General features: G+C 34.2%; 2 protein-coding genes across 2 annotated transcripts; both read left to right on the forward strand.

The window, feature by feature from the left end:
• Positions 1–14216: 14216 nt before the first annotated feature.
• On the forward strand, positions 14217–115652 carry LOC129234202 (bifunctional 3'-5' exonuclease/ATP-dependent helicase WRN-like). Its single transcript, XM_054868121.1, has 26 exons — positions 14217–14355; positions 33616–33804; positions 35619–35696; positions 51031–51181; positions 56307–56376; positions 56651–56718; positions 58766–58874; positions 59110–59184; positions 63517–63599; positions 65269–65375; positions 65459–65565; positions 67521–67681; positions 70804–70895; positions 71938–72010; positions 72351–72459; positions 73933–74115; positions 77238–77343; positions 77577–77630; positions 78245–78300; positions 79236–79267; positions 84377–84623; positions 86834–86939; positions 87071–87340; positions 89911–90163; positions 95714–95859; positions 113550–115652. The coding sequence occupies exons 2-26, from the start codon at positions 33616–33618 to the stop codon at positions 113712–113714; spliced, it is 3090 nt and encodes a 1029-aa protein (XP_054724096.1). The 5' UTR covers positions 14217–14355; the 3' UTR covers positions 113715–115652.
• Positions 115653–129835: 14183 nt separating this feature from the next.
• On the forward strand, positions 129836–130426 carry LOC129219166 (uncharacterized). Its single transcript, XM_054853490.1, has one exon. The coding sequence runs from the start codon at positions 129836–129838 to the stop codon at positions 130424–130426; it is 591 nt and encodes a 196-aa protein (XP_054709465.1).
• The last annotated feature ends 6682 nt before the right edge of the window (positions 130427–137108 follow it).

Here is a 137108-nt window from a genome sequence, read left to right on the forward strand (position 1 = left end):
AATCTGCCAGTGTTGTAATGCTGTGTTTAGGCTTTGTGTAGCCTTCACAATGCTGCCAGGTTATATTTGTCCAGCTATATATAGTTGTATCTTACAGGTAATCACTTCCAATGTAAAAATGACAATAAAATAAGAAGACTCAAATGAGTTTTTGTCCAACAATGATTTACTCTTCTGTACACTTCTCCCTATTTTTTTTAAACATTAAATACTAAATTTATTATGTTATGATAGCCATGTGTAATGAGCAATGTACAACTGATAATGTGGCTGAATAATTACCAGGAACTAATAACCAGGTTTGTTTTGCAATAGGGTGATTTTTTCTTTCAAAGTCCATAGTTGCTTTTTGATACCTAGATACATATTTAAGTCGAGCCCGCTTTATCGAATAGCCATTATGCAATTAAAAATTATTCTAATAGGCGGGATAGTGATCAAGCCAGGATCAAAATGGCAAATCAGAAGTATTCAAGAGTGGATAGCTTGAATAATAGGATCAATATCAGATTTAATTACTACTAACATTCTAGAAATGGAATGAATGTGATTTTGTTGATTATTTTGACAGTTCCTTTTTTCTTAGTTCTTTTAAAATTCTTACTGCTTGGCAAAGATAAATTATTAGAGCAAAATATTTTTTTTTGTTTAATTATACATATCATACACATAAAATATGTTGGTAAATACTAGTCATTTTATAACAATTTAAGTCATTAAATATTTTTCATTATATATTTGTACAAAATTCCTACAGCATAATTTTGGACGGATTTAAAGGAGGACATGAACGGGACGGGAGCATTAAGAGGTACAAATTAAATTAAAAAGTGAGCATAAAGCAAAATTAAGAATATTTTGTGCTTGCCTATTAATGGTTGAGTTGGGATGAACTTAGATGATCTTGCAGCATAATTTATAGGCTAGTACATTATTTTATTCTACTAATAATACTAGGATTTTTTTCTCACGATAATATTTTTTTCTTGCAAACGAATGTGTAAAAAGCATCTTTTTCTTTTCTTTCAAATAACCTATTTTCCAAAATGGCTCACTAAATTCTACAAGTAACGGAAAAAGGCATTCAAAACAGCTCATCATACATTTTAGCTGTTTTTTCAAAACTAAACATAATTATATGAGCAGATCTTCTTTGAAAGTGCTTCAAGCAAAAACAAACTTTAATGCTTATAACAATAGACAAAGAGAGAAAAATACTGGAAAATTTCACCTAACATTTTTTTCTTCTCATAGATTATGCAGCAGATATGTCATCATACACCTAGTACAACACTGCCACATCTGCAAAAACTACTTTTCAAGAAAAATCAATTTAAATTTAATGTACCTTAGTTTAAATTCTTATAGAAGTACACTGACGCATCTCAAAAATAAGGTTTTTTTTTTTGGTGGCTGTCTTGTATTTTAATAATAAAAATGCACCAGGACATGTATACACTAAAATCAACAATTTTTGACTTGTGGTGGTGTTGTATTAGGTGTGCGATGCGTTTTGATCAATTCAAGTACTAGTCAGTTGCCAAATTTTTTGAGAAAAAAAAACAATTCAAAAAAATTAAATGGCTAACAAAGGAGCAACAAATAAAAATCAAGAAAAACACAGTTAACAGCCAAAGTGAGACATCCCTATGATATCAAAACATTAAAAAAAATCTTTTTGAATTTTGTTATGTTTTTATATCATTACAGATTGTAACGTACAATCGACATACGATTGTAACGTACAATCGTATGTCAACTTAAATTTTTTTGAAGAAAGATTCAAGAAAGAACAAAATTTTTTTAAACTGCATAATGCTTGACTATAAGCCTAATTTTGACTTATCTACTTCATTAGGACCAAAAAATGGACAAGGCATATTTTCAATAAATAAATCATTAAACTCTAAAGAATATTGCATATAAAAATAGTCATCATAAACACACATTTGATATAATTTTAAGGCTTTTTGTGTTGAGCAATTTGAATTCTAACTAATGCTGTAGGAAAGAGAGACATAAAACATTGCCAGCGTTTATAATTCCTTCTTAAAATTAAACTAAATGCAATACATAAAGTGCATTATATTACTGAAAATAAATATTAACACTTTCATTTTCATTGCACAATGAATTGTAATATCACATTAGTATCGTCACTTTCCAGTAAAAAATTATCACATTACAAGTTTGTCAGAAAAACCTTACAGCTATATATGAATATACACACATTTCAATAGTAAAATATTTGACATGCAAAAGTTCTTGCATGCATAAAGTATAAATCAAATCCAAACATTTTGATACTTTTTTTAAAGAAAATAAATAGTCAATTTGTTCTTGGTTAAGGAAACACAAAAACTTCATACAAGTTCATAGAATCATAAGAAATCAGTTGTACTTTAAATATTGCAAGTACAACACAATAATTTTGTTAACAGTTGAAAATTGCAACAATTATACCATCGAAGTAAAAAGCAAAATTTTATGAAAATATCACAAAACATTTGTAGGATAAAAACCGCTTGCTTTCATATTTCAGTACAAATAAAGCATGTCACGAAAATAAAGCAATTGCAATGGTGAAACATCCTCTATGTAAGAACGAAATCAAGATTTTTTGTGCACTTATACGGCTCTTGGTAGATTCTTAGTGGTAGTTTTCTTTACTTTCTTCGGCTTTTTATTGGATGCTGTCTCACGTTTAGTATTGGAGGAAGAATTTGCATTATTGTTAGTTGGAAATCGCGACAAAAGTTCATTCATTTTGACTTTCATACAGCCCCCAAGTCGAAACGATCCAGCTGCTCCCTTTCCTTTGGTTTGTATTAAAGTGCCAGAGGCAACAGCCATGTGCAAATATTTTTTGACATGAAGCGAAATTTTTTTCTCTTCTAGTTTAAAATGGGTGGAGATATATTTTTTTACAGCTCTGGCAGATGAACCGTTTCTCTCGTTTAAAATTGCAATGGCAAGTAAAACCATTTCAGATACTTTAGGATGCTTAGCTGCAGTTGATGAAGCAGGGGAATTTTCAACCGCTTTCATTTTCACATTCATTAGAAGTTACAAATGCCTGATTTCAAATGCGTAGTTTAATCGTCAATTCCGTCGACTTGATAGTAAACAAACATCAACAAAAAAATCAATAAAAATATTTTTTTTTTACGTTCGGTTAGGGACCGAAAGATTCTGAAAGCGTCAGGGTGAAATAGTGCAATATCTTCGCTTTTCTACTTGATTTTCTAATCGTTCATGCTGCCATCTAGCGAACAGATGTATGACTATTAATCAATATTAATTATAAAATAAGGTTGCAAAGCCTTCTTAATGAAGGTTGTCTTCTTCTTTTTTTCCCGTATTCATTTATTCTTTATAATTAGTCAAAATATAAATATTTGAAGAATTAAAAAGGTTACATTTAGCGTTTATGGTGGAAAAAAATGAAAAATAAACTTTTTCATTTACATACATAATTATTTACTTTAGTGCAATCTTATAAAGAAAAGAGAATAAGAATATTATTTTTGGTTACACTTGGTGTAAATGGGTGAATAAATAAATTTTCAAATTTAGTAATATATAAACATGATAAAATTCAAATTGCCTATAATTGTTAGTAATAATAAAATTATTCAAAGAGACAGGAATAAAGTAGCATTATTAAACGTTTTTTCATTTGGGTTATTCTGAATAAATACATTGCGCATTTGCATGAAATAGACGTAGGATATGTAAGAGCTACGATTCATAAAATGAATAATTTAAAATTGGACGACGACAAACATTGGACGTTCTTGGGAATTGGCATTATTGCATTTGGAGGATGTAAAATTAATCCTCCGAACAAAAAAAATAATGCAACCTCAACTGATGAAAGTACTCAATAAACTTCGGTAAAAAATATTTTAGAAATGAATAAAAAAATTTTTTGATGGAATTATTTTCTTCCTATTCATTTACTTTTTACAATTAGTATTCATTATTAATTAATGCCAGGTGAAAAATAACTATGTACAATAGAATAAAAGTTATTAAACTAGTTTGTTGATAATCATATCTTTAAAAAGTGAAAAAGGTGCTGAAAAAATGTCAGTTAATTATAAGTGAGCAACGAAAATTTTTAATTGAAAAAAAAATCAAATTCGTTTACAACAAATTTCATATGATGAACATATCAGTTAAAAATATGAGTTTCAGTTTTACATCAAATACAAAAAAAAAAGCAATCAAACATTTTAGTCTGCAAGACGCTCATATGTGAAACACATTTTAAACGTTAAAATTCTATATGAAAATAGTTTTATTGTAATAATGATAAAGGTTATTAGAAATGACTACGTGACATCATTTAACATTTTTTAATTTTCTTTTTGAATCAAAAAACTCGGATTTTTTCATTCAGATTTTTTTAAACCTTGAAACATTCGTATATTAGGGTTGGTTGGGGGTAGTGGGTCACCCCCCTAAAACTGAAATAGGGATAAACAACTCTCTTCAAACTCTTTTCAACTCTTTCAAACTCTTTTGCACAGATCATGTTAAATTTCATCACAGTAATTGGTTTAACACATATTTGGGATTCGTGAATTTTTTCTAAGCACTTAGTCAAAAAAAATTCTGATTTTTTTTTTTTTTTTTTTTTTTTTGCGAGTTCAAGCAACATTTTTCAAAGTGTTTCCAGGTTAGTTTTTATTATTTTTTATATGATAATTAATTTTTCACCTATAGTATAACTTAAAGTTCATACAGCAACAAGAATTTTTGAATAAAATATTATTAATAAGTGTTTAAGAGGAGGGGTCCCACTTACCCCGTACATTTTTGCTATACGTGGTAAGTGGGCATTATACCCATCTACTAAGTAAGTGGGTATTATACCTACCCCCTCACAATGGGGTAATTGGGCCCCCCTATAATAATGGGATTTTCAAAATAAAGAGCAACTCTGATTAAGTATTTGTATTGGCGAAATACAAGACAACTATGACGAGTTAGTATAGGAATTGATAGTTGAGCTAAAATCTGCTAAAGCTAGTGATTATGTATTTGTGAAACGGACATGACAGAAAATCATTTCGATTTAAGAAGATCTAATGTTGGAAGTTGATGATACAAATTTAAAAAAAAGTGTGAATAGAAATAGTGACACTTTTTATTGGCATTGTGCAGATAATGTTGGGATAATTACTGAGGATGAAACGATGATGGTTCTTTTTTTTTTTCTTAGCCAACTTTACAAAGACGCAGTCACTTAGTGTTTCCAATTTTTTTTTTTTTTTAACTTATAGTTTTGGAAAATTTACTCAAATTGATCTTAATCAACTGTATTCCGTTCATAAACACACCTTTATTTGTAAAAGTAAAATGTATGTTCCCTATAGGCTTTCAATAGAATTCACAAATGAAATTGCTTTGTTTCTCGTTTTAAAATTTTCCGTGATACAGATTTAAAAGACAGTAAATATCTTATATAAATGGATGCATTCAAAAAAAAAAAAAGATTCACACTAAAAATTTACATACTTTATCATGTAAGACCGCATTATCGCATTTTCAGATATGCTTTATTTAAATTTAAATTAAAGGGGGTGACCCACTTACCCCTTACTCACGCCCGGCTCCTGGGGTAGGCGGCCGCCTATAGTATATTCCAATCTAAGTTGGCACTGAAGGGAAAGGTACGAGATGTGTTACTCCGCGATGAGAAGTAGTTCTAGTAAATTTGGAGGTTTAAACGGGTGTAAATTCCCAAATGATGTAAAAAAAAATAGAGAATGTATGTGGTTGAGACATATAGTTGAAGTTGTTGTGTGTTAAATATACTTAATTTATAAGAATTTGATTACGAAAGGAAAATCAAAGCGCCGTAACTCGACTTTGTCTTGGCGAAGACTTGAGTTTTCAAGGTTAACCTTGGCGGGCTTCCTGTGGAACGGCAAACCCCCCAGAACTCGTTTCTCCCCACTTCGCATCGCCCAAGGAAAGACATCTGATTGTCATTATGACTCTTGAAAGAACTCTCCTTATTGTGGTCAAAGCATTTCTGCCTGGTCTTTTTTCTCATTTATGCTTTCCATCGTTATTTCCAAGCAATTGAATACATTTTTAAAAACAGTTTTCGTGAGTAAGAAATAAAAAATGAAATGAAAATATTAATTTTCAATTATTTACTTGCTGCAATTACAAATACAATGGGATTTTTTTTCTTTGAATTCGAGATTTATTTTACTTGGTAGTTTTAAATAGCTTTCGTTTCTTACATAATGAGCCCAAACTTCAAGAAAATTATTGTGAAAAAATGAAAGAAACCCGAATTTTGTTTGAATGTAACGAATACTTGTTGTGTACAAATCCTTGCTACGGCAAAAGTCGTTTTTTTCTTCTTTTCTTTTTTGGATCGTTTGAAAAGTTTGTGGAGGAAAAAAATATAATGCTCTTACACACGTATGTACAGATTCACTATTACAAATTTACACCGATGAACTGCTGGATGAAGAAGTTTTGCTTTTTCACTTTAAATTTGAAACATACACATCTCCCTTGAAATACGAAATTAATTCGCCCCACCCTCCCCAGGTTTAGAACCCCTGCCTTAAACTAATTTTTTATATTAAGTAAATTTACTCACTCCCAAAATATACCTATAAAGTAGGCTACATTAACTACGCTAAGAATTAGTAAAATAATTTTTAATAAACTGAGTTTCGGGGTTAATCATATACTTTCACAGTCACGCAAAATTGAGAGCCATAACTTTTCTATTTGCACAAACCTCGATGCATTTTCGTTTATTATTTTTAACTTTTTTCATAAATAAGTTGAGCTTAAAATCGACTTTTTTTTTTTTTTTTTGAAAAATTCAAAATTAATATCTTCTCTGAGCTCCGAAATGCAGTAATAGCTAATTGTTCCCATGAAGTTTCTAAATTTTTTTATTTGAATAAATTTTTTTAGAAAGGGCAATCTTTTTTTTTTTTCGAAAACTGGTTATTTAATCTTGGATCTTCACCGTTATTACTAGAGTATAAAAGGAAAACGCGTGTACAGGGTTGAAGTATGTTATTTTAGATAATAAAACAACGCTGAGTTACACAAATTTGCCGAGAATTGCAGACAGGTGTTTCGGGGTTTCAAGGAACACCCAGTTTTAATGCAGAAAAGTGAGCACGATCTTTTTTTTTTCTCCATGAAAAATGGGATCCTTGAAACCTCAAAACAGGTGTCTGTAACGAATTATCATTGTTACATTTTCTTTTACTTTTCTGCACAAAGGTACTTCTTTGATTTATATACATATGTATAAAAAGACACAATGGCACCTTTTCCGAATTCCGAAGAAATGGTTGGCATTGGCACAGTTGGATTTTTAAATCAGAGGGATTATGGAAAATAATCTATAAACATTAAGAGTTCCTTTTTTGTTGCAAAGATTTAAACGAACTTAGGATGCATTTCTCAACTCCAGAGAGCAAGTCGAGTGCATGTGAAAAATTAAAGAGAAGTTATTCAAAACAGAGGTAAAGAATATGGGGGGTAACAAAGGTTGCAGATTATTTCAAATATGCAATCAATTTTGTCCCGAAAGCTAAGTTCTATTTTTAAATGGCAATTTCAGTTTAATTTAGTCATTTTTTCTGAAAGCACAAGTTGTAAAGAAGCTATAGATTTATATATACATAAGATATGGATAAGAGGAGGCTCATATGGAATACCATTTCCATGTCAGAGGCAGGGTAAAAGATCCACTTCTTAACAAACTAATAAAATTGCAGGCAAGGACTGAAAATTAACATTTTTTTTTCCGCTAAAGGCTTGTTGATGAACAGCCTTTAGCGAATTCTGAGGATCTGCAATAGAAAAACGAAGATGCGCTTTGGAGAACATGCATGATAGTTTTTCATTTGTTATACTTCTGAAAAGAACGCGGTTTTTTTCTATGCCTTTGGTACCCATTATTACTATGGATAAATGTTCACAGCTGTGTGCTAACGTTCTCCTTACATATATCAACTTCGGTCGTCTTATTTTTCCTTTTGAAATAGATGATATATACATACTGGATGGTCCGTATTTTGACGAGAGGGCACATGCTTTTTATCAGCGAACGAAGAAATCACCAGAGACAGAGTATGCGTCTTTCAGAGCATATTCTCTTCTTTTAATTATTACTTTTTATTTGTTTTCCTGCTAATTTTTTAATCATTCAGAATTATTTGTTAATTACTTTGTGACAGATAGCTCTCCGCCGCTGTAAAATGAAATCCCATTCACAGCCTTGCATTTGTGATAAAAATATGATGAAATATGTTTGAGACAAATGTAATTTCTTTGAAAACTTCAAGGATAGTTGTTTCGTTCTTGGTATTTTATATTTTATTTTTCCCTCGCCAAATTCGGCAAGCCGCGCCGCTGACTGGCACGCGCCCTACGCAGAGTAACCTCGTTTCCTTGACAACGGCTGCAATTCGGCTCGCCTAGCTTTCCCTTCAGTGCCAACTTACTGTGAAACGAAGTATAGTGTGGCAGATTTTAGGGGCGGCAAATTTCGAAATATGAAAATCTGTTTCAGCGCCATAAGATTCACTGCTTTAAAGCTAAAAGTACAAATAATTTAGAGTGTGTATCAGTGCTTGGACATGCAAAGCATAGTTCGGAATATAACTAAAAATTCAATTTAGTTTTAGGGGCGGCAAATTGCGTGGTTTAAAAGTCTTTTGAAAATATTAACATCCGTTTCAATGATATAAGACGCACTACTTTATTAATGAAAAAGACAACTTAAAGTGTGTACCACAGCTTGGATATGCAAAACCCATGTTATTATTTTATATTATGATTATTATTATTCAATATGGGGGTGATTGGGGTGCGGCACTAGTCAATATCTCCTAGGGTGACAAAATTACTAGAACCGGCCCTGCCCTTGCTATGGGGTAAGTGGGTGCCCCATCCGATTTTTTAAAAAATATAATCGTTAAGAATATTTAAAGCATTATTTTAGAAAATAATGAAGAATTTTTGTTTATTTATAATATGTAAGATAAAATAAGACAATAAGTTTAAAATTTTTTGCTTCAAAACTTTATGCATAAGGTTTCAAAAACGAACCATTCTCAAAAGGGATCCCACTTACCCCAACCAACCATACTTTACATTTAAAAACATAATATATTTCCCACACAATAGGTGAAACAGCAACTTTTTAGCTATTTTCATTTCATGGCAGTAGCTATGTTTGAATAATAGGTATAAGTAGACTAGTTTTAACACAAATAATGTATGATTCAAAATAAATTTAGCGTTTAAAATTTAAAAAAAAGGTTCATAGAATTTTAATTTTGATCTTTTGGTGCAAGTCCAGAGGCATAGTCCACAATAAATTTTTATCATAAAATGTTTGTACATGTACATTGTGCATAGTAATCTACAATTTTCCCCCAGTCTCTTCTCCCCTTTGTTCAAGCAGTTTTCAAGAAAATTTTTCTCTTTTTTTAAACTGAAAACTGTCACACATGATGATAGAAGTTTTACAATGACAATTAGAAATCCTTTAGAACAAATTTCGATTATCAACCACTCTAGCTGCTCTGCCCCTCCCCCTTCCCCCAGCTACTACCACCTATCCTGCAATTATACTTCTAGGGAACAGTGGTACCACTCCTTTCCTATTATTATATGTTTCATACCTTTTAGAAGAACAAAATCTTAAAATTTGGCAGTTTTCTATGTTTATCAGCTTAGAGTCGACAAAAGTTCTGAAATAGATTTAATTGGGGTGAATAAGGCTATAGTTAAAACTTGGTTATAAAGCAGTCTGAACTGATGAACCTTTCAGCTTACTCTTAAAATTAGCATTAGTTCTCTAAATATTCAATAAATTCTGAAGATTCATAAAAACGTTATAACGTTTAGACAAGATGCGATTTTGTTTTACGCTTTGCTTAATCAGGGGTGCCCCTCATCCTAAAGGGAAAGAGCACACACCCCCTAAATGTCACGAGAAGTCCCCCCCCCTGATCAAGAGCTCCCCAAAATTGAGAAAAATACTCCTAAAAACAACCCCCCTAAAAATTTCACTGGATCAGTCTGCGGCATGACCCCTTCCCCTCCCTTGGTGGGCACCCCTGGCTAAATGATAAGGTTTCCATCATTTTGTACATTTTTAGTGTAAAATAATGTGTTAAACAATTACTTTACTTAATAAGTTTACTTAATTACTTTACTTAAAGTCATGGTGTTATAAGAAAAAATGCAATTTTTTATATATACTTTTTGCCGAATTGTAATTTTGGGATAAAAGCAATATTGCAAGAGTAATCTATGTAGTTTAGCAAGTTGAAGTTAATATTGTATAATACAGTGCAGTTACATTGAGAGCAATACATTCTAAAAATTCAAATTTAATTAATAAAAATAAAATCAACTGATTTTAATCAATGATTTTGTTAAAAAAAATTTCTTGATTCAAATCAACGTTTTTTTTCTAAATTACTTAATTTAAATCATGATTTTAATCATAACTTAAATCAAGCTGATTTAAATCAACGAACACTGCTTAACATTAAGTAAGATTGCCAAGCAGTTAACAATCAGTATTAACAAAATCGAAAGCGTGTATGGCTCCAAATTATGAACACATTGAGTATTAAAAAATGATAACAATTAGGATTTAAAAAAATGTTGCTAATATTTTAATATTTTGTTGTCAGTCAAGAACATTTTTTTAAACGTTTTCTTAAATTAGTCAAGTGCGTGCTGGGCAAAATGACATAGTTCAATTCGCTTACTTATTCAATCATTTTAAGTATTAATTTATTAATTTATTAACAATTGCCTTATTCACCCCCAATTGATTTTATTTTAGAACTTCAGTCGACTCTGAGCTGATAAACATAGAAAATTGTCAAATTTTAAGAATTTATCTTGAAAAAAGTATAAAAGTTATAATTCTAGGAAATATAGTAGTACCAATGTTTCCTAGAAGTATAGTTGAATGATTGGTGGTAGTAGTTGGGGAAAGAGGAGGGGGGGGGGGGGTGGACCAGCTAGAGTTGAAACCTAGTGGTGACGAAATTTGCAAGGATTTCTAATTGTTCATTGTAAAACTTCTATCATCATGTGTGACAGTTTTCTTTAAATAAAAAGAAAAAATTCTGTTTGAAAACTGCGTGAAAAAGGGGAGAGAAGGGACTGGGGGAAAAATTCTAGATTGCTATGCACAATGTACAAACATTTTATGATAAAAGTTTGCTATGAGCTATGCCTCTGAACTTGTACTGAAAGATCAATAATGATAATTGGTATCTACAAATGTTTCAAGACTAAAAAAAAATTGAATAAAAAAAATTCGAATTTTTTGGCTAAAAAAATTAAAAAATCACATTCCCTGATGTTAAGTAGTCATTTCTAACCTTTATCATTATTACAATAAAACTATTTTCATATAGAATCTTAACATAGGAAATGTGTTTAACATATGAGAGTCTTGCAGAGTAAAATATTTGAGGGCTTTTTCTGCAGTTGATGTAAAACTGATACTCATATTTTTAACTGATATGATCATCATTAAATTTGTTGTAAACGAATTTGAATTGTTTTTTTTTTATTTATTTTTTTATTTTTTGCGCAATCACGATTGCTTATTGCTTTCATTTGACTGTTTTTTGGCGTTCCTATGACTTCATTTTCCCACCAGCACCCTCTGCAGCACCACCGTCGACCGACCGCCTCACGATGCTGCTCCTCTAGCGAAAACCGTCTCCAGGTTGCGTCAATATCCTACACTTACACGCATGCATACACGCACGTACACACACACAAACATATACACACAACACACACATACATACACCTACACACACTCAAACACATACAGACACGTACACATACATTACAGATACCTACACATACATACATGCTTACACACACATTGACATACCCCCCCCCCACATACACATAAACACACACGCCTACATACACACACACACTCGCGATTGCGAAAAACATAATTTGAATTCAAAAGGTCAAAATTCAAATTAATTTCATTTTTATTTATTTTTTTTCATTCAAAAATTTTCGTTGTTCACTTTTAATTAACAGATATTTTTCAGTACCATTTTCATTTTTTAAAAATATGATTATCAACAAACTATTTTAATAACTTTTATTCTATTGTAAATAGTTATTTTCCACCTGGCATTAATTCATATGAATGCTAATTGTAAAAAGTAAATGAATAGAAAGAAAATAATTCTATTTTAATGCTTTTTTTTCCCATTTCTAAAATTCTTTTTTGCGAAGTTGACTGAATACTTTCATCAGTTGAGGTTACATGAACTTTTTTGTTCAGAGGATTAATTTAACATCCTCCAAATGTAACAAGTACCATAATTTCCAAGAACGTTCAATGTTTGTAATTTTTCCGTCCAACTTTAAATTACTGTTTTCATGAATCGTAGCTGTTAAATATATTAAGTCTATTTCATGTGAATGCGCAATGTATTTATTCAGAATAACACAAGTGAAAAAAACCTTTAATAATGCTACCTTATTCTTGTCTATTTGAATATTTTTACTATTAACAATTGCAGGCAATTTGAATTTTATCATATTAAAATATTACTGAATTTGAAAATTTATTTATTCACCCATTTATACCAAGAGTAACCAAAAATAATTCATACTTCTTCTCTTTCCTTTATAAGATTGCACTATCTAATTTAAATAATCATGCACGTAAATGAAAAAGTATTTTTTCATTTTTTTTCCACCGTAAACAAAATTATTAGCCATTTTAATTATTCGAATATTTATACTTTTGCTAATTATAAAGGACAAATGAATACTAAAAAAAGGAAAGAAGGAGAACCTCCATTAATAGGACTTTGCAACCTTATTTTCATAATAATTTTTTATCGATACTCTTACATTTATCCACTAGATGGCAGCATAAGCGATAAGAAAATCATACAGAAAAGCGAAGATATTGCACTATTTCACCCTGACGCTCTCAGAATCTTTCGGTCTCTAACCGAACGTTTTTTTTTTCTTTTGAAGGAAATGAAGAGTTGAGATGAACTACTTCTGCAAAATCGAATGTCCTATCGTTAACACTGTCTTCCTTGGCTGCGTTCGGAAACGATCCACCGGTTACACCGCGTGGTTAGTCCGGTGTGGTTATGACCTGTGTTTCCGAACGCTCGTGGTTAAACCGCGGTAGTTCTAGTTCAGCAGCAAACGACACTCCAATCAACGCGTAACTTTCATAATAGGCAAGTCACGTGCGTTACGATCAAAACATGAAACGCGACCGGATTGGCCAACACAGACTTTGTGACGTTTGTGATCTCGCTAACCGCTTCCAGACAGCGGTGCCACAGGTTGCTACCAAGTCGACCGCCAGAAAACAACCGCAGTGTTTCCGAACGCGGTTAAGTGACGTCACCGGTTCCACCGCAAGCGTTTCCGAACGCTTGCGGTCGCACCGAGGCGACCGATCCGCGTTTCCGAATGCACCCCAAGGCTGCGTTCGGAAACGATCCACCGGTTACACCGCGTGGTTAGTCCGGTGTGGTTATGACGTATTTGGAATTTCTCTAGGAATTCCGGTAGAACAGCTGTGTTTCCGAACGCTCGTGGTTAAACCGCGGTAGTTCTAGTTCAGCAGCAAACGACACTCCAATCAAAGCGTAACTTTCATAATAGGCAAGTCACGTGCGTTACGATCAAAACATGAAACACCACCGGATTGGCCAATACAGACTTTGTGACGTTTGTGATCTTGCTAACCGCTTCCAGACAGCGGTGCCACAGGTTGCTACCAAGTCGACCGCCAGAAAACAACCGCAGCGTTTCCGAACGCGGTTAAGTGACGTCACCGGTTCCACCGCAAGCGTTTCCGAACGCTTGCGGTTGCACCGAGGCGACCGATCCGCGTTTCCGAATGCACCCCTAGTGTCTACTACTCCTGCAATTTACTAATAATCTTTGCAACGGCTTTTATCCCACAAAAAGAGTAACTAGACGTTCATTTAATATTTAATTACGTTAGGCGATCAGAATTGAGAAGGATGGCTTGTCATCAATGAAAAATACTTCCAAATTTTATTTTTCTAAAATTGGCAACTATTGTTTAGCGCTGCGCTCTAAAAAAAAAAAACTTTTGTTTTGATTTTAGAATTTCTTCGGCAATAAATTCATGATTTTGTATACAGGTGGGCTAGATTTCTTCTTCAAACGCTTTTTTTAGAGTTAGTGAAAGGAATTATTTGATAAACCTTGATTCATGCGTTTGGTGGAAAAATTTTTATTTTTACATTGCTGCTCTGAATCTTCAAAATCAGTTCATTAATAGTAAGTAGATTTCAGGTTTCAATTCCATTTTTACTATAAAATGCTGGGTAGTAAGGGAAACAACAGTTGTTTTCTCTATTATTTTGAATGCTGAAATTTCTTGTGAAGCGTAATTTTTCTCTTCCCCTTCATGATCAGAAAACATATGAAGATAAACTAAAAGCAACAAAAAATAGATTTCAACTATTTTCAGTGAGGTTAAGGCTTCCTTGCAAAAATTAAGCTGAGCTCTTTACTGTATGCTGGATTTCTATGCCACTAAGGGCCCCTTAGTTCCCATGCCCCCAACGGGGTTGCGGGTATGTGGATCTGGGCCTGGGTAGGGCCCCCAGCGTAACCAAAAGTAGCTTACGATTACTTTTTTTTAGACCAGCGGTTCCCAACCTTTTTCTCTTTGCGAACCCCTTGGAACAGGCAAAAAAAGTTCGCGAACCCCCTGATGTTGAAATTAGTAACATGTAAGAAACAATAATAAAACAGCATGTTTGCTTTCCATTTTTTGCAGCATTTGATTGCAATAAACAAAAATATAATTGTAAAATATCATTAAGTGCAAACATCAATAAAAAGTTAAAACTACATCTACAAGAAAAATTATAAACAAGAAGTTTTATAAACCAACTATTTTTTTTAAGCATACTTTAAATTGGGGAAAAAATCCTTAATGCGATATTTGTGGCTGTTTGACGGAACAAAGAAACTGAAAGTTTGGTTCAATGTCTGACAGTTTGAGTCTTAAATCAGGCTCTGCATTCAATCTGCTTCGGTATTTATCTTTGAGATAAGTATAGGAGGAAAATCCTTTCTCGCACAGATATGTTGTACAAAATGGTAATAAAATTCGAATTGCTTTTTTGGACAAAACGGTATAGTCATTTCTTACACTGAGCCAGAAGTCAATTAATGAGAGCTCTTTAAAGGTATTTTTCAATGAATTATCACAGGATAACTCGATGAGCATTTCCTTTTCAGGTAATGTCAGGGTGTTCTCTAAGCATGGATTTCCTTCAAAAGGATTGCGTATCCAGTTGTTTGAGAGAGGGACGTTATGCCTATTAGGGAAATACTCGTCAAAAGTTAGTTCAAGATGTTGCAGATGTTCACATACATTTCTTTTAACGCTTTCATCAAGTTTCATTGAGTTTTCTGATAAAAAACTACTAAGAGAAGTGAAACAAGAAAACTCACCCATTTCCAGGCATTGTATCCAGAAATTCAATTTTTTTACCATAGCTTCAATTTTATCATATACAACGAAAATATTAACAACTGCACCTTGCAAGGATAGATTTAATTCATTTAATTTTGAAAAGATGTCAGCTAAATATGCAAGCCTTTGCATCCAAAGAGAATCGAATATGCAAGTGGACAAGTGAAATGGATGATCAACAAAAAATGCTTGGACTTCTGACTTCAATTCAAATAAGCGTGTCAAAATTTTGCCACGGGAAAGCCATCTAACTTCTGTGTGAAGAAGTAAAGTAACATGAAAGCTTCCCAATTCCTCACAAAGCGCGTGAAATAGACGGCAGTTTGTGGCATGTGATTTTATGAAATTTACAATTTTTACCGCATCATTCAAAGTAGCGGATAATTCTGCGGGAATACGCTTACATGCTAATGCTTGTCTATGAATGCAGCAATGAGTCCATTCAATTTTCTCGTTGATCTTCTTTACTCGCACCACAAAGCCAACAAATTTTCCTGTCATTGATTTTGCACCATCCGTGCACACACCCACACACAAAGACCAATCTATTCCATTTTCTTCAAAGTAACTGTTGACCAGTTCGAAAATTTCTTCTCCAGTTGTGTTGGTTTTCAAAGGTTTTGCAAATACAGTAAAACCTGTAAAGTTGACCACCCTTGTAAGTTGACCACCTGTCTATGTTGACCACTTTTGTCAGGAACGGAATTTGTCCTATCTCATATAATGAAGGAAAACCTCTGTAACTTGACCACCTCTCTATCTTGACCACCTGTCTATCTTGACCACTAATGTACGCCGAATTTGGTTTGAAGTATTGTAAAAAACCCTTTGTAAGTTGACCACTTGGTTTATTTTTTAAAACTTTCTTCAGCAAATTATTTTATTATTTATTAATTATTTTATTATTATTATTATTATTATTTGATAGCTTTCTAAGAATGTTTTTAATGCTTTGATGACGGACTAGCATTTTACTAACTAAACAGCAGCATAAAGCTTATGCTGCTCTTTATTCTCTAAACTTGTTTTTCATTTGTTGTTCTATTTGAGATAGCATTTTGTTCTCTGTTCAATGAAAATAGGTGTCAGTAGAAAAGTTCAAAATCTTTTCTTTCAGTTGCAATATGTTATGGCAACACAGGAATTGTACAAAAAGAGCTGGCCCGGATCTAGCTATTTTGGGCCTCCCTGCAACAAAATGTTTTGGGCGCCTAGTGGCCAGCAGTGTCTATTTGTAAAGTGCATAAGTCTTAGTGCTAGTTTTTTTCTATTTTATCTTCAATTTCTAGGGTCAGTAGCCACTTTAAGGACGCGGGCCCCTCGCACTGCGGGTACACAGATCTGGGCTGCTAATGAGTAAAGTTACATGTTTCTGGTGCAAGGGATTAAGAGATAGGACATTTTAATTTTGCCTTTATGAACTGGGAGAGTCGAGCTTGTTACTCTTTGTGCTATACATAAAAAGGCTTCAAAAAGAAAGTTAGTTGAACTTGAGATTAATAAAAAGTATCAAATATTAAAATTAATTGAAAATGGAGAAATCCAGAGGAAATTAGCTGGCATATATGGAATTTCTAAACCTACAGTGTCTAATATAGTTAAAAACAAGGAAAAAATAACGAAATTATTTTTTGTTTATTATAAATACTAATAGGTATTTTTAATTATTGTTTCACTTTCAATAATGTTAAACACTGAAAGTGAGTTTAACAAAAAGAGTAAGGGTGAACTCCTCAAAAAAATGAATGCATGATGCAAGAAATGGACAAAAAAAAAAAAAAAAATTACTGCCCTTTATAAGTTGACCACCTGTCTAAGTTGACCGCCAAAGTGCTGAACTGCAAGTGGTCAACTTACACAGGTTTCACGTAGTACATCTTCTTTAATTGTATTGTTAAAAATATACCTAACATAGACAAGTAATATTGCAGCGTTTGCTACATCAGTCGACTCATCAAGCTGGATCGCAAAATTATTCTCTTTTATTCTATTCACAAGTTCTTTCTCCACATTACTTGCCAAATCAGTAATTCTGCGTGATACTGTGTTGTTGAATAGCGGAACCAGGTCAATTTTTTTTGCTGACTTTTCTCCGAGCATACACTTAACAATATCTTTAACACACGGTCCAATTAAATTTTCTGCAATTGTATGTGGCTGTCCAGATCTTGCAATTCTATAACTGACTCGATATGAAACTTCAAGGGCCATTTTACTATCTTCGTTGGATTCTAACAGGAACGTAGAGACGCTCCACTTTTTATTATATTCCAATTTTCTTTTAAAATATTCGATAGGTTTGTTCTTGTGTGTCGGATGCTTTGTTTCGAGGTGTCTTTTCAGAAGTGACGGTTTCAAACTGCTGTTCGCTAGAACTTCGTTGCAGAAAAGACAAAGCGGTCTAGGTTCAGACTCTTCTCCAGTAAAATAAAAGCCCATTTGTAAATAGTCACTGTCATATTTTTGCTTTTTTTCTCCCCTAGTTCACTTTTCTGTTTAGTCGGAGGAGGCGGCAGTTCATTACAGCTATCTATTTCAATATCCTGTGTTGATTCGAAAGTTACTGCTGATGTTGAGGGTTGATCGATTGACTGCTTGTCCATTTGTCGCTCAACCAAACTACCAGTTTTCAACCATCGACCCATAACAGCAGAAAGTTATTAAATCATAAAAATTACCAACACGATTATAACTTCACAAACAGAGTAGCAAGTTCACGTAGCAAAACCAATTGCAAACAAAATCACTTGTTTTCAAGCATCTCTAAAGTATCTCTAAATACGTCTGTTAACAACTATTTCCCCAGAACTATGAGCATGCTGATGTTAATTTTTGAAAACGAACTGATGGGTAAAATCCAGTAATAAATTTGAAGTTTGGAGCCTTTTGCTGTCATGTCTGCTATTCGATGACTGAATTCGACGGAAATTCCCGAGTTATATTTCAACCAGATTAGAAATAATACCCCTATAATGCATTGTTTGAGAATTCTTTATTTTTTTCGACATATGTATATTATGTATATTGTTTGATTGACTCCACGCGATGGCGCCTTTTTAAGGTCATCGTAATCCCCGCCACAGCTTAATACAACATTTCTGCATGGCGCCTCGCAATCAAGAAGGAAGGATATCTCTTTTTATTGTCTATCGAAAAAAAATGAGAAAATTTCTTTTTAACCAAGATTATAAAACCGCTGAAAGATTTTTTTTTTTTTGAGCTTAATACAAGAGTCTGGCGCGTTTTCAAATTTAAAAAAAAAATTTAATTTTTTACCAAACTAGGGAAAATCCGCCATTGCACCGAAATTTTCGCGAACCGCCTTCCTGCACCGGTGGTTCGCGAAACCCTGGGGGTACGCGAACCACCGGTTGGGAACCTCTGTTTTAGACTAAACTGTAAAAAACTCTAAAACGAGAGCCCCTTGACAGGGTTGGTTAAAAAAAACCGTTTTTTTTTGGTTTAAATACTATTTGCGAGAAAAACGATTAATTTTCGGAAGGTAATTAAGGTTTCATGTAATTAACAGTTATTTAATAGTCACATTATACCTACTTTCTTGATTAATTGAAGAGATAAGAACAAAATCTTGTAACTAAATTAAATAGTTAAAATAGCTTTCTACGGGGGAAATATTGATTGAAATGTTTGACTTGATTAACATATTAGTATGCATGTATATACAGTGGCTCCCAAAAGTATTCGTACACCTACGATTTTCAATGAAATAGGCCTCTATCCATTGGTTAGAATTAATATTTCGGAATAGGTATTTTATTATACGATCTATGATCTATTTTTAACAAAACTACATGAAAATTTTTAATAAAACATTAAAACTTAGTTTTTTAAAAATAAACCAAAAAGTGCCGGAAATTTTATCGCATAAGTCTTCGTACACTTTGAAAAAATGTCAAAAAATTAGTAAATAATTTAACTTTTTACTAAGTTATTATTTAGTAGAATACCATGCAGTAGCAACAACTGCTTTTAAGCATCTGGGAATAGATTTCATTGTTTTTTCTTTCTTTTTTTGTGCAATTTCTGAGTGAGTGTTCAGTCGCACTACTAGTCTTACTGTTTCTAATTCGCTTTTCGTTTCAATGGTGTATTTTCAAAATCTAGCCACCAGATGTCTCCAAATATGTTCTATTAAGTTTAAATCTGGCGATTGAGGACATATTTCTAAGCTTAAGGACAAATTTTGAGGCAACAAACGCGAACGTGTGCTTCTTATCGTTATCTTGATAAAAAACAAAGTTGTTTCCGATTACCAAATTTTGGGCTAATAATTTAAAATTGTTTTTTAAAATATTTAAATGAACAGCATAATTCATTATTTCACCAAAAAATTCCAAATTTCCAAGTCCTGATGCTGAGATGTACCCTCACACAAGAACACCTTCACCGTCCTGATTAACTGATCCAACTAAGTTCTTAAGATTCAATTACTCATTTTTTTTCTTCCATTTACAATTATACAACAATTTAACCCAAAATGTTGAATTTATTTTCATCTATAAGTAAGACGTTGTTCCAAAACGTTTTGAGCTTATTTATCATTGATTTTACGACGGAAAGCGCAAGCTTACTGTTTTTCGCACGAACAAGAAAATTTCTGCGGGAAGAGGTCCCATATAATCCAGCTAATCAGAAACCTTGGCGAATAATTTTAGGCAAAAATTAAACGTAAAATGTTTCATTCAATTCTGCAGAAACTTTTTCAGTTCTGAAATGTGTATTTTTCATGTTTTTTTTAGCTGTAAACCTCCGATCACGCTTTGTTAAACTTTGCCAGTTGACCTTGTCTTACCTTGTTTTCGATCCGATTCTTGTCTTTAAAGCATTTTATCAAACATTTCACTATAGAACGGTATACAATTAACCAATTTAGAGACATTTCAAACCAATTTACGGCTACTGTGAGGGAAAAAAATCAAATTTTGAATCATGTTTGTTGTTTTCTACGCATACCTGCCATTTAAAAATAATAAGCAGAATATTAGGGAGTAAATACACAAAAAATGAAAGGCAAATGACTTTATAGTATCATTACAATGCAAAAATAATAAAAAAACCACATATGGGTCATTCCGTTGTCAAGTGATCCAAAGTTTTTTCCCTCACCTTTTTGTATTTCTTTGAAATTTTTCTCATCGATTGTACCCTTTGAGGTAATCAAAATTCCAAATTTTTAGATTTTTATCTCTATTATTTTTTTATTTATGACGCTTTGATTTTTCGAAAAACCCGCTTTTTTTCATGGATGCTTGAACATAAAATGGACGATAACTCAGCACCAAATATAGATAGAAAGATTTGGTAAAAAGCATTTTAAAGTACATTAGTTGCTGTTTAATAGGATATGGAACATGACTAATTTTAAAAAATTTTAATTTTTAAAAAATGAAATTTAAATTTTAAATTTAAATTTCTCAGAAAAGGTATAATGATTTTTTTTTTAAAAATTCTCAAAAATTTGTGTGTATTTTATCTTTATTTGTGCAAAGTTTCAAGTTGAGATCTCAATGGGATCATATTTTTTTGAATTTTTAAATAAAATTTGACTGATGAAATAATGCCATTTTTCAGATTCTAACTAGTTAAATATGGGGGTTCTTTTACTGGGGATGGTCTAGTAAGTAGTAATTGATCATGACTATGCTTGACATGAACTGACATGACTTTGTACATTAGTAAACCCCCCTCCTCCGCCACACAACCACTTTTTATCTTTTTTTTTTCAAAACTGTATTTAAAAAAAACGCCGGCACGTAAGAGTTATAACCATAATAAACTGGGACGCACGCTGCTAAACATCAGTAGTGACTAAAGCTTATAAATGGGGGGGGGGGGGGGGGTCATAAAAAATAAAAGTCAGAAAAACTGAAGAGAACCACTCATTTGCAGTTTTTTTTCTTTCGGAAAGTGAAACGGTAGGGGGAGGGGGGGGGGGCAATCTGGAATGAAACGTAACAACATGGAAGGTTATGCTCAAATTAGCAAAATTTGTTTGATCTATAACTGCTTTTAATATATGTATAAATAGATCTCGCTGCATTGCTCTCGTTTACAAGTGAAATTAAAAGAAAACTAGCATTAAAGAAAAGAAAAAACAGCTGCACTCCAAATGTTGTAGAAAGACAGTTTTATGCGGACAGACATATGACCTGATACTTAGATTTATTTTTAGTTTAGTGTAAAAAGAATGAAACAACACAGGGGGAAACACTCCTATTTTGCTGTGATCTTGGGGCAAACTATTTCTTTCCTCCATCCAAAATTGAAAGTTGGTGCAGGGGTAAGGGACGAAATGAATCATAACTTTCCTTTTCAGATAGTGAAATAATCAAGTACACTTTGTGAAGTTCGGATTGAAAAAGAAACACTTGGTCTGAAAAAAAAAGCATCAAGTGAAGCGTGATATTAGTATAGTGTTAATCGTATATGTGAGTGTGTGTGTGTGTGGGGGGGGGGGGGGTAATGTACTTTGTCTTGCTTTAAAGAAGAACATTTACCAGCTTTTAATATGCTTTCTATTCATTTTGTTTTATTTCATTCATTTATTTATTTTTTACATTTTGAAAATAGTTTTGGAAAAAAATAATAAAAGTGGTGGCCCGGGGGAAGGGGTCTTTTTCTTACTTTAAAGAAGAACATTTACCAATTTTTAATAAGTTTACTATTCATTTTGGTGTTTTATTCATTTATTTATTTTTTACATTTGAAAATAGTTTTGAAAAAAAAAAAAATAAATAAAAGTGGTTGTGCGGGGGGGGGGGGGGGGGTGCTTGCCAATTTACAAATTCATGTCATCTCATTTCAAGCATAGTTATGATCAATTACTTTTTACTAGACCATCCCCAGTGAGAGAACCTCATATTTAACTAGTTAGAATCTGAAAAATGTCGTTATTTCATGAGTCATATTTTATTTAAAAATTCATAAAAGCATGATCCCATTGAGATCCCAACTTGAAACTTTGCACAAATGAAGATAAAATACACAAAATTTTTTGAGAATTTAAAAAAAAAAATTCATTAATACCTTTTTTTGAAAAATTTAAATTTAAAATTTAAATTTTATTTTTTAAAAATTAAATTTTTTTTGAAATTGGTCATGTTGCATATCTTATTAAACAGCAACTAATGTACTTTAAAATGCTTTTTACCAAATCTTTCTATCTATATTTGGTGCTGAGTTATCGTCCATTTTATGTTCAAGCATCCATGGAAAAAAGCGGGTTTTTCGAAAAATAAAAGTGTCATAAATAAAAAAATAATAGAGATAAAAATCTAAAAATTTGGACTTTTGATTACCTCAAAGGGTACAATCGATGAGCCAAATTTCAAAGAAATACAAAAGGGTGAGGAAAAAAATTTCCCAAATTTTGGATCACTTGACATGGAATGACCCATATGATAATGTTAATTATGAATTTATTCGAAAATATTTCAGTGTACGATGACTTTTGTGGTGTATCTTTTCTCTGTCTCTTCGTTTTTTGTCAAATTTCAAAAATAAAATGTGGCAATATTTTGAAAAAAACTACTGGGTTTCATTCAGAATAACATCGGAATGATGTGAAAAAAAAATTGGACTTCATATTCGAATTCAGTTTTGCGTTATTTTGGTTTTACTTCAAAATTTCAAGGTGTACGAACACTTTTGGGAGCCACTGTATAGACCCTTTATGATACGAAATACTTCAAGAAGTGGTTGCGATGCGGGTTAAGATTAAATATAATGAAGATGCAAGAAAAAAACTTTATAAAACCAACATAATATGAATAATTATCTAATAAAGGTAAAAGTTATATTTTTTAAGCATAATCTTTTCAAAAGAACAATTTTCATATTTTTTCTTTCTGATCTTACATAATGCTGATTTTTATATACACAATGTCGCAAATATTGAAGTAAAGCAAAATGTACAACAGTACATGATTGAACAGTCAAAAAATCGATTGCTGTTGTACTGACAAAGTTTTAAAAAAAAGTGCTGCTCTATATTCAACTCCGTTCTTATTTTGGAAAGACTTGGAAAAGATATCGACTATCGCTAAAACAAAGAACCAAATCAAAAATAGGTGTAACATGGCTTAAATTACAGCTTATTTAGTGGCATACATGCAAGCGTGGATCCAATGGGGGGGTCATGGGGGTCATGACCCCCCCCCCCCCCTTAGCCAGACCAAACATTACACAACAGGGCCTTTTTAATCTTCCTGTTACTGAATTTTTCGAAGGAGAAATTGAGGACCACCCAGTTTGTGAACAAATTTAAGTTATATCCAAGCACAAAATTATGGGGGGGAGGGGTCAAGGGGGAAGTCATGGGGTCATGACCTCCCCCCCCTAGCTAGACCAAACATAACCCAACAGAGCCTTTTTAATCTTCCAGTTACAGATTTTTTCGAAAGAGAAATTGAGGATCATCCACTTTATGAACAAATTTAAATTATATCCAAGTGCAAATTTAAGCGGGGGGGGGGGGGGGCAAGTGTGGATTTAAGGGGGGGGTCTTGGGGATCATGAGCCTACTCCCATTAACCAGACCAAACATTACCCATCAGATCCTTTTTATTCTTCCAGTTACAGATTTTTTCGAAGGAGAAATTGAGGATCACCCAGTTTGTATAAAAAATTTAATTATATCCAAGCGCAAAATTTACGGAGGGGAAAAGCGTGGGTCCAAGAGGGGGGGATCATGAGGGTCATGACCCCACCCCCCTTAACCAAACCAAACATTACCCACCAGATCCTTTTTAATCTTCCAGTTACAGATTTTTTTCGAAGGAGAAATTGAGGATCACCCAATTTGTGTACAAATTTAAATTATATCCAAGCGCAAAAATAGGGGATGGGGGTAGCGTTTTTGTATTTAAATTAGAAAGATTTACGTGCTGAGAGCTCTGGCTTTAAGCAGTTTGAAGCAGCATATTGCAGTTATATATAGACTGCAATGCATATCTCAACACAAAATACCTGGTACCTCTAAAAAACGAGACAATGTAGAGGCTTTGCTTTTAAAAAAAAAGTAAAGAGGGGTGGGGCAGGGGTTAAAGTAATTTTTGTTGGATATTTATAAACAAATTCTGGCAAATAGGTTTTTCTGTAAAAACCTGGAATTACTTCTTGGATTTTTTTTTTTTTAAGAGGAATATATTGTTTGAAAAGATCATTGCTAAACCTCTATTGCAGTTACATCTAAATTTGCACATAAACAATTAATATTCGTAAAAGAGTTGTTTTGCGGAAAATAAATTTCTTTAAGTGTGCATAAAACAGTGAAACCTCGCTTAACGTACACCGCTCATTTCGGAGTTTTTTTCCCCCTCCATTTTCTAGGATTAAAACATTAATTTTCCCTTTATTAAAGTGGAGACTCTCAAACTCGGTCACGAATACAACTTTTCTTGTAAAAAGGATTTTTACTCTCATTAAAACGGACACTCTTCGACAATTTTGGCGAAATGTGGTTAGTTTTCAATCTTAAAGCATTTTTGCCGCAAACTCTTGCCGCAAACTCTGCTAGCAGTACTAATAACGAAGTTTTGCACAAAGTGGGGGATTTTTATAAAGGACTTTTGCCAGTTAATACATCATCGCTGCAAGTTGAATATCAACTGTGAGTTGCAGAGTGGACACGGGAAAAGAATCAAAATCCAGTTAAAGATTTCCCTCCATGTATCATAAAACTTATCGAAGAATGTGACAAGGACATGTATCCTGGAATAAAATGCCTTCTTCGACTCATAGCTACATTGCCAGTTAGTATTGCCACAAGTGAGCGAGCCTTCTCGACATTGCGACGTTTAAAAACCTGGTTAAGAGCCTCAATGTGTGAGGAACGCCTTGTGGGACTTTCTCTCTTAAATATCCACAGAGACATTGATGTAAACATTGACCACATAATCACTAGATTCGCGAAGAAGTCAAAAAGGAAGTTAAACTTTGTCTTGTGAGAAAATGTGTGGAAGAAAACCGTTCAGAAATACTAAAATAATGTTTGGAGGGGACCCCGGAAATTGAAAAGCGCTCACCTTCACCAATGTTATTTTTCGTAACAAAGTTTTCATGAATTTATTTTCAAATGTTTTTTAGGATCCCTTAAGGTTAATTTAACTACTTTTTAATTCATAAAAATAACTATGTAGTAAGATGTGTCATGTGTAGTCTATTCCAGTCAAGAAAAAAATTACCTCCGAAAATCTAATCGTATGATAATACAAGCAATTTTTAAAAAATGATACTCAAATTGTAATATTTTGTTGTAACTCAAAAATTATCTTGATATTATCGAATGATGAATTGGGACCTTCCAATATTCGGTGCAGTATTTATTTAGTTAATATTTAGTTTACTTGTGTTTTTAATATTTATCACAATTAGTCAAAGTCACTCATTCAATCATCTAATAAATCACCCACGTTTTATTTACTTAGTAATTTGATCAAAAATATTTTTCACAATCGAATAGAACATATTTCATTCGAAAAATATTTCAATTTTCTCTTTGCCCCATGGAAAAAAAAAGTTAACATTTTCCACTTTTTTATTTGAAGAAACAATTTTACTGCCAAAAATCAAAAATAAGGTTTCAATGCAAGTTTTGTTATAAAATACAATGTTTTTTCTTTATGTACTGTAATTTTCAAAACAAATTTCCAATTTGTTCATTTTGAAAAAGCTCAGTCATGTTAACTATTTCACTTTGCCTCACATTCCCCTATTAAAAACCCTGTATAATTTCACCGAGATGCTATAAAATAAGCGGTTTCAATTAGAACCGTTGTCATAATGATAATAACATGAGGGTAAGGTTTTTAATTATACCCATACTTCATTTGAGTTTTTATAAATTAATTTATGTGTTAACTATAAAATATTATGTAACTAAAAAAAATCATACCTTCATAACGTGTAAGTTTTATTGTATTTAGTTTATAGTATATTTACATTAGTAGTATTGTATTATATTTTATTTTATGTAGAAATTATTTCTTTCAAAGTAGTTGTCGATTTGTTCTTAATGTCCTGATGCAGATGACATACCATTTTGATACTAAATGCCGTTTCTATTAATATTATATGGCTTAGCCAAGAAACTACCATGCGATTATTTTCATTCTACGTTTTTTATAAGCTAAAAAATAAATATATTGTTTCCAAAATAGCTTCTTGGATAGAAATGACTCTTCTAGGCTACACATTATTTTAAAATGTTAATAGTTGATTCCCTCAAAGAGGAATTAACAGACGAAACGCAGTATTACAGGGTGGCGACAGATCAGGGAGATCAGGGAAAAGTCAGGGAACTTTGTTAATCAGGGAAATATCAGGGAATTTTGAAAAAATTACAAAAAATCTGGGAAAATTAATTTTTATGAAGAAAAAAATTTTTTTTTTTGCTTTACAAAATTTAGTACTCTAATTCCCTACACATTTTCCGCCAATTATGCGTCCAAAAAAAAGTAAAATTAATGAGGTGCGATTATACACCGCCGCATATTTGTGCATCTTTTTTCCTCAACGTTGAAGTATTGAATCTTACTTATTAACCACAGGATGAACTTCCTAAGATTGCTTGTGTGTGTTAGGTTGTTTATTTTACCTAGGGTGAAATTTCCTTTCACGTTTCAATGCTACGTAAAATAAACAACCATACAGGCAAAGAGGAAGAAAGGCCTTAGCTCTTTTGTCTTCATTCCATTGTCTCGAAGTAATTAGCGTACTGTAACCACGATTTCAAGAAGAAATCTTTAGTTTTTGAATAATTCCTGATAAAAGCTTAAATGTTATTACTTCTTCACGTTTTTAATTTAATTGCTAAAATTGAACTTTCAATTAAAAAAAAACTTTGTTTTTTGCCGTTATACTATTTGTTGTCACTGCCGATTATAAATGTTTTCTTTTCTTCAGACTTAAGTGATTCTTTTATTTTATAACCATGTTGTATTCTTCTTTTATATATTTTGAAATTAACTAAACGCTTTTTTTTTTGCATTTCAAAGTTGTTTGTTACAAAAGCAATCTAAGAATTTTTTTCGATACATACTGAAATCATTTGAAATAGAGTAAACTTCTGTTTACTTACGTAAATATTTTTATTTTTTTTCTGTTAAAATGCCGTATTCATTCATTAAAACCTATGTTCTTGATTAGAGAAAAGCTCCCTGTGAATGGATGTCAAATGGTTTCATCTGCTTTGCATAAATATGTCAATTAGTTATATAAGAATAACTACATTACTTCTATTCTTTCACTATTATTTGTTATTCTGCTACAATTATTATACTGTTTGAAAATTTAGTTCAAAATAATTTCAATTCCTTTTTAGTTCAATCATAAATACACATATGTTTTGAACAGTGATTTTAATAGTTTCTTAAAATTCTTATGCTAAGTGATTTCTGGAAGTAAAGTATTTTTTATTTTTTAATTTTCTATAATCTTTCCATTGTAGAAAAATTTAATATACTGTTTTGTAGGGGTTTTTTCCCCTCAAAAATTGACTTGATATGTTTTTTTAGCCATTTTATTAAAAAAGCAGCATTTTTTAAAAATATATCTTTAGTTCAACAACTTTACGCAACTTAAAAGTTAAAACGTTTAAAATACTTCATTTTGTACAAACATTTAATGGATTTCAAGTAGAGCAAGGAAAGAAAACTATTATCATTGGTAACGTAAATCAGGGAAATTTGGTGAACTTAATCAGGGAAATCAGGGAAAAGTCAGGGAACTTTTTTTCACAGTTCCTGTCGCCACCCTGTATTAGGTTCTTCGATGAATTAAATGTATTCTGGCCTCTGACTCCTGAAGTACAGTTGACTCTTTTACCTGAACACCCAGATATTCTGAACACATTTTGATGGTCCCGGGAATCACGTATGCATTACTTTCGTCTCCCCCTATACTGAACACCCTCTTAAACTGAAGACTTTCGTTCGGTCCAATGAGTGTTCAGAATAGAGAGAGTCTATTGGGCAGTTCCATGATAAGGTCAACAGATGATCAAATTTTCAAAATTAAAATTTGTAAACAAATGAGGTATCATTTTAAAGGTAAAGAGTTGTATATTTTGAAATGTCTGTCTAAAATTTGATCACTTCAGTTATAAATAAGTTACAGCTGGTTAAACCAAGGTCAACATCTTGAGTATTTTCAAACCATATTTGGGGACTCTCGATGAAATTGTTTTTTTCCAAAAAAATACATGCTAATATTATGAATTGAGATGAATAACCATTTAAAGATACAGAGTGTTGCTGGTGATGTTGCAAAAATGTGTCAAAATATAATTAATTTTGATTTCTAAAAGAATTCTTCTGGGGTACATTAAGTGTTTTACGTCCGACACCAAAATTTGCAGTTAATTATGCTGAGCCAATAATTTTAAAGCTACATACATGTATTTTTGGGTACAAAGTAAGAATTTCAATCTCTTTGATGTAACCTATTTTCATTTTGTAACAAGTGAATATTTTTTACTAAAATTAAGGTGTCGGACGTAAAAATTTTTTTACGTCCGACACTATTTACGTCCGACACCTTACATTTCTTTAAATAACATATGTTTTCAACCGTGTTTCTCCTTTTTTTGCCTTTAATTTCAAAGTTAAAGTGAAACATGCATAAAAAAACAACTTAGTGAATTTATTGTATATACATTTAGGGTTGATAGGGGTAAGTAGGACCCCTTTTGAGAAAAGGTGTGTTGAATGAACATAATACAGTTGATTAAGATATCAATTTTGGCAAATTTGCCAAAACTATAAGTGTAAAAAGAAATTAGAAACACTAAATAACTGCGTCTATGCAAAGTTGGCTAAGGAAGAACCATTATCAACATTCAACCCATATAAATCTTGATGGTTTTCTTTCATGTAAGTTTCACAAATAACTAATCACCAGCTTTTGTAGCTGAACTATCAATTCCTACTAAGTCATCACAGTTGTCTTGTATTTCACTAATACAAATATTTCATCAAAGTTGTTTTTGATTTTCAAATCCTCACTGTTAGGGGGGGGGGACTAGTTACCCCATAGTGTGGGGACGTCTTATAGCAAAATTTTACGGGGTAAGTGGGGCCCCTCCTCTAAAACAGTTTTTAATAATATTTTACTCAAAAATTCTGACTGCAGTATGCACTTTAAGTTAAACTGTACATGAATTTTTAATGATCATAAAAAAAACAAATGCTAACCGGGAAACACTTCTTTGAAAAATGCTGCTTAAACTCACCAAAAAATATTGTTCAGATTTTTTTTTTTTTGACTAAGATCTCTGACCTAGAAAAAATTCCACTTAACCCAAATATATGGAAAACTAATCACTATGATGAACCATGACATGATCAATGTAAAAAAGTATAAAAACCACATGGATATTTCAGTTTTTGGGAGGTGACCCACTTACCCCAGTGTCCCACTTCCCCCAATCAGCCCTACTTTTGAATTTACTTGGTAAATTTTGTTTCAGTATATGTAACCTATAATTTACATATTTATAACTCTAATCATTGTTGTGTATTTACATTTAAGAGCAATAGTTTACATCCAATATGAACAATTTACGTCCGACACCGAAAATTTACGTCCGACACCAAGCTAAAAATATTTTTTTTAAATAATTTTATTCCTTATAATATCATTTGAAAACTGTGATATATGCTTCAATCATAAGTGTACTTTAGAATTATGCTGTTTTTAAAATTAACATGTAAGCCAATTCACAGACTTTTAATGATTTTTAAGTGAACCATCAATTTTACTATTTGTGTGTTTACGTCCAACACCAACTCTTTAAATTTTTAAAATTTATACTTTAGGGATCTATTTTGAAAAACTAACATGATTTTTTATTCAGTGGGATGTAGTAAGTATCTTGTAAATAAATTTGATCATTTTGGAACAGTTTATATTTGGTGAATGGAATTAAAACTGAGAAATTTTTTTTCATTTTTTACGTCCGACACCATGGAATTGCCCTATTGTACTTCCTTAGCAAACAAAATACTTTTAATCAAATATGTTTTGTGTGTTTTGTGTTCTTTTTCGTGACTGAAAGTTTTTTATTTATGTAAAAGAGAAGTCAATTAAAAAATTAAATAAAATAGTTGCATTCATTTATTCCTTTGGGAGGGGCCTGAACCTCCTGGACTTCCCCTAAAATCTGCTACTGACTATTCAGTATGGTATTTGTACAATTTGAAATTCTTGTTCGATTTATAATTTTTTCATTTTCATTTTAGTATAATCTAGTGCGTTGACCAACATAAATGACTGCTGCTGCTCCTAGTTCAAATTATAAAAATCAGGCCTCCACAAAGTTTAAAAATTGTAATGTTTAGAATATACATAGTTTTCTTTGAAGCATACTGTATTTTTTGTTTTATATATGCTAATAATGCAACGATTTGTTGGTAAGTAAGAAACAAGCACAATATTTCAATACCAACGTTTTCAGATTCTTCATACATAACGAAATATGGTAAAACTACGATTTAGACCGAAGAACCCCCCTTTTTTTGACGAGCATGTTGTTACCCCCCCCCCCCCACCAAGATACCGTTGTTTGTGGGTACACGTTTGGTGACCCCTCCCTTAACCGGAGCCTGGATCCGCCCTTGCATACATGTTGCATCCAGCATTGAAGTTTAAAAAATATTAAATGCAAACTCTTTAGAACAAATAAATGTGTAGCAAATTCTATTTCAAGAAATTTTTTTTTTGCCAAAAACGTTATATACGTGAAGTATAAACTTTTTTTTAAAATTTGATTCAAAAAATATTATTTGTGTTCACCTGCAGAACAAATCTTAATTTTTAGGTGCAAACAATTAAGTTAGACTGTTGATTACCTTACAAGTCAAAGTTAAAATTCCAGGAAAGTGCAAATAAATGGGCAAAAATGTCACACCCCTGCAACAGGAGTGAGCAATATAATGGATTGCATCTACAATAAAAGATTCAATCCTTAGTAAATCTTAACTAATCATGCAAATTAAGCATGATGATGAAAGTTTTCCTGAAATCTGCTTTATGGCACATATAATGAAATAAAAAATATATTAATATTTATTTTCGGTTAAAGCTTGTAATACATTTTGAAGAAGCAACTTTGCAATTTATAGTATTTATCTCTGCAACTTAGCTAGGAACTTAGCATAAATGGAATTTTACATTTTTCAATATGTGTGGGGAAATCAATGTAAACCTGTAAAATGGATTTTTTTTTGGCTTTTTTTTAAAAAAACCATTTTTTAAAAAAAACCGCATTGTTTTTTTAAAAAAATCAATTGGTTCAAACCATGGTTTAAACCAAACAACCCTGCCCAGAGCCTGTTGATGGTCGTCACTTTTGTATTTGTATATTTGATTGTATTCTTGTCAGGGTTGGCTTTCTGCCGGCAGAAACTAGTTTTTGCCTTGCCGGTGGCAGAAACTGGTTATAACCAGTTAAAACCGGCAGAAACTGGTTATAACCAGTTAAAACCGGCAGAAACTGGCAAAAACTTAAAATCATCTTAAAAAACTAAAGTAATTACTAAATGATATTTGTTTAGGTAAACAAAACAATTTAACTTCATTTTCAAAAATAAAAAATAAAATGTTATGCTAGTGCCCTTGATGTAGTTCAGAAAGGGAACTTTTCAATTGCTGATGCTCGTAATATTTGGATTAATCTAACAAAGGACGAAAATCCTATGAGTTCTTAGGATAGAGGAGTGACAAACTGACATTACTGTTTGTAATTTCCTCGACTGTTTGTAATTTGCTCAGAAATAAGCTTCATCTAAATTGCTTGTGATTGAAATTATCATGTGCTTCCAGAAGAAAGTGTCAAATTTTACTTGCCAATATTAATCTAGATTTTGTACCTAATATCAGAGTCAGAGCTTTGCAAAACAAATTGGCCCCACTTCTCAAAACTCATTTTTCCAGTCGAATTTTCACCACAACCCTAGTTATTACATGATGAACCAGTTTAAAAATATATATACAATTTGAAAGTTTTATGAATATTGCTTGTTCCTTGATGCATTGCCTGCTAGCTCTTTTGTTGCAAGAATATTCTAAAGTTTCTCATTCGTGCATATTAAATTGAGAAACTATTTAGATTTTTGGAACCACCTTTTCCATGAAGCAACTGAATGGTCCAAACAATGTAACATTTGATTCTGAATTGTTATATTACTGTAAATTAAACTGTGCTTTGGTTAATAATTATTTTTTCCATGCATTTTCTACTGTATGTCAATAGTTTTTTTTTTTTTTTGTCATTTTGAGAGTTTTTGCCAGTTTCTGCCGAAAATGTGGCAGAAAGTGGTTTTTGCCATGCCGGTTTTCACCGGTTTCTACCAGTGGTTTTAACCGTCCCGGCAGAAACTTGCCAGTCCTGATTCTTGTATTAGCCATCTCATTAATACCTTGTTTCAGGTGTCGATAATATACTGGTTTTGCTAGGAGATTTTTGACATGACGGTTTAAATTTAAACTATGGTTAAAACTGTTGTGTCAAAAACGTACAAACTCTTAAAAACATACACTCAAACCTGTTTTTGTGCGTTTTTTTTTTTGTTTGCTGTATATGAAAATTTCAATTAGATTGGGACTCAATTGCAAAATTCTTTATAAAACAAACAGGTTTTATTCCCTATCCAGTGCACAAAAAAAGGTTTGAGTGTATTTAAATTTCATGTTTTACGTTCAAAAACCTTTTTAGTACAAATTTGAGTCTGTTAATGGTCCTGTGACAAAATATTTTTTCTGTCTTCACTAAGTATTCTTATTGATGCATGGTTGGTACAACCAGCAATGCATTTACTAATCAATCACAATATTGTATTTAAAGCTAAATGAAACAATTGTTCTAATTTCATTTTACTCTGCGTATTTTCTTTGAAAATGTAACTCAAATAGTAAAAACATGTAACACATAAAATAATAAAAGAAAAAAATATATAATTGTATTGTTTTCTTTTTTTTATCTTAAAAAATCTTGCCTTTTTTGTGTTTGTCTGAAAAATTTTCTTTTTAAGATGGAAGAAGATTCAAGGTTGACGCAAGAAATTTTGGAATTGAAAAATAGTTACGAGAATGCTATTGATTTCTTAGAAAATGCCGCACTGAACAAAGAATCGGTACAAGCAGCTAAAAATAGGATACAAACTGCATGTTCTGCTTTGAATGCAATTCCAGTTTTCTTGCATCCAATTAAAAAGGAAAAAGTGAGTTAAAATATTTTTTGAAGCTGTCTGTTGTTGTTTCATTTTGAGAGAATAATCAAGAATCTTTTGCCTTTGGCCAGTGGCAGATTTACACAACGCATTTTTGGGAGCCCCTATGTCTAAAGTAAACATTTTTTCATGTGCACATTTGAATCCTTTTTGGGGCCCTTATACACAAGTTAATGTGACCACCACGTACTTTCCACGTCAGAGTTAAATAACCAATCACAGAAGGCAGGTGGCAGCATAGTGCAGTTGAGCGCATATAAAGGGTGTGTGAGGGCTTCGTAAAACATTTCAATCGTTGGTGCAATACAGAAACGAAGCGATTTATCCGACGTCCAAAAGGGCTTGATCATTGGCTTTCGGGCCAAGGGTGGAAGCATTTCCGAAACGGCTGAGTTTGTGAACTGTTCGCGTGCCGCCGTGGTAAAAGTGTACTGTGCACGGCAAAATGGGACTGTCCAAAATCAGGGACGTGGCAAATGTGGTGCACCACGGGCCATAGATGACAGAGGCGAACAACGGTTGCGGACATGCGTTCGGGCAGATAGACGGGCTACCGTTGAGCAACTGACCTCCAAAATAAACCAAGGGGCTACCAAAAGTGTCTCCCAAACTACTATTCAGCAAACATTGCTGCGTCTGGGCCTCTGAAGCAGACGCCTGGTTCGTGCACCTATGCTGACTGCTGTTCATCGACGACGAAGGCTAGAATTTGCACACCAGTACAGCAGCTGGACGTCCAATGAGTGGCAACAGGTAGCGTTTTCAGATGAATCGCGTTCCATCGGACAGATGGACGTTGGCGTATAAGGCGTGAAACCTCTGAAAGGAACCACCCTGCAACCATTGCTGGAACGGTCCAAGCTGGAGGTGGGAGCATTATGATCTGGGGAATGTTTTCCTGGCATTCTCTGGGTTCATTGATCATTGTGAAAGGCACGATGGATCAATACAAGTACGCATCTGTCCTTGCGGACCATGTCCACCCCTACATGCGCATTGTTTTTCCTCAGGATGATGGCATCTTCCAGCAGGACAATGCGAGGTGCCATACAGCTGCCCGTGTACGTGCATGGTTCGAAGAGCACCAGGATCAGTTTACTGTCTTCCCCTGGCCAGCAAACTCACCTGACTTAAACGAAATCGAGCATCTGTGGGACCATCTCGATCGAGTTGTTCGCACCATGGATCCTCAACCGCATAATCTAGCGCAGCTGGCCACGGCATTCGAGTCGGCATGGCTCAACATCCCAGAGAACACCTTCAGGGACCTAAGTGACTCTCTTCCTGCACGTCTCGCAGCAGTCCACTCTGCGAAAGGTGGTTATTCTGGCTTTTGACAGATGGTCACATTAATGTGACTGGACTGTGTAATATGGAAGCCTCTGCATTTGGGCATGATAAATCTGCCACTGACCTTGACCCTCTCACAGAAATAGTTTCCGCTATTTTGAATATGTATATAAAAGAAAACTGAACAGCATTTCATTTTATCCTTTTGAATGAATGGTATTTAAAACTTATTTGTAATACAAATTTATTGTTCAGTGACATGAAAAATTACTATGGGTTAGATTGAAATATCTTTTTAACAGTTTAGATTATGACTGGAATGATGTTTGCATGGTAGTTACACATGCTTTGTATGTGTTTATAAAATTATTCCATTATAAATACAAATATTAACACTGATTAACTTTTCAGGAAATCTAAACTTTTGAAATTAATATTTGCATACATTTTTAACTGATTTGAAGATTTATAATGTCTGATTTGACTTGCCCTTATATTTATTTCTTTTCATATAGGATGAAGTAAAGATCGAAGAATTCAGCGATGATGATGACTGGGCAAACATTAGTGATGAATTTGGTGACATAGTAAAGGTAGAAGTAGTTTTATGTATAGAGTAAAACAAGGCTGTATCCAGAAATTTTTTTCGGGAGGGGCCCGGATTAGCACATTCCCCTAACACACACATATAGTATACATAGACACACCAAATGCATAAAAATGTTAACATAGAAGACTTTTTGTTTCGATTTCTAATGATTCCACTGTTTGGACTGTTGTTATTTTATTTTAATTTCTTATTATTTTTCTTATTCACCTTGTAGTGGTAAGGATGACAGGAGAGTGTCCCTTTAAGTCGGATGTAGAACATCCATAATTTCAGGGGGTCCAGGGGTTTTTCCCCCCGAGAAATTTTTGAAAAAAAACAACTGTATTTTGAGGTCTTATATTAGGTAATTGAGACTACAAAAATATGAAAAAAAAAAGGCCAACAAAGTCTTTCAAAAGTCATACATTCTTTTGCAAATCAAGATCAAACAAAATAAAAATTGCTTGCTTGACAAATCATGGAAATTAATGGACAGAGAGGAAAAACGAGAGAGGAGAAAAGAGAAGCACCCCGTCATCTGCTCATATCGGCTTTTAGTGAAGTTTGTTTTTGATCACTAACCCTAATCCCATTTTTTTTTTCATGTAATGCCCTACAGTATGAAAATTCTACAAAATAGTTTAAAAGAAATTGTGTAGACATTCAGAAAATAAGAATAGAAGAGTAATATTCTGGCCATTTGGACAATCCATACTTTATTTTCTTGATAAGATACAAAAATTGAAGAACTTTTCAAGGAATTTCAAAAACTTAAATAATTCTCTCGAACAGTTGAAATTATTTGAAGCTCTTTATTTACACTTTTCAGAAGTTGATTACATAGTCTTACAAAATGATTATAACTTTGTAAGACTCACCCATTTTAAGTTAAAAAATAAATGCAACGAAATATTTCTCGAAACAAACTTTTTTTTTCAATCACAAGTAGTGCAGAAAATGAAAGAGAGTAGAGTAAGTGATATTTTTTTTCTCATAATTAAGGTATTAACAGTATGCAGTAGAGGTAAGAAAAAAAAACAATCAATAACAAAAGAACTTCCATGATACTGAATTCAGCATTACATAAATGCAAGACATGAAACATATCAGTCACAAAAATGATCTTGAAAATTATGCTACAAAAACATGAGAATCGTGATTTTTGCATTTTTTACTCAGAATGTATCAAGGAGCTGAATTTGGCACATCTTGGTAACAAGATACTCGCCTAATCGGAAACTAGGGGCCCAGCCTTTGGGGAGTCCCCGGCTTGAAATCAGTACAGTGTAAGTTTTATAAGAGTTATAGGGGGAGGAGGGCAGGGTCGTGCACAGAGGGGAGAAGGGACACCTGTTGGCCCGGGACCGAGCTTAAATGGGGCCCAATATTTTTAAACCTAGGGTTGAAAATATGGATAAACAATATGGAGGGGGGGGGGGGGCAAAAAAGACATTTGTGACAGCCCCAAAATTTCTGTGCACGCCCCTGGAGGAGGAAGTGCACAGAAGTCAGTTTGGTAGACTTGAAAAATAACAAACTGACAAAGGGCCTGCGTTAACCCTGGACTGCCCTGAATTGAATTGGGAAAGAGAGCAGGAAGTCCTAATTAAAGGTCTAAATTTCAAGTGTGCCTTGCGGCTAATGAGAACTAGAACTGCTTTTTCTGTATTTCTTCAAAATATTATAAATTTTGAATAGTAGCAAAATTAAGAATAAAAAAAACTTTTTTATTTTCCTTTTCTGACATTAGGAATTTAAAGAAAAAATTTTTTTTTTTAAAAAAACCTGTTTTACGGTACAAAACATTTTGGGTTTTGGTCAGGCCCCCCCCTGGATACGGCCCTTTATTAAAAAAAAAGTTTGGTTTTATTATTTGAAATCTATCCATAAGCTTGAAATTCTAACTTTTGTATTAGTGCTTTTTAAGTTTATCAGAAAATGTACCTAAATTCATGGCTTTTGTACACCACACTTAAGTTATAATTCATAAAATATTTGTTTTTTAAGCAAGAGAGGCCACTTTGCGCTGTTACTCCATGCCATTTAAGTGTTGATAGTAGTGATGTTCCGGATATCCGTATCCGAGGGAAAATAAAGATCCGTATCCGTTACTTTTTTGACGGATCTTAAACGGATCATTTCTATTTTAAATTTTTTTTAAATATTGGAATATAAGACTCTTAAATGTCGTTTGAATTAGGTTTTATTCCTATTTAAATTATAAGGTATCATTTCAGAAGCCAATTTGTATCCCCCCCCCCCTCTGATATTGCAAAAAGGAAGGGGAAATAAATTTTAAAAGTGTCATCAGTGTGTCTTTTTGTGGCATCGCAGCTCCTAAACAGATGAACCGATTTTGATAGTTCATTTTTTGTTCAAAAGGTGACTTGATCGAAAGTGTTCTTAGCTTGACCTCGTTTTTGTAGAACTTTAATTACCGGATATATTAATTAACAACCGACTTAACGTTTTTCACAATTATGGTAGTAAAAATTTACCCGTACGTTAAAAATGGTGGCCCTAATTGAAAGAACGAAGTTTTCTGCGTTTGATATTTATTTGAAACTTCCAACTTATATACAGTAGGAGCTATAATCTTGTTAAGTAAATTTTAAATGCAATTCTAAGCCTTTATACGCGTGATTGGTAGAGATTTCATGTGAATGTAATTTTTTCTGTTGGTGCTAATATCAATGCCTGACATTCTCTTAGAGATGTATCTATTTGCTGTAAAACAGCAATAGAGAAGGTAGCTGTTTTTCCAGTAAAAGACTGGTCTTGAGCAATGACAGGGTTGCCACGCACCGGGAAAAACCTGGAATTGTCAGGAAAAATGAAAATGGCCAAAAATCAGGGAAATGTCAGGGAAAATGAAAAATTGCATATTTCCGATCGTTCTTAGCGTGTTCTTAGCGCGGCCCGCGGTCTAAAAAAAAAAAAAAAACTTTCAGTTTTTTTTTTTTTGCCGGCCTTTCCCTTCCCATTCGCCATTCCCTTCCTATTCGTCGTTTTGTCATTCCCCTCTTTCTTCCCCTTGCAGTTCTTTTTATAAACTCGCTGCCATTGGCGCATGTACCATAGCAGTCGGCGGCGGACATGCGCAGAAGGTACTTCTTTTCTACCTCGTTTGAGCGGGCTCTGTTTAAACGCTGCTTGTTTACGTCAGCAGTTCTGAAGTTGTTATGATGCACAGCACATTGTTTTCATTGTTTTGTCTGTGAGTGCGACTGAAGTTTTTAATGAGCTGCAATAATCTTTTCATATTTTATATTATTTCTTTAAATTAATTAATGAAATCGTATTATTCTAAACAATTTTGTTCTGTAAATTTAGTTCATTAGACAATTTTAAACTTAGAAAGTTTCTTTTTTACAGAAGTATCGCTAATCTTTTAGTATTTTGGTAAAGACTTCCAATGCGCTTCTTTCAAAATAAAAGTAATCCGATTTTAAAAAAATCTGCTCATCAGAGAAGTTTCTGATCAATGCTCAAAATTTAACTTTATGACAGGGTGCCCACAGGAGTGATTATGGCGTAAGTTACGCCATCAAAATTTTTTTTTTTTGGGGGGGGGGAGGATTTTTTAATTATTTATTTTGCTTTATTTTTATTCAAATTATTTACTCATATTATTTTACTTTATTATTTTCATCTGTGTGTATGTATTTTATTGGGGAGCGAGCACACTTTTCTTTCAAAACAATAATAATGAAAAATAAATAAATAGGTGAAAAAATAAATTAAAAAGAGGGTTAAAAATAAAAAAAGCGCTAAGGCGTTCAGAAATATTGGGGGGGGGGGGGAACACCCCAGTTTTATGAACAACAAACAGGGGAAATATTTGGAGCTAAAAGATGCATGATTTTTTTCACAGGCCAAAGTCTAAAAGCGCTTTGAGTTCAATGGATTGGAGGGGTAGAAGGCAATAATTGAAAAAGTTTAGGTTTCATAAGTTTTTAGTTCAGATTATTTTAGCAATTAACTTTATTTTTGTGATACAGATGTCACAATTGTTAATTTTGCAGTTCTTTCACTTGATGTAAGGCAGTGGCTCCTCGCTATTGAAAATTAGATATGCTACATTTACATTAATTGTTTATTACAGTGATTTGCTTCACTTGTGTTAGTACATTAGGGTAGTTCAAAAATACACTTAAAAAAAAAGGTTTCTCCTAGAAAACAGGACACCACTCAATGTTTTTAGACTTGTGGATAGTAAAATACTGGAAGAATTTTAACTTCCTATTCCAACTGAAAGAGGGTGCTCGACCCCCTCCCTCAAACTTCATAAGTATGACGAGGGGGTTAAAAAAATACATTGAACTGAAAAAACAATGTTACATACTATAATCAACACGAGTTATATGCATATTCATTGCAATGAAATAATTGCAATCCGCCGATAGAGGGCGCTACTGTTGCTGGGGTGATATTTTGCTGCTCCTTAGATAAGTGATTTTTTACTGTAATTGTTTATTTTACTGCTTTAATTTCAGTATTTTTATTGTATTTTATCATATAATTAAGTATTTTTGTGCTTTTAAGTATTATTTTTGATTTACTTGCTTTCTTAAAGTGTTTTTCTATTCTTTGTAGCTAAGCCTAAAATGTGCTGATTTCTTGTTGTTAAGCCTGAGTGCTCTGTTAAGTGTGTAACTTGTTTATTTTAATTTACTGCTTGTCCTAGGATTTTGTAATTTTTGTACCTTTTTCTTCCAATGCTTTCTAATTCTAATAATTAGTTTTATTTCTTCAATTTTGCATTTTTATATTGACTTTTAAGTATCATTTTGAGCTAGAATGGGGGTTATATGCATAATGAAGGAGGTTAAAAGTGGTAAAGGGGACAAGTGGATTTCTTGTGACCTATGTCAGATGTTCTGCTTGTTTAAGGGGAAGGATGAGTCTGAGAAGGATTTCATTTGCACTAACTGTGTTGAACTCTCAGAAATCAGAGTTAGGATGCTTACTTTGGAGGGTGAGTTAGCATTAGGCTGTAGGAGTGTAGATGGGGTAAACACTCCAGAGGGAAAGGGGGAAGTTAGTAAAAAGGAGGTGGGCATTAGCTGTATGTTAGATAGTGGGAATATTCCAGAGGTAAAGGAGGAAGTTAGTAAAAAGGAGGTGGGCATTAGCTGTGTGTTAGATAGTGGGAAAATTCCAGAGGTAAAGGTTAAAGCTATTGCTGAGGTGACAGACTGGGAAACTAAGGGTATAATTTTGGGAGTTCAATGGTGCGTGAGATGGGAAACTCAATAGGCAGAGTTAGACGTAAGGTGGCTAGATGTTGTTTGTCAGGGGCTCGGGTGAGAGATGTAAATAGGGTTGCTGAAAAGAAGGGGGTATTTAATAAAGAGGATGAAATTACTTTGTGGGTGGGAACTAACGATGTAGGCCATAGTAACAACGATGAGTTTACAAAGGAATGGGATTCCCTGTTGGACAAAGCAACCAACTGTTCGGCAAATGTCCAAGTGGTTGTTTGCTTCCCAAGTATGGAGTGCATAAGAGTTGGTTAAACCAACGGGCTAGGTGTATGAACCTGATACTCAAGGAGATTTGCGTTAAGCGTAGTATCAGGTATATTGATGTGTGGAGTAAATTTAAACGCGATTGAATTGCTAGGGATGGCCTGCATCTGAGCTCTACAGGGGTCAAAATGGTTGTTGGTTTGGTTTTAGAGGCTTCAGAATCAAAAAACTAAGTTGGAATGGGGGGCATGGTTTTAGGAGCAGAATTCGAAAGGGTATTAACTATTTGGATTTTAGTAGAAACGGAAACAGGGTGGCTAATAAGAGAAAAAATTTTAACAGTTGGGATTCAAATAATCGTGCAGCATTAAATAAAAGTAAGATGGGCTTACTTAAGGTTTTTTATACAAATGCTCGTAGTATTAGGAACAAGATGGAAGAATTGAAAAGCATAATTATAGATGAGAGGTTGGATATTATTGGAGTTACTGAGACATGGGCTACCAAAAGTGATGATGATTTATTATCTATTGCTGGGTATAATTTGTTTAGACATGATAGAGTAGGTAAAAGAGGTGGTGGGGTTTTATTTTATGTCAGAGACACTTTGACTTGCAATGAATTGGTAATTAATGATAAACCTAATGAGATTGATATGATTTGGCTGATGTTGATGAGCAATAAGGGAAATAAACTACGTTTAGGGAACATTTATAGGCCACCCAACTTAAGCCAAGGTCAAGATAAACAGATATTTAGTATTATTAGTGACATTTCAAGCAAGGGGTCAGTCATTATAATGGGAGATTTTAATTTTCCAGGAATTGATTGGAATAATTTTTACCATAGTAATAGCAGAGAAGAGGAATTTTTGAAAGTAATTGGTGACTGTTTTTTAGATCAAATTGTAACTCAGAGTACTCGACTGGATGTGATTTTGGATCTAGTTTTCTGTGATATGGAAAGTTCTGTTCAGGGGTTATGTGTAGGGGAGCACATTGGAGACAGTGACCACAACAGTATTAGGTTTGGGATTAAATTTGATACGCACAAAGTAGAGAATTTTAGGTTTGTGCCCAATTTCAGAAATACTGATTTTGTGGCACTTAGGCAGAGTTTGAAAGCAGTTTTTTCTTCTGGATTGGACAATAGCGATGTGAATCTTCAGTGGGCAGAGTTTAAGGAAAAGCTAGCGAAAACGGTTGGGGATCACGTTCCTTTTAGGAGAAAGGGTGTCAACACTAAAATTTGGCCAATGTGGTTCTCCAGGGAAACTAAAGACGCTCTAAATTACAAGCAAGCTGCTTTTCATAGGTTTAGAGAAACTGATCACAGTGCAGATAGGCTCCAATATTGTAAGGCAAGGCGTAAATTTAAGTATTTGGTACGGATTCAGAAAAGAGAGTTGGAGCAAAGACTGGCAGATAACATAAACAGGAATCCCAAGAGGTTTTTTGCATACGCTAATTCGGGGAAAGTTCGAAATAGTCATATTGGGCCACTGGTTGATGAGCACGGAATTTTAATTCAGGACGATAGTGATATTGCTAATGTTCTTAATAACTTTTTTTCGAGTGTTTTTAACGATAACTGTATCTCAACAGTTGACACCAACAAGACACAAGCTATACTACAGCTTGAGGACTTTGTATTTTCCAGGGATGACGTTTTACTTCATTTGAAAAAAATTAAAGAGACTAAGGCTCCAGGACCTGATAATATTTATCCAAAAATTTTAGTTGAATGTGCGGAGGAATTAGCAGATGTAATCGTAAATATTTTCAATGCTTCTTATAACTCGGGGACAGTGCCAGAGGACTGGAAGCTGGCTAACATTACACCGCTCTTCAAGAAAGGGTCTAAAGGGAGTGTGGGAAATCATAGACCTGTGAGTCTAACTTCAATGCTTTGCAAAATTTTTGAAACATTGATAAAAATTAAGGTAGTAAATTTTCTAGAGACTAATAATCTAGTGACTAGTTTTCAGTACGGTTTCAGGAAAGGCAAATCTTGTGCAACTAATTTATTACATTTCTATGACGAAGTTACCATGGCTTTGGATAATAAGAAGCCTGTAGATGTTGTTTACATTGATTTTCAAAAAGCTTTCGATAAGGTACCGCATGTTGCTTTACTTAGCAAATTAGCTGATATAGGAATAGGAGGGAAAACTTTCATTTGGGTAAAAAACTGGCTGACCGGAAGGAAACAAAGGGTAGTTGTAAGGGGAAATTACTCTAATTGGAGTGAAGTTTTAAGCGGGGTTCCTCAAGGATCAGTGTTAGGGCCTGTTTTGTTCATTGTTTTTATGAACGATATTCACAAAAATATTTCTGGGAACATGAATTGTTTTGCTGATGACGTCAAAGTTATGGGGACTGTAGATAATGAAGAACAAGCAAAACAGCTGCAAGAGGATCTAGATCATATTACGGAGTGGGCTGATAAATGGGGTATGGCTGTTAATGTTGGGAAATGTCAAGTGCTACATTTAGGGCATGGAAATAAGTGTACCAGTTATTATTTGCAAGGCAGACAAAGTTACTGATCTGGGGGTTTTAATAAGTCAGGATTTAAAGTTTAGCCAACAGTGCAGCATTGCTAGTAACAAGGCCAATAAGATGCTTGGGTTTATCAATAGATCTATTTCAAACAAATCTAAAGAAGTTTTTCTGCCCTTATATAGAAGTTTGGTAAGACCTCATTTGGAGTATGCTGTTCAGTTTTGGTCTCCTTATCTTAAGAAAGACATTAATATATTGGAAAGGGTTCAAAGGCGAGCTACAAGGCTAATAAATGGACTTTCTCACTTAGACTATGATTCCAGGCTTAGAAGGTTAAAAATGTACATCTTAAGCAAAGAAGAGACCGAGGGGACATGATTCAGTTGTTTAAATTTATTGAAATGAAAGATGTTACGGGGCTGAAGTTAAGCACTGAAAACAGGACTAGGGGTCATTGTTTTAAGCTATTTAAATCTCAGGCTAACATGGATATTAGGAAAAATTATTATTATAGCAGGGTAGTGGAACCTTGGAGCAGTTTACCGGAAGTGGTGGTAATGAGCAAGGGAGTAGATAATTTTAAGAGGGCCATTGATCTTCACTGGGGATTGTAAATTGACTAGGACCAGTCTAGCTGGGCCCAGAGCCTGTTGCTGGTCGTCGCTTTTGTATTTGTATTTGTATTAATTACTTACATAAAAAAAGCAGCTGGGGAAGTTAAATGTTTCTAAATTTGTGACTTTTTCTATGCTAGAGCTAATGTTATATTAAAGGGTCATGGAGCACCCTCTTAAAATTTGAGTAGGAAGCTAAAACTTTCACAGCACAATACTATTAGTAAGTCTAAAAAAAAATAAGGGGTGTCTTGGACTCGAGCTAAGAGAAAAAAAAATTGAACCACCCTTAGTACGTATTTTTGGTTATTTCAGCTTGAGTAAATTAAATTTGGTAACCATTGTTTGTGAAGTTTGAAAATGAGGTAAGTTTTATCAAAATTCGAGATGTATATATTAATGTTGCAAAATGAAGGTGGAGATCGATAACCTGGAATTTTTCTCAAAACCACCTGGAAAACCTGGAAATGTCAGGGAATTTCATTCTTGAACTTCCGTGGCAACCCTGAATGACATCAAGACCTTTGACACATGGAATAATTGCCCTTTGCTGGGTAGCAGAAAGTTTTTCAAAACCATAAACATAAATACGCTGAAGTAATTCTTTAGGTAGGTTCATGTTATCAAAGTTGTCAACAACAACATCATAGTTACTTTCAATAATAGCATTGGCATCCATCCCAGCCGAGTCCCCTTGTAAATATAGATCTTCCAACTCTCGTTACTGACTTTGCTAACACAAATAAGACAAGTCCTTCTCTTTGACGACACTGACATTTAATTTCATACTAAATACAAACACTACAGCTATGCACACACGTAACACATAAGTTAACACTTAAGTAGATGTGATGCTGACGAGGACGCCAGTATTGCAGGATGCCCGATGCTGTGAACTTTCGTTTTGCAGTAGTGTTTTTAATTAAAGAACTGTTGTTCAAAGTGCCCACTTGTGGGAGAAACACTTTTGCGAGATGCGAAAACGCGAGAGAGGGGGATGTGGGCTAGAGTCGAAGCAAGCAAGTGTTCCAGACGGGAATTCTGTGAGAAATAATGTTATAGTTCCAGATGGGAACATCTACTTCAGTGTTAACTTATGTGTTACGTGTGTATGCATAGCTGTAGTGTTTGTATTTAGTACGAAATTAAATGTGAGTGTCGTCAAAGAGAAGGACTTGTCTTATTTGTGTCAGCAAAGTCAGTATTGAGAGTTGGAAGATCTATATTTACATTCATAGTCAGAAGATAAGGAGAAAAAGTTCAATGATTTAACATTTTTACCTGCTGTCAGTTCATATTTGTTAACAAGTGTGTGTTATGACTCACGAAATTCAGCCTAATATGAGGTCTTCTCTCTGGGACATGTTTGGTTTTTTTAATTTTTAACTTAATATTAGTTTTTGTTATTGATTTGGGGTTTCTGTTATTCTTCATTTTTGTTTTTCTTGGCATCCTTCAAGAAAAGTGAGATTAAATTCTGTTTGTAAAGGTGTTCCCGGCTCTATATTTCATCGGTCGGAGTAAATTCGGTGGAATGGGTCAGCGCTGCATTTATGCTGAAGTAAAATGCTAAAAATTATTTCTAGCCTGTCCAGTAGCAGCTTTACGCTCTTACTCCTGTATCCTACATCTACCGAGGAAGCTAGAAATAATTTTTCACATTCCATCTAAGCATTAATGCAGCGCTGGCCCATTCCTTCCAACTCTCCCTCAGTTTTAACGGAGATTTCTTTAAAGAGTAAATGATAGTCTTGATTATATTCTTGTCGCAGTTGACATTTATTTGAGGAAACTGCCATTATTCTGAATTGAATACCTTCGGTAACAAATTTTACACTTGGATAGTTGAATTGGGTAAAAAATATTTTTGAGATCCGTATCCGTATCCGTGCATCTTGTCCCTAATGATTCGGATCCGCGGTTCTACTTTTTTAACGATCCGGCACATCACTAGTTGATAGATTTTGTAAAATTTTGATTTTTGTTCAAAAATGACTCTTTTTTAGGAACTCAAGATAAATAAGTTATTTGCTTGAATTATAAAGTTAATTTGGATGTTGAGGGAGTGATATCTCTAGCTGTAGAAATAATAACAAACCATTTGATTTTCATTATAATTGTCCTAGAAATGAAAATCATCTTTTTTTTAAAGAAAAATTTTCATTATATCAGACAAAGTTCTTAGTATGTACTCCTTTAATGTATCTGGTTAGAAGTGCTTGGTTTTATTTTGCTAGTGGCTGTCGCTAAACTGTGGTTAGTTTCTTTCTATCGTTGCTATTTCTAGAAATCTTTTATTGCATCTCTAGGAACTAATAAGTAATTCAGTAAGTTGTTGAACTGAACCATTGTCTCGATCACTCGTCTGGTCAGTGCTGATTTTATATTAGCTACCAGTTTGTTTGGCACTCTTGGCTTCCTTAAGAGATTTTCCACCTCCAGCTCAGTCACTTCCTATGCCGGGCTGATGAGTGCTAATAAGCATTTAATTGTAGTCCTCGGCTGGAATGACTAAGCTGGGCAGTGTATTTCATGTATTTCTGCCTCAGCCCTAGCTAAAGGGCGGTAACTTACCGAATATACCATGCCTTGCCTTCAATCTTCGAGTTGAACTGAACCATAGTTTCGGTCAGTCGTCTGGTTAGTGCTGATTCTATATCAGCTACCAGTTTGTTTGACACTCTTAGCTTCCTTAAGAGGTTTTCCACCTCCAGCTCAGTCACTTCCTATGCCAGGCTGATGAGGGCTAATAAGCACGAAATTGCAGTCCTCGGCTGGAATTACTAAACTGGGCAGTGTATTTCATGTATTTCTTCCTCAGCCAGGCTAAAGAGCGGTAACTTACTGAATATACCATGCCTTGCTTTCAATCTTCGAGTTGAACCGAACCATTGTTTCGGTCATTCGTCTGGTCAGTGTTGATTCCATATTAGCTACCAGTTTGGTACTCTTGGCTTCCTTAAGAGGTTTTCCACCTCCAGCTCAGTTACTTCCTAGGCTGGGCTGATGAGTGCTAATAAGCACGAATCTGCAGTCCTCGGTGTGAATGACTGAGCTGGCGGTGTATTTCATGTAATAAGTAATTGTTTGAAAGCTCCCATCGATGACTGAATAGAAGCTATAGCAAAAAATCTGCCATAAGAGTAATATTGTTATTATTATTATTTTTTGGTATTATATCATATTTTCATTCATTCTTTATGGCTAGGGTCCTCAACCCTTGAGGCCTTTGATCTCTGATATAAGGTTTAGTGGTCCAAAATTTTGAAGGTGAAAATTTTTTGAGTCTTACCCTCCCATTTGTCCCAATATATAAGAAAGTAAGTAGGACAAACTTTTATAACATTTGAATAATATTTAGAGGTAGCTCAAATCCGATGAAGTTTGCATCATTGCCGAATATAAGTAAATTGACAAAAGATCAAACTAATCACAAATATGGTTGCTTTTCACATTAAAAGAAATGAGTTACATTGTAAAATTGTTACTTTTATGTACAGTTTCAATATTGCATTAGCCATGAAATATATTTTGTACATACAATTTGTAAGATGTAGCAGTTAATGCAATTCTACCGAATTCTTTGTTAGTTGACAAAGTGTTGTGCTTTGACTGAAGAAGCATCAATACTGGCAAAAGCAATAAGACCTGTTTTGCTAGTACAAAATAATTAAGAAATAATTAATTCTGGAATGTCAAAACCACATTATAGAATTGATTATTAGTAGCATTTTTAATAAGTGCATAGCTTTTCTACTTCTGCACAAAAATTACTTCTTTAACAGATTCTAGGCCTGTTAGGAGTTTATTCATAAGGATAAATGCATTACAAGACTCAATAATAAGGAAAAGTGGCTATAGAGTACAATCTTTTAAAAAATTGCTGTATGACACAAGAGATGATTATCCAGAATTTCTTGAACTGATTTTAATAGTTCATCATAAAACCCCTTTCCTAGAACCAGAATTATTGCACCTAGAGCTAAGCACTATACTTAATGAATGTTAAAAATCCTGTACTGTTTTGAAATACAAGTGTTTAAACACTATTTCGCCATCCCTTCAATAGAAGATATTGGATTTCAAAAGATTTGGTATATTTTCAGAATGTGTTTATCAGGGGTAGAAGTAGTCCTATATATCCTATATTTCCTATATTTTCAAAAAAAGCATCAAAAGTGTCCTGTATTTCCTATATTTTTGCCAATTGTTCTATATTTCCTATGTTCCCATAGTTTGCTATAAAGATCTATAGAAAATGACTATTGAAAGTCTTTAGGTTACTTGATTTGCACTTTATCTCACAAGTTGACAAAAGATAATTCAAGACTGCTTAAAAACGAGATACATAAGTTTTTTTTTTTGAAATGTCTACTGGCACTCATCTGTTTAAATTTTGTTGTAAGTGTAGAGTATTTTTGACGAAATTTTAAAATTGTTTTAAGAGACAGCTTCAGTTATCCATATTTTATGACAAGCTCTCCAAGCTTATGATAAAGCACTTTGTTAATAAATCTTCACTAACAACAAAATGTGGTGAAGATTCAGACAATATTAAAAAAAATCTGTTAAAATATTTAAATGTAGGTAATTATGCAAAAAAAAAAAAGAGATTAATATTGAAATTTTTGAGGAATGGGGATTTGATGTACTTGGCAAAAGATAAAATGCAGAAAAATGTTAGGCAAAAGCGTTTCCAAAATATAAATAATCAATGATTGTAAATAGTTGTATTAAATGTAAATAGATTTCAGATTTTTTAAATTTATTTTAAAATATGTTTTGTATATAAGTAAACTTATTTTCTTATACATTATTCTTTCAGGAACAGGAAACTCATTCTAAGTATTATTTTTATTTGGGTTTTTAAATGCTATGCAGTATGATTCATTGAAATCATTGATAATAATTGGTGCAAAAATATTTAGAAAAAATAAACTATGTATTGTTTATTTTTCACATCAAAATCATTCATAAAACATGTCCTATATTTGCCCTATATTTTTCGTGGAAAATGTCCTATATATTAGAAGTTGACCACTTCTACCCCTGGTTTATTTAAAACCTCGGGTGACAGTTTCTGTACTTCAGAGTGCACTGTGTAATGATTTTAATTTAATGAAATATAAATTTCATAATTGTAATTAAAAATATTGATGAAGAAGTAAATAAAATTGCATGACTCTTTTTTTATCACTCAAGTGATACATTCGAATATAAGACTTGCCAAAGCTATATTCAGTAAATAACCGCCCATTAGCCAGGGCTAAAGCAGAAATACGTGAAATACACCGCCAGCTCAGTCATTTCCAGCCGAGGACTGCAGTTTCGTGCTTATTAGCACTCATCAGCCCGGCATAGGAAAGTGACTGAGCTGGAGATGGCAAACCATCTCCAACCAATGGTTTGCCATCTCCAGCTCAGTCACTTTCCTATGCCGGGCTGATGAGTGCTAATAAGCACAAAACTGCAGTCCTCGGCTGGAAATGACTGAGCTGGCGGTGTATTTCACGTATTTTGCTAAAGCTGTTTAAGAAGTCAGTGAAAAAAATATTGCTGCAAAGTACTTGAGATTATGCCCAAAAATCTCATAAAGGACCTCCTAACTTATGATCAGCCTTTTAACTGAAAAAAAGAATTTGCCTGATACATTTAACCATTGCAAAACTTGGGAGATCAAACAAATCTGCGAGGTTTGGAAGAATTATCTTCACAAAGCATTAAAATTCATTGAAGTTAGCCAGTTATTAATTAATAATCTTTCAGAAAAGAATTAATGTATATTATAAAAGATTTTTATGAAAAAATAATAACCATTGAAGATCAGTTTCAATTTCTGTTGCAGGTTGTCAAAAAACATTGCTGCGCTTATACCGATAGCAAAAAATAGTTTGGTGGACACTAGCACAACCACATCTTTAGCCATTTAAATATAACTGTTGTGTTGTTGTATAATTTTCAATGTACAAAATGCTAAAGATTTAAATGAAATATAGCTGTATTGCTTTTTTTCAGCCCTTTTCTTCTCTTTTGCATTTATTGCGTAAAATCAATTATTAACCAAACTTTGAGGATGTTGAGCTACCTCTAAAAGTTAAATTTATGAGAGGAAACTTTACAATAATTATTTTTTACATAAGTGGAACCAAATGGGAGGGTAACACCAGTAAAAATCAGAAATTTTTTAAAAAGGATCTTTTTCGTACCACCCTAAAGGGGGGGGGGCCTCCCCCCTCAAGCCATCCACTATTCATGATCAGTATGAGTAGTACAATCGGAGTTTGAAACTAAAATTGATTAGTTTCAAATTCTAAAAATGCTGAACCTTATCCTCAGCTGTGCTAATCAGTACCAAAAAAAGAAATAATAAATAAATAAAACTTAAGCGACATTAGGTTACCAATAAAAGTTAGATATTACGTTCAGCAATATAACTGTATATTATTTGTAATAAGGTATGAAGTAATAAAGATTTTGATAGTTAAGTTCTTAGATTTTTATATGCTATATAAATTGTTTCAACCATGAAACAATGCTTGGCATATGAGAACATTCATTTTCAATTTTTAGTCAAAATATTCAATGGTTTAGTACTTGACTTAATGGATTTTTCAGGATTTTAAACATTTTAACTATCGATTTCACCTTCTACAACATGATCTATTTTTGTTCCCAGCTTTGGGAAATTTCAGAGCTTTTTATAATGATAAATTGTAACTTTTTAATCTTATTTACTGTTCAAAAATTAGGCATGTGAGGATGCAGAGAACAGTTTTAACTCCAACGAGGGAGACGCAATGTATGAAGTAGAAAATGGCGAATCACCTGCTTCACTACCAGATGATGCTAAACAAGATGTGTCAGACTTGAAAATACAGCCGTCTGAAGAAAAAGATTTTGGTAACTCTACTATGTTATTAGTGGGATGGAATAATTACTTGACAAGTTTTCTTTAAAAATTGTAAAATGGATTTGTGCTTTTGTATCATTGGATTTGTAAAAAAATAAGCTGTACAGAAATATCTAGAAGAATTATACCCATGTTGTTTTTGTCACTCAGATTTTTAAAAAAAAATTTTCACTGTATGGCTTGTTAAATATCGTGTTTTCTTCAATAAACTAACCACATTTACAAAATTCTAAATTACAGCACTAACAAATAAAAGTAGCAGTTTAAAAGAAAATTGAACATTCAGTTTGAACTAACCAGCTAAAGCTCATTTTCTTTTCTTTTTTTTTTGTCAGTTTCCTATTTGAAGTACTATATCTTAGGTAGGGTCTCACATCTATAGAAATCTCAAGCATATGGATTTTGTTGGGTACATTCATGTTAAAAAACATTTAGTTAATGTTACATATTAAGTAAAATCTACAGTTGCAGAGGGATGCGGGGAAGCAATGTTGGAAACTATCCATTAAATTTTAAGTTGAGTTTCAGATTTTTTGTTGTATAAAATGTTTTAAAATGAAAGTTATAGTCATGTTTACTTATTTATCATTATTATTTTAATTTTCACTCTTTTTTTTTTTTTTGTTTAAAAATGTTTTAGCCATGGTGTCAATCATTTAAATCAAAAGATTAAAAAAAAAAAACATTGATTTAAATAATTTTTCAACTTAACTTCTGGAAATGTTGAAAATTCTAAATTTCTCTAATTCTGACTTATTTTTTATCAGTTTCACTTTTCTGTCTCATATTTGATTTGATCCCTTATTTGACCATTTTTGACTATATTCAAAATATCTTTCTTTTCTGTATCTGGAGATTCAACTAAATGGGGGGTATAAAGAAAAGTGTTGTCGAATGAGACCTGTTACTACTCTACTAGCCAAAAGAAGTGTTTATATGTGTAAATGAATTTATAACTAAAGTTTCTCTGGGCTCTTTTAACAACAATTTATAAATCATATTTAAATTTAAAAAATAGATTTTTTTTTTCAAAAAAAAAAAAAAAACATTACTTGCTATGCAACTTTAGATGTCTAAATTGTAATAATATAACTGGATTTTATTAACATCGATTTATCTTATTTATTATTTTTTTACGTATTAATTTTTCTCAATTTTTTCATGTTAGTTTTAGAAAAGGAAATTGCTTTGGAATATTTCTTAAACAATATGGAACAGTGAAAAAACACAAATCAGGGCTGACACTTTCACTTTTATAAAATTCTGCAGCAAGAAATGATAAAATGGCACGGACATCATTTCAGGATACAGCTGAAAAATTCAGTTTAAAGAAATTTTCAAAGAGAAAATCAGACATCACAGAGAAATAATATACTTGATAGAAATCATAAATCCATTAAGGTAGAGGTTCTCAAACTTTTTCGATTCACTGCTCCTTTTGAAGATTTAGATTTTAGAATTGTCTCGCGACATCCTAGCCTATCTGTTATATTACAGTAATCTCCTGATTATCAGCGGTCGGATTGTCCGGAAAAAAAATCACATTTTTTTTAACGGCCATTATATATTTTTTGATTGTTTTATTATTTGTTTTAAATTATTCATATGAGGCAGTGAGAAGCAAAGGGATATAAGTGGACTTTAATATAAATGTAAGTTTAAAATAAAATACGCTTAAAGTTCAGATTCTCGGTAGGCTTTCTTTGAAATTTTTTCCTAAATCATGCTATGTTGCAGTAGCTACCAGAGCTCCTAGCACCATCTCTTGCCTCCAAATAGAGTTCAAATAGATGTTCTCCCACTATTTGAACTGGTTACAGGCCCAGATCTACCTACCTGCAGACCCCACAATGTGGGGGGGGGGGGGGCTTGCCACTAAAGGGGCCTGTGGCACTTTGTGGCATTGAAATCCAGTAGGCAGTTAGGGACCCTGAGGAGTTGTTACAAGGTGGCCCAAAATTCATAAATTCAGGCCTCATTGGTTATTTCCAACTTTTTTAAATTTTGGCACTTACATCCCATTGCTTCTTGCTGCAGAGGCGTAGCTAGACCCGACTTTCGGGGGGGGAGGGGTTTCTTCTTTTATATATATATATATATATATATATATGTGTGTGTGTGTGTGTGCGTGTGTGCAAATTTTTTTAGTATTAAAAAAAATAAGAGGGAGGTGAATCTTACATACTTTGGAATGGGGTGCCCCAGTTCCGATACCTGTGTCAAACAAAACAAAAGCAAAAAATTTTTTACTTTTTTAATGTTATGGAAAATTCAACTTTTTTTTCTTTTCCTTCCATTTAATTTAAAGTGAAATTTTCTAGCAACGTCTTGTCAAAACCAGTCTATCCAAATCCGGGGGAAATCAAATATCTGATGAGGGTGTTCCGTTCATTTCAGTGTGACTGTTTAATTTAGAGGCTAACACACATCTACAAAAGCTGGCATCCCTGAAAGCTAATAGATACTTCCATTTCCGCCTGTAAACTGGATGTTTGACTTTCAATCTCATTGGTGGTCAGACTATAAAGATGTTATATTTATAAAGATATATCTATAAAGATATTTATTTTTAATTTTATTAGCTTCTTTAGAATTTACATAAATATCTATTTGAGAGAGCAACAGCAATTTTCGGGTATTATAAACAGAAGTCTTTTTTATTTTCTACTTTTTAATCCGAACCAAGCTAATAAAAATAATCTAGATTCATCTCTTTTTTAAACATTTTATTCATGTAATGCTATGCAGTTTTTCTTTTGAATTAAAATAAAATTACCTTCAGAAGGGTCCGATGGGACTAAAGCTGCTTTGCAGACTGTACTTCGTTTTCTTCAGACGACGTTACTTTCTCTTTTTAGAGCAATCCTTTTCGTCATTTTAATTTTTTTCTTTGAGTTGAAAAAAGCTTGTTATCGATCTTGTTCGTTTCATTATGCAACAACTTTCACTTAGAATGTAATACTTTAAACAGACTGTACGTTTCCAAAAGAATACGCAGTAAATACTGGCTGAAGAATCAATGTGATTGCAATGGATACTCTGGTTAGCAAAGGTAGTTTTGACTATGACCTATGACACACACGAGACCAGACCAACAAAAACTTCTATCGTCTCGAATTCCGGTTATGCTATCATTTTCGGATTCAAAGCCCAATGATCTTCAAAGCAGCAAACAAAAACATTTTTTTCAACTCAGAAACAGAGGAATTGTCTTCAAGAGCTGAGGAGGCAGTAAATGCGTTCCACGAATAGGCTTTCCAGGAAGATTAACCAAAGGACAGTCGTTTCGCGCACTGTCTTGGAAGAAGAGTTAAAGGGTGAAATTCACAGGTTCGGCATGTTAAGATGAACATTAAAGGTCATTAAAGTTAAAAGCCATTTCGCTCTGTTATCTGGATTAATACTGTTCTTTGGTTGCTCTCTTTCTTAAAATTGTGATTCTTTAGAAAACCGAAATGATAGGAGTGAAAAGAAAGTATAAGTTTGTTTTCAAGTGATGAAAAAAGGAAAATCGTAGACTACTGGCCAAGTTAGATTTGCTGCAATTGCTAACCTCAAGAAGATAGATAATGAATCAAAAAAAAAAAAAAAATCAGGGACCAAAAAGCAATAAAAGACTTTTCTTGATAAAGATATGCTTAAAGTTTCTTTTACTGTCAAAATGATTCCTTAAACTCGCAATAAAGCACTTAATAATGTAATAATAGAATAAATACCTAACTAAACTAATAAAGAGGAATTTTAATCAAGAGCCCATATTGTCTTTAGTATCGATTTCAAATTTTCACCATCATATTTCGAATTTCTATAAAAAGTTTCTTAAAGCCTACGTAATTCAAAACCTCTTTATCTCGATTTTTTTAAATGTGAAATTCGAAATATACAGATTCGACTGTATGCAATATTCCCACTGCGCAGCTCATAAAATTAAACATATTTAACAATTTGCAGAATCTATGACAAAGAAAGACTGCCTATACGTGGATTTAACAAACAATCTCATTTCTAAAGCGAAATGTCAAATTTCACTCAATTATCAAAAAATTGTTGCAGCAGAGGTAGGCGTCTTTATACTTGAGGGTCACTCATAGAGCAGATTTTCAATGGCATTGGGCAGGGGGGGGGAGCGAAGTGAATTTTTGACCTTTGTTACACAGAAAAAAGTCGTAGTGATTTTTTTTCTTTTTCTTCTTTCTCTTCCCTCTTCTTTTTCTTTTTTTTGTGACTAACTTTTCGGGGGGGGGGGTTGTCTCCAAAACCCCCCCTTTTAGTTACGTCCCTGTCTTGCTGCCTCATATATTTTTTACATTCAATGTTAGTAGTTGCAATGAAACAATGTTTTTTAGCTATAATTTAAATGTATGTTTGAGTGTTATTCATATTTCTTAGCGATTGTATTTATTAGCATTGTTTTTTACCTATTATTCGGAATATCCGCAGTTACTGTGCCACCCAATTCCGCAGATAATTGAGAGTTTGCTGTGCATGTATTGATGCAGTGGGGATTTTGCAGCTTTCACATCGGGAACCCCTGCATTAAGAGTTTTGGATAAATGAGATGAATATCCTATTGCTGTTCATGAGAGTGAGAAAGCCAAAAATCTTGTTACTACTAAAGTTTTAAATGAATCCTTCTCTAGGTTTCAAGCAAAACAGCATTAGCAAAAATACTTGAAAATTTTACTATGCCATCTGTTTAACTACTGAACTAATGCTATTACGTGCAGTGCAATTGCAGATGAACAGATATTTGTGTCTCTTTTAACATGATGTATCAATTTTGAAATGCTGATCAATGAAAACCTCTCCGTTGTCATCCAAGCTGTCCCATTGCCTCTACATTCCAATGGTTTTGATTTTTTTTTTTTTTTTTGAAGCATTTCGGATTAGCAGTTTTGCCCATCATCAGCAAAGACATGTTTTCACTGCCATCTATTTCGGCCCCATTCCGAAAAGTGATGCTTTTTCCTCTACTGCAGTACTGTTTCTTAAATACTAATGTCTTGTCTGGAGTACATTGAAAAAACAAAAATGCTTTTTTATTGAGTTCAAACTCATCTGCAGTTCAAAATGAATTCTAAATTCCTGTTTTTATTAATTTAAATTTATTTTTAGACTGTGAGCCTCCTACTGAAGAACACCTTAGAATTTTAAAGCAGTTTTTTGGTCATCAGTCATTCAGACCGTAAGTTTTTCATAAATATTCTATTGTAAAATTCTTACCATGTTTATGTCCGTAAATTCTCAGAAAGTTTTAATTGTTTTACCAGCAGCATCAAAGCTCCATTAATTACCTGTTTGTTGAAAAATTAATATCTTTAACATGAAAGCATAATTAAGTGCAGCAGAACTGATTTTTTGGAATGCATTTATTCAGTTAGTTTTTCAAAAATGTTTAATATAAAGATTTTTTAGTATTATCTTTTATTGACCTTTTTTTTTCCCCCACTTTCTTATAGCATGCAGTGGAAAATAATCAGATCTGTTCTTGAAGAGAAACGGGATGTAAGCGCTGTGATGGCAACTGGTAAATTTTTAACGGCTAAAGTAATTGTTATTACTTTCTTCTATATCTAATGTATAGAAGAAAGTATTGGTTTCATGCAATTTTTTTAATTTTGACGGATTCAAACGTTTTGACTTGTGCTGAGTCCGTTTCGACCATTTTTGGAAAACTACTATCTGTGTGTGTGTGTCCGTATGTTTGTGACCGGTTTTTTGTGGCCAGTCTACAGCAAAAACTACTGCATGAAATTGAACAAAGTTTGGTACACACATGTGTCCCTGTGTAAACCTGTGCCCATTGGTTTTTGGCGCGGGTTCCTCTACGGGGGGTGGAGCAATGAAACGTTTCTTGAGTCACGCGTGCATGCTATTCCCCAGGAAGTAACAGACGGAAGTGTCCCCTAACATGTGCAGGTGCTGATTCAATTTTGGTGTCAATAGCTCAAACCAGGGTTGAGCTATGGAACGTTTTTTGTTGTCAATTGTGACTGCTGTATCTCCAGAAATAATGAACAGAATCAAACAAAAATTTATCGACAAATAGTCCTCAGAGGGTATAAGAGCTGATTCTATTTTGGCGTCAATAGCTGAAAAGGGGGTGGTGCAATCGAACGTTTTTTTCTTTTTCATTCCGAGTAGTATATCTCAAGATGTAATGCTATGTTCTGGATGAAATTTGGAATAAATGTGAAGCGATATGTAAACAGGCGTTGGTAAAATTTTGGCACCAATCACTCCAAGAGGGGCCAATATTTTTTTTTATGCGAATAAAAATAGCTTTATTAATGCAACAATAAAAAAGATAAATCGTAATAGACTGTCGTCTGTATTTCTCGTGATTTTAATTGTATCGGAAATAGTATCTGAATGATTTAAAATGTTTAACTGTTGCCATCTTATGTTTGTTAACAAATAAAATATTTGTAATTAATTCAAGCAAGGCTTTTAAAATAACTTTCAATTTTCGCTCTTGGCTTAGCTTTTGCAATAATTCGGAAATTGGGTCCTCAAGATTTTTATGTGTGTAATTTTATTTTTTATGGCAATATTTCTTTCTCCTCAAGCATGGGGAGGGGCCAGAATTCATAAGAAATATATAGAAGAAAGTTTTGTGATGGCCACTACATACTAATTGTGCTTGTGATTATTATTTATAGCATTGTGGAATGATTCAAAATTTCTGGTACTTCACCACTTTTTTTGCCTCAAAATATCCTGAAAAGTTTTTGTACTTTTTCCTCGATACTTGAGCACTTTAAGCTTTTACATGGGGAATAAAGGTTTATGTGATTACAAAAAAAAAAGAAAAGTTTAAAACTACATTGCTTGATAAAAATTGAAGAAATGATATGAAAACTGAGCAAGAATGTTCTGTTGTTTATTGTGATGCATTTTATTTTATTACAAGTTATTTCAAATGAATTGTATTTTAAGTGCTGAAGTTGGTTGTTATCTTGCTAAACTTAGCATTAATTACCTTAATTTTTTTCTCAAAATTACTCATACTATATTTTTAAAGCTTTACCTGTATATTGTTTTCCCTTGCTTGACACCAGTTTTGAAATTGTGTTCTATGAACTTGGCAATATATTGCCAAACCAGCTTATTTTTTAGAACTAATTTTTGGCTCCCAATTTTGGCAAGAAGTCCCCAAAGAGGAGTTCTTCCAACTTAGCTATTAGTCAACTGTGAATTCTGTTATTTAGCTTTTTTTTATATTTATTTAAAGAATTGGATAAACGGTATTTCAATTTATTTTAATGTTTTAAATTTTGTACAGAATTTCTCAAGAGTGAGTAACCTAATTATCATTGACGTATGGTATACATTTGATTAGATTTAGTGATAAGTGCTATTTAATAACAAAACCATATTGTAGTAGTTTACATTATTAATTTTGCTTATTTTTAATAGTTGTTAAAAGTTACTTGCTTTGTGTTAATTTGAAATTTAAAATATGTAAAGGCACTTAATTTGAACAAAATGCAAAATTCACATGAATAAATGTGCATTATGAATGACACAAGCTTGTCAAATGAATAAATAATTTATTTTTATAATATTTTTAGGTTATGGTAAAAGCTTGTGTTATCAGTATCCAGCTGTTTTTTCAAATAAGCCTGTAATAGTCGTCTCACCATTAATTTCTTTAATGGAAGATCAAGTATTAGCTTTAAAGTAAGTTTAATGCAGTATAATTTTCAAATATTCAACATTTCCCCCCCAAAAGTTGATGGGTTGTATATTAGTGTGAATAGTTCAGCAGCTTTTTTTAATAAGTTTTATTTAGCTTCTTTTATTTCTAAATTTATTTAACAATTTTCTTAATAAATTTCTCTTTTCAAGGCACTAAATATTTATTTAAAATATCTAATAATATCACTTATACATTTTTGTATTTATATCTTGACAGTGTTGCTAATATTAGTGCCTGTTATCTTGGATCCCATCAAAAACGGATGTCGGAAGTTAAGGAAGAAATTATGCAGTAAGTATGTTTTGAAAAATGTAGTACACACACACACAAGTTGCATGTCTTATGAATTTTTTCAATACTTGACTGATCCAAGTTAAAGCTTTACTATCATATGTACATCTAGAGCCGTGTCCAAGGGGAGGGTTTTAGGGGTTAAACACCTCCCATTAGGGAAAAAATAATAAGTCAAATGAAGAAAATGCATATTTGACTTAAATTAACTTTAATGTTGAAGCTTAATGGGGGCCATGGCCCCTCCCAAAGCCTTGTGGTCATAGGAATTTTTTTCGGAAGAAAAAGAGGGAATGAAAATATTATGAGAGGATAACAAAGTTACAGAGAGTAACAAACTTTAAAAGAAATCTACAAATGCAAAGCATTAATATTGCTTATTGTAAGGAGGTTATGAAGAATTTGGCATATGTTACAGCTATGAAGACACATTAATGATTGTGTTTGGTAATGTAATTTGCATCTGTAATAAGCTCTTTCTTGCTTAGTTTATAGGCATTCATTATTTCAGAACATAAAACCTAATATACATTCTACATTATAAAAGAATTTGTGGAGAGTGTTTAATACTTATTGCAATGTATCGCATAGTAAACAGATTTAATTAAAAAGAAATTTGAAGTGAACTTGTAAAGTAAAGGAATACTTTGGTCACTTGTGCAGAAATTATTATCCTTCTTTGGGGGCGAGGGGGGAGTACAGCATTCCTTACAGGTGTATAAACCCGTACCAGGATCGGCAATTTGTTGTTAAACTAATGTTTGTGAAGGGTTGAATCCCCCTCCCCCACAGGTAAGATTAAAACCCCTCCCTTTATGAAAACCTGGACACGGGCCTGTGTACTTGTGTACATAATAAAAAAAGCTTCATTTTGCAGAATAATGGCATTAACCAATACTTACATGAAAATTCTGTTCATTTACACAACAAAAACATTCCCTAAAATAACCAAAGTTATAAGAAAAACAATTTTTTGTTGTCCTGCCAAAATGTTTTTAGAATGATGAGATATTTTAAAAATAGTAATTAGAGTTTTTTCTTTATAGTGTATGTAAAACTGTTAGTGCAACAAAATTGTGTTATAAATAAGTCATGTGATTAATAATTAATAAAAAAAGTCATAGAATTAAAAAAAGTGCAATTAAAACCCCTTTTAATTGCAATTTAATAATTGTTTACTTGTCAAAATTCCCATTCCCCTAATAACAAGTACTTAGCGCCCTCTAACAATAGTTTGTTATCAGATAGGAGAAAATTGCTGTTGTTAAAACTGTTAAGACAACAGGTTCTGCTTCATTCTGGAAGGCATCTGGTTAATAGGACTATTGTATGAGACTGTTTGTAAGTATAAACACTCATAATTTGGAAGGTATTGAAATGTAATGCCAAACTGTTTTAAAAGGAATAAACTTTTTATTGTTGTTTAGTAACTACATTTTCTTTGTATGTGAAAGAAGCATACTTTGTTTTCCAAAAATTATTTTAAGCATTAAAACGGTATACAGTCGAGTCCCGACTTACGCGAGGGATGCATTCCAAGACCCCTTGCGTTGGTCGAAATTTCGCGTTGGGGAAAAGGGTATGCGTAAGAAACTTCTATAAACATGCGCAATTATTTTAGACAAATGTAAACACCGCCTCAACTGTTAAAAACCATTTCTCAACTATGCATTACTGTTTCTTAAATAAAGAACTGAAAGTTTACTTATATTCTTTTAAAAAACCGTTTTATTCAACATAAAATACTGCTACGATGCACAAAATCAATGATCAATGGGAAAGAAAGACATAAAGTAGGTACATAGTAAGAAAAGCATATGCACTATAGTTGTACCCTACAGTAGATCCAGTAATTTGAAACTTAAAAAAGTGAAGATGATAATAATTTATGCTGCTTGACCAAAGTGTTATTCTAATATATTTTTAAATACAGATGCTTCACTAGTTCTTTTATAATGTTTCCATCTATGGCAGCACCCTTCTTCTTTGTTTCTTTAATTCGCAATACAAAAGCAGCTTCCATTTTCATAAATTTTTGCATTTCACTAAGATATTACTTGGTCAACTTATACGTATTTCCTTTTCTTGACTTTTAATTGTATGTATGGAAGATTCACTCATACCTGATTTTGTCGTGCTATTTGCGTCGCATTTTTTAGTCGAGATTCAGCTTTTCAAGATGCTTTAGCAGGGGTCGAAGTAGTCCTATATATCCTATATTTCCTATATTTTCAAAAAAAGCATCAAAATCGTCCTATATTTCCTATATTTTTCAAAAATGTCCTTTATTTCCTATATTCCTGTTTTTTACCCAATATATCTTTTAAAAGGAACAGTAAATAAACTTTCTGACATCGGATTTTCCGTTGAAAATATGTGCCCAAACGAATTTTAAATTAAAAAACTCAACAGACTGAATCCTATACGACAGGCATCTTCACTCATTGGCGACAGCAATGTGACGTCACTCTATAGTGGGTGGAGTTTCGAGAACTAAATCTGAAGTTGGTTTTAGAATTTTGTGTTGGGGGGGGGGGGCAACAACCATTTGTTTTGTTTTCCATCATGGTTTTCGTTGGTATATTGGTATGTGTTGTGTTCAGTGCATTTTCTGATTGGAATGTTCTAATCTTTTTTTTTTTTTTTTGTGGAATTTTGGGATTGTGGAATGTTAGTTCCTTATGATGTTAAAACGTAGTTTGTGGTAATAAGTGGAATTATAATGGCGAAATTGCATCGCTCAACAAAATTTCGTGTGGAGTGGTTGAATCAGGAGGACATTAATTGTACAAATTTTGATGCATGGTGGACTAAAGGAAAAGATGATTTTACCGCTTTTTTGCCATTTTTGCAATTGTTCAGTGCCGATAAGCAATAGTGGATTTTCGCAATTGAGGCTGCATGCTAAAACATTTAAGCATAAAGAAAACTCTGAAAAACGTCAGAAGGATCCTTCTCAAGCTCTGTTTGTTCTTAATGCGAGTGGTAAAGGGTTCAGTTTAGATATAAAATCAAAGAGCAGTGGAATTAGTACTTGGGTCATAAGTGGGAAAGAAAAAATAAAAATTTATCTTTGTTCAAATTTTGTTTAGTTATTTAGTCTGTAAAGTACACTTTTTTCAAAAATATTTCTTTCAACTACAGGAAAGTCATTTCAGATGTAAGTTATAATTTTGTTTGAAATTTTTTTAAACGAAATCATTGATAAGAATAACTAAATAATATATGATATGTATTTCTTTTTTCATAGCAAAATTATTCATATAATGTGTCCTATATTTGTCCTATATTTTTTGTGGAAAATGTCCTATATGTGACAAGTCGGTCACTTCTACACCTGCTTTAGCATCAAAATGCTTTAGCTTTTCTTTAGTTGTCAAAACTTTCTCTTTTTTTTTTCTATCTTCACAAACTATAGATGAAGCAGCACTCTTAGGTGTCGTTACATTTCATCAACTTTCTCATTTAGAATGAAAAAGAAAAAGAAAAAGGAGTAACTATTTGTATATGTGATGTTCAGATTGATTAGTACAGTGTGAGAACTTCCACTCTCAGTGATGCGAAAGGGAGAAAGGTCTATTCACGAAAAAAAATTATAGTAGCCAATAACAGAGCCAATACTTACACACCACGATTCCTCTCCGAAATTTTTCGCGTTGCGGGTGAGGAATTTGCGTTAGGCCTGAAATTCTTTACTGGTGAAAACATCGCGTTATAACCATTTCACGTAAGTCGGATCGCGTTGTAGCGGGAGTCAACTGTATTTGAAAAAATTTGGAGCCTCACTCAATTGAGAGAAAGATGGCTAGTACAGTAAAACCTGTCTACAACAATACCGTTGGGACCTAAAAAAAGTATTGTTATAGACAGGTTTTCGTTGTAGACAGTTTGATTATTTATGCTGACATTTTGCTGAGACCAAGGAAAATATCATTATAGACAGGTTTATTGTTATACACAGTATTGTTATACACAGGTTTCACTGTATAAAAAAAGCCGCCTTACATTACAAGAAGGTGGTCCATTTCTGTATTCGGAAAATAAGCTTTAATTTTAACATTTTATTTTTTTACTTTTCAGTTTTAATTATATAATTTTGGGAAACTCATGTAATCTAGTCTTTTCCGATTTTAATCATTTAGGATTTTTTTTTTTTGGCATTAATACTGTATGTTTTATTTGTTTTCAACAATGATTTGTAATGTCACTTATAAAACTTTTTAATTGGTATATGATAAATTTTTGTAAAGTAGTTGTGTCCTGTTTTTATTTTTATTTTGTCAAAAAATAATTGAAGTTTTATCTGTATTTGAAATCTTAAACTGTTTTCAGAGGGAAGCACAAGGTTATTTATTTGACACCTGAGTTTGTTGAGGTTTATCCTTCTCTGCTGAAGATATTTGATGAGAAATTAGGTAAAACACTGGTTTTGTTTGAATTTTAAATAATGGGGTTTTTTGCTATATACTTTTTAGGATTGTCAAGCAGCAATTTAATAAAAAAAAAGACGAAAGGTTGAATCCAGAGCTCATCAGCCGTGGAGCATTCAATAAATGTGGTCAAAAGACCAAAAAAATTTAACTACAAACTAAAAGAGAGTGCTTAAGCTCCAGTGTATGCAATAGAGAGTAACATTGGGCTAAATGCACCACATGTTAAACTATAAACAAGAACTTAAACCTAAAATTAAAGCTGGAGGTTTAACTAGGAAAAACGAGTTCTGATAATTAGCCTTCCACAGGACAGTACCTGCCAATAACTTAAATTATCTTACCTTAAAATCTTATGAGAACAAAACCAATCCAGTATTTAGCGTAACGACATTCAATCCAGTTAAATATCAAATTAAATAAAACAGCTCCGTATCCGAAGAAATCAATCCAAAGACCATGCAAGTCGCCAGTTTCCCAAGTGCAAAACAAACATCCACATCTGCGATCCAATCAAATGGTTTGTCACGGTTGTATCATACATTTACACAGTTAAACGGTTTTAAGAGAAGCGAAATGTTTATCGAAGACTATACTTGAGCAAATGTTTTAAACCATCTTCATTCGTTTCAAATTCTGATTCATGGATTCTACCACTTTAGAAGTTTCTCTTTTTCCTTTAATATTATTGACAGAGTACTTGCTTAGATATCTTTAATAGTAAAGAAAACTCTCAGGAACTTATCAGCAAATGATCGAACTAAAGAATGGAGGGGAACGTATCTTAACTTACTAAGTCAGCCTTTGAATAAAGGTACAGTCAGTTGACTTGACAGCTTAAAAGCAAATTCATAGTCCAGCAAAATGTCAAAGTGTAAACAGTACAGTACAACAAAAGAAAACAAGCATACAAAACTCCTTTATCGCACATTGGCTCAACAGGTGCTCTTCTTGCTTTAGAGGTCTATTGGCAGGAATTGTAAGTGAAGGTGAATTAATTTTTCTCTCATAGTCACTTGTTCCTTTCTTTCTTTATTTTTTTGTTTTTCCGAAATAAATTTCGAGCCATCTTTGAAAAAAAACTTCAAGTTAAAGGAAGTTAACTTCGAGATATTGAGAATAATTAGCATGGAATTAAAGACAAAGGGGTCGGGACTTGATTAAAACTTCGAGTTATAGAAATATTCGAGTTATCGTGAAGTGACTATATATATATATATATATATATATATATACACACATACATACATGTACACTTTTTTTGAAATCTAAAAATTGGTATGGTATGCAGTATGAATTTCTATTATTCAATGCCTGCTTTTGAACGATTTTGTGCTTAAGTTTAAAAAAGGGTCCCGTTTGGCCAAGACAAAAGTCTTTTGCTTCATTACAACAAACATGAGCTCACTTGCCATGGAGACTTTCTTCAAGTTCTGAAAATTGCTGCAGCAAATGTCTTTTCCTTACAGTTTGAAAGATTACACATTTTGGAATGTTTCAAGAAATGTACCATGTTGAAGTAAGACTATCAAAAATGAAACAAACGTTACTGTAAATAACATACATATTGTACATGTGTGCATGTTTTTTTGTAGATCTGTGTGTGTTCATATACAAAAAATATGAATTTGTTTTCTCTTCCCTATGTTATTAGGTATTACATTAATTGCTGTCGATGAAGCCCATTGTGTGTCTCAGTGGGGACATGATTTCAGAGCATCATATAGAAAGCTTGGTTCTTTGCGTTCAAAATTGTCACACGTATGTTGGTCTATTAAATTTATTTTTAAATTTCCATTTATGACATCACTCTTGGCATAAATGTTTTTTTTTTAAATTGCTAGGTGCCATTCATGGCTCTCACTGCTACTGCTACACCTGTGGTTCTAAATGACATTTGTTCTTCCTTGCGTCTGAAAAATCCTATAAAAATATGCTCCAATTTTGACAGGTAAATTCATTTTTTTTCAAAATATCTATATATAAATACATAATTTACATCTTTTTTGAAAAATGTAAAAGCTGGGTGGAAGTTTCACTCTAGAAAGACAAAAGCCCCTTGTTTGGCCTCTCGCATTGTTTGTTCTTCAATAAAACGAATAACTAATTAAATGAAAGCAATGGAACTTTTTCAATTTTTATGAAATAACCTTAGCTGATTACTTATTTAATCATTTAGTCAATAACCTCATAGAAGTGTAAATGTTGAACCTAATACCTAGAAAGACGGAATGGGCTACTGTGGCCCTTCAGGTATTTTGCAATAAAAAGAAAATTTTCTTTACTCGAACTTACTGTAGCATGAAAAAATGCTACTTAATCTAGTTTCACCCATATCTTCCTATTTTTGCAGTTGGAAGAAATTTCAAAAGGGAAATACTGCTGACTGCCCACCTTCCAAATGGCAGAGATCACTATTCAAAAGAGAAACTAATACTTATGATTTTGTCTTGAGAAAACTGACAAATTAATATGCACACAGCTTTTAATTTAGTCATTTAAGGAAATGTGTGGAGCATATGGACTCATTCAGGAAGTGATTTACTAAAAATTCATTCAGAAATTAGAATAGGGCCACCCTGGTCTCTTCGTTCTTGGTGCACATCAATTTTTAGTCTTTCTAGTATAAAATTGTTTATAGTAAGTAATTTTTTTATAAATATTTTTTGGTGCATTTCTGTTATAGGTAGATAAATTTGCTTGGTGTGCTTTCACTTGTGACAGTTATTTTTCATTTTATTTATTGTCACCATGTTTGCAAAAAATTGCATCGAAATTGTTTCATCATACCATAATAGATATATAAGTAGAATGACCCCCCATCTCCCAAACAAATCTGCGAGTTTGGGCAAGAAAATCCTCTTAAATGCTTGGGTGTCAATAAAAAGTAAACAGAGGAAAACAGACTTCTCATTTTTGAAAGAAAAATCCTTCGGGCAATTTTTGGAGCAGTAAAAGAAAATGATGCTTGGAGAAGTTTATATAACTTTGAAGTATACCATAAATACAGACAACTCAACATCTTAAGCGTTATTAAAGCCAATAGAATCAGATGGCTGGGGTACGTATTTAGGCGTGCAGATCTGGACCCGGTTAAAAAGCTTAACTTTTTCAAAGATTGAGGGTACAAGGAGAAGGGGAAGACCAGCAACAAGGTGGCTGGATAGTGTTGAGAAGGACCTAAAAATTTTGGGAGTGAACAGGTGGAGAAACCTGGCAACAACGTCGTACCGCCTGGAGGAAGCAGACGGAGAAAGCATTGGCCTGCACCAGGCTGTTGTGCTGATGAAGAAGAAGAAGTCGATAAAAAGTACAAAATTAGTAAAGAATAGGGCTCCTAATAGGCATTAATGTTACAAATTAATTCCACAAGCAATGAAAGAAGGAGTTTCAAAAATTTACTTTCAAAAATAATTAATGAATTGAAAAGACAGCTGAAATTATTTATATTTTATTCATAAATCTTTGAACATTATGTGGACGGATACTATTGTCCACACTTTAAGGGGGGGGGGGGGTCATGATCCTCTCCTTACCCACCACTGCACATAGAAGGTAATATGTTAGCCAAGTGTATGTTGCTATGATATGAGGTTCACATCCTATTTCTTTTCACTTTTTTACATAGTGTAAAAGTATTGTTTACAGATTTTACTGTACTTAATAATATGATACAAAAAGCTTAAATTTTGAAATTTCACAAAATTATTTGATTTTTCACAAATGTTTTAAATCACAAAAGCAGTGCTCGAAAAAAAAAAAAACCCTGACGCACCCCTGAAATTCCGCTTTTATTTTAAAATGGTGGTGCACAAACCTTTGCATGAATGAGCAGCATTACCATATTGAAAAAATGTTATCTTTTCATTGTTAGAACCATTAATTTACTGTATTTAATTTTAATAGGCCAAACTTGTACTTAGAGGTCTGTCTGAAGAGCAATTCTGTTGTAAATGATTTATTGAGAGTCATGAGTAAAAAAAATGGAAAAATTGGCTTTTCTGGGCCGACCATCATTTATTGCCCCACCAGAAGTGTCACAGAAGATGTGTACAAAAAACTTAGAGGTAATACATTCTCATTTTTTTTAAAAACATTGTTTTAACTTTTGATTTGCAACGTAAAATCATATTTTGAATATTGTGGAACTTTGCTTTGCAAGCACCTCCCGTAATTAGTGACAAAGAGAAACAAATTCAAGATGACAGTATGTTGGGAAACTGTGCAAGAAAACAAAGCCTTTTTCCCTAACCTTGGTTGAAAAATGCCTATCAGCATGTTAATAGATACATATTGTTACGCGTTCGGTGTAACTTCACACTTTCTTTGAATGACGACACAGTTCTTGAGAAAAACACTGGAGATTTATTTACAACTATGTACAAGAAATATCGTTAACAACTGCTAAATTCACCATAGCAATTAGGTAAATATCAATTAACACCGTATACTCGTATTTACATCCAAATACGCAAAAACACAGCGAAATAAATGCCTCACAATAAACAGAGCAGCGCTGAGACGAATCTCAGACAGCTAAAAGCATAACTGACTCTCCTTCAAATGCCACTCGGCTTTTTATACTGCTTTGGAAAGGTCGACAAAATTCGAAATGGTTCTCATATTTTCTTTTTATTCCATTCACAAATCTTATCATTCAGAAATGGGGGGATCGTATACTTCAGTCGAATGTTAGGTGGTTGTATGAACATTACAAGAAGCTATTTACAGGTTACGTTACTAAGATAATTTCAGATGCAAAATAATGGAACAAATGCCTTATTTAGCCAGATTACAACAAATTAATCACAAAAATAATTACTATTTACAGAATTTGTTACAATATGAATCAATCACTAAAAGGTAAGTTGTTGGCCCCTCCGAGTAGTTCAACAACTTCCCAGTAAAGTGAGAGACATGAACAAAGCATCAGAAATGTGGAGAAACATCACCCTAATGAGATTCTATCTAGCTACGAGTGGTTATGAATTTATTTAATAAAAATGCTGTACTTTATTTTTACTAGATTTTAAAGCACATATCTCTTATTTATTTATTTATTTATTTTCAAAATTTTTTATGAATGCATTGTACATACTCAATTAAATCTCATGAATAAAAATGCATGTCTATATATTGTAACTGCAAAACGGCTGATCTTTTCTTCATAAAAATGCTTTTTTATAATTTTTAGCTCAAGAATGCTAAGTATTGAACAAGAGTTTATTAAAAACAATTACTTCTGTTATGTTTGTCTTAACCTATTGTTGAGGGAGAATTGAAGTAAATATTTGTCCCGTTGCCAAAGGACTGAGAAATTCATCTTTTTAAAAAATTTATAAATAAGAGAGGTGATGTCTAATTTTTTTTTTTTTTTTGTACGTTTTATCAGGAGACCCTATAGCACCTATAAATTTGAAATTTGGTGCAAAGTTAAATCATATTCGGTTAAACTCAATTTAATAACAAATAAATGTTATTGGTACATGTTTGGAGACGAACAGTTTTCAGACTGAACTAATGACCATTTTGCTATATTGAAAGGCAGTATTATTATAATACAGAATATGGGTTATAGGTGAGGACTGTTATCTTTTCTAAAATAGGAATTTTTTGTACTCTGAGGGCAATTTTCATTTTGCTCTAATTGCAACTCATATTTTAATTAAATTCTTTTTTCTTCAAAGGACAGACTTTAGTTTTGTTCCAAATGTAATGCTTTTTGTTTTAAATTTTAAATCTAATTCTTTTACTTCAGGAAAAGAGATAAGGGGCATTTAGGAACAGTTGTCGTTATTCTAATAGAGAATTATATTACTAAACAGAAAAGACATGTGCATTCTAGTTAAAGAATTTTTTTCTTTTTTTTTAAATTTTGGGAGGACATTTTTATTAACCCAAGAGACTTACTTTAAATTCTTAGTACGATCATTGCCATGTGGGTATAACTAGCTATAAATTTCAATAGAACATATAGTGACATTTTATATTTTGATGCCTACAGAAAAATTTATTTTGCTTGTTTCAACAACAAGTGTTTCATTTGGAGCAAGACTGAAATGAATTAAGCTTGTGAAGCAAGGTTTCACACTGTATTTAATTTTGTTTCATTTGATAGATTGTTTCGTACAGTTGGTGAATTGAACATATTATGATATGATATATTGTCAATTTTGTAGAACGCTTTTGTAAATAATTGTAAAACTTCTGTAAAAATTTTAACACTCATTTTGATATAGCACATCATATATTAATTCATCTTTCTTTTAATTATGAAAAAAAAAATTGTAAAAATTACTGTGAAATAAGGTTAGCTTAGAAAAAAAATGTTTATTATTTCCCCTTACTTAATTTAGTGATTGAGCCCTGACTTTTTTTTTTTTTTCTGTTTTAAAATTCCTGTATCAAAATTCATTTTCCAATTTTATCTTATTTCATTTATTTTCATTTATTCACTTCCTTGCACAAAGTGCACAAAATATTATATTCACAAAATTTTTTTCACTTAATTTATGGCTTAAATTTCCATTTTATTCACCCTAGAATGAAGAAAATATTTGGAAATTAAAGTCTTTAAAACTGTTAGTCAATTTTTTATGCTGTTGAGAGAAGAGGAAGAAATAGGGGAGGGTTTCCATCCCCGAGAAAAGTTTTCAAAATTGAAGTTGGAAACATAATTTTAGGCAACTTGTTACAACATTATAAAAAGGAGAATAAGTTGCTTTTTCTCTAAAATGAAGTCAGTTCCTTAGTATCTCTGATGAATTTAAGGGGTCTTTAGCTCCTCTCAGAAATAGCAGTTTTAAAGATGCAATTTTAGGGCTGTCTTGAAAGATGTTGCTTGAGGTGAGGATAAAAAGATAATGGAAGCTGTCATTTGGAAAATTTTCAAAATTAAAATCTTAGATGCATCTTCAGGCTATCTTTTGTAGTAACATCAAGGAAAAGGAGGCGGTTCTGGGACACTCCCTGGAAATTGTAGCAAAATTAACGTCCTAAAAACATTTTAGGCAATCTCTGTTTACATTTGAAAGGTTTGTGATAAGTCTCTAGAAAACAGTTTGACATTGAAATTTTAAAAAAGCAGTTTTGAGTTATATTTTAAAGCATTAGAGCTGAGCCTCTCCCCATCTTCAATGCAAAAATGTTGTATCTCTTTTTTTTTTTTTTTAATCTAAATTTGTTGCAGATATGACTGTCTCTTGCCAAATATATCATGCTGGAATGTCACCAGAAGAAAGGAAAAAATCACACCATGAATTTGTTTATGATAAAGTAGAGGTATTGTGTGAAAATCCTTTTTTATCATTACATAACAAAATTGTGTTTCACAATTATCTCAGAGTTTTAAGATTTCTTTCACTTATGCTTTTATGCCCAGCTCAAATAATTATCCTTCACATATTGCACAAAAGCCAAAGAAACACAGATTTTTGCGTTTTTGTTAAAAACATTAATATGTATAAATGAAACAGAATGTGTTAATAGTGTTTGTTCCTTATACAAACTACTTTTTGAACCAAATCTTCACCAAATTGATAATGTAGTTGGGTGTGTTCATACTTGGGGAATATTGCTGATGTACCCTATCCACAACTGTCAATATCACAATTGCCAAGTTCCCCACAAAGGAATGCAAAAAGACACATGAAGAGTATTTTAAGTTGTTCTGTTTCTCTCAAAGAGGCCCCAAAAATGCATTATGAGGAGCCCCCAAATCTGTAAATCTGTCCCTGCTCAGGAATGTCGTACAAGGTTATTAAAAATCAAAAAGTCCTACCAGTAAGAATTGTAATTTTAGGATCATAAAGTGGTTGTTTTCTATACCAAAAAAAAAAAAAAAAAAAAACGCTATTATTGCACCACTTTAAAGCCTGTATAAATCTGTACCACATTAAAGTTAAGAAATAGCACAGTGTCAAAGTTTTGTGCTAAAAAATTAATATGTGATTAAACCAGCATTTTTTAAGCACCGAAGTTGAAATAGTTGCACACAGGTTTTTTGTTTTTCATGTTTACAAGGAACCCTCTTTTTATTGCAGATAAGTTGTGAGCTCATGTTATTTAGAATAATTTGTGTTTGATTGAAAGCTTTTCTTTTAATCTTTTAAAACCAATCTCTTTTTAAAATCAGAGCTGAATTTATGTAAGAAAATTTTGAGATTTTTATTTAAATGTAAGGAAAATATTAATAAAATGTTAAAATGTGTACTAGGAGAGATTTTGTACCAATATAAGATCAATTCAGGGTGAGCGAAAAAACTTAAAATGTAATAAAAGGTATTCTTAATTTTTAATTTTTTTTTTTTACAATTTTGTTTAGGTTGTGGTTGCAACTGTTGCGTTTGGCATGGGAATAGATAAGCCAGATGTAAGAAGAATAATACATTATGGAGGTAAGATTTCTTCTCTTCAATTGCAGTATTTTTTAAGGAATATTTTTTGCATTTAGTGAATAATATTACACAAAATTAAGTTACTTAAACTCCTAGTTGAATAGGAAACGCTAAAAAAATTTAATTCACTTTGAGATTCTTCAATGTAAAAACTATTTCTTAATTGTCTTTTAAAAAGATATTTTATTTTTTAGAATAATGCTTTGACTCTCACTAACTGTGCTCATGTTAAGTGAATACTTACTTCACTTAACAATCACATTTCATTTTTAATTGTATTTTATTTTTAATAAATGTTCTGAAATAAAATCCAAACCATAAGATATATGTAATTTTTTAGCTCCTAAAGATATTGAGAGTTACTATCAAGAAATTGGACGAGCTGGACGTGATGGATCACCAAGTGTATGTCAAGTGTTTTATGCAAATGGGGATTTTACTGCATCAAAGTCAGTTTCTTTTAAATTTTATTTTTAACTACAATTAGTACAATGCACCTTTTATTCTTCTTCATTTTTGCAATTTTAACACGGACCATTTTCATTCAAACTTGTAAAATTAATGGATTATTCAATGTGGAAAGCCTATGTCTCACACCATTTTGAAATGCTGTTTGTTTAAAAATATTGTGAAGTTGAACTGAAATCAAAGGATCATCTTTTTGTGCAATTGCAAGTTTTGTGCAAGGTCTGTTTTTCGGATTGCGATTTTCGTAAAGTTTTTTTTTAATTTGAAACAATATTATTTTACTTTCTTATTTCTTGCAGCCTTGTTATTTCTTTGTAAAAAAATTGCATTGTACAAGCTTTCTTATTCTCAATGCATTGAAATGATAAGTTTTTTTTTTTCAATCATGTCAATTTTCAATTTGGTGTTTCCTGTATTTTCTGAATAAACTAATTTTTGCTATTCTTAATAATCACATCCGAGGGTTGTTAATAAAATGATGGATATAACAGCAGGATAAAAGAGGGAAGAGAGGTGTGAAGAGGAATTAGGATGGAAGAAATTTAGCAAGGAAAAAATATATTGAATGATTAATTCAGAACAGTCAGTTTGGGGTTATTGTTGCAAGGAATTTTTGTCTTATCCAATTCAAAAAACGCCACTTTTATTCATGTTAAAATAGTCTTGACAAGTCAACAAAACAAAAAGCAACAGCAGATGGCAATACTTCTTTATATTTTCAAACTCTTGGTTAAAAGTTGAATAACTTTTATTTATGACTGTGAATGACCTCCTGACTTTCAAGTAATTTAGATGTGTGTTCAGTAAGAGACAGAGAGCATTACATTGTATTGCCATTAATGTTGTGCTATTGATATCAATTCTGAAACCTTTTCCAGCTTTTTGATTCTTATAATATCCACTCCCCCTCATCAAGCAAGAAATATAAGTGCTTACATTTTATTCCGTCACCCATGAAACCTGGCAAATGTGCTTGGAATTCAAGGAAATTTTTGTGACGAGGATTTTTGAAGTGATTTACAAAGCCATTAAACAAAGTTTAAGTCATTGAAAGGCACATCAAGTTCATTTACAAATTGAAAACTTATTTTAGAAAACTGAGCTGTATGAGTTCAGTTTTGGGAGACTTTCAGTTATGAAAATTTTTGGCAACATTCTGCTTGGCAACAACTTGCCAAGCATCTGAAATCACAATTTTTCTATATTGTGCTACAAGATATATAGTTTTAAATTCCTAAAACGTACCTTCAAAAGTGCTAATTTCTGCATTGGTTCACCTACTAGTTATTGTTTTGTACTTATTATTTTTTCTTGTGGTTGCATCTGTTTGTATTTTTTTTTTAATTCTTTTATGTAATTGCCTAATGTTTGACCTGACTATTATTTATGAAAATATTACTACATAGCACTTGTACTGTGCAATATATTTTGTGTAATTTCTTATAACTTCTTAGATTTTATCTAAAAGACATAAAGAATGAAACATTTATGGAACATAAAGCAGACATGATAGCAAAAATGCAGCAATATTTAGGTTCAGTCAAATGTAGAAGGCATATGTTATTGTCTCACTTTGAAGGTCATGAAGTTACCAACGTTGGAGGACATGAAAAATGTTGTGATAACTGTAAAAAAAGGTAAGTTTTTTATATTTAGTGGAAAAAATATACATTTCTATATGATAATGCATAAAATGTTTGTTGTGGCAGTATTTTAAATTTTTGTTTCGATTTTTTTAAACTTGTGCTTTGTATTATTCATAAATTTTTCAATGTTTAAGTCTCTAAAGGGTCCCCTTTTTCTCTAAGCATTTAGCATTAAAAACCCTGTTTTTTTGAGCTCATAACTAGTTTTGGAAGAGTGAAATTTTGAACTGTGTTTTCAAAATATGTATTTGGTTATGTTGCATAATTCTTGGTCGGAATCTTTTCTTGATGTGCCTCTTTTTGGAAGAGGTAAGCATTGGTCGATCATACTGTAATATTTGTAAAGTATTTTTTTTATAGTTTTTTTAATTATTTTTTTACAGTTCTTAAAAACACAGTACTGCTAGTACTACTAATTATTCAGCCGTGTGCAGGTAAACGGCAGTATCTACAAAAATGAGTTTTTGAGATATTTGAAGAAACGCGTTTTTGATTTCCCACAAACATTAATATAATATTAAAGTTTGATTTTAGGTGATTCTATATGTTTATATCGAAATATTTTTTGGGTAATCTGTTTCAATTTGTTTTTTTAATCAAAATTTTGATCAATGCAGATACTGCCGTTTACCCGCATTTCGCACTAGTAATTTTCATCCACTTTTGACTGATAGTTAGCAGTAACTGCACAATATGCTATTGAATGACCAATAATTATAGATTCGACATAATACGGAGTTGATATGTTATTACGAAGTATATTTATTGCAAAGTGAATGATATATTTTCTTTTAAAACATAAATAAATACCATGTAGACGCTTGACATAAATTTAAAATAAATGAATTAAATATAACTTGAAAATAAAAAGAAAATTTTATTTTCTTACATACAAAAATGAAAATAAATGCCTTTATGTATATATGTTGGTTTAAAAAAGATATAACTTAAACATGTATCAAACAAAATGACCTACATACATTTAATTGAAATTTAATGCAATAACATATACGTACCTACCGAAATACCAGATATACTTGCTTATTTAAACAGTCCTTGCTAAACAAACTCAGATTTCTGGTTTATCATTTTTGACTTTAATAAAGCGTTGAATATTAAAACACATCAGTAGATTTTTTTTTTTATGCATCTCGAGCAATGCGTTGAGCCTGAGTTCTACGTCGTATTTTTGTAGGCAGTCTTGGAAAAGGGACAGCATAATTTGCTGTCTCCGCTGGAAGAACTTCAGCATTCTGCATGGAATTTTGAGTTGAGGATGGATTGAATGAGTGCTCTTGCTCCGATTCCTTGGCATATGTTTTGATTGCTTACGGCATTATCGAAAACTTTTTTATGTTCCTGTGTTGTAACTTGGCAACTGCTCGATTCTTTAGGCATTTTTACAAATTATGAAGAATCGCTTCATGAAAATTTAGGCAAAAGAAATGCTTCGTATGTTAACAATGGCTCTCATCGAACAACTAAAATTGCAGCCGCTTAATATTAAAAATTGCGGAAAATATCGCCTGCGACAAAACAAAACAAATGGAACAAACTCGTTCTGTTGCTACATTTATTTATTGTCTGCCAAGTATTGCTTGTGTTTGCTCGTATGTTATCTTTTATAACTGTGTGTTAGCAAGAACTGATTTTGTTTTATTGTTTTTAGAACACGAATATGACGAATCAAAGAACATTTCTTTTTTATTTTAATGTCTGAGGCCTGTGAAATTACAAAACGTTTTCTTCGACTTTATTTGAAATAAAGTATGGTTATTTTCCTTAAGTAATCGTTTTAAGTTTCTCTTGCGTTGAAGGATGCCCGAAGTTAAATTTTTGAGATGCGATAATTCCCAATTTTGCCAATTGATAAAATACGACCTAACACGCATATCTACATCTGATGAGAAGTGACTAGGAATCATTTTTAAAAATGCAATATTGTCTCTAAATTTGACGAATTAAGAATTTTTTGAAAGGCCACATAATCACCTCCAATCACGGCGCTATTTCTTGATCTTAGTTGAGTTTTAAAAAAATTGTGAAAACGGTTTTTGCATCTTGGTGCAAATTTTGGTAGCGATTCATTTATGTTCCAGTCTTCAAGCAATGGTTATGGAGCGGCAAGCAAATCAACATGTTTGCACCATAAAGCTGAAGTTATATAGATTTCAGAAATGCAAAAAAAGAAGAAAATGAAAAAATTTGCAATAACTGCTGTAAACCTTCCCACTACAGAATGGTTGTGGGCAAAAAATTTCAAAGATGCAAATAAATGAAAATCAAAAAATTTGCAGTTACTGCCGTTTGCTTGCCCACGGGAGAAAGTTTCCGTTCTTCCGTGTGCAGGTAAAGAGCAGTAAGTGCATTCTGCCGATTACCTGCAAAATGTAGTGATAAAAGCAGTTACTGCTGTTTGCCTGCCCACGGGAGAATGTTTTCATTCTTCCGTGGGCAGGTAAAGAGCAGTAAGTACATACTGCCGACTTCCCGCAAAATGTTGCGAAAAAAGCAGTTACTGCTAATTACCACTGGTAAAAAAATGCTTTTTTTTCTGCGGCAACCAAATAAAAATGTTTGTACCATAAAACTATATCAATATAGATATCAAAAATGCAAAAAAAATGAAAATGAAAAAATCTGCAGTTACTGCCGTTTACCTGCACACGGCAATATTCTAGTGTGCTTGTTAAACTGAACCTTGATGCATAGTGAGCAAGGGGTGGATTTGAATCAAGAATTCAGCTGCCATTTTTTCTAGTTGTGTAGCAAAAATTATGTAATACAATATCTACATTTCATAAACTATGCATTGTGTAAAGCAATGAGTTGTGCCTGCCACCAGCTTTAAAGAACCTCAAGGTGCAACTGCTAGTAAAAGCAAAATGTTTTTAGAAATCTAGAATTTAAACTTCATTTATGATTCAACTCTATGATTACCTTTAATGTTATTGTTAGATTGTAAAGTTTGCATATCTGTATTTCTGAAGAGTTTTATAAAGCTAATGCTTTATGTTGTACTATTATTATTATTTCATAAATATTTGTATAGAAACTAATAAACATTTAATTGATAATTTGATGAATTGTAAATCTTAATTTATCATTTTTAGGTCTAGAAGAGCATTGTTAAATAAAGCAGATAGTTCCTCACAGAAAACTACTGACGATAAAAAAGATTTCACAGTAGAAGCTAAAATACTCTTTGGTGCTATAGAGGTAAAGATCAATATATTCAGTATAACTTTTAACAGAAATTTTTATTAATTATCAATCACAAAAATTTAAATTTAAATAATTAACAGTACAAGTTTAGGAAAGATTAAATTAACTTTTTGTCCATTTTAGTTTCACGTTAGAGTGTTTTACAGTTTTAAGCCTTTACTTTTGTATTTAATATTTTTTCTTAATTCCAAGTTTGATGTTTTCTTTCTTTTGAAATATCTTTATAGTTCACTGGTGGAAAATTTGGTTTGAACACGCCTATATTCATTGTTAGAGGATCGGTAAGTTTTTAAACTTTATTTTGCCCTTTAGATATTAAAAGAAAAAGTTAAGCATTTTCATTTCTTTTTGTAACTAAGTAATGTTGGGCAGAAATTTAATTATTATACGGTTGTTTATGGATTACATAGTTTATACAATTAATCGGAAATCTTTATAATACTTGGTGTCCGAAAAGTCCTTGACACATTTAAAAAATTCATAGAAAACCAACAAATTGTCATATGAATTTGCGGTTTGCACCATAATACTTCACAGGTTCAAAAGTTTTTATGACATAGAAAAAAAAAGAAAAGGGGAAAAAAAGAAGAAGAAAAAAGGCATTTCGCAGCCAGGGTGTCAGTATTTGCTATGCTTGTGATTCTTTGTTTATTAATTTTCATTCTTTTTTGCATTTTTCCATGTCAACAAAAACAATTTAAAAGTTCTTCTTTTTTCCCCTTTTCATTTTTTTTTTCGATGTCATAAAAACTCTTGAACCTGTGAAGTATTATGGTGCAAACTTCAAATTTATACGACAATTTGTTGGTTTTCTACTATTTTTTGAAATGTGTCAAGGACTTTTCGGACACCCTGTATAGTTATACTTTATTGCTATTGATTAAACTATTTGCAGGGAAATGTTCGTGTTACAGATCAAATGAAAAAATGCCCGGAATATGGAAAAGGCAAGTAAGTAATTTGATACTTAGTAAGTCCCACACATTGTTATTTTTGAATATGCATCTTAAATTCACTAACATACTCTTTATACAGGGCTCTTAGTCCTCCTATATCTCCTATATTTCCTATATTTTCACAATTTGTCAGATATTCTCCTATATTTCCTATATTTTCTCACTAACTCCTATATTTTTTTCATTGGATGTTAAATGCTGCCCAAAAATCCATAAATCTTTGATCCATTTTTTTCTTCTTTCTCCCTTGCACTGTTCTCTCTTATATCTTAAATGTTGGCATATGTACTAAACTTCTGTTTAATTATTTTTATGAAATGTACAAAATATAGATGGTTTTACTTGCTACTTTTAACTTGTTTTCAATTAATGAGTTTTTTTTGTAATTTTAATAGTATAACATGTTAACTTTAAGTGTACTACTGTAAAGATTTTGAAAGCTTTTAATTTTGTCACATATAATCTTACATGTAGTATAAATGACCGGTTGTAGCTCAAAGGATGGTTTTTGAAAATGTATTTTCAGATTTTAGTAACAATTTAACTTTGAGTACTTCAAATGTTTCAAAAATCGGTCTTCATCTCAGTTTTTTTTTTTTTTTTTTTTGACTCATTTTTTTATCTACTCGGTTACAGATACAAATTGGAGAGGATAATGGATGGTTCTATGCTCCACTTGAGCTCTTCTAAAACCCCCTTTCGTATGACAGATTACGTCAAATTCACCCTTTATACAATATGTGTGTACATATATATATATACACACATTAACTGTAAGTTATGGAGTGAGCACCTGGTGTTTAAATCAGCCACTTATGAATTAATTCCTCAAAAACGAAACGAAATCCAGTTTTATGAGCCCTGTTTATATAATTTCAGTTTTAAGATGTGATTAAATGTGATGTAGTTAATTTGCAATATTTTTTTTAGGCACAAGTCCGATAACTGGTGGAAAGCATTTGGTATGTTTCTTTTTCTTTCTCTAAAATCAAATTTGCACTGTAAACTTGTAAAAATTATTTTGAGTATTTTATCCTTTATCTTTTTTGAAGTGACTTTGTAATATTCCAAAAGATGTATACAGTAAAGTCCACTTACACAAAGGATGCATTCCAAGACCTCTCTGTAATTGTGCAGCAATCTTTTAACATCCACTTTCGGTTAACAATCATTCTTTTTTTCTTCTCGAAAGTATACGAAACAAATCTTATTGAACAAAATTACAAAATTATTTTTAGTGAAAATAGGATTTATGTTGTATCGATCAGCACATTATATAATAAAAAGCAACATCTGTGGAATACATGCAGCTGCAAATTATCTCAGACTTTTGTTTTAGCATAATGAGGTATATTTTCATTTAGATTGATCAAAAAATAAGAGAAATTTAGCTCAAACATTAGCGACTCTAGAAAAAACGTAACAAGTACCGCACAAAAAAGTTTTTACTATTTTTGAGTCAGAATCCAAAATCTGGAAAGATCACGGTGCATATCATTCTGGATTTGGGATCCCATATTGTATTACTACGTCCTGCATAAAGAACTACTTTTATACTGTATTTTAAGCAAAAAAGCTGTATTCACCTTAGAATACTGTTTTGATGCATTAAACCAATAATCAATGGATGAAAGAGCGAAATTAAGTACAATATTGTATGTACTTAATGCAATAATAATAAAATGTAGCACTATGATAGTACAGTACATTAGATAGAGTAACAATAATTGAAACTGCAAAAAATGAAGATGATGATAATTGGTGCTGGTTAGCTGATTATATCATCATCAGTGCTCTCGTACATATCAAGGATTCTCACCACTTCTATAATTGTTTCTTTCATCTTTTCTAGATTTAAATAAAGCAACCTACTGAGATACCGTTTTATTTGATTAACTTTCACGCATGGATTGAATAAAATAACATTGGAAAAATGAAGTGGTTGCACATGGATGGTTAATGTGGCAGCACATTAACAATGCAATGTGTAGACTGGTAGGGTGTGCAAACATCCGCTTTCAGTGATGCTAAAGGGATGAATGTCCATTCGCAATGCCTATATTTAGTAGCCAATAATGAAGCAGATATTTGCACTTCACACTTTGCTTCGTAAAAACTTGTGTTGCTTGCGAGAACTTTGTGTCATCTCTGAGATACGTTAGTTATGGAAAGCTGGTGTTATAGAAATTTCGCATAAGTTAAATTATATTGTAGTATAAGTCCACTGTAATCATATGCGTATTTAAGACCACGATATTTTTGAATTCTTGGTTCAATTTTGATCTTTATTGAACCTGCAGTTAGTTTCAGCTTGAAATATCCAAAAATCATTTGTTGCATTTTATTTCTGTCTTAATCTTTTGCAGTTTGAAATTCAAAAACAAAAAGAGAGATTGAGAAAATATATACTGCAAACAACTATGTCAATTAGAATTTCCTTAAGCCTGATGTTACCCGGGCAGATATTCTTCTTTTTCAACAGCAGGGACTAAGATTTTAAATCAATTTTATGCACCACTTATAGTGTAGGGGAGACCGGGGCAGGTTTTCCCACTTTTTTTTTTGTTTTATTTTGTTTTAATTTTTTATTTAAACATTTTGTTAAGTTTTGATTACGCCTTGAATTCTTGTACTTTAGGCTAAGTATTAACATTACTAAAACATAAAAAATTTAGAAAACTTTAAAGAAATAAATATATATTTGTTACCAAGTCACGTTGGGAAACCAACCCCGTAGCCGGGGCACGTTTTCTAACGTATAAAATTGGGTCGGGGCAAGTTTTCTAATTAGTTTAAATGGTCTATAATAGAAGTAAAATAAACATGGAGTGTAACGTAAAATTTATTTTCTAATTCATTGGTAAGTACAATGGGTACATTCTTAATAATTTATTACATTAAAATGTATTATAACAATAATCAAAGTTAGTCAGAGTCATCTTCCATATCAGTGTGACAGTTAATACAAACAAAAAACAAAGAGTCTTCTTTTTTGACGCACGCTACGTGAGCCCATTTCTTGCAACGAATATTCTTTTGGCTTTGAGTTAGAAAAGGTGTCAAAGCAATATAGGCGAACACAGTCTTCATCTTCTTCCTCACTTGATACATTGGCATATTTAGTTTTATTTTTCTCAACATGGCGAAATGTCTTCTTCTCCCTTTCTTCGTCAACAAATAGCTGAGGCTTCACAGATTGCTTTCCTTTTTCATTTTTCAAAATGATTGTGTTGGACTTTTTCTTTTTTTGCTTCTTACTCTGTTAGGAGTATCCCTTAGAATGGCGGATTTTCATTTTCTCCTCCCTTTGCCTGTGCGTTTCCTCGGGGCAGCCTTTTCAAATGGTCTGATTTCTTCGGGGGATGGCAAATACTGTTGAGGCAAGAACCAGCTACCGGCGAGCGAGATGGTTGTGGGTTAGACTCACCTTGGATGTCCTTAGATGTAGAAGGAACACCTTCTGGTAGCCCTAATTGTGGTTGACATGGTTCATTGAGAGTAATTGAAAAGGAAGTGGCTGAACGATTTTCAGAAGTGTTAGTGGTTAGGCATACATTGTTTACTTCATCTGGAGTGGATGTGTCTTTGAACAGATGGGGACAAGCCTTCAGTTGAGACTATTTCAACTGCAGGAACTTGTGCTGAAGGTACATCAACTTGTGGCATTTGGGTTGTAGGAACTTTGGCTTGAAGTACTTCAACCTATGGCATTCCGACTTGAGGGCCATCAACTTGAGGCACTTCGGCTTGAGGCATTTCGGTTTGTGGAAGTTCGGCTTGAAGCACTTCTACTTGAGGTACTTCAGTTGGAGCCAACTGAACATTAATGAACTTGTGGCGGTAGTTATTTAATGTTCTCGTATTTATATTAAAGTCTATAGAAGCTTTCCTAACACTACATCCATTTCTTATTGCTGCAAGCGCTGCATTTATTTGCACTTGTGAGTAGTTAGTTCCCTCGGTTTGACTTGTTACGGTAATTGCGCACCATTTTCAGTCCATCTGATATATCACATTGGAGAATGAAATTCAGTTTCAGATATGACTTGATACTATTAAAAAAAATCAGATCATTTAAGTAGTTATCCAAAATTTAATTTTAAATATTTAAAATTGTGGTTTTATGCAGTAATTATAGACTGTATTGGCTAAAAATACAAAGTTAAACGGTAAAAAAAGGGGAAAAAAACATAAAAAACATTCATGGAGAGCCCGGGGCACATTTTCCAATTAGAGAATGTGCCCCGTATTGAATTGGAATATGTGCCCCAACACCATATTTGATTTTTTTTGTAATATTTAACTATGAAAATGAAAACTATTTGCCAAAGCAATCACGTCATCAGAACCGTGATGAAATATAGTTTTAAGTTAGGTCCTGACAATGAAACAAAAACAGTATCATACATGTTTTTTTAATGAAAAGTAAATGCTTGTAAAGTTACTCACCAGAAGAAAAACCGCAAAAGTTGACGTCTCATCAAGACAAAGCCAGCTGATGAATTGAAGGTTACGTGGAAGGCGTGCGCATTGCTGCAGTTTCACACTGTCCGGTAAGCGTCGCTACCTAGCAAGAAACACTTAAACTATGGCGCATTGGAATACGTGCCCCTATAGAATATCTGCCCCGGTCTCCCCTATCAATGCTCAGTGTTTGCTTAGAAGACATCACAATAGAGAAAATTAAAGTCTCTTATTTTCCTACTTTCCATTTTGAAATTGTTATTGTTTACATAATTGTTTAAAGGTGGCAAGTGTATGAATCAGATTTTTAACTCTTATAAATTCAAGAACTGAACATGAAATTTATTAATGTTCTACAGGTTTTGTAAAACACAAATATCCTAAAATTGAAAGGAAGCACACGGCATATGAAAGCCTGTGTTCTTCAAAGAGGATGTAAATTTGGCCTCTAAATGATTCTTCATAACTTTGTTCATGGTGATTAGTCACTGCATTCTTTTTCTTGCTCTCTTACTTTTTCATCCAGTTTTATACTCATTTGGCAATTGGTAACTGCTTTTCTGAAATCCTCAACGAGCAAAAGATTTAATGAATCAAATTAGGTACTTTTTGATGATGCTCATTGATCTAGGAATTTGATTGGTTAATAGTTTCCCATGAAATCTAGTTGCAGAGTGCAACTGTTGTTTGCTAGATGAATGTATAAATTTATCTTTGCCTTTCTTAAAACTTTTATCTTTCTCCTTTTGATCAAACCAATTTTTTTACATGATAACTAAAGGGAAGTAATCAGTTCGGAATTTCTCGAAAAAATATGTATTCTAAGGTACAGAATGTGCTTCAATAGTTTTAAGAAGACCTAATCCAATCCTTAGTGTTCCTCACCTTTTAAGTGTGTGTACTTTGTTTAAATACGGTGCAACTAGTTTTTAATGATAACTCATGAAAATATCACTTTTTCATTACAATAGACAATGTCGTGAAGGAAGGCAATGTTACAATGCAAAATTTCGTAGAGTCCCCCAATATTTTCCTTGCTTGTTTTCCCTCTTTCAAAATCGGGCCCCGAATTTAGCAGTTTTAGTGTAAACATATGTATATTAAAAGTAAGAAGTGTCAGTTTTGTTAACAAATTGTGCTCTTGAATAACATTTTTTACTTTGTTTTTCATTTTACTCTGAAATTTTGGCTTAAAAAATTGTTGTATTATCCTTGAAAATTTTCACATATCAGTCTGGAAATGTACTGGCTGTGTGCTCTGAACTCAAAACTAATAACACATTGTCCTCAGTTTTGTTTTAATGCTCTAAAATTATAAATAAATAAAGTAAATAAATTTGATGTTTCATGAATCATTTAAAATTGAAGTGATGATCAAGAAGAAAATATCGAGGAGGATGGGTGGATTTAAAATCTTTCATATTATATCTTCCTAAGGTAAAATTTACCGAATTTGATATAAATTTAATGAAAAGAAGCCGTTATTAATAAGCTAATCTAAAGCTTAATGTTAATGTACTTTTATCTCCTATCTAGGACAATTAATGTATACATAAAATGCTTAATACCTTTTCTAAAGTCTTTTTATTTTTACCATTTAAATATAGGTCGCCTTCTGGTTTGTGAAAAATATTTAGTTGAAAAACGCCTGAGTTCATTTGGACAAGGCAGAGTGTTTGGATGTACTGTTGAGATGACAGCAAAAGCAAAAGAATGGTTTCGTAAATATAAACGTAATCCCGAGAACTGTTTGCCCTTAATTCTTGAAGTGAATGCAGAATTGGAAGCTTATGAAGAGAAAAAAGTGACAATAACACTGAAGAAAACGGCTGAACCTTCATTTCAAAAGACGAGGTATTGCGTTTAAGCACTTCTTTAAAAAAGATTTATGCTTCAAAAAATCTTATTATCCTTAAATTTTCAAACCTGCTTTTACTAAGCACACACACTTACACACATCAAACTTATCGAAGAGAGACTTATCAAATTTTAGAGAAAAAGGGATAGAAGTAAATGGTTTATCTCTTCCAAATTATGTATACTTTTCTTTTGTTCACTTCAGATATGCAAAAAAATCCTGTGATATTGTAGGCAGCATGTTTAGCTATCAAATATAATTTATGTCTGAATTGACCCCTGCTCACAAACCTTCATTTATTCTGTTTTGTGATCAGTAAGTTTTGTTTTGTTTTTACTCAGAACTGTAAAAGAAAAATTTTGGTGTAGATGGTGAAAAAAGAAAATTAACAGAAGTGGGAAAACAAAAAACAGTCAAAAAATTCAGAGCATATTTCTGATTTCTGCTGAAATTTCTCAAACTCTGTTCTTCTTTTATAAATATCTGCATTAATAAAATTAATTTAAAGAAATTTGTTTATATCTACTGATGTTATTAAAAAGAAGGCTGTGTGATGTAAATATTTGTTATTGATCAATTGCAATCAATATTTATTGTAATAATATGCTTAAAACAAAAAAACTTTTTTTCTGAAAAATGGAAGTATTTTTCCTCTAACTTTTTTCTGTTTCATTTAAATAGTTTTTCTACAAACTATTTAAATGAACTATTTTTTCTAAAAATCTAACAGGTATTAGAATCTTTTCTTTCAATGTCTTTAATGTTCACCTCTAAGCTAAACAATTATAAATATAACTTGTCCCATGTGGTTTGGTTAGCCCCGCTGTTTCGTTCAAACAATTTGTACTCGGTACCCAGCTGGGTTATAAGGAAGATCCTCTTCTCCTGTGCTATATGGCAATCCTATGGCTTCAGGCTAAAGATAAGAGTTAGTGAAAATAATCAATGAGGCAGTGAGAAGCAAAGGGATGTAAGTGGCAAAATTAAAAATTTGGAAATAACCGGTACAAATAGTAAGGGAAACTCTCCTCTATCTTGGGGTAAAAGATAGTCCTGGTAGGTGCTGCTGTATAGCATGAATTAGGAAAAAAAATCAATGAAAGCCTACCTAGTATGTTATTTTTAAACGTGTTTAGAGGTGAAAACAGTCGGGAAAAAACGGAATAAAACCTTTGTTCAAAAGTGCAGGTATGACTACTTTTAGAACTGCTTAGCACGGCCGTATTGTTAACTGGAACACCAGTTTAAATTTTGGTTCAGCTTTAAAAACCAATATGGCAGTTTTGGTTTGGTGTTTCTCTTGGAGAAATAAAAAAAACCAATTTAGTTTTGATTTAGACTTAGACTGGATTGGAAAAAATCATAACTCAATAGCTTTCATTTTCAAACAGTAAAGTTACGTTGCAAGGAAGAGAAATCGTACTTTTTTTTCGTTCAAAAAATATCAATCATGTTTGAAAGTCAATAATTATTATTATCATTTCAAGTTTCAAATGCAGTTTAAAATAGAAAATGTAATTGTTATCATTTGGCACGCCTTTCCCAATATTATTGGTTGAATGACGATTTGACTTACTTTCTAGTGTTTAATCAAGAAAAGCCTAAGGCTTTTTTTTTTTTCAAATTAAACCTACTTGTATGTTTATTTCTGTCAAGCAGAAAAAGAAGATGTGTATATTACATAAATTTTAAATGCTTAACACTTTATATGTTCCAAGAAAAACAATATCATTAAGAACCCTAATTTTATTCATAAAAAATCAATTTTTCCAAAAAAAAAAACAGTTAAAAAATGTTTTTTTCATACAGTTTAAAATTTTGGGAAATTTTGCATCTCTAAACGTGTTTTACTCAAAACTTGAAAATGTCCACTGACATCCCTTTGCTTCTCACCGCCTCAAATGTAACCTAAGCTGCAAAAGACAAATGTATGTATGATATGAGAAAAATAAATTAAATGTTAGAAAAATGTAGACACTGGGAAATTAAACTGATTATACAAGGATAACAATTTTTTGTAATTTGCAGTATTGTTTTAAAACCTTACAAACTAATATGGATGCAAGTGGACAGCATCCTAATGCCATAAATAATACATACATAACTAGTTTCAAAATTTACGTATTTCATATAGATACTATATTAATTTTTCATTTTATCCATTTTGGTATCAATAGGTGATAATGTGCTTTTTTATATATAATAGAATTCTTAATGCGCCATCTGGTTCCTTGGAAATAGAATTAGAACCTTTAGATGAAGATGAGATGCAAGTTCCAGAAGACCTTGATCCACGTGAAGAAGAACTAAAAGTAAAGTGTTTCAATCAAATTATGTTATTTTTTCTAGTTTTGCCCTAAAATATTCTTTCATTATGTATTATTACTTAACTTTTTCTTGATATCTGTAAACTTTTATTTATATAAAGATTTTTTTCCCTCAGGGTGTACTTTTCAAAAAACTAATGGCCTTAAGAAATAGAATTGCAGACAATGAAGCTGTTGCTCCTTACATGGTTTTCAGCAACAAAAACCTTTTGGACATTGCTGTGCACAGGCCCATTTCTTTGAAGTCTCTATCCCAAATAGAAGGTGTTACAGCTGCTAGAATATCCAAATTCGGAAAGCAAATGACTGATTTGGTTTGTAAATTTTGTGAAGAGAATGAGTTGGAAAAGGATGTGTTTTCAAATTCATCAAAAGAAGCAAGTAAGGTAATCATTTTTACATTTGTTTTTCTACATATTTGGTTGGATCCTGTGTTGAAATTGCAAAAACCTTAAAAATTCTTCATGATACCTGATATTCAATTCAATATTTACTTTTTCAACCATGATAGGAGAGATACCTAGGAAAAGAAAAATAAATTCCCTTGTACTCTTTAAACCTAAAATGCATTAACATTTTAGTCAGTATACACTCTTTAAGCCTTTTCAATTAGCTATAATTCTGACAATTGGATTTGGATATGATTGTGAGGAACAATTTTTGAGACATTGATGTGGCACATGCAGAGGCACCCCGAGCTTAAATTTTTGGGAGGGTGAATATTCTCTATTTACCATATAAAAACTGAATTTTACCAAATTACAAGATTTTTGCTGAATGAGGAGAGGTCCCCTTGGTTATATGTGGTTTTCCTAATTATTTAAAACAGCCTACTGCTTAGAACTTTTTTAGTGCAGTTAGTTGATTTTCCAAACTCAAATTTAGTTGTATTCAGCCTGATGACATAAGCTTTATTTCTTTCTTTGTATGTTTTGAGGCTAACCAGCCAATGCACATTTTGGCCAACGTTGCTGTAAACTTACCGACCAATGTCCTACCTTTTCGTGATTTCAGGCTTTGGCCAGCCAATTCGTGAAGTGGCTTGGGATAATTGGCCAAAGTAGAGACAAAGAAATCAATTGAAAATTGTTTTACTCACTATTAAAAATGAGTACTTCGGTGTACATTTTTTTTTTTTTTTAATACTATTGTTTCAGAAACGAGTTCAAATATAAGTGACACCTCTGAGTTAAATTAAACTTGGAATATGTAAAAATATGATCTCGTTTTAATCTGATCTCATATTAAAGCCATTATAAAAATTATTCAGTGAACATATGTGTGCGGTAACAACGTGACAGCGTGAAGAAGGTTTGATTTGCACTCTTCAGAATGACTAATTATGTCTTGAACAAATGTCTTGCATATCCCATATGAATACAAAGGCAAATTGAGTACTCAATTTTATGTGTCAACTACCTTTTAAGGGTGATCCTGAGTCTTTTTCTGTTTCATGAACCTATTGTTATAGATTCCAAGTCTATTGTCTCTCGAAATATCACTTAAAAAAACATGAATTTGTTTGCAAAGGCAAATAGCAAATATAAAGGCAAATTAAAACAAATATGAAGAAAAATTAGTTTTGTTGTTCATATTATTTAAGGACATTTCTTTGTTGGCACCCTCTATTGAGTTTGCACGCCATCACACCAGAAGCGACCGATGTGCCATCTACGAACGAATCTACTATTATCACTTCGAGCTTTGGCCAAGGATTCCCAACCAGTTTGCAAAATGAGCAGCCAAAGTAAAATGTTCAATATTAATTGCAAGTACTCCGACCATTGAAAAGAGATATAATGGAGAGAGTGAAAACTTTCATTCGGTGAAGCCGAAACCCCAAGTCACGTGACAGATTTTAAAGCAAAGCATTGGAAGAAATCAGATTTTTTCCCCTTGTTTCACGCAGAACGTGCCAACCATTTGTCGTTGATGAGTCACGGGACTTGGGGGTCTTTCGGTCAGCTTTTACTCAGCCAATCATTGGACTTGCACCCTCCATTTATTCCTGCTCCAAGCTTCCAACCTAGGCCCCAAAGGGAATTGGCCAAACTTCGGGCTTTGACCATAACATATATTATTTTTTCTGCAAATTTTTTTTCTATTTCTAGGTCATTTATGTTTACTGTTAAATGGGGGCGTCAAACCCATCAATATTATCCTTTGCCAAGTTGTCTTCTGAAAAAGATGAACATACCAACCTTACTAAAGAACATAAAATTTAAAGTAGCAATTAGTGAAGTTTGAGTATTAATTAGTGGATGTTTACAGGATTTTATAGTAAAATTTCATACTGTCTGTGTCTTTATTTTGTGTGATAAAAGAACATTACTCTTTTTTACAAGATCCCTATCTTGAAACATTATTATTTTTTAAATATTAGCTACATTTAAAATATAACCTGTTTACTTGTTTAATTAAACACATTATTAAGTCAAAAGTGGAAATCACAGTTTTTGAGCTTGATAGATTTAAAAGTTTATCAGACGGGAATCAAAAAGCTCAAATAAAAGCAGAACTGCCAACTTTTGAAAGTCTTAAACTCGTGAAAACACGAAGTAGCAACAAAAAATTGCAGAAAACATTTACGTGTTTTCCCATTCTCAATGCAAAATAAGTGAGGTTATGGATGAAAAGACTTGTAACTCAAAATTTTTGTTCATAGAAAGTATGATTTTTTCGTAGCATTTGGCAGCTCTGAATAATGGGCATTAAACATTTATCGTGAGACTAGGTTTTGTCCCTTTGCTTTTGTTTTCTTTTTTTCACTCACAATTTGAAAAGTTAGTTAACAGATTTATTGTGTAAACACCATATTTTTCTCTTAATACGAAGTCAAGCAATAAATATCATAAATTTTATTTTTTGAAAACATTTTGTTTTTAAATTGAATTTTTGTGATGATATGAAAAAAAAGTAAATTGCTTTACTAATTTTTCTTTTTGCAAATTTTTAGGTGACTTTCACTTTAGATCCTCTTGTGCGTGAGTTGAACAGCAGTGCCCAAGAGTCATATAAAATGTGTGAAATCGAAGATAAAGATGTCAACCAAGTTGCTTCTGAAAGAAGTCTTTCAGTTAACACAATCATTTCTCATTTATGTGAAGCTTTGAAATTGGGACTTCCTGTAAATTTGAAGCGTGTTGGAGTTACTCCTGAAATTTTTAGATTGATTTCTGCTGTTATACGTTCTGAACCTATAAATTCAGGTAATTCACTCTTATGCAAAAGTTTTCCTCTTAGTATTTTAACTATCATTTCTACTCCTTTATTACGTCTTTTTCCAAAGACTTAATTTTCAACTATCAAGAAAATATGAGAAACATAAATATCTCCCCAAGTTTTATACACTAAATTTGCAACACCATAATTTTATCTTACTTTCAGTAAAGGCTTTCGAAAATGCCAGCTTGAATTTCAATTCTACCATTAGAAATTCAACCGAACATTGGGTCATAAATCTGTACCTCAGAGCCAGTGTGACTAGTGATGTGGATCGGGTAAATACCCAGTGGGTAGGTAAATATTTTTTGGGTATTTACCCGGGTATTTACCTAAGGCCTGGGTAAATACCCAAAAACTGGGTATTTTACAAAAAAATGCAAAAAGTGAATGAGAATTTTTTTTTTAAATCTAAATATGAAATAATTGGTAAAACTAATACATACATATGTATTACACAGTTTATAATATTTTTTATCAAAAGACTTAATGAAATTATGAAAGAAACATATCACGAACCAAAGAATCTTTCTTTTCAATGCCATAATTGAAGAAGATGTTTGCTTTTTTTTTTTTTTGTAACCAGTTAAGCTTTTTACTTTTTGTAGAATTGCTTTTTATATGTGAAATTTGGCTATCAACATTGATTGGGCATATCCAACACATTTAATGTGAATATCATATTAGATTGCTGAGTTGTTTCACACAATAATTCTTTAAATATGTGATCAAAATACAAATTTTAGGGAAAAATTTATTGTTTTGTATATAGTAGGTTATACAAGGTGTTTCGTTTTAACCTGCAAGACCTTTATTTTTGCAACCGTTAGTCCTAGATGCTTACTTCCAATTGCAAAAATATTCAGATGCAGAGTAAAGATATTGGAAGTTTGAAGCAAAAATAAAAATGAGTCAAAACTACAAAATTTTACTTTTTATACGGCTCTAGGTCCCCTAACTTATATTTAGAGAAATGATCTGAATTTAAAAATTACTGACACAAAAAAACTTAACATTTGTGCAATGAAAACTCAAGGAGATATTCCATTTGAAAGTTTTAAGGGACCATGCAGAAGATGAGATTAGAACTTATTACCCTTTCAGAATAATGACAGGTTGGCAAAGTAAAAAACACAAGGTATTACATTTTTCATTTCTACTCGAAAATTCATGCGAATGTTATGCCGTGATACGCAAAACACGCTGCAAAACCTTGAACAATTTGAAAAATCACTCTGCACACATATAATTTTATATAAACACTCATTAACTGCTATATTTTCCCCCAAAAGATGTTACTGACGGCGAGTGTAAAATGGTGTAAGTTACAAAACGCTGCGTTTCATATCTCAGTGAATATTGGTCGTACTAATGTCAAACTTTTTTTGTAATTGTTTTTCAGTAGAGATTATTTCCCTAACCATCAATAAGTCAGAGGATCTGGGGCCCGTGTAAAAAGTTAAAATTTGTATTTTTTTACTCATTTTTATTTTTACTTCAAATTTTCAATATCTTAAGTCTGCATCTGATTTTGAACATTTTTGCAATTGTAAGTATGCATCTAGGACTAACGGTTGCAAAAATAGAGGTCTTGAAGGTTGAAACAAAACACTCTGTATATATACATAGTGGAATACATACAGAAAAGTATTTTAGTTGAATATAAATTTTTGAAATAAATACCCGGGTAAATACCCATTTTGGGTACTTACCCAGGTATATACCCTGGGTATTTACCCCTAAAAATAAATACCCGGGTATTTTACATCACTAAGTGTGACGCAAGTCCAAAAATTGCGATTTTCCGTTTATTATGATTATTTGTATTTGTTTGTACACTGGTGGACAAAATTAAGAGATGGAAGGCATTTTCCCAATATCTCAAGAAATACTGGACAAAAGTTAATGAAATTTGTTATGGTTATAACTTATAGAGTGACAATAGTGTGTGCAAAGCAAAAATTAAAGTGCCATTCATTGGCAAGAGTTATTGCCAAAAGTCCAATGTGAACTGAACTTCAGGATGCAAGAGGGCAATGAAAGTGAGGCTTGTATGGTGTGTGGTCGCCTGTGACAGATAGACAGCATGCACAATGAGTATGCATGCCATTAATAAGAGAGGTAAGGAGTGCTTGTGGAAGACCCTCCCACTCATCCACCAGAGCAGTTTTTAACTCCGGAATGGTTCTGGGTGGGGGTTGGAGTATTGCAATAAGTTTCACAAGAGCATCCAAGCATGTTCATTAGGGTTAAGGTCAGGCGATTTGGCATGCCAATCCATTTGATGAATATCTTCAATTTCCAGATGCTCCTCAACCAGGGACAACCTTATGTGGTTTGGTATTGTCGTCTATAAAAACGAATTCAAGGCCAACAACAGCCCTGAAAAGACGCACATAGGATCTCCTGCCTGTACCTCTGGGCATTCACGAAACCAGTGTCAAACACATGGAGTGGTGTGCGGGTATCTTGAATGATCCCTGCCCAAACTATCAATCCTTCAACATGATAATGGTCCCTTTCCATGGTGTTACTGGGTTGGAATCGGATCCCAGGTTCCTTCCATATGAATATTCGCGGAGAATCAGGTTATAGACAGAATCTGGACTCATCTGTGAAAAGAACGTTAGCTCACTGGAACTGTGTCCAATGTCGGTGCTGTTTGCACCATTGTGCACGCTCTCTTTCATAGGAGGGAGTGAGTAGGATGCAAATGGCGGGCTTCCTGGCATACAACCCTCTTTCACCGAGCCTCCTGGCAACTGTCTTCTTTGAAACTAATGTTCCTGTTGCAGTATTGAGGTCCCTAGACAGTTGTGTCTGTGTAGACGTCCTCTGGTGCTTGGCTGTAAGTAACAAATACTGGTAATTGGGCGTTGTTACTCCTAGACAAACTTGTCCTGGTCTTCTAGACAGTGTCCCACTGTTTTTAAACCGATTCCACAAATTTGAAACAATGCTTGGTGTTGCACCCAATTCCTTAGCAACTTGAGCTTTGGACTGTCCTGCCTCAAGTTTACCCACAATTCTCCACCTCATACTTTCGCCTAAACAATGATGTTCACTCATTTCACCCAAAAATCAGCAAAAACAAGTTTATTCAAGAAACACAAAACAAATCATTACTGTGTTGTAGAGTGGAATGAGCTGAGAAGCTAATTGCAGACATTTATACTTCCATACTGATTTAACAATGCCCACAAGAATACGTAAACTCATCTCAGCGACACTAACGCCATAGTGCTATTATATGGCAACCAACTGTCTAGGTTTTATGAGATATTTTCCGAAAAATGTGTGAAAATGCCTTCCATCTCTTAATTTTTTCCACCAGTGTAGAAGCCTATTCCGCATCGAGCCATGTGAACATATTTCTGTTTTTAAAAAATACTTTTCAATTTTTTACCAGAGTTAAAAGAGCGCGCTTCCCATCCTTTACGTGTGCTAGAAAAAAGTTTTTCCTCTCTTCTGTAAAATTATCATAATGTGACTTAGGTCCTCCTTGCACTGAGGTACAGAAATAGTGGAAACAAAAATTTCTCTGAACATTGAAAATCAAATGTCCTAGGTCACCTCTTCTACAGTATGAGCAGAAAGAATGCTCTTGTAAATCAATATGACTCCATATTTGTAAAAATAAAATATTTATTTACAGAAATGTAATTAACATTAGTGTTCTAGCAACAGAGCTGCCAACTTGTACGATTTTGGCATACAATGTACAAATTTTGATTAGATCATACAATTATTTGGAAGTACAAATTTTGTACGAATTTGAATGTTTCTTGTATTTCATGATAAAAAGTGTTTCAAACATTAAAAAATACATTATTTTGCCAGCTTTTAAAACTCTTTTGATGGTTTTACTTTAATAGCTTAAAAGTCGATGTTCACTAACATATCCACAGGCGCATCATACTCTTACACCTTATACTTAAAAATTGTTTGTTTTTACTTTCTTCTATATCTAATATATAGAAGAAAGTATTGGATTCGTGCAAATTTTCGAATTTCGAATTTTGACGGATTCGAACGTTTTGAGGTGTGCTGAGTCCATTTCGACCATTTTTGGAAAATGTCTGTCTGTCTGTGTGTGTGTGTGTATGTATGTGTGTGTGTGTGTATGTATGTGTGTGTGTGTGTATGTATGTGTGTCACGTCTGTGTGTGACCAGTTTTTTGTGGCCGCTCTACAACAAAAACTACCGCATGAAATCGAACGAAATTTAGTACACATATGTGCCCCTATGTGAACTTGTGCCCATTAGTTTTTGCTCCTCCAAGGGGGGTGGAGCAATGGGACGTTTTTCGAGTTACGCGTGCTTGCTATTCCTCAGGAAGTTACTGGCGGAATCAAACAAAATTTGGTCCATATGTTGGTATTAACAGGAACAGGTGCTGATTCAATTTTGGTGTCAATAACTCAAACGGGGGTTGAGCTATAGAACGTTTTTTGTCGTCAATTGTGACTGCTGTATCTCAAGAAATAATGAACGGAATGAAAGAAAAATTTATCGGCAAGTAGCCCTTAGTGGGTATAAGAACTGATTTTATTTTTGTGTCAACAGCTAAAAAGGGGGTAGCGAAATCACCTGTTCTTTTTTTCCATTTTGAGTGCCCTATCTCAAGAAGTAATGCTACGTTCTGGTTGAAATTTGGAATATATGTGAATCCATATGTAAACAGGCTTTGGTTCTATTTTGACGCCGATCGCTCCAAGAGGTGTTGATTTTTTTTTTTTTTTTTTTGCGAATAAAAATATTTTTATTAATGCAACAATAAGAAAGATAAATCGTAATAGATTGTCGTCTGCGTATTTCTCGTGATTTTAATTGTATGGAAATGATAGGAAATATTATCTCAATGATTTAAAATTTTTAACTGTTGCCATCTTATGTTTGTTAACAAATAAAATATTTGTAATTCATTCAAGCAAGGCTTTTAAAATAACTTTCAATTTTCGCTCTTTGCTTTGCTTTTGCAATAATTCAGACATTGGGTCAAGTTTTTGCATGTGTAATTTTGTTTTTGTTGGGAATATTGCTTCCTCGTCAAGCATGGGGAGGGATCAGAAAAAAAAAAAAGAAAAAGAAAAATATAGAAGAAAGTTTCGTGATGGCCACAACATACTAGTTAGCTTTAAGTTAACTAGGTTTCGAAACTAGGGTTGAGTGATTGTGCATTATATGTTCATTCAACTAAATTGAAAAGAGTAGTGTGACTATAAAATATTATTTAATTCCTAGTCATATGATTGGTCGGACCAATTACTGAGTCAATAAGCAATGTCCTATAAGGAACAGTGCAGAAGCCAAAATTGTTCTTTTTAAGCAAACTGGTCGGGGGGGGGGGGGTAATTGGGAAATTTAATTTGTCATGCAGTTCTTGTTGTTATTTGTAATTTTAGCATTGTTATTAGGTTTTAAAAATTTAAGTGTTTTAAATTTTTATTAGTATTTTATATTTCATTTGTGAATTAATTTGATTTGTTTGCATTCTTTGTTCTAAACATTTTGATAGTTATTTTTTATTTTATAGACATAAGCAGAGTAACACCTATCAAGCAATTATGCCCAGATTACATAGAATTCAATCATATTAAAGTGGTCATTGCTTATATGCAAAATAAGTTTGGTGTGAACCAGTCTGAAGCTTCTCAGTCTGTAGATGATCAAAAGTCAGAAGTAAGTTTAGGGTGTTCCCCCTTCCTTGGTATTTATAATATGTTTTAAATGCTAAAATTTACTGTGATTTATTTATCTTTTGCAATCAAGTGTTATATCAAAGTGCAAAACTTTAAGTTGAGTGAGGAAAAGGGATTTCAAGGGGGGGGGGGGAGAAATCCTGAGTTTTAACATAAGTTACTAACCGTAATGTGTTAGTTTCTACATGAAGCATTTACGCTCTACAGCAGTAGTTTAAAAACCTATTGTTACAAATTCTGTAAATAGTATTTATTGTAGTTACGTAACCTGTATAAATAGTTTCCCGTAATGAATATACAACCCCTTTTCATTCGACTGAAGTATACGATCCCCTATTTCCTTTTCTTTTCATTGATAAAATTTGATAACGGTCTACGCATTTCGAGAAGCAGTAAGAATGTTGTGGAAACTTTCTCGATGTTTATAAAAGCGCGTGATAAAAAGTTTAGTTTCGATTGAGATTTCGAACTGAGAGCGTATTTGCTCTGTTTATTGCGAGGCATTTCGCTGTGTTGTTTTCGTATTTGGAAGTAAATACGTGTGTAACCGTTGAGTTTACGATGTTGAGTGATATTTGTTTAATTGCTGATGATTAATTTAGCAGTTGTTAACGATTTCTCCTGTACATAGTGTAAATAAAGCTCCTGTGTTTTTATCAAGATCTGTGTCGTCCTTTCAAGAAAGTTGGAAGTCTCGCCGGATTCGTTACAATTGGCGCCCAACGTGGGGCTACTTCAGGACTTTCTTGGAGTAAGAGTGACTTTGGACATTTTTTCATAAAAACTTTTTGAATTTGAACGTTATTTTCATGGTGATTACTCGCGAAATGGATGACCAATTAAAACAACTTCTGGAAGCAATTAATGCTGTGAAAAGTGACTTGACCGAAAGTTTGGCGGCTAATCGAGAACAATTAAAAAATGATATGGCGACTAACCAAGAACAATTGAAAAATGAATCGGCGACTAACCAAGAACAATTGAAAAATGAATTGGCGACTAACCAAGAACAGTTAAATAGTGATTTAACTGCTAAAATTACTACAAGTCAAGGTGTGTTAGATTTTTAATTTAAACTTTCACAAAAAGTGAAAGAATCACTTAATTTGAAAAAAAAAATCATTAAAAATACGTTTTTGCATCATGCAGAATCAATCCTTTTTCGATGTAAACATTGCATCACGTTGTGACGTCATTCGTGCGATCGGTTGCAATAACTCAGTCAAACAGGTGAACCGAGTCACCAGTTCATTGTATCTTATAACCGCGAGTTTATTTTTTTTGATTGAGTTACTTTTTGATTGGCAACATATCTTTAACTTTCTTGCATTGGCAACACATCTTGTGTTTTGCATATTCTTAATTTGAAAGCCATGTGAAGACTTTAAATACTTCGAGCGATCTTTTTTCGCTCTCTCTCTCACCTCACATAGCCGCAATGTGTTGTACGTGATTTCGTGATGTCTGCCAGTGCTCTTTACTCCTGGCAGGGCGTAATACAACGTGATGTCAATTTTAAAGTTATAAAACGCCTTTAGGCCTATTTTTGTGTATTACGGTAATGCCTTATATTCCTTGGAATCAGCATGTTCGTAAACTTAATGTTTCGTTGTATATTAGCGGCTAATATTTGTTTATTTTTCTAAATGTTTTTTAAATATCAATGAAGATGTTGTTCGTCAACTTTAGAAATCCTTTGAGGATAATAAATACAGATTTTCCTTGAGGAAAAATGCTTCACGTGTTTTTCTTTTTCTCCAACTTCAGGCTGTGGGCATTTTTTTTGCAAGTTCACTTCTACTAGCCATGTAGTATGTCTAATTTCACTACATATAATGCTCACAAGGTGAAATAAAAAGTGACCTAACGACCGATGGAAACCATGATGGAGAATCAACTAACCGCCATGGGAGATAAAGTTGATGCTCTGGAAGAAAAATTTGATACTGTGTAAGAGCGTATCGCCAATGTGGAAAATAAGTTGGAAGAAGAAGACAAAAAATTTACTTCATTTAAGGAAGAAATAATTAAAGACACAGAACGGAGATTGGCGACTGCAGAAAGCAGCTCTGTACAGTTTGGCACTCCCACATCTGTTGCTCGACCGTCCATTAAACTGGCCACATTTGATGGGAAAAGTTCGTGGCAGGTGTACAAGACCCAATTCATAATAGTGGCGGAAGCGAACGGATGGGACTCTGCTACCAAGGCCTGCCATCTTGCAGCATCCCTGAGAGGTGACGCAGCGGACATTCTTCAGACCCTTCCGGACGGACAGCGCCTGGATTTCGCCGCCCTCACATCTGCATTGGAGCTTCGCTTCGGTGAGAAGTGCCGGAAAGATTTCAGCCGACTCCAGTTGAAGTCCCGTTTCCAGAAAACCGGGGAAACCCTGCAGGAGCTTGCGGCGGACATCGAGAGACTGTCGCATCTTGCTTTTTGCGACTGTCCTGCGGATGTTCGAGACAACCTGGCACTCAACTACTTCATCGACGGAGTTCGGAATCCTGAGATCCAGAAGGCCCTCCGGATGGCGAATGTAAACGACTTGAAATCCGCTTTGATATATGCGATGAGATACGAGGCCGCCCCTGAAGCAAACAGTGTGGATCGCCATCTAATCCGGACTCAGGAAGCTGATGAGTCTGATTCCTGGTCGTCCCATCTCGCTGAACTTGAGAGACAACTCGGTGACTTGGCAAGACATCTGAACAGCATAACAGCCCAAAAGAAACGAGCAGAAGTGCTGGAAATGCGGTAATGAAGGGCACCTGCGAAGGAGTTGTCCTGCTCGCCAAGCTACGCGAGGGAAGGAAATCACCACCACCAGAGCTCTGCAGATTTCCTCTACTAGTAGTGGCAGTGATGGACTTTTCATTTACGCCCATGTAAATGGGAATCCTTGCAAACTGATTGTCGACACTGGAGCCAATGTGACAATCGTTAGGACAGATGTGGCTCGTGAATTTGGATTGAAACTGTTGTGGACATCGCCACGCATAAGTCTCCAGACTGTGACAGGTGACAAAATTGAGATGGAGGGTAAAGTGGACTTGGAAATAGTGTTTGGGAATGCCACCTACCATCATACGGAATTCGTTGCGGATATCATGGACCCCTTCATTCTCGGATTGGACTTTTTAAAGAAATACGACTTCACCCTTGACTTCAAGACTAATGAACTGCACTCGATGAGAGATGACATAGCCATCTTCAATGTTGAAAATGATGTAAAATCCGCTCATCAAATAATAGCCCAAACAGATTTATCGATTCCCTCAAGGTCAGAATCATTAATACCTGGCTCCATTGAAGAAAGCAATAGTTTTCGATTTGGACTCATTGAATACCCTAACCTAAGCAATAGCCTAAAAGGAGTGCTTTTAGCATCTACGCTTTGGGACCTTTCTAAGGATGTAATTCCTGTGAGAGTCGCCAACATGAGTGAAAGGCCAAGGAATATCCGAAAAGGTGAAGTGTTGGCAACTTGTACTCCAGTAAACTGCATCATTAGAAGAATCAATTCCCCTGAGACTGTGTCTTCTGAGTCCTTGACATCGAAGTGAATTGGGAGTGCGTCAGTATCGAAAGGTCAAAGAACTGCTGCGGAACAATTGGTAGACGACTTCAAGCATCTGTTTTCATCTACATCGGAGGATGTTGGCCGTACAAATTTAATGCAGCATAGGATTTACACTGGAGAACACCCCGCTATTAAACAGCATCCAAGACGACTACCGTTCGCTAAGAAGGAAGAGGTTGAAACCCTCCTGAAAGAGATGAAGGAGAATGATGTAATCGAACCGTTATCCAATCCTTGGGCCTCTCCCATCGTCTTGGTCCGAAAGAAAGATGGCTCCACCAGATTTTGTGTCGATTACCGACGGCTGAATGAAATCACCAAGAAAGACAGTTACCCTCTTCCACGGATAGACGACACCTTGGACACTCTTTCCAGACACAAGTGGTTTTCCACCCTGGACTTGAAGAGCGGCTACTGGCAGGTTGAGATACACCCTGATGACCGAGAGAAGACAGCGTTTACAACTGGATAGGCTTCTGGCAGTTTAAAGTGATGCCCTTCGGCCTCTGCAATGCACCAGCTACGTTCGAGCGTCTTATGGAGACAGTGTTAAGAGGACTTTCCTACGAATCCTGTCTGACCTACTTAGATGATATCATCATCGTGGGACGCAGTTTCAAAGAACATCTGGCAAATCTTAGGAAGGTGCTGCAAAAGCTTAAGGAAGCCAATCTGAAGTTAAGCCCGTCCAAATGTAATTTGTTCCGCCGGGAAGTGAACTACCTTGGTCACATCATCTCTTCTGAAGGTGTACAAACCGATCCAGAAAAGGTATCCGCGGTCAAGAGTTGGAGTCGTCCCGAAAACATCCATCAGCTGCGAAGTTTCCTGGGGCTCTGCACGTGCTACAGGAAGTTTGTGAAGGGTTTTTCCAGCATTGCAAGACCTTTGCATAAGCTGACGGAGAGCAAGCAAACGTTTGAATGGTCCAAAGAATGTGAAGATGCATTTCTACGACTGAAGGAGGCTTTAACATCAACGCCTATTCTCTCATATCCTCAGCCTGGAAAATCCTTCATCCTAGACACTGATGCGAGCCCCGAGGGCATCGGAGCTGTTTTATCCCAAGAAATTGACGGCAATGAACACGTCATCGCTTACTGGAGCAAATGCTTATCAAAGTCGGAGCTCAATTACTGCGTCACCAGAAAGGAGTTACTGGCCCCCCATAGTGAAAGCTGTAGAACACTTCCATCACTACCTCTACGGCCGAAAATTTCTGCTTCGGACAGATCATGCCTCATTAACTTGGCTTTTGAACTTCAAAAATCCGGAAGGCCAGATAGCCAGATGGATACAGCGGCTCCAGGAATATGACATGGAGATCAAGCATCGAAAAGGGTTATCTCACTGTAAATGCTGACGCTTTAGCAAGGAGACCCTGTCCTGAGAACTGCCACTATTGTTCCCGAATCAAGAAACAGTATGGAGCGACTAGCCCTACCGCCTATCAGGTGACAGTGACTCCTTCATCATCAGAACCTGATCCATGGAGTGAGGACCAAGTTCGAAAAGATCAACTTGAAGACCCCGACATAAAACCAATTTTGGACTTCATGGAAAGTGACAGTCGGCGCCCTAGCTGGCAGGACGTTTCCATCTTCAGTCCTGCTACAAAAAGATACTGGGCTTTATGGAACTCACTCCATTTACGAAACGGCGTACTGTACCGAAAATGGGAATCTGATGACGGCAAAACATCTAGGTGGCAGTTACTACTTCCCGGATCAAGGATTTCAGATGTTCTGAAAGAAATACATAGTAGTGCGACATTTTGGTGTCTGGAAAACCCTCAATAAAGTTCGGGAGCGCTTCTTGTGGAGCAAGGCGAAGGATGACGTGGAGAAGTGGTGCCATTCTTGTGACGCCTGTGCTGCTCGTAAAGGACCGAAGAAGAGAAGCAGAGGGAAGCTACATCTGTACAAAGTTGGAGCTCCTTTCGAACGAATTGGGATCGACATCCTGGGTCCTCTACCAAGAACTGCTGATGGGAACAAATACATTCTTGTTTCCATCGACTATTTCACCAAATGGCCGGAAGCATATCCCATTCCAGATCAAGAAGCTACCACCGTAGCAGAGACTCTAGTCCAACATTGGATCTCGAGATATGGAACACCTTTGCAGATTCATTCCGCTCAAGGGAGGAATTTCATCTCTGCTGTGTTTAAGGGCCTATGTCAAATTTTCGGAATTGAGAAAACTAGGACAACACCACTACACCCACAATCGGACGGCATGGTGGAGAGATTTAACGGCACAATCCTGAATAATCTCTCACTTATGGTATCCAGAAATCAACAGGATTGGGACAAGAAGCTACCTTTGTTCCTGCTGGCCTACCGCAGTGCTGTCCACGAGACTACCGGATACGCCCCATCTCAGATGCTCTTCGGACGAGAGCTTCGGCTACCTTGTGATCTCGTCTTCGGTCGTCCTCCGGATGCGCCTTCATCGCCTGAGGAGTACATCCAGGATCTCCAGGCCCGGTTGGAAGACGTTCATAACTTCGCACGAGAGCGAATCAACATCGCGGCGGAGAAGATGAAGACCCGATACGACACAAGGTCTACTGGACATGAATTCAACGATGGCGATAAGGTTTGGTTATGGAATCCCATCCGACGGAAAGGTCTTTCACCCAAATTGCAGTCGCATTGGGATGGACCCTACAAAGTCCTTAACCGACTGAATGACGTCGTAGTGAGGATCCAAAAATCACCTAGGGTTGTACATTATGATCGGTTAGCCCCATACTATGGCCATAGTTCATGAGTATTACGTAAACAACCATGGTTGATAACATAAAAGTTGTAGATAATTTTTGCTTTTAATGTTTAGTAATATTTCTTGTTATTATTGTGTTTCCTATGCATTATTGGTTATTATTTAATGTGTGTATTTGTGAACTTGTGATAGAAGTTTGTACTTTTTCTGGGGATTGTACTGCCCGGGACGTGCAGTCCTTAGGAAAGGGGCAATGTTACAAATTCTGTAAATAGTAATTATTGTAGTAACGTAACCTGTAAATAGTTTCCCGTAATGAATATGCAACCCCTTTTCATTCGGCTGAAGTATACGACCCCCTATTTCCTTTTCTTTTCATTGATAAAATTTGATAACGGTCTACGCATTTCGAGAAGCAGTAAGAATGTTGTGGAAACTTTTTCGATGTTTATAAAAGCGTCCCGCGTGATAAAAAGTTTAGTTTCGATTGAGAATTCGAACTGGAACGTATTTGCTCTGTTTATTGCGAGGCATTTCGCTGTGTTGTTTTCGTATTTGGAAGTAAATACGTGTGTAACCGTTGAGTTTACGGTGTTGAGTGATATTTGTTTTATTGCTGATGATTAATTTAGCAGTTGTTAACGATTTCTCCTGTACATAGTGTAAATAAAGCTCCTGTCTTTTTTTCAAGATCTGTGTCGTCCTTTCAAGAAAGTTGGAAGTCTCGCCGGATTCGTTACAATTGGCGCCCAACGTGGGGCTACTTCAGGACTTTCTTGGAGTAAGAGTGACTTTGGACATTTTTTCATAAAAACTTTTTGAATTTGAACTTTATTTTCATGGTGATTACTCGCGCAATGGATGACCAATTAAAACAACTTCTGGAAGCAATTAATGCTGTGAAAATTGACTTGACCGAAAGTTTGGCGGCTAATCAAGAACAATTAAAAAATGATATGGCGACTAACCAAGAACAATTGAAAAATGAATTGGCGACTAACCAAGAACAATTGAAAAATGGATTGGCGACTAACCAAGAACAGTTAAATAGTGATTTAACTGCTAAAATTACTACAAGTCAAGGTGAAATAAAAAGTGACCTAACGACCGATGGAAACCATGATGGAGAATCAACTAACCGCCATGGGAGATAAAGTTGATGCTCTGGAAGAAAAATTTGATACTGTGTAAGAGCGTATCGCCAATGTGGAAAATAAGTTGGAAGAAGAAGACAAAAAATTTACTTCATTTAAGGAAGAAATAATTAAAGACACAGAACGGAGATTGGCGACTGCAGAAAGCAGCTCTGTACAGTTTGGCACTCCCACATCTGTTGCTCGACCGTCCATTAAACTGGCCACATTTGATGGGAAAAGTTCGTGGCAGGTGTACAAGACCCAATTCATAATAGTGGCGGAAGCGAACGGATGGGACTCTGCTACCAAGGCCTGCCATCTTGCAGCATCCCTGAGAGGTGACGCAGCGGACATTCTTCAGACCCTTCCGGACGGACAGCGCCTGGATTTCGCCGCCCTCACATCTGCATTGGAGCTTCGCTTCGGTGAGAAGTGCCGGAAAGATTTCAGCCGACTCCAGTTGAAGTCCCGTTTCCAGAAAACCGGGGAAACCCTGCAGGAGCTTGCGGCGGACATCGAGAGACTGTCGCATCTTGCTTTTTGCGACTGTCCTGCGGATGTTCGAGACAACCTGGCACTCAACTACTTCATCGACGGAGTTCGGAATCCTGAGATCCAGAAGGCCCTCCGGATGGCGAATGTAAACGACTTGAAATCCGCTTTGATATATGCGATGAGATACGAGGCCGCCCCTGAAGCAAACAGTGTGGATCGCCATCTAATCCGGACTCAGGAAGCTGATGAGTCTGATTCCTGGTCGTCCCATCTCGCTGAACTTGAGAGACAACTCGGTGACTTGGCAAGACATCTGAACAGCATAACAGCCCAAAAGAAACGAGCAGAAGTGCTGGAAATGCGGTAATGAAGGGCACCTGCGAAGGAGTTGTCCTGCTCGCCAAGCTACGCGAGGGAAGGAAATCACCACCACCAGAGCTCTGCAGATTTCCTCTACTAGTAGTGGCAGTGATGGACTTTTCATTTACGCCCATGTAAATGGGAATCCTTGCAAACTGATTGTCGACACTGGAGCCAATGTGACAATCGTTAGGACAGATGTGGCTCGTGAATTTGGATTGAAACTGTTGTGGACATCGCCACGCATAAGTCTCCAGACTGTGACAGGTGACAAAATTGAGATGGAGGGTAAAGTGGACTTGGAAATAGTGTTTGGGAATGCCACCTACCATCATACGGAATTCGTTGCGGATATCATGGACCCCTTCATTCTCGGATTGGACTTTTTAAAGAAATACGACTTCACCCTTGACTTCAAGACTAATGAACTGCACTCGATGAGAGATGACATAGCCATCTTCAATGTTGAAAATGATGTAAAATCCGCTCATCAAATAATAGCCCAAACAGATTTATCGATTCCCTCAAGGTCAGAATCATTAATACCTGGCTCCATTGAAGAAAGCAATAGTTTTCGATTTGGACTCATTGAATACCCTAACCTAAGCAATAGCCTAAAAGGAGTGCTTTTAGCATCTACGCTTTGGGACCTTTCTAAGGATGTAATTCCTGTGAGAGTCGCCAACATGAGTGAAAGGCCAAGGAATATCCGAAAAGGTGAAGTGTTGGCAACTTGTACTCCAGTAAACTGCATCATTAGAAGAATCAATTCCCCTGAGACTGTGTCTTCTGAGTCCTTGACATCGAAGTGAATTGGGAGTGCGTCAGTATCGAAAGGTCAAAGAACTGCTGCGGAACAATTGGTAGACGACTTCAAGCATCTGTTTTCATCTACATCGGAGGATGTTGGCCGTACAAATTTAATGCAGCATAGGATTTACACTGGAGAACACCCCGCTATTAAACAGCATCCAAGACGACTACCGTTCGCTAAGAAGGAAGAGGTTGAAACCCTCCTGAAAGAGATGAAGGAGAATGATGTAATCGAACCGTTATCCAATCCTTGGGCCTCTCCCATCGTCTTGGTCCGAAAGAAAGATGGCTCCACCAGATTTTGTGTCGATTACCGACGGCTGAATGAAATCACCAAGAAAGACAGTTACCCTCTTCCACGGATAGACGACACCTTGGACACTCTTTCCAGACACAAGTGGTTTTCCACCCTGGACTTGAAGAGCGGCTACTGGCAGGTTGAGATACACCCTGATGACCGAGAGAAGACAGCGTTTACAACTGGATAGGCTTCTGGCAGTTTAAAGTGATGCCCTTCGGCCTCTGCAATGCACCAGCTACGTTCGAGCGTCTTATGGAGACAGTGTTAAGAGGACTTTCCTACGAATCCTGTCTGACCTACTTAGATGATATCATCATCGTGGGACGCAGTTTCAAAGAACATCTGGCAAATCTTAGGAAGGTGCTGCAAAAGCTTAAGGAAGCCAATCTGAAGTTAAGCCCGTCCAAATGTAATTTGTTCCGCCGGGAAGTGAACTACCTTGGTCACATCATCTCTTCTGAAGGTGTACAAACCGATCCAGAAAAGGTATCCGCGGTCAAGAGTTGGAGTCGTCCCGAAAACATCCATCAGCTGCGAAGTTTCCTGGGGCTCTGCACGTGCTACAGGAAGTTTGTGAAGGGTTTTTCCAGCATTGCAAGACCTTTGCATAAGCTGACGGAGAGCAAGCAAACGTTTGAATGGTCCAAAGAATGTGAAGATGCATTTCTACGACTGAAGGAGGCTTTAACATCAACGCCTATTCTCTCATATCCTCAGCCTGGAAAATCCTTCATCCTAGACACTGATGCGAGCCCCGAGGGCATCGGAGCTGTTTTATCCCAAGAAATTGACGGCAATGAACACGTCATCGCTTACTGGAGCAAATGCTTATCAAAGTCGGAGCTCAATTACTGCGTCACCAGAAAGGAGTTACTTTCCCATAGTGAAAGCTGTAGAACACTTCCATCACTACCTCTACGGCCGAAAATTTCTGCTTCGGACAGATCATGCCTCATTAACTTGGCTTTTGAACTTCAAAAATCCGGAAGGCCAGATAGCCAGATGGATACAGCGGCTCCAGGAATATGACATGGAGATCAAGCATCGAAAAGGGTTATCTCACTGTAAATGCTGACGCTTTAGCAAGGAGACCCTGTCCTGAGAACTGCCACTATTGTTCCCGAATCAAGAAACAGTATGGAGCGACTAGCCCTACCGCCTATCAGGTGACAGTGACTCCTTCATCATCAGAACCTGATCCATGGAGTGAGGACCAAGTTCGAAAAGATCAACTTGAAGACCCCGACATAAAACCAATTTTGGACTTCATGGAAAGTGACAGTCGGCGCCCTAGCTGGCAGGACGTTTCCATCTTCAGTCCTGCTACAAAAAGATACTGAGCTTTATGGAACTCACTCCATTTACGAAACGGCGTACTGTACCGAAAATGGGAATCTGATGACGGCAAAACATCTAGGTGGCAGTTACTACTTCCCGGATCAAGGATTTCAGATGTTCTGAAAGAAATACATAGTAGTGCGACATTTTGGTGTCTGGAAAACCCTCAATAAAGTTCGGGAGCGCTTCGTGTGGAGCAAGGCGAAGGATGACGTGGAGAAGTGGTGCCATTCTTGTGACGCCTGTGCTGCTCGTAAAGGACCGAAGAAGAGAAGCAGAGGGAAGCTACATCTGTACAAAGTTGGAGCTCCTTTCGAACGAATTGGGATCGACATCCTGGGTCCTCTACCAAGAACTGCTGATGGGAACAAATACATTCTTGTTTCCATCGACTATTTCACCAAATGGCCGGAAGCATATCCCATTCCAGATCAAGAAGCTACCACCGTAGCAGAGACTCTAGTCCAACATTGGATCTCGAGATATGGAACACCTTTGCAGATTCATTCCGCTCAAGGGAGGAATTTCATCTCTGCTGTGTTTAAGGGCCTATGTCAAATTTTCGGAATTGAGAAAACTAGGACAACACCACTACACCCACAATCGGACGGCATGGTGGAGAGATTTAACGGCACAATCCTGAATAATCTCTCACTTATGGTATCCAGAAATCAACAGGATTGGGACAAGAAGCTACCTTTGTTCCTGCTGGCCTACCGCAGTGCTGTCCACGAGACTACCGGATACGCCCCATCTCAGATGCTCTTCGGACGAGAGCTTCGGCTACCTTGTGATCTCGTCTTCGGTCGTCCTCCGGATGCGCCTTCATCGCCTGAGGAGTACATCCAGGATCTCCAGGCCCGGTTGGAAGACGTTCATAACTTCGCACGAGAGCGAATCAACATCGCGGCGGAGAAGATGAAGACCCGATACGACACAAGGTCTACTGGACATGAATTCAACGATGGCGATAAGGTTTGGTTATGGAATCCCATCCGACGGAAAGGTCTTTCACCCAAATTGCAGTCGCATTGGGATGGACCCTACAAAGTCCTTAACCGACTGAATGACGTCGTAGTGAGGATCCAAAAATCACCTAGGGTTGTACATTATGATCGGTTAGCCCCATACTATGGCCATAGTTCATGAGTATTACGTAAACAACCATGGTTGATAACATAAAAGTTGTAGATAATTTTTGCTTTTAATGTTTAGTAATATTTCTTGTTATTATTGTGTTTCCTATGCATTATTGGTTATTATTTAATGTGTGTATTTGTGAACTTGTGATAGAAGTTTGTACTTTTTCTGGGGATTGTACTGCCCGGGACGTGCAGTCCTTAGGAAAGGGGCAATGTTACAAATTCTGTAAATAGTAATTATTGTAGTAACGTAACCTGTAAATAGTTTCCCGTAATGAATATGCAACCCCTTTTCATTCGGCTGAAGTATACGACCCCCTATTTCCTTTTCTTTTCATTGATAAAATTTGATAACGGTCTACGCATTTCGAGAAGCAGTAAGAATGTTGTGGAAACTTTTTCGATGTTTATAAAAGCGTCCCGCGTGATAAAAAGTTTAGTTTCGATTGAGAATTCGAACTGGAACGTATTTGCTCTGTTTATTGCGAGGCATTTCGCTGTGTTGTTTTCGTATTTGGAAGTAAATACGTGTGTAACCGTTGAGTTTACGGTGTTGAGTGATATTTGTTTTATTGCTGATGATTAATTTAGCAGTTGTTAACGATTTCTCCTGTACATAGTGTAAATAAAGCTCCTGTCTTTTTTTCAAGATCTGTGTCGTCCTTTCAAGAAAGTTGGAAGTCTCGCCGGATTCGTTACAATTGGCGCCCAACGTGGGGCTACTTCAGGACTTTCTTGGAGTAAGAGTGACTTTGGACATTTTTTCATAAAAACTTTTTGAATTTGAACTTTATTTTCATGGTGATTACTCGCGCAATGGATGACCAATTAAAACAACTTCTGGAAGCAATTAATGCTGTGAAAATTGACTTGACCGAAAGTTTGGCGGCTAATCAAGAACAATTAAAAAATGATATGGCGACTAACCAAGAACAATTGAAAAATGAATTGGCGACTAACCAAGAACAATTGAAAAATGGATTGGCGACTAACCAAGAACAGTTAAATAGTGATTTAACTGCTAAAATTACTACAAGTCAAGGTGAAATAAAAAGTGACCTAACATCGATGAAAACCATGATGGAGAATCAACTAACCGCCATGGGAGATAAAGTTGATGCTCTGGAAGAAAAATTTGATACTGTGTAAGAGCGTATCGCCAATGTGGAAAATAAGTTGGAAGAAGAAGACAAAAAATTTACTTCATTTAAGGAAGAAATAATTAAAGACACAGAACGGAGATTGGCGACTGCAGAAAGCAGCTCTGTACAGTTTGGCGCTCCCACATCTGTTGCTCGACCGTCCATTAAACTGGCCACATTTGATGGGAAAAGTTCGTGGCAGGTGTACAAGACCCAATTCATAATAGTGGCGGAAGCGAACGGATGGGACTCTGCTACCAAGGCCTGCCATCTTGCAGCATCCCTGAGAGGTGACGCAGCGGACATTCTCCAGACCCTTCCGGACAGCCAGCGCCTGGATTTCGCCGCCCTCACATCTGCATTGGAGCTTCGCTTCGGTGAGAAGTGCCGGAAAGATTTCAGCCGACTCCAGTTGAAGTCCCGTTTCCAGAAAACCGGGGAAACCCTGCAGGAGCTTGCGGCGGACATCGAGAGACTGTCGCATCTTGCTTTTTGCGACTGTCCTGCGGATGTTCGAGACAACCTGGCACTCAACTACTTCATCGACGGAGTTCGGAATCCTGAGATCCAGAAGGCCCTCCGGATGGCGAATGTAAACGACTTGAAATCCGCTTTGATATATGCGATGAGATACGAGGCCGCCCCTGAAGCAAACAGTGTGGATCGCCATCTAATCCGGACTCAGGAAGCTGATGAGTCTGATTCCTGGTCGTCCCATCTCGCTGAACTTGAGAGACAACTCGGTGACTTGGCAAGACATCTGAACAGCATAACAGCCCAAAAGAAACGAGCAGAAGTGCTGGAAATGCGGTAATGAAGGGCACCTGCGAAGGAGTTGTCCTGCTCGCCAAGCTACGCGAGGGAAGGAAATCACCACCACCAGAGCTCTGCAGATTTCCTCTACTAGTAGTGGCAGTGATGGACTTTTCATTTACGCCCATGTAAATGGGAATCCTTGCAAACTGATTGTCGACACTGGAGCCAATGTGACAATCGTTAGGACAGATGTGGCTCGTGAATTTGGATTGAAACTGTTGTGGACATCGCCACGCATAAGTCTCCAGACTGTGACAGGTGACAAAATTGAGATGGAGGGTAAAGTGGACTTGGAAATAGTGTTTGGGAATGCCACCTACCATCATACGGAATTCGTTGCGGATATCACGGACCCCTTCATTCTCGGATTGGACTTTTTAAAGAAATACGACTTCACCCTTGACTTCAAGACTAATGAACTGCACTCGATGAGAGAAGACATAGCCATCTTCAACGTTGAAAATGATGTAAAATCCGCTCATCAAATAATAGCCAATAAATATAATCAAAGTGCAAAACTTTAAGTTGAGTGAGGAAAAGGGATTTCAAGGGGGGGGGGGAGAAATCCTGAGTTTTAACATAAGTTACTAACCGTAATGTGTTAGTTTCTACATGAAGCATTTACGCTCTACAGCAGTAGTTTAAAAACCTATTGTTACAAATTCTGTAAATAGTAATTATTGTAGTAACGTAATCTATAAATAGTTTCCCGTAATGAATATACAACCCCTTTTCATTCGGCTGAAGTATACAACCCCCTATTTCCTTTTCTTTTCATTGATGAAATTTGATAACGGTCTACGCATTTCGAGAAGCAATAAGAATGTTGTGGAAACTTTTTCGATGTTTATAAAAGCGTCCCGCGTGACAAAAAGTTTAGTTTCGATTGAGAATTGGAACTGGAGCTGAGAATTGGAACTGGAGCGTATTTGCTCTGTTTATTGCGAGGCATTTCGCTGTGTTGTTTTCGTATTTGGAAGTAAATACGTGTGCAACCGTTGAGTTTACGGTGTTGAGTGATATTTGTTTAATTGCTGATGATTAATTTAGCAGTTGTTAACGATTTCTCCTGTACATAGTGTAAATAAAACTCCTGTGTTTTTATCAAGATCTGTGTCGTCCTTTTAAGAAAGTTAGAAGTCTCGCCGGATCCGTTACACTATGTTTTTTAGTCCTGTTTCAAAAATGAATCTTTCGTAAACTTCCGCCAATATCTTTATTAAAAAAAAACTTCAAAATAGTGCCTTCTAATTTTGTAGTTTTACAAATTATTTAAGAAGCCCCCCCCCCCCCAAAAAAAAAGAAAACATCCTGAAGAAATATTATTTATGTGTGTGTGATTAGCATTTTCCTTTCTAGTTTTAATGCAAAACACCATTGTGGTTCAAAATCCTGAAATGAGTTTAGATTATATGTTCTTGAAGAATCCATGTTAATAAAAAAAAGTCATTCACGAACGATATTTTCTGGCCCATGGGAGGATCAATCCCACAACCTCCGCATTATGCCCCTCTAACTAACTTGGCTAATTGGCCTCTGTCATAGGTATCGTTAATGCATTGTGAAATAAAAATACCTTTCCCAATTTTCCTTTCAAAATAAATTGAAATTGATGTCTCCATTTTTTAACAAAAATATTTAAAAAAATTTTTTTTTATTTAAAGTACACTGCGACTTACAATGAAAAAGTAAATGTTTTCAACAATGCAATACAACAATATAACTGTTGCTCAGAGTCTTGCCGAGAGTTTAGATTTGTATATAACAGTACAAGCTCTCAAACTTTGAGCAACTGCTGGAAATCTTATTCTATCGCTGAATTTGTTGTAAATATCAAGAATTGGCTTGATTAGATGCAGTTGTAACACTTAATTGTTGTTGGAAGGCATTATGACCTCAATTTGTCATGAAAGAAAAACAGGTTCCTAGCTTTAAAAAGCCAAGAAACAAATCTTTCAGCCTGACAATCGCAATTAGAAGGTTCCGCAATCTCCAAAGTGAAGACATTAAAGATCTGTTAAGAGTCACACAACTCGGAGCTCACATAAAAAGAGCTTTTAAAAGTGACATTTGACACCCTCAGAGACCCTGGCACCTTGCTTGGTTTATCGGTTTTAAATGATCTCTGAACAAGTGGGTCCCTGAGGAACTTTACTTAAATATATTTTTAAATGACACAGGAAAGCAAAGTCTTTGAGGGTACTAAAATCAATAACACAACCAAAAACCTCATCGTTAAAAGTTTTAAACCATTGCTTGAGAGTGGCAAAAGAACTTACTGACCTGTTAGGGAAGGAAGATCCAGTCATGGAGTGGAACGAGAAATTTTGAATACTTAAATACCCTATAAGGAACTGCAACAAAGAATGATAAATGAATTTAAAGTGTTATAAGCAGCTAATTTTCAAAACAGTAAGTTTTCTAACGCATATTTTTGTTTTCTTTATATGCATGCATGTGTATGTATCGAAAAAATAGCGTATTAAATTTATTATGTAATAATCTGTAACTGGTGGAGTGAAGTATATTTTTTTGTTCTGGAACCTAACCCCTATTTTAACACTACTACTGAGTCTTAATTTATAAGCTTTTGATTTTTCGCCACATTTTCGTGGAACTTAACCCCCACGTAAAACAGAGTTGGCAAAAACCCGGGTTTTTTTAAAAAAGCCCATGGACCCAGGGTTTTTTGGGTTTTTTTAAATAAAACCCAAAAAAACCCAACTAAAGTTGGGTTTTTTTAAAAGAAATGTGGTTTTTTTTTTGTCTTTTCTTAGGGAAAATGTGGGGTACTTGTAGCATATTGTAGCGTAAGTATATGGACAAAGCAAAAAAATTGTCAAAGCTGGAAAATTCAGCATTTTCTGAAGAAAAGTAAAAAAGACGACAAAACCCAAGAATGGTGAAGTTTCAGATTTTTTAGTTTCCTTGATTACCAACAGTTAAGTCAAAGTTACTTCTCGAGTGATAAAATCTGTTTGTTTGTAATTACTACATTTTTTTTTTTTTTTTGCATTTTACTTTATTGTATTTCATTTTGTTATGCAAAACTACTGTAGAACCTCAAGTAGTTTCTTTGAATTTTATGTTGCCTGTTTTTCTATTTCTGTGTACAGAGTAACAAATATTAAACTTTTTTGTAAGATAATGAAAATACTGTACATCTTATTCTATTCGACCGTTCGTAAAACCTGTAAATTTCTAAAAAATATACCTTGTTTAATCGAGATTTGTGACGTGTTGGTTTCCAGAAAATATTTCACACGAAAGCCTTTCGACTAGAGTAGTTTCCTCTGTACAATCTACAAATGTTGAGAACATCAGACGGGACAGGACTTAGTCAAGATAATTTGAGTTATTTATTGACCAGTTGAAGAAAAAAGTTAAATACATTTATTTAAAATCTTTGAAGTATTTTTTTAATGCTGTTAAAAGTGAAGAAATACTATTAAAGTTCAAAATTCATTTTTTATGTTCATTGGCTGTGGTGAAGAACAAATAAAGAAAAAGTTTAAATTGTAAAAGTATTTAAATTAATTAATTTTTTTAAACTTCTTGAAAAATTTAAAAAAACCCAAAAGTGGACTAAATAGTGGGTTTTTTTAAATGGGTTTTTTCAAAAAAAACCCATTGGGTCCAACCCAATTGGGTCCAACCTGGCCAACCCTGACGTAAAACAAGAGTACAGTAAAATTGATTTTTTTCAAAAAACCACTGCAATGTGTACTGTAGTGTTTATTTTTTGCCAAAAGTGGTGAAAAAAAATCTTTAATGCCACTTCGTTTAAATTCCTCACAGATTTTTTTTTCTCCCACAGTGTTCATCTGCTGCATCAGAATGCTCCTCAAAGAAAGAGCCTCAAAGCATAAAACATGAGTTCACGGAACAAGTTTTAAAAAGAAAAGATGAAGATTCGGCTTTCAATGATGTTAAGCCAGTGAATGTAAAACGCATAAAGAGTAATAAACTGTTTAGCTTGTAAAAATAAACGTTTCAAATGGAGCAAAAAACCATGAAGTGATGCAGGAAATTTGAAAGCGTTTGGAATGAAGGAAAAATGTGTATGATGTTATAAGAAGCACCCACATCTTGCTTCATAAATGAATTCTGTACCTGTTCTGTTCTAATATTGTTCTATAATCTTTCTTTGCTTTCTTTAATGATTTCAACAGACTGTGCCATTGATATTTTTAGTGGGGTTTTGAGGGGTATTTTTCTCTTTTTTTTTTGGAAAGGGGGGGGGGCTTTTGCTCTTGGGAGATTGCAACCTGCTCCTGGAGGAGGGGGGGGGATCAGCCCTGGTAAACCATATGACTTAGCTTATTAGAATTGTATAAAAGACTTCATTTAGCTCTATGATTGTAGCTTGTATTTTTCTTTTTCTCTTAAAGTATTTTTGTTCAATTTTTAGTTATTCACTAGTAAATCTTAAAACATTTTTTGAGTCTATAAATACTAAAGGGAGAGGGAGACAATAAAGCATGCAAATGAATTTGTTGCAAATCCATATTCCTTATTCTGAGCTATTGTACAAATGCACTTTTTAAGCTCAATAAATTGTGTTTTACATTTATTCTAAAGTATTAGAATCTCAGGTATCAGTTTCAACACAAGAAGTATGATGGAAATAACAAAGCTTCATAAAACAACTAAATGCAGTTCTAGCTGGAAATTTTTTGTAACATCAAATGAAAGAAATGGGGGCTCAATGGTACCGATTACTGCAACCAGAAGTTTATTTTACAAATTAATTTTGAACCTCTATATATCAGGGGTGATTTAGTAAAAATGTTTCGGCACTGCTTTTCTGAAGGAAAAAAAAATCTGCCTTCACATGAAATTGATTGTAACTGAGGATTCAATTATTTATTTTTTATAATAGATAACTTAAGCAATTATATACAAAAATGACTAGTGATTATAAGGAAAAAGATACTTGAACAATTGTTAATGCTTTTAAATTCAGATTCTTGCTTATAGGAACAATTGCACCTTTCCCCCTTCATTTTTCAGAAGTACCTCTTTCTTCTAATTTAAAAAAAAAAAAAAAAAAAACATTTCATTAATATCATTTATGCTATCTGAATTTGTTTGTTTGAAAGTTAGTTGGGCCATCAACATACTCTTTATAAAATCTAAATCAATGTCTGAAAGACAAAAAATATTATAATTCCTTTCTTCAAATAATGTTTACAATTAATGATTAACATGAAGAAAGGAAAGAAAAGAACATTTATGATAAATGGTTAAATTAGTCTTAAACAGGATTTCTTGATATCTCCTGGAGAACTTTTAGCATTAAACTGCTTAGAAAAGGGATGAAATCCACTCCTTTGAAAATTTGGGATTAACGGAGATAGTCTTTCATAAAAGTTTCACTGTGCTTATATAGTTTTCATACTTGTATATTCATTAATGTACATTACATATGCGGCTCATATGGGGAGGGGGAGTGGCAACTGCCCCCTCACTTCGAAAATTAAAGGGGTTTTGCCCGCTCACTTTTCAGAGTTAAAACTTAATGATTGGTTGAAAAATGGTTTTGATAGGATGGATTGATTTATTTTATGAAAGTAAAAACTAAAAATTCCTCAAAAAAATTAACCTTTCTCATCTTATTTCATAAGAAATGAGCTTTGAATTGGAAAAGGAAAGTCTACGGTGGCCATTCGTTCCGATTTTTGATGCCATATTCCACATTTTTAGAATAGTTTAAATAATAATAAAAAAAAAAGCTTTATCCATTCTCTGCACTTTTTTTGACCCTCCTCTTTTTAGCACACCAGCCGCCTATGTTAAATTTTGTTTAAGGGGGGGGGGGGTGTTAAAAATTAACTTAAGAATAACACTTACTGTTTTTCAGTGAATAATGATCTTCCTTCTTTTTGTATATGTATATGATGTAAATAAATTGTTTTAAATGCTTTATTTGTGGTGGTTGTGATTACTTTTCCATACAAACATTGCTAAAACATACTCTTATTTGGAAATAAAATGTAAAGGATATTTTTCCAAATAACAGCAAAATATGGCTAAACTATAAAATCAATTTCAGATAAATCTCTTTCACTCAAACTCTTAAATGGACATTACAAATTGTTCTTGTTTCCTAATAAAGTTTTAAATATTTTATTAATGAAAATATATATATGTCCGCCTTTTCGATTTATTACGGGAGGGGGGGGGGTTAAAGGGTATATAATCAGTGCAAAGTACACCAAAAAACAGCAAAAAAACATTCCCATTTACATGTAAATACATAGTATCTGCACCCCTGGTAAGTAAATCATGTTCGAAAATGATCATGGAAAATCATGATTTTCAGCAAAAAATGCTCAAAAGTCATGTGATTTAACAATTGGTTCATGGATTTTGAGCTATAGAACATACATAGTTACCGAATTTTTCTGATTAGGTGAAAAATGTACGCATCATAGCTGTTTGTTACGCTTTTACACGTCTGTCCCGATTTTTCATGCATTTTAAAATCTGAGTGCATCTATACCTATAAAATGCACGTTTTTGTTTTTTATGTTATTCCATAATTTTGTGTTTAACGTTATTTCAAATTCTTATACGTCTTATTGTGTGATTGAAGACTTGTACACTTCTAATTTTGCTGCGCTTATTCAAAGATATTGGTTAATTTGCATATGAGTTGATTCAATAGGCTCATAAAAAATTTGATTATCATTCATTTTTATCAATGTCTTAAACTAAGGAAAATTTTAGAGAATAAAATTAGTTTTAATAATTAATTGAGGACGTTTAGACCCCGATGAAGCATGAAAATCTGGGAATTTTTATTGTAAATTTTTTAAAAGGCCCAAAAATGTTGTAAGTTACACAACTTTGGGAGTTTTTCAGTGTTTGTAGGATATTCTAAAATTTTGGCGATCATACCAGGTAAGTTAATCATTATGTAAGTTACTTGAAGAATGCTGTATTTTTTTATTGTGATGTTTTATTTATTTCATTTATTCTTTGTGAACTTAATTTTAGCAATTAATGAATTATTAGTGGTTACAACAGCTAGCTTTTAAGATAATTAAATGTTAATTCTTTATTTATCTTTAAAGTAAAACATTTATTTTTTAAAAAGTTCAAAAGTAAAAAAAAAGATTAATACCAGCTTAAAGGTATTCACCAGCAGTTTTACATCATTATTGCCACAAGTTCAAATATTCTTTTAGAAAATTCATAATTACACTTAATTTTTTTTAGGAATTTAAATAATTAATTCCCCCCCCCCCCCGTTTCCAAGACTATTAAAATCTCCCGCCTGTTTAAATATACCAAAAGCTAAGATTGAAACTGAAAAACAGGGTAAGGAGATTTCATGAGAAAGAAGAAAACTCAGAGGGGAGGGGGGACACCGAAATAACATGAGATATCATATCAGATTTTTTGGAGGAAAAATAATAAAATTGTCTACAGTCGAATCTCGATAACTGGAATATTCCTTTCTCTTGAAGTTTTCATCGGGTCTATTGAGACTGTTGTGGAAACTGAAACTTCCCACAACTCTAACGTTTTAGCCAGTCCCTTTGGACTTCGAGTTGTCGAGAGTTGATTGTATATGCAAATTGAAAATTTCTATATGGTTCATCAGTAACTGAAAAAATGTCGACTTGTAATTATATTCAATTTTGACCTTGTAAATACGAGGCGTATCCGGAAAGTAAGTACCGTTTCGTTCTAATGCCGCTGCTGTCGGCGCTCAGTGCATGTGTACTTGTTTCCTCTGTTCATCGGCTACAAACTCGCGCCATTACGGTTGATTTGTCTTGTGTTTTGCGTTTACTGTAGCCGTATATAATGTTTAAAAAAATCGATGATCCCGCCGACTGTGAAATTCGTTCTGTGATCCGGTTTTTGAATGCAAACGTAGAGGAATGCTCAGTGAAGGAATTGTGTTGCTGCATGACAATGCTCGGCCCCATACTGCTCGTGACACTCAAAGACTAATTGAACAGTTCGGTTGGGAGCGGTTTAATCACCCGCCGTACAGCCCAGACTTGGCACCGTCTGATTTCCACTTGTTCCTGCACATGAAACGAGAACTTGGAGGTAGGCACTTTGCTTGTGATGACGACGCAAAAAACGCTGTAAATTTATGGCTCTCTTCATTGGCGGCAAGTTTCTTTGAGGCAGGTATAAATAAGCTGGTGAGCTGCTACGACAATTGCCTCAACAATGGTGGAAACTATGTTGAAAAATAATTTAAGGTATGATCTTTCATGTAAACATTAAATAATCTTTAAAAAAGACATTTTATAGCTTTTTTTTCAAAACGGTACTTACTTTCCGGATACGCCTTGTATATTCAAATGTAGTAACAAAATATTTCATTTGAAACTCTTGATTATTTCATGTCCAGTCATCACCAGTCATTGTTGCAGTAATTGCTTTATAGTATCGCAGCTCGTTACATTTCGTTCAATTTGAATTTTTATAACTAATTGTTCATTGTTCAAAGCATAAATCAGACGATTGCAATTTTATTTTCACAAAACACTAATTTTGATAATTATTCTATGTAAAAATTGTATGTTTTTATAGAAAAGGCATATTGTGGGTCATTGAAAGTTACAAGCAGAAGTCATGGATTTGAAAACTTTTAATGTAGCAAATACCCTGTAAATACAACAATTTCTCTAAGCCATCCAAAAAAAAGGGGGAGGGGAGGAGAGATTTGGTTGCCACTTCCTGACCCCCCTAAATGTGCCAACTGCATTGTTAAAGATAATTCTGGATGGATCCACCTCCTCTCCTCAGGAAATGTTTCAACATTGAAGTAAATGCAATTTTATTCCATGTTCGGGCAATGACTGATTAGGGGGGGGGGCATTCTATTTTGGAAACTGAAAGAGATTATAGGCTATCTTTGGAGAGCTTTAATGACTTTTGTGGGAATTTAAAAGTGCAATTTTTAACCTACCTTTGGTGACATTAAAGAAATGTGGGAGATTCGCAAATTGTTTCGACATAGAATTCTGAAAAACAGTTGCAGTGTTTCTTTCAGACCTTTTGCTCTGGGAGAGGGGGGGGGGGCATGGCCCCCTCTGAGAAAATGTCAAGAATAGTTTAAACCCCCTTTTTTTGAGCAAAAATGCAAAAAATTTCCCTTATATTACATACCAAGTCTAACAATAAGGAAAACAATGAGAGGCGGCCATGGCCACCTCAAAAAAGTTTCAAAAATAGTTAAAAACCTTTTTTAGAGCTAAATATTAAAAAATCCTTATTATTCCTCGAAGTTCCCCATAAAGCCACACTGAGGAAGTTTCAAGTATAGTTTTTTAAACCCTCTTTCCTAGCTTAAATTGAAAAAAAAATATATTTGAATTTTGACCTCTTGAATTCAAATTATGTTTTTTGCAATCAACGAGTGTGTGTATGTAGGCATGTGTGTTTATGTGGGGGGGGGGGGTTGTGTGTAGGGGGTATGTGTATGTGTGTGTAGGCATGTGTGTTTATGTCTGTGTGCAGGTATGAGTGTGTGGGTAGTTGTGTGTATGAGTGTTTGTGTGTGGGGGGGGGGGAGTGCGTATGTGTGTGTGTAGGCAGATGTGTTTGTGTCTGTGTGCAGGCATGAGAGTGTGTGTAGTTGTGTGTGTAGGTGTCTGTATGTATGCGTGTATGTATTTGTGTGTGTGTGTTTGTGTGTACGTGCTTGTATGCATGCAAGTGAAGGATATGGACGCAACCTGGAGACGGTTTTTGCTATAGGAGCAGCAGCATCGTGAGGCGGCCGGTCGACGGTGATGCTACGGAGAGTGCTGGCGGGAAAATAAAATGATAGGACCTCAAAATGGTCAAATGAAAGCAATAAGCAATCGTGATTGCTCAAAAAAAAAAAAAACTTCATTGTAATTCATGTTAAGTCTTACAAGAATAGAAACAGTGCCAGAGGGAGGGCATGGCCACCCCACAAAAATGTCAAACATATGAAGTGTATATGAAATATTTGGGCTTATTTAGCATAATGGGCTCGTCTTGTTAGATGCGTTTACTTCTCCCATGCGGGAAAGAAAACGGATATGTGTTAGTAAGTGTCCGATAAAAAGTTATACATTTAATGATTGCCCGTTAGGTTAGATTTCAGTTTTAACCTGACTTTATGCAGTGCTATGTAATTATTCTTCATTCCCTTTTTAATATGGAACCCTCCAAACCACTCCTCTTCCTCTTGTTAATATTACCAAAGATTGTCTACAAACCACATTTAAAAAAAAATTACTTGTAAAAGTTTCCAGGGGAGGGACCCCACCTCTCCTTTTCGCTAACATCGTTCAAGATCGGCCTAAATTTTGTTTTGGATATTGAGTTTCAAAATATTTCCGGAGGAGAACTCCTCCCTCCCTGACATCATTAAAAGTCTTCAGGAATTACGTTTCTGGAGCTTCAATTTCGAAAAATTGCTGGTCCTCTAAAAGTTACTCATGAACAAGAAGTTCTGTCTAGAACTAGACGAGCCTACTTTCCCGTATACCCGTACTACTTTCTAGTACCTGATCAATATTCTCAAAAATAGCTAAAATCGCAAATTTTTCCAAACATATTTTTAAAATACTTTAAGCTGATTTCTAGGAATAAAATATTCCTCACTCATCTAAAAAAAATTAGATGCGTAAAAAAAAAAAAAAAGAACCGAACGAATAAAATAGCAGGAACTTTTAAACAAAGTAGCTAATACACTTTTTTCCATTAAAAAATCTTTCACAGCTTTCAAAACGAAAAAATAATAATTAAAATTAATAAGCTCATTAAAATAAATACATCATATCAAAAAAAAAATCGTTTCTTTTTCCCCTGTTGCCAAAAATAATTTTTTAAATGAATGAATGCACTTACCAAAATAAATGAAAACAATAAAATGGCAACTTAAAGAAATACTTTTCATTGTCAAAAAAAAAAAAAAAAAAAAAATCGTCTGCGCATATCTTTATGTAGAAACATAAATGACTTCGAGTTTCTTCGCCAAAAACTGAGTACCTAAATTGAAACTTTAGCGTAAAAATAAAAACAAGTCATATCAACAATAATTATTTCACAGTTAAAATCATAGCTGCGGAGTCGGAGTCGGAGACAATCTCATTTTGAGATAAAAGAGTCGGAGACGAATATCCAAGAATCGGAGTCAGTCATTTGTCCTCCGTGTATAAATTTTTGCCAAAGCTACGAAATCAGAGTCAAAGTTGGGGAGTTGGAGTCCGATTAATTGTCGGGCACAGGACCACAGGAGTCAGAGTCAGGTGCCTCTAAATTCTCGGAGTCGGAGTCTGGAGTTTGGCTTCAAGAGCTATTTCCAACAAAATTTGTTTGAAATAAATCCGCCTTCAAGTACGGAATCTACATTGACTTTCAGTTTCCCCGTAGGTGCTAATGTTAATTTTTTTGAACTGTTCAGAATTGAACAAAAAATAGTTCAAATCAAAAAGTGAAATATGGGAGTGAGGTGTCCTCGCCGAGATCTTTCGAACAAAAAAAAAGTTTGTTCGAATCGGACTATTCATTCAAAAGTTATTGGAGGGGGGGGGGGGGGACAGACCGACGGACCGACAGACATTTTTCCCCATCTCAATACCATACTTTCCAATTTTTAATTTTTCGATATTTATTTAATTATCTTATTTATTTTTTGATTTTTTTTTCCGCGACCTTTTTAAGATGCATTAAGTCTTCTTTCATGCTTTTTTCTTCTTTTTCTGACTTTAACTGGGAAAGTAGGCTGAAAATGGATTGCTTACATTAGCAATTTAAAGAGTTCAATTTTGGGAGTGGTAAAGGTCAAGATTTACGGTCGCCACTCGCCACGTGGCGACTCAGTTTTCAAAATTGGCGACCCCGAAAAATTTCTACAGTCGCCAACTTTTTTTGGGGGTTATTTTTACTTTAGATCCCAAGAAAAGAATTCACTCTACAGATGCAGCAGTTCAATAAGGATTCACCGATAGAGACCGTACTCCGACTGAATGTTGTTTATTTTACAAAGCTTGCATGTACTTTCTCTCTGCCTGCCTGTATGTTGGTTATTTTACGTTGCTTGAATGTTCCTCTTACTCGATTCAGGCCATGTAAAAAAAGCAAGAATACAGTGAATTAGGAAACTATTTGCACACGATCAGAGCGTTTGCTCCTCTGTCTTGACTCTTTGTTTTTCAAGTAATTAGCGTACTATAATCATGATTTCAAGAAGAAATCACTATATTTTAGATTATATTTCAGATAAATTTTGATTATACCTTCAAAGTAATTACTTTTCACGTTTTTAGTTTAGTTGCTCAAATGGTATATTAAATTCAAACTTTTATTTTTTTACATCGTATTATACACTGCCTCAGATTATACGAAGCTTTTTTCTTCCCTTCAGGCCCATTTTAGAACCTGCAGATTATAGACCGGCCGCCGATAATACGCAGGAAAATATGATTATTAAATTACAGGGTTCGTAAGCTCCGGGAAACCTGTAATTGTCAGGGAAAATGACATAGTTAAAAATGTTAGTGAAATTTCAAATTTTGGCCCAAAAATGTTTTTTCCAATTTTTTCCCAGGGAATTTTGTACCTTGAGTTTTAATCTTCGTTTTTATCGATGTTTCCTGAAAAAAAAAATAAAAGTTTTGAGGCAAAATGACGCTGGCAATAAAATAAAAACGGCGACCCCCCGAAAAAAACTTCCGAGGACGCCATTTTTGCCCCTCAATAGTTCCAAAGAAAAAAATTCCTAGGGTGAACGGGAATTATGCAAATTTAACGGGAGAAGAACATTTTCCTGCATCTAAAGCACAAGCCTGCGGATGGTAGGGTCAATTGGAAAAATCGTTTTTTAATCGAAAAGTCTATTCAGCTACGAATGAAACTAAGTCGCCATTTTTGGTCATTCATAAGATTGAAATAGATTTGATGCTTAAATGCCTAAGTTTCCGAAAACAAAGCAGAATTGGATGTTTTCTTTAACTGCAAAATAATGAAAACAATGCAAAATGTGCTGCAACTTGTTTTTTTCTTAATTTTATTTTAAATATGTAATTTTCTTGAGAAATGAAAATTTTTGTTCTTAAAATTTAATCTTATCCTCATTGCCTTGGACGCAAATGTGCTAAAAACTTTTCAACTGAATTGTAGTTTCATGAAGATTTATTATTTTTAAATTGTTTTCATGCTACAAATTAAAAAAATTATTTCTTAATTTTTGTCGTAGCCGCCATATTTGGTCGTTCCCAAGGTGGCAGTACACAAGACGTTTTAAGTGCCTAAGTTTCCGAAAATGGCATTGGATATTTATTGCAATGCAAACTATTGATAACAATGCAAAATGTGCCCTTTTTTCCCGGGTAATTCATAATTATTTTCTGGAAAAATGCGAAATTTTATCTCCAGAATATTTTTTTAAATTCTGATTTAGACGCTTATGTGCTAAAAACTGTCTATTTTGTCTCATAATTGTAGTTTTTTAAGGGTAAATTATTATTTATAACTACTTTTATGCTACAAATTCAAAAATCTTAAATTTTTTTACTTAGTCGCCATATTTGGTCGTTTGCGAGATGGAAGTAGATAAAAATTTACAAAAACATAATTATATGTTTATCTCAATGTCTATTGAAAGTCTATTGAAAGAAATGTCTATTGAAAGTAAATGTGCAAAAAAGAAAATTTTTAATTTTAATGCAAAAATCCTTTATATGCAATCGGAAAAAAAAACTGATTATTGGCATTGACCTATGATCGACGGATGTTGACTTTGGTTAGAATGCATTATATGGTATGCCCATCGATGCAACAAGTTAATCATATTTATGCTGAAAACTAGCTTATAAAAGCTTTGTACTTTGCTCAATATGTTTTGTGCTACGTACTAATAAGAAAATAAAAAGAAGAATCATAAACCAAAAGCGGAGAAAGATTGCTGCCGATTAAAGCAAAACGCTAATATGAATGGCATGTGGCATCAAAAAAAAAAACAAGTTGAAAGTACTTTGTTTTTAACAAATAGTAAAACAATATTGAACAAAATGTTAAAAAAAATTTAAAAACTTAAATTGTAACAGAAATTGTTTTTTAAAAATCCAAGGGGTTTTTTTTCAAGTGGGAAAGTTTTAATTCTTATGCATTGCTACTTTGAACAATTTTGACAATTTTGAAAATATTGTTACTTACTTAATTTTGAATGAAGCGAGTAACCTGGAATTTTCTAAAAAATAACCTGGAAAAGTCGGGGTTTTTTTTTTTTAACCAAAAGTGTATGAACCCTGTACTTTTTTTCAAATTCTCTTTCTAAAACAATTTTATGTTTTGCTTTAAATCTTGTTCTGAAAGTATGAAAAAAAAAACACACCATAATGTATGTTTTTTTTACATAAACCCTCGAAGGTCGTTTCGATCCTATTTGATTCCCAATTAACTCAAACAGCCTTTATTCTGAAAAGTGTTAAAATAAGAAAACAAATTAGATAATTTAAAACTTGAAAAGGCAATTTGTTTTTGCACAAAGCACCCCCCACCATGCTCCCCGTTTTATTATTTGCCATAGCCAATGTTTCATGTTGTCCCTTAAATCCTGTATTTCATTAAAAATCCTATACATCATTAAAAATAGAAAGAAAAAAACTTTTCTTCTATAAACTGTATCTTATATTTCTGCTGTCATGTGGACGCTAATACTCGTGATCGATTGGGAATACGTTCCATTGAAAATTGTTTCAACAACAGGGGCTAGTTTCTATTTATTAAAATAACTGTTGTAATTTTTTAATCTTCAATCACATCAGATTGAAATATAAGCCAAATAGCCAGTCCTTTGATCGTTTTCTCTTCATAGTCATCCTAACATGGCGACGCTGCATATGGAACGTAGTCGCCATGTTTGGTCATACTCTTAGTTCAAATAATGCAAAAATAATGTTTTTTGTTTGAAAATATATTCTTGATAAATGCCAAATTGTATATTACCGGAGGAGGTTTGTAGTTAAAAAATTTTATACAAAATAAAACTAATAACCTTAATTATTGAAAAAATTCAAATCATATGTTTATCTAATATTTTTTTCTATTTCCTTCGTGCTAATTTTCTTACAATTAATTCTTTTCATTAAACTAGTTACCTGAAAAGTGCATGTTGATTTTTACTGCTATGGCGTTTGCAATGATTTACAAAAATATTTTAAAGGAATTTGTTGTTTTTATGGGAATTTTTTTTTTTCACTGTAGGACCATGGTATTGTGTACACTACTTTATTTTTGGTTTAATGATTTTTTTTTCTTATGAAACTTTAAAATGGGTGGAATAAACCATTTGCTTCAGGAGCTCCCAACCTTCACCCAATGCCTCTTATATTTCCATGATTAATTATAATTTATATTTCTTGTTAGTATTCCTTTAGCATCACTTTCATAATATTTGTTTCAAAAAATACAAATTGGAATCCCCCACCCCCATTCTCCTACTAGAGCGCTGTTTTCGAAACCCGGTAAAACTGGAGGCCACCAAGTTTTTTGAGTCTGGTGGCCATTGGCCACTTGAAAATTTTCTAAATCTTGAGGTCTAGGGAGTGGACCTCAGAATGTCTTCAACCCCTAACCTTACCAAAGACAGTCTAGAATGTGTTTTTAAGTCTATATATTAGTAAAATTTCCTGGGATGGGCCTTTTAATCTCTCCTCCCCTTAACATTACCAAAAAATCGTCTAAAACAGCCTTTTTAAATCTACACTTTCGGGGGGGGGGGGGGGAACGCTCCAAACCTCTTCTCCCCTATCATTACATAGACTATTAGAATGCATCTTTAAGACCGCAAATTAGAAACATTTCTTGGTGTGGGCCCTCGAATTTCTCCTCTACGTATCATCACGAACAGACGATATTAAACTACGTTTTTCGCTCTACAATGGTAAAAAAAAAAGAAAAAAAATCCGCCGGAGAAACCCTAAACCTCCCTCTTCTTGACATTATTGGAGATAATGTTTGCGTTTTTAAGGTTTCAACTTCGAAAAATGGGGGGGGGGGGGGGTTGCACCCGAGCCCTTAATATTATGAAAGACAGTTAAAATGCATTTCTAGGATTACAAATCAGAAAAATATCAGACGGGCCCTCATATCTCCCTCTAACATCATCAAAGATCGTCTTAAACTACATTCCCAGTGCTACTAGACAGGGGAGCGCCATCGAACCTCTTCTTTCCTAACATTACCAAAGATCGTCTGAAATGCGTTTTTAAGACTACAAATTCGAAAATTTTCTGGGGTAGAAGCCCCCGGACCCTCTTTACTTCGGAGTTAATATTATACTTAATGGTTGGTTCACATTGGCTTCCTCTTAAATCAGAAGTCCTATACAGTTTGCCTCTGAACAGTATTGATTACAGAAAGATAATTTTGAGGCAACGATCTATGCACACGTTTGTTAAGAAAAGATGAAAATTATTGAGAAGGTTACAGCCTTTATGTTAAACTTGCGTCACCTAGTGAAAATTACTTAATAAATTCTCTAGTTAAAGGTGGTCTATATTGATATTTGTAAAATTCAAAAATTGGCCCCCTGCGAGAATTCTGTCTGGATCCGCCCCGGGGGGGGGCACTTTAAAAGTTTGGGGGGGGGGCAAGAGCGTATTTAGGGAGGGAGACGCAGCCCCCTCTCCCCCCTCCCCAAGAAATAAATTAAAAATAACAAACTCTGAATAATTTTATTTCTTCAATTTGAAGTTACCTTCATATTTGGCTTGCCCGCTTCTCCTCAAATAAATCCCTGTATGCGTCCGCGGGTGGGACAATATGAGTTTTAAAAAACACGCCTGGTTCAATATATCGCTCCCATAAACTATGTAACAGATCAAAAGATTGACAGTACTGCAATTATTATGAAAAACCAAATTTTTTACTGGAAAATACAAAAAAAGAACTAATGAAAACATTTCTAAATCATTAACATTTTCATCAAATCACTCTAAGCGAGAAAAATATCAAGTTTCACTTTGACGGTCCTCCGTCACACTAAATGCATAAGGAGCTTTTAAATTTTTAAAACACAAAATGAAGCATGAATATCATGTAATAAAATTATTTAAAACGTAAGTCGAATTTGGGTTCATTTAACTGTCTTACAATTCCTAAAACTGATAATAACACGTAATAAAATAAAAATTGCAACAAGTGAAGAAAAATAACTCTCGCGAAGTTTCACAGGAAAAAAACAAGGAAAATAATTGGAGTCCGGATTATGTGCACTAAAAAGTCATGAAAAAATGCATGCATATACTCGTATATGCACTAAAAATACTTAAAATATTCACTAAAAGCTAAAAAATATGCTCTAAAAACAAAAATATATTTGCTGCTTTTTTTTTTTTTTAACTTTTGAGAAGAAAGTGAAGAAAAATCTTGTGAAAAAGTCAGTAATATGCATTTAAAAAAAAAAAAAAAAAAAAACCGTTTTTATGCACTTATATTGCACTAAACGCCAAAAGGGGCCAAAATTAGCAATTACATATGCACATATGCAAAAGGTGGTTTTGTAATATGTGCAAAAGTAAATAACTAATTAAATAAATAAATAAAACAACAATTAAAAACAATTAGGGTTTTTAAAGAAATATTTTTAATTTTTTGAATTGAATAATGGGTAATATTACGAAATTTGAACATAAATCATTAATTGTCAAATAAGCACGCATGAGAAACTTTCAAAGAGTAATTTCTTTAACTGAAAATTTTAAAAAGTGTTATGAGGGTAATGTAATGAGAAGAAGTTTTTAAACCGCCCCCATGCATTTTGCAAAATTAAAGTCATAAAGACGTGATTTTAGACATCGGACAATATTAAGGGAAAGAATGGGTTCAGTGGCTATCCTCTGGTAAATTTTCAAAACTGAAGTTTCAAAAAAAAAAAAAAAATGCGCAATTTTAGATGACCTTTTATTTGGGGTGTTAGTCGTGCTAGTGATCCGAAAACTCAGAAAATGTTGGGTTTCTGTTTCCGAAAATTTTGTGCCGACAACGCATTCTATAACTAAAAAATTATTTATGAGAAAACTTTTAAATGTTTTTTTTTTCAATGGTTTTTTTAGGCATATTTGAAGAATTTTTACTGGAGGTATCGAGCTTCCTCATAATTTCCGAAAATTTCACTGTCTTCAGAAAATTTACCTCAGTTCACTATCACCCCTGCATTCTATGATGTTAGCGGGGGGGGGGGGGGGGATAGCTTCAAAACGTTCTCCTGGAATTACACTGGCCTGAAAAAGTTAAGGTACAACACGTTTTTCGAAGCTCATCATTTAAAAAAATGGCAGTAACAATAAAATTCATAGTTTATATGAATGATAATAGCGATTTTTAAAACTATTTATGAAAAAACGATAGCTGCCACTTTTACTTTATGGAAAAGAACATATCTTTATGAGTGAGAAAAAAATATGCAAATCTCAAGCTTTCGTTCTTTTGTGTGTAAGTTGTTTTAATTTTCAACTGTTGTTGGCAGTTTCGGTGAAAATAGTCTGAGTTTAGAAAAAGTCTCAGAGACGTCGTTTGCCCGATTCGTTAAGGTGGCGGGCAGTTGGAGGGATGGAAATGGGATTGTCTCAGGCTGATGCTGCTAGACACCTCAATGTGTCTCGTAGTGCTGTTCAGCGACTTTGGGATGAATACCAATCAGAAGATTCTGTGCCTAGAAGACCTGTTCCAGACCCACCACGAGCTACAATACCAGTAGCAGACCGTTTTCTTTTTCTTTCGGCCTTTAAGGAGAAGAACCATTGCTGTGCCGCAACTTGTTGCAGACCACTTTGTAGCATCAGGAAGAATTTCTGCTACTACTGTGCGGAATCGTTTTCATAATGCAGGTCTCTATGCAAGACGACTTGTTGTGTGTGTTCCGTTCGACGGACCACAGCGAAGGATCCGCTTATGTTGGGCAAGAGAACATGTTTCCTGGACCCAGCAGTAATGGGCTTCTGTGCTGTTCACAGAAGAGTCCAGATTTACATTAGAGAAGAGTGATTCAGGGCGTCTACTGATCTGGAGGGAGCAGCGCACTAGATACCATCACCCCAACACTGTTGAAAGGGACAGTTATAGAGATGGTGGAATCACATGGTTGTGTGTGTGTGTCGGCAGGGATCGCGCTCGGTGGTCACACTGACCTGCATGTGTTCTATGGAGGAACTCTGACTGGTCTGAGATATCGGATGAGGTCCTTGATCTAAATCTCCGTCCAAATGCTGGTGTTATTGGTAATGACTTCCATTCTGATTTATAGTAATGCACAAACTCACCGAGCACGGATTGTTGAGTAGTATCTTAAGAACCACGGTTTGGAGCGTATGAAATAGCCAGTTCGATCTCCAGACCTGAATCTGATAGAACATCTTTGGGACTATCTTGGCAGACAGGTTGCCACTTTAAATCCTCCTCCAAGTTCGCTACATGAGCTGGAACAAGGCTTCCTCTGGTCTTCGCTTCCTATTCCGGTGTCCGACAACTTAATAAAGAGCATGGGAAATCGATGCCGTCAATGCATTCAAGTTAGGGGGGGACGTATTCCTTATTCGAACCCATTTTTGAATTGTTTCTATGACATTTTACTACTTTATACTGTTATTTTCTCTTTTCTTCAAAAATGGACTTTTCCGCAAAGATTGCTTTTATTGTTATAAATCGTTTTTGCAATACACTTATACAAATTTCTATGACGCATTCAATAAAAAACTATTTAATGCACATATCCTCCAAATTTTTTGTTTCTACATTCATTCATTCGCAAAGTAGAAGCAAAAAACCGGTTGTACCTTAACTTTTTGAGGCCAGTGTATTACGAAATCAAAGTTCAAAATGCAATTTTAGAATACCTTTTTCAACAGAAAAAAGAAGTACTTTCGGAAACCTTGGTGAAATCTCTTTATTTTATCTGTCTTAGGTAAAAATCCTGTACCCCCCCCCCTTCTGCAGTGAACATGGATGAATTTGATACGCAGTAAGAAGTCCAGGAAAGGCAACTTCCCGTCATTTTCAGTTTCCATCGTAAATTGGAAACTCTCATGGTGGCTGTCTATGTGAGTCAAAAATCGATGAAGTTCGTCTGTTTCATGTTCCATATCACGAAGAATGGACGTCATGGTCGACCGTAGAGTTGACGGAACCCTAGGCCATTGTATTTATCGTAAGCCTATACATACGGATCGATATCTGCACAAAATCTGCGAACCAACTGCTATTGAGAAGGAACTTTCTCACCTCACAAATGTCTTCCAAGCCAACGGCTTTTCGAAGCAAGAAATTAAAAGAGCTTTCCACCCCAAAGTGGAAAGACAACCACCTGAAGAAGAACCGGCGAAATCTACTGCGTACCTCCCCTACGTTGAGGACGTCACCGAAAGAATTGAAAGACTGCTGAGCGAACACCACATTAAGACCGTTTTCAAAGCCTACCCATCGCATCAGCGACTTTCTACGATCAGTGAAAGATGCGAGAGACCTTTGTCCGCTGCAGGAGTTTACAAGATTCTATGTTCCTGCGGATCGGCTTACATTGGAACAACAAAAAGAAGCGTTAATACAAGAATGAAGGAACACCAAAGAAATTGCCGTCTGGGTCACACTGAGAAATCAGCAGTCGCGGTACACATTTTTAGTGATGGCACCTATGACATTAAATTCAAAGAAACCAAAACACTTTCAAGGACTTCCCGCTATTAAACAGAGAAGCAATCGAATTTTTCAAATATCCAAAAATTTTTAACAAAAAGGAAGAAGGAATTTAGATCAACAAACTCTGGCATGCTACACTAAGACGGATTATCCCAAGAGATACTTCTAGCCAACCAGAAACAGCGACGGACATCCAGCAGCCAATCCCCAACCAGAATGAAGAGAGCTCAAGTTTCAGCCAACCAGAAACAAGGACGAACGTTCATCAGCCAATCCTGGCCCAGAACGAAGGGAGAGCTAGATCTTCCACATAAATAGTGACAACGCTTCGATATCTGGATCAGTTGCTAGGAAGTCGCTTCCCTGGAAGCTTCGACCACGTAAACACTGAAGATGGCCGCCGCAGATGCTGCCGAAACGTTTGAAGTAACAACACTCAGACCAGGCACAACAGCCCGGAATTTTACAACATTACACGTTTTAAAAGTTATCTCTTTTGTTACGTTAGACAAGGGAGGAGGAGTTGGTTCCGTAAAGCAATGTTTGATATTAAGATCCTTAAATGCCATTTTTAACCTAATTTTGCCGAAGCTAGGGGAGCAAGGGCGGTTAAGTGGCTCAACTGTAAAAAAATTTCGAGTTTAAGCCTTATAAAAATGAAAATTTAAGCTACTATTGGTGACACTAGGAAGGGGCGTCGGGATAGAAGGCACTCCTCCGGAAAGATCCTTTAGGGCCCGTCCTTGAGTGCCACTCTTGGTCCCCCCCCCCCCATCTGGTTCTGGCGAAAGCAAATGCACCTAGTACGATACAGGGTTACCCCCTGCCGTCCCTATGACACCAAAAACCCTGTAAAATTGATTACCCTAAAAAATTTCAATGCCGCAGACTGCGTCATGAAGCCCCCCTCTTGGGCATCCCTGGTATTGCATATATTTTCATATGTTTTTTGGGGGCACAGCGGGAGGTTCCCTATCTCTTTAATATTAATTTTACAAAATCTGCAGCCCGGGGCGAACACCCCCTTACCTCCCCGCCGCTACTCCGACTGAATTGATTTACTCTTTAAAGATGCCATGTCTTGAGGGGGGGGGGGGGTTATGAAATTGTGAAAAAGAGGAAAATGAGCCTACAAGAAGTGTGACGTCAAACGTTTTTGTTGAAATAAAAAACAATTTTTATAGCATTAATGTTTAAAATATAGTTAGTGTCACATGTTAGGAGGGGCAGGGGTACAGTGACACTTTTTGATAAAGGGTCAGGGGATCAAATATGTTTCAAAAAGTTTGACATTTTCGACAGTGATGAAGAAACTCTTATCTAATTCACTCTCCAATAGATGGCGTAATATGTTCCGAAATTTTGTCATCTGCTTTATAATGCAGATAAATAAATATGAATGAACGATGTCAACATTCTCACATGAATTAATTTAAATGCAATTATGCAACGTAAAGAAAATTTTCAGATCTTAAAGTAACCTATTTTTTTTTCCTGGTAATACCTTTGGCAAACAATATGAAATTTAAATTCCTTTCTTTTCTATCTCCTGAAGATTGTACACTATTTGGAATCATTAATTTAAGGATTAGAAGGTATTTTGCATGTGCATGAAGCATGAGTAATTGAAATGCTTTTAATATTTTTTGCCAAGTGACGTTTTCTTTCCAAAGTTTTCTATAATTTGATTATCATGCCCGTCATTTGAGGTGGGTCAGCAGGGAACAATTGCACCCGCCCCCAGGATTTGAAAAAATGTATGTATTTACATATGAGGGAGAATTTTTGCTGTTTTTCGTTGTTGCTCCCTCACCTCAGCCCCCTGGAAAATTTTGATATGACGGGTCTGTTGCTTTTTGTATTAAAATTTATGCACACCTTTTATCCTAAAAATATTTCAATTTAACTTATTTGAAGTATTTTGTGTTCTCAATAATTTATGTATTTGTTATTGTAGAGCAAAGTGATATAGTTGATATAACGAACCGTTTTCAAAACAAACAAGTTGTAAATTTGTTTTAAAAATTACATTACATAAAGAAAGAATATTTTATAATAAAATTTACATTGAAATATTTTTTTTTCATTTCTGGAGGGGGGGGGGGAGATTGGTACCGTAAAAGAAAAGGTGAACATTTTCACTTTTTTTTTATATGGAGGCAAATTGTATATAAAATATAACATATTTCCAATGAAATGTTTGGGATTTGGTTATTTCAATTATTTTTGATCAAATGAATGAGTAAATAAAAAAATAAATGAATAAATAATGAAACAATAAGCGAATAAAATAAATATGTGAGGAAAGGTGAATGATTAAATGTAGGAATGTGTAAATGAATTAATACGTACGAGATTTATAAGAAATTGAATAAGTAACCGCAAGCACTTGTCGAGTTTAATTAAAGATTTAAAATTAAAACATGACGAAAATTAACTAAATAAGTACTGCACTGCACATCTGTATATCTCCAGTTACTATTTAATGTGTTCATTTCAAAAACTATCATTTTATTATTGTTGTATTATATTGCAAAAGTTATTCTCGATAAATTATAAAATATTACAATATGTGCAATATACCGACAGTTCGGTAATGACATCCAAAGAATGCAGTTTCGTCCTTGTTATACACTCATCAGTCTGGAATAGTAAATAACCGAGCTATAGGCAGATGATCAACCATTGAAGCTGGGATTAACAATCAACTAGTCTCTAAAACAGTTTAGCACACCAACGAGTGGTATTGCCTTCTGCGGGTTGGTGTATTGTTATTATTGAGCTCTTTTGGGTTGGTGCACCTTTATATGAAACTGTTCAAATGTCTGCAATCACCTGTTTTCGGTGGCGAATAAGCAATAATAATTGGCTCTGTACTCTTTAAAGCAACATTATTACTGTCCACCTTTCGTTTTCCTTTCTTCACCAATGTTGACTCTTCAGAATCAAGGCGTGGCCAGCCTCTAATGTTAGTGTAGCATGTGATCTATCCTTGTAGTTATCTAGTTACTCAGTAATTTTGCTTTTAGTGGGGCCATCTGTCAAGTAACTAGAGTGCCAGATCACCTACTACAGTAATACCCAAAACTCCGCGTTAATTATAACTACAAAATAATAAAGATTTGCTTCCAATATTTACAATTCAACATCACGTTTTTAAGAGCAACACAATAAATCAATGTAAAAGAAAACTAATTGCATTGAAACTCAAAGACATATCCAAAAGTAAATACTTCAACAGCACAAAGAACCAGACGAAGAAGAAACAGAAATTTATAAATTAGGGTTACGTTTCTGTGCGCTATAAAGTAAAACGCCTGGTAAACTTAACTTTCTCGAAACTAATGATAACATCAGTACTGGACCAGTGAAGCGAAAAATCATTCGTTTAATTTCCAAACAGATAACTAAACCTTGTGTCACATCGTACAGGAAACAGAGTTTCTTCTGACCTAAGAATCCAAATCACGGCATTAGTTTTTGCGAAAAATTAAATTTTTTTTCAGTATTTTTGAACAATCACGATTGCTTATTGCTTTTATTTGACTGTTTTTGGCGTCCGATCATTTTATTTTCCCACCGTCACCCTCCGCACCATCACCGTCGACCGGGTCCTCACGATGCAGCTCCTATAGCGAAAGCCGTCTCCAGGTTGCATCCATGTTCTACACACACGCGCATACATACACAACTACACACACACGCACCCACACACATACACCTACACACATACACACTAATACATACAGACACCTACACATGCACACACACACAAACACACACTCATACAAACAACTACTCACACATTCATGCCTGCACACAGACACAAACACATATGCTTACACACCACATACACCATGCCCCCCCCCATACACACACATTCATATACACAACTACTCACACACTTATGCCTGCACACAGACACAAACACACATGCCTACACACACATACACATATCCCTACACACAACACACATACCCTCCACACACAAACACACACGCCTACATACCAGTGGCGTAGCTACACTTTCTGCCGCCCGGGGCGGTTCCTCAATTTGCCGCCCTTTTTATGGGAAATAGCTAATAAAGAGCCGAAAGTATTTAAAACAATAATAAGATTTTACTAAAGAAGAAAAAAAAAACATTTTTTTTTCATACTTTTCTTGTGGAAGGAAATAAAAAAAGAATTCAGAGCCTCACCGAAAAATTTCAAAAGTTGAATCAATTCGGAATTTTAGGCAAGTTTTAGTGACTCTAATCGAAAAGAGGCTCGGAACTCCCTCCATATATATATTTTTTTAAATTAAAACCAGTTTTTTGCTTTTTCTGGCGACGTTAGGGGTCGGGACTTCTGAAGGAAATTTTCCGAAATTGAAGTGTTAAAAAAGAAATTTTAGGCTATCTTTCGAAAGTGAAGATAATGGGGAAGGTTCGGGGGTGTTGTCCGGAAAGTTTTTCAACTAAACTGAAAAGCACCTAAATGCAAGCTGTATCTAGTGGTGTAAGGACTTTCCCTAACTCCTTTAGACTCCTTTTCCTTCCGAAATATTTTCAAACTGGAAATCAATTTTAGGCTATCTTTGATGACGTTAATGAAAACAGAGAACGTTCGGGAGCTCTTTGGAATTTTTTTCGATGCCGATGTTTCAAAAACGCAACTGTAGACTATCTTTGGCGGCGTAAGCGGGAGGCCAAATATTTCCAAAAATGTTGGGAATCAGATGGTTCTCCCGTCTCCTCTTCAAACTTTTTGAAAATGACGTCCTAAAAAACGCTACTTTAGGCGTTGTTTGACGGACTACGTTATGAGAGAGAGTTCGGGGGGGGGGGGGTTTAACACCTGAAATCTGTTTCGAAACTGCAGCTCATTTATTTTAAGCTCTTCATCACTGAGAAAAAAAAAAGGTTTGGCGGGCTTCCCTCAGAAATTTCTAAAAACAAAATTTGGAGTCAACTGTGATGACGTCAGGTGATTTCGTGCACATATGGGGTCCCTACCTTAGAATTTTTCTGAAACTGAAGCTTCAAAATCACAACTTTAAGCTATTTTGGAGACATTGGATGAGATAAGGATTTTAAAGTTTGAAATTGATGTCCAAAATACACATTTTAGACTATCTTTAATCACGTTGCAGGAGGGGTCAGGGCTTGACCATTGAGAAGAGAAAATGGAGGGAGTGAAGACTTTCGTTCATGAATCGAAGACCCCCAAGGCACGTGTTAGGTTTTAAAGCAAAACATTGGAAGAAAGGGGGTTTCTTTCGCTTGTTTCACGCAAAACGTGCCAACCATTCGCTGTTGTCAAACTATGTGACTTGGAGTCTGTGCGTCAGCTTTTGCTAAGCCAATGATTGGACTTGTTTTCTGGATTTACTAATTCCTGCTCGAACGGCTTGACATCATTTTACTAATTAAATACCTTATATTAAAATGAATGACCAAGTGTGAAACTCATTGCTTAAAGAGATTTGTTGATAAAAAACAGTGATACGAGCAATTATTATTTAAGTTGTGAATAAGTGTTTTTATAAAATGAACCTAAAACTCATTGTCTCAATGAAAAATTTGTAATCAATGACCAATAAAAGCATTTGTTAAAACAGATAACGATATCCTGAAAATGAGCAAGAAATCGTCCATCATTTGAGACATCTCTTCTACTACTTTTGTTTTCACAGTCCTTAAAAAAAAAGTGTCTCTCTTTTTTTTTTAATTCGGTGGTTTCCAAGGAATTTTCTTAAAATCAAGTGGTAACTTCATTATGTTATAAAATTTACTGTTCATCCACAATAGTTAACCTTAACAGAAAAAAAAAAAAAAAAACTTGATTCCTTGACTATGCAGCTTCAGACGAAGGAAGAGAAAAAAAAAACAATAGTACTGAGATGTCCACAAGAAAAACACGTTTTTTTTGTATCAGAGTAATTTTACTATCATAGCTGTGCCAAAACCTTACAATTCGATTTCTTTCTTTTTTCTTTTTTTTTGCCTCCAGCAATGGATCAAAGGCATGATTTCTTTATTGGAGAAATGCGTTGAATTTTTCCGCATAAAAAGTGTGAATTTGCCGCCCCCTAAAAACTGCCGCCAGGGGCGGACCGCCCCCTCCGCCCCTCCCTAGCTACGCCACTGCTACATACACACACTCGTGATTGCGAAAAACATAATTTGAATTCGAAATGTCAAAATTCAATTTTTTTTTTTTGAGCAATTACGATAGCTTATTACTTTCAGTTGACTCTTTTGATGCCCTATGATTTTATTTTCTCACCAGCACCCTCTGCAGCATCACCGTCGACCGGCTCCTCACGATGCTGCTACTGTAGTGAAAACCGTTTCCAGGTTGCGTCAATATCCTACACTTACACGAATACATAAACGCACGTACACACACACAAACACATACATACACCTACACACATACACAAACACATACACACACAAACACATAGACAAACACGCATACATACAGACACCTACACATACACACACACCTACACACCACTACCCACACACTCATACCTGCACGCAGACACAAACACATATGCCTACACACACATACACATTTAGCCCCCCACACACAAACACTCATACACACAACTACCCACACACTCATACCTGCACACACACATAAACACACACGCCTACATATACACACACACTCGTGATTGCGAAAAACATAATTTGAATTCAAAAAGTCAAAATTCAAATTATTTTTTTTTCTTCCCGCG

This window comes from Uloborus diversus, chromosome 1, assembly GCF_026930045.1.
Source record: "Uloborus diversus isolate 005 chromosome 1, Udiv.v.3.1, whole genome shotgun sequence".
In the NCBI taxonomy this organism is placed as follows: domain Eukaryota; kingdom Metazoa; phylum Arthropoda; class Arachnida; order Araneae; family Uloboridae; genus Uloborus; species Uloborus diversus.

Excerpts from the sequence above, each read along its gene's own strand:
- LOC129234202 (XM_054868121.1), top strand. The coding sequence starts at position 33,616 with ATGGAAGAAGATTCAAGGTTGACGCAAGAAATTTTGGAATTGAAAAAT. Across the intron at positions 58,875-59,109 it reads GATCAAGTATTAGCTTTAAA|TGTTGCTAATATTAGTGCCT; the intron begins GTAAGTTTAATG and ends ATATCTTGACAG. Across the intron at positions 77,631-78,244 it reads TATTCATTGTTAGAGGATCG|GGAAATGTTCGTGTTACAGA; the intron begins GTAAGTTTTTAA and ends AACTATTTGCAG.
- LOC129219166 (XM_054853490.1), top strand. The coding sequence starts at position 129,836 with ATGGACGTCATGGTCGACCGTAGAGTTGACGGAACCCTAGGCCATTGT.